Source organism: Chiloscyllium plagiosum, unplaced genomic scaffold (assembly GCF_037043375.1).
Source record: "Chiloscyllium plagiosum isolate Xiang-an unplaced genomic scaffold, Cpla_swu_hap1 HiC_scaffold_18, whole genome shotgun sequence".
NCBI lineage: Eukaryota > Metazoa > Chordata > Chondrichthyes > Orectolobiformes > Hemiscylliidae > Chiloscyllium > Chiloscyllium plagiosum.
Window position 1 is genome coordinate 114,487,187 of NW_028270156.1, and position 144,179 is coordinate 114,631,365.

Here is a 144,179-nt window from a genome sequence, read left to right on the forward strand (position 1 = left end):
CCTGCTCTTTGTCTCTCTGGCTGACTAACCATTTTCAATGTGGTGATGGATGGGACACCCGGCAGCTGGGAAATGTATTGAGTCAGGAACATCCTACAGGAGACAGAGAAACAGACAGAATGGGAGTTTAGACTGATGCAGTGAGGGTTACGCATGGAGAATAGTACTGTTTCCCACAGAGATCTCGAAAATCCCAGTGTCCATCCCTGGCCTGTGCTGCTGCGTCTCTCTGGAGTGCAGAATTCTGCGGGCTCAGGATCTGGAGTAGCTGCAAGAGTGAGAGACGCTGACAGAGGCAGCAATTAGACGCACACAGTAAGAGATAACACATGGAGAGAGACTGAGTGATATCACCAGAGTGCTGGAAGGTATCAGGATCAAACAATCATGAAGGAAAACAGGTTTAGCTTCATGATACACTGGTATCAGTGTTCAGGGATAAATAGCCTGTGAGCAGACAAAGTAACGGCCTAGTGATGTTGTTGCTAGAGCATGTATCCCAAACCTCAGCTAAAGTTCAGGAGAGGCAGGTTTGAACCACATCATCTGAAATGGTGGAATTTGAAATAAATTAGTTTAAAAATAGTAATTGAAAATCTATCAATCCAAACACTGATGTACAATAAATCCAAACACTTGCCATTCAGAGAAGGACATCTGCCCATCCTCACGTGGTCTGCACGACATAGTCACAGCAAAGTGTTTGCTTCCGAATTACCCTCTGAAATGGCCGAGCAAGTTACTCAGCGTAAGGGCAGCTAGGGCGGGGCAAGAAAGGCTGGTCAGCCAGAGATACCCAATTCCATAACCTGTTTTTTTTAAAAAAATCAATTAGGATGGTCCCAGTGGAACTGAGCTGGGACCAGTATCTTGGCCAATCATGTCGGTAGGTTTCTGGACAGAGCTTTAAACTGACAGAGGATTCAGGTGAAAGGAGGTTTCCAAATCCAAATAGAAAAGATGACGCATGTGAACAGCACGGATTGTAGCTGAAGACAAGCAGAAAGGAACAGGAAGGCACACATTTTAATTTTACTGTACATTAGAGAATCGATTTGTGACAGGAAATTTTGGGAAAGAGTAAATTATGTTTTTTTTGGAATGGACAAAGTCTCTGCAACAAGGTAGACTAATTTGTGACACAGAGATAAAAGAGATTTAGGCACCAGGGAGACGTGGTTACCGGGCGAACAAAATTTGGAACATAAATATTCAATGTTTCACAACCATGCGGAAATTCTGTCAAAATGGGCAACACTAACAATAATGGATAACAAAGCCATTACAGAGAAAGCATTTGGCCACAGATCATGAAGTAGATCAGTCTGCATATACATTCTGGCTACTATTTTCCAAGGGCACAAGCAGCAGAACGGTTTCAGCCACCGAACAGCATTTCATTGCTCATCACTGCATTAAAGAGGAACTCATTGGAATTTTCAATAAAGGCATTGTGACAATTTAGTGAAACTGCAATATTCATATAATCTTGATAATCATACTAACAAGAGTGATATTCGGAGAGGAGAATATAGAATTTTTTTCAGTGCTTCTTTGAATAACACATTGTGCAACTAGTTCCTCACTGGCTAGGAATGTAAATATCTCAGAGCGACCGTTGTATAATGAAACTTAGTGAGTAATGTCACCTGGGGAGATCCCCTGGGAAATTGGGTAAAGTGCTGTTTGAAGAAATATAAAGTTTTAAACTGAATCACAGAAAGGACAAGTCACATCTAGAAACAAAAACAGCCACTGACATGAGTTTGGGAGGAGAACTGACCAAGGTAAACAGGCTAAACAGACTGAAACGTGTGTCTGTAAATGGATAATGGAAAAAACATTTGAAGGAATAGTGTAAAACACTGAACAAAAGAACGTTCCATTGAAACAGACAAAACCTCAGCAAGAAATTCCCACCCATCCCTCACTCAGAACAAAATGGATCATGTCATTTTATCAGGCTTAGACGATTACCACAAATTACTTAAATCCTGAAATGAGAGAGTTTAAGCAGTAAGTGTTAAAGGAATTGCAAAGGGTCTGCTAGCAGGGGGGAGGGCAATGGAAAGAGGAATCACTGTCAGAGTTTAATGACATGATATGAACAGGGAGAGGTGAAGGTGCTGGAGGTGGTGAGAGTGTTACAGAGAGTGGTCCGGGCCTGAACGGTGTTACAAAGCCAGTCTGAATGGCTGCAGCTGGAGGGGTTTGCAGAGGTAGGGAAGGACAGATGTATTTTTATTTAGTAATTCATGGGATGAGGGTGTTACTGATTGGACCGGTATTCTTTGCCCCACTGGTATTTATCCAGAGTATAGCACAGAGTCAGCCATATTGCTGTGGGTCTGGATTCACATGTTGGCAAGACCATGTCAGAATGTCGGATGTTCTTCCCTAAAGGAGCTAAGTGAACCTGATGAGTTCTTCCGACTGATCAACAACGCTTTTATGGAGGCCACAACAATGTCTTGTATTAAGGTAACCATCCGAAACACCAGCTTCACCAGCCTGTCTAACTGTGTCGCCACTTTCAACGAACTGTGTACCTGTATCCCTGGGTCACTGACTGGCAACATTACTCAGGGCCCGAACATTAACTGTACAAGACCCACCCTGGTTTGTTTCACCAAAATGGAACACTTCACATTTATCTAAATAAACTCCATGTGCTATTCTTCAGCCCACAATCCCAGCAGTACTGTCCATCCTGTTGTTTCATCGATAACCTTCTTCACTGTCCACTCTGCCACCAATTTCAGTGTTCCCCAAAAAAACTTCCTTACCAGGAAACCAATATTCCCATCCAAACCATTTATCCAAATGACAAACAACAGGGGACCCACTCCACCGCTGGTCACATGCCTCCAGTCAGGAAAACATTATGTCTGCCATCACCCTCTGTCTCCTACCATCAATCCAATTTTGCATCCAGTTCCCTCGCTCCTCCTGAATGCCGTATCCTTTTACATTGATCTGGTCTTTTTACCCAGTTTACCACGTGGAACGTAGAACACAGAACAGTACAGTACAACACCCTTCGGCTATGATGCCATGCCAACCATTTATCAGTCTGTAAGATCGAACTAACCTACATGCCCTTCATTTTACTGCCATCCATGTGCCTTTCCAAGAGTCTATTAAATGTTCCTCTTGTATCTGACTCTCCTACCACCGCTGGTAGTGCATTCCAACCACGCAAGACACTTTGTGTAAAGAATTTATCTCTGAAAATTCTCCTTACCCATCCACCTTAAAATTATTTATGCCCACATAAAGGAGCCATTTATGCCATGGTATGAAGAAGTCTCTCACTATTCACTCTATCTGTGTCTCACGTCATCTTTCTCACTTCTACCAAGTCGCCCCTCACCCTTCTTCACTTCAATGACAAAAGACTTACCTCCCTCAACCTTTCTTCATAAGACATGCTCTCCAGCACAGGCAGCTTTCTGGTAAATCTCCAATTTATTCTCCCTAAAGCGTCGACTGCATTCCTGTAATGAGGGGACTAGACCTGAACACAATATTCTATGTGAAGTCTAAGCATGGCTCTACCGAGCTGTAGCATAACCTCACAGCTTGAAAACCCAATCCCACAGCAATGGAAAGCCAACACAACATATTCCTTCATAAAAACCCTATCAGCCTGGGTGGCAACTTTGAGAGACCCAAGATCTCTTTGTTCCACAACACTACCAAGTATTCTGCCTTTAACACTGCATTCTGCCTTCAAGTTCGGCCTTCCAAAATGAATAATTTCAGACCTTTCCAGATTGAACTCCATCTGCCAATTCTCAGCTCAGCTCCTCATCCTATCAATATCCTGCTTTAATCGACAACCGACCTCCACACTATCCACCGCTCCAGCAACCTCCATCTCATTGGCAAAATTACTAATCCATTCTTCCACAACCACATCCAAGCCCGTTTATAAATAAATCACAAAGAGCAGAGTTCCTGCAACCGAACCCTGCAGAACACCACTGGTCACCAAGCTCCATGCTGAATGCTTCCCATTTATCATCACCCTCTGTCTTCTATGGGCCAGGAAATCTATATCCAGACAGACAGGTTTCCCTGTATCCCATGACTCTGTATTTTTTGAATGAGCCATAAAGCTGTTTTGTCACACTTTCGAATGATTCAATAAGATTTGTGAGGGAGAGACCTGTCCCTTACAAAGCCATGCTGACTATCTCTAATCAAACTATGTTTTTCTACGGAGTCATAAATCCACTGTCTCAGAGTCCTCTCCAATAATCTGCACACCACATACAAAAGAAAGTGAGGTCTGTAATTCCCAGGATTGTCCGTATTCCCTTTCTTGAACAAGGGAGTAACATTTGCCACCCTCAAATCATCTGGTATGACTTCGGTGGACAGTGTGGGTGCAAAGGTCATTTCCAAAGGTGCAGCGATCCATTCCCTCGCTTCGTGCAGTAACTTTGGGCACATCCCGTCTGGTCTAATAGACTTATCTATCTTTATGTTTCACACAATTCTCAGCACATCCTCCTTCTTAACGTCAACCTGTTCACATATATCAGTCCTTCTCACGCTGTCCTCACAAATAACAAGGTCCCTCTCAGTAGTGAATACCGAAGCACAGTATGCATTAAGGACCTCCCCTACCACCTATGACTCCAGGCACAAGTTCCCTCCACTATCCCTAATCGGCCGTACCCTAACTCTGACCATTCTCTTGTTCCTCGCATAAGTGGAGTATGCCTTACGGTTTTTCTTAATCCTTCCCAACAAAGCTTTTTCATGTCCAGCTGTCCGAAGTCCATTCTTCAGTTCCTTCCTGGCTACCTTCAGTGAAGACCCAGAATGTGGAAACAAGCCATTTGGCCCAACAACTCCATCGGTGAGGGAATACGTTTGGGCGGGATGCTCATCAGAGAGTCCATATGGACCCTCTGAATAACATCCCTCCCAAAACTATTCCCCCACCTATTACCCTCCATTTATCCTAACTAACGTCTCAATCCTGCACATCCCTGAACACTGCGGGTAATTTACAATTTGCAAGGTGTGTGAAGGTTTGAAGCCCAGGTTGAGATTTAGGATGTAAGTTTGCTCGCTGATCAGTAGGTTTGATATCCAGACATTTCGTTACCTGGCTAGGTAACATCATCAGTAGCGACCTCCAAGTGAAGCGAAGCTGTTGTCTCCTGCTTTCTATTTATATCTTTCTCCTGGATGGGGTTCCTGGAGTTTGTGGTGATGTCATTTCCTGTACGTTTTCTGAGGGGTTGATCGATGGCAGCTGGATCTATGTGTTTGTTTATGGCGTTGTGATTGGAGTGCCAGGCCTCCAGGAATTCTCTGGCATGCCGTTGCTTAGCCTGTCCCAGGATAGATGTGTTTACCCAGTCGTAATGGTGGCTTTTTTCATCCTTGACTAACTTTCTTCCTGTTTGTCCGATGTAGTGTTTGTCTCAGTGAGGACCACTACAGCAGAGGAGAAAGCAGGACCCTCACAAGATGGTGGGATTGAAGCTTTGAATGTATCTGCTCCTTGCCCAGCATTGCATCTATGTCCTATATCTGTCAGCCATGTTTCTGTTATGGCTGGAATGTCCTTGTCCCCAGTGCCAAACCATGCTCGGAGCTCATCTGCCTTACCAGTCAGGCCTCATGCGTTGCCAGTCAGCCATCCTCCCCCCATCCCATCACCAACGAAGGGATACTGATGTCCCTCTGGTTCAAGTCCAACCCGCCCCCCGCCCCTTTGACAGGTCACCTCTACCCCAGAGGAGATCTCAAAGAACTGAAAACCCTGCCCCCGACATCTGCTCCTCAGCCACACATCCATCTGACCTATCTTTTTATTTCCATCCTCTCTGGCACGTGGCACTGGGAGTAATCTGGAGATCACCACCCTTGAGGTCCTGCTTTTCAACTTCTTACCTAATGCCCGATATGCATTTCACAGGACCCCATCCTTTTGTCTACCTCTCTCATGTGGACCGATGTGCACAATGACGTCTGGCTGTTCACCCTCCCCTTCAGAATGTTCCGTAACCGCTCAGAGACATCCTTGACCCTCGCATCTGGAAGGCAGCATCCCATCTGGGGTCACTGCTGCAGCCACACAGTCTCCTGTCTGCCCCACTCACAAGTGAGTCTCCTATAATGAGACAGGATGTGGCAAACAGAGACTGGGCTGAACTATCTGCAGTTAGGGCTATATTTGGAAAGTGGAGCAGGTGAAAGTGATACAGTGAGAATCCATGGCCAGTGTGTCAGTAAAGTGGGAATGACAAAGGCAGCAAGTCCAGTGAATACTGATCAAGTGATATCGTGATTTTGATAGACAAAATGCAGTTCAATAAAAGCAGGTGAAGCTCTTCACGAATATAGAAAGGGTAAGGGGTCCTTAAAAATGAGGGGCAGGGCAAGCAATGGCCATGAAATATACTTGACAGACAGTATTAAGGAAAAGTTACAAGATATTTTATAACTACAGTCAGAGTCAGAGGATTCCCAGCTAAAGAGTGCACCCTGTTACAAACCAAAGGGATAATCTGGGCAAGGAGCCAGAGGGAGTAGGTGAAGCCTTAAATGAATACTTCCCATCTATATTCAGATAGGAGAAAGACATTGTAGACGCGGATTTCTGTTGATATGGTGAGGTTCGGGAATATGTTCAGATCAATAAGGAGGAGGTATTAAATGTTTTCACAGGCATAAAGTTGGAGAACCTCCCAGTGCCCAATGAAATGTATCCCCGGCTGCTATGGGAGGTTAAAAAAAGGAGATTGCTGGGGCCCTGGTGGACATATTTAATACTTTGCTGTCCACAGGTGAAGTGCAGAATGACTGGAGGATCACTCATGTGGTACCTTTGTTCAAGAAGGGAAGCAGGGATAGGTCAGGTAATTACAGAGCAGGTAGTCTGACAGCAGTGGGAGGGACATTATTGGAAACAATTCTGAGCGACAGGATGAATCAATAAATGGAAAGGCAGGAAACAATTAGGGATAGTCAGCACGGATTTGGTACAGGAAGATCCCGTCTGATGAATTCAGTTGAGTTTTCTTTGAAATCACGATGAGGGCTGTGCAGATGATGTGGGTTCCTTGGAGTTCACAATGGCATTTGATAAGGTCGCACATGGAAGGCTGGTCCAACACACCAATGGCATCCAAGGCAAGTTGTCAAATTGGATCCACAAATGTTGGAGGGTTGTTTTTGTATTTGAAATTCTTTCACCAGTGGGTTTACCACACGGATCTGTGCAGGAACCATTGCTATTTGTTTGTACATTAATACCTTGGATATGAAAGCAGAAGGAATCATTATTAGAAAGAAAGTGAAACAGATAACAAGAGATCGGGAGCACAAGTTTATCCAGTGGGGTTGTTCATGAGTATTTTAACCAAACACTTCACACAATGATCTGATCAGTATTTCAAACAGTCACTCGGAATTGGAACAGCAGAAAACTTCTCCAATGAAACGAAACTTTCATCCTTCCACCAATTTCTGCTGTGTGTGACTCATACAACGATTCATCATCCAGCGTGATCACTGACTTGCCAACTGTATAAGGTCCACCAACCTTCTTCAGCAATCACAGCTTCTTTACACAGCCACCTGTACTGTGCCCAGTGTTATTTGTTGCACCTAGGCCACAGCACATTTCTTCTTCCTGAGTTTATGAGCCTTGTTCTTGATCTGTCTGATCTGTTTAATAAACGTCTACTATCACTTCAGCCCATCTCCTCACAATTCTAAACTTATGAATAAAATAGGGCGTCAGACCAAATGTTAAACAAAGTAGAAGTATGCCACTCAGCCCATCGAGTCTGCCCCACCATTAAAAAAACTCATGGTTGATCTGATAATCTTCAACTCGATTCTGCTCACTTACCTCGACAAAGTTTCATCATCTTTCTGATTAACTATCTGGCACAGTTTGAAAATACCCAACAACTCAACCTCAGCAGTGGGTGCCGCAAAAATGCCACAGACATTCTGACCCCGAGCAAAGACATTACTCATCATTTCTGAATTAAATAGGCAATATCTAATTCTGTGTTCATGTCGATTGGTGCTCTCCTCACACCTGCTTGTATCTACCCTGTCGAGATCCAATGAATTTTGAACGTTAATAAATGTTATTATGTGATTATAGAGCTCCCCTCCACCTCCTTTGTTTCAAGGATAATATTCCCAGCCGAACCAATCATTCCACGAAGCTCCATTTTATACAGAGTTAGCAACACATTTGTAAATCTCTGCTGTCCGTTACAGCGCCCTTACATATTATTAAGACAGGTGGAGAAATTTCGGCGAGGAAACGGGTTGAAATTTCAGGCACAGATGGGAATTGAAACTTGAAATCAGAAAGCGATTGGAATAGGATTGATCCACAGAAGGACCAAATGCAGCAATGATAACTCTGACAAATGAGAATCTAATCATATTCGATTGAAATTCAATGGCTTCATTGTAACTGAATTCCTCAGTGTGATCGTCCTGGGAGCTAGTATTTCGGAGAAATGGAACCTGACCGCCCATATAAAGAAGTTGACTACAAAAACATATCCGTCGGTCGACTTTGTTTGATTATTAACTCAACTCTTGTCTCCGTGAAGCCTACGTTGTTCGCAACGCACAGATTAGATGTTTAACAGAACTCTCTCCATTTGACTAGGTGGGTGCAGCTTCAATACCACTGAGGGAACTGGGCACCCTCCACAACAATGCAGTCACTTAACTGTACATTCTTCAATACCTGAATATTTATTCCCTTAACTGCTAAGGCACAATTGCAGCAGAGTGCACCACCTAGAAGATTCATTGGAGTAACTCATCCAGGTTTTGTTGACAGAACCTTCAATGTTCAAAAACTTTACTGACTATAATACAAGGTTGAAGATGCACTGAAACGGCAGCGTTTGCAAATTACCCTCTAAGGAACATACCAGCATGACTTGGAGAGGACCCCGTGGTAAATTCAATGAGTGGTGAAGCGGTCTTGATGGGCAAAGAGTTATACTTCAGCCCTCCCTCTTATATCATACAATTTTTTAAAAAATGACTATTGCATTGACCAGACTTGTACACATTCCTTTAGTTGTTTCCTAAAGTTGCGCTTGCTAAAGATCGAATATCATCCTCAGCTCGTGGTCAACAATAGAAAATAGCCAAAAACCCTTTCGAACAACTGATCTCCCTGTCCAACAATCTTCCGAGATCTGTGAATGTCCACTCCAAGATCTCTTTGTTCCAGTACACCACTCAGAATCCTCACTGTTATTGTTTCAACTCCCCAAATTCATTACCACTCATCGGTCTGGATTCAATTACATTCTCCATTTTCCCTTTCTACCTGATTGTTCCATCCCTGCAGTCCCTGACATTAATAGCATAGTCAACTACACAACTTGTAAATCATGACTCCGACAACTAAGTTTGAATTATTAATCAACATCAGGACACAGTGGTACTCCACTGGAAACAGGCATACAAATATGCTGCATTTTTTGATGGGATGAATACCTGAAATAACAGCAGAATCAGACCCTTGCTGTCATTTGTAAACCTGATGGTGACTCTGCAGGTTGGTCTCCTGACTGATTCTTTCTCACATATGGGAGTGGTGAATGACCTGTCCACTTTGTGACTGAGCAAGTGAGTTTACACTTCAACGGGTAATTGAATCCCTTCCTGCAGATTCCGCCCGCATGGACCTGACTTCATTTCGGTGTGGGTATCCTTGTGTCTGTTAAGTTTAGATAAGCAGTTGAATTTGAGTCCACGCTGAGACGACTCCCAATTATCCCCGTCATCCATGTTTTTTTTATACTTCCTTATTCTCCCACGGAGTGTGACCATCATAGTGTGAGCAGCACTTGTTGTTCATCCTTAACTCTCCTTGACCTAAGTCAGAGGGAATTTATGGGTGAACCGTACTATATTGGCAGGTCTCGTTAAGGACGGCAGATTTCCCTTTTGAAGGGAAATGAATGAATGTTTATTCGGCAAATTAAAGCTTTTTGTCACGCTTCCACTGAGCGGGTTTATATGCCAGATTTTATTCATCAAATCTAATTACTACCAGCTGCCATGCTCCGTTTTCCAAGGGTTGCTGGCCCAAATATCGCCATTACATTTGCAGATGACACGAAGATTGGTGGAGTCGCAGAAAGCATAGGGGACTGTCAAAGAATGAAGGAGAATATAGATAGACAGCAGAGTTGAGCAGAGAATTGGCAGATGGAGTTGAATCCAGGCAAATGTGAGGTGATGCATTTTGGGAAGTCTAATTCTCGAGCCAAGTATACTCTAAACAGAAGAGCCTTGGGTAAAGTTGATGAGCAGAGCAATTGGGAGTTCAGATGCTTTGTACCCTGAATGTAGCTGCACAGGTGGATTGAGTGGACAAGAAGGCATATGGCGTGCTTGCCTTCACCAGACGGGGCATTAAGTATAAGAGCTGGCATGATAAAATTGTACAAGATTTTGGTTCAACCGCATTTAGAATGCTATGTACTGTTCTGGTCTCCAAATTACCAAAACGATGTGCACGTTTATGAAAGAGTGCAGAGAAAGTTTATGTGGATGTTGCCTGGTATGGAAGGTGCTAGCTCATGAAGAGAGGTTGAGTAGGTAATGTTTATTTTTAATAAAGAAAATGAGATTGACGGGGACCTGATTGACGTCTACAAAATCATGAAGGGTATAGCCAGGGTGGATAGAGATAAGCTTTATCCCAAGATGGGGGATTCAATAATGAGATGTCACACGTTCAAGATGAGGGTGAAAAGTTTAAGAGAGTTCGACGTTGGAAGTATTTTACACAGAGGGTGATAGGTACTTGGATAGTGTTGAACAGCAGAGGTAGTAGAGGCAAGCACGGTAGATTCATTTCAGGTGCGTCTGGACAGATGCATGAGTAGTTGGGGTGCAGAAGGATACAGTTTGTTTGGAATTGGGTGATAGGTTTCGACAGTGGATCAGCTCAGGCTTCGACGTCCAAAGGGTCTGTTCTAGGGCTGTAAATTTTCTGTGTTCTCTGTTCTTCTGTGTTCAATACAGTACCAACTTCATGCTACATAGTTACATCTCAGAGAATGACATTGTCAATTCCAATTATCACAAAGGGAATTCGAATATGACATGTGGCTGTGTTGGAATGAAAGTGATGTACGCTGGATTGGAGTGTTTACTGGGAGCAAAAGGCTCATTGGAGACGATGTGATCAAAAACAGCTCTTACTGTCAAAGTAACAAAACAGCGCAATATTAAGGAAAATTTCAGAGAATGCTTTCAATTAATCGACCTCTCGCTTAAGACTCCAACACGCTTAAGCTGAGCCAATCTGCAGTGCGGGTTAATGCTGCTGTTGTATCTTAATAATCCAATAAACGGAGACAAATATGCCCTTCCTCCCCGCGTTTGACCAGGAGCACTCCCAACTTTGGCATTTCATGCGCCTCTGTCCCAACATTTAAGAACCATGTCCTCACTTTCAAACCAATCATTCCATTTCGATACCGTGGTTGTGAGATCATTTCTCATGTCTCAGCTTTTACAACATGGACCATAGATTATTGGAACATCAGGCACAGGAAAAGGACACAGGGTAGCAGTGAGGAAAATAAAATTTATTTGGAAGTACCTCTTTCTGTGGACTTCTACATCATTTATTTCACTTGCTCATTTGTTCTATCTAGTCTATTGTGTGCAGTTCTGCAATTCGCATGATACCACGGATATGATAGCACTGGAAATGATGCAGGAGAGATTTACCAGGATATTGTCTGGGTAGAAGAGTTTCAACTATAAAGAGAAATAGGATAGTCTGGAGGTGTTTTTCTTATAGCAGAAGAAATTGAAAGGAGACATGATTGAGATGTACAAAATTATCAGGAATATGGATGGTGTAGATTGAAATAAACGTTTCTCTTTGATGGTGAGATCGATCACGGGGGAAGGGAAGGTGGCATAGACTTAAGGGTAGAAGTGGAAAGATTTGAGTGAATGTGCAGACAAATGTTTTGAAACAGTGGTTTGGTTGAAATGTGGAACTCAGTGCATGCAAAGGTTGGAGAGGCAGAAATCCTCATAACTTTCAGAAGTATTCAGATGTGAATTTTGTGATGCCAAGACAGACGAGGCTATAGGCCAAGAATTGTTCAAAAGTGTTTGGATAGTTAAGCGAATGTTAATTTCCAGTAATACCAAATAGGCTTCTTTTTGCAGAAAATTCCTGGATAGTACCACCGCCTGTCGATGCGTGAGATCCGGTTCAATTCGCTTCCAGGATGAATGCTTGCATATTAGGAGGGCTCAGTGGGGAGAACTGCACCTTTCCGCGCCAGAAACCCGCATTCGATTCCAGACTGTGTGGAATTTTCACTCTCATGCTCTCTCTCTCCCTTGTGAGTTTCCTCTGGCTGCTCCAATTCCTTCCCATAGTACAAAGGTGTGCAATTCAGGTCAATGGCAAACGAAATCTAAATGGACTGTAAGTGTTGTAAATCAGAGTCAAAAGTCAGAATTGCAGCTCGGGGAAAACAGAATGACCGTTTCAGGTTAACATTCCCTTCCTCCGAACTGTTTTTAATTCGCAATGTTAACTCTGATTTATCTCTGATTTCGCTGAGCTTTTGGAACAATTTCTATTTTTGTATGTGGATCATAAATGCGGGTTTAGAAAGATAGAGTGGGGGAGTGTGAATCTCTTCCACAGCACAGTGCAGACTCAACTGGCCAAATGGTTTCTGTGTGCACTGTGTCTAATTCCATTAACTCTGTATCTATAAGTATTTGTCCTTTTTTTGTCTTTGTTATTCACATCTCTTCTGTCATGTGAATTGCAGAACAGGACAATCGACGTTTCGGGCATCAGCCACCACCAAACCGTTACCACCTGACGCCTAGAAGATGAACGCCTCATATCCTGCCTTGGGACCCTGCAACCACACGAGAAAAATGTTGATTTCAACGGCTTCCTCATTTCCCCTCGCCACACATGATTACAGTCTGAAGCATCAAACTCAGCACCACCCTCCGGACCCATACATCTCTCCCTGTCTGACATATCACCTCCTCCCCTGCCTCGAACCACCATTCGCTTTCCCAGCTACCTTGCACCCAACTCCAACCCCCTCCCATTTATCTCCCAGCCCCCACCCAAAAGACTCATTCCTGATGAAAGTCTTATGCCAGAAACGTCGATTCTCCCGCTCTTCGGATGCTGCCTGACCTGCTGTACTTTTCCAGCACAACACTGTCGCCGTGACGATGATAGACGAGCTCTGCTCAGGCTCTTTATCTGAGAGTGGAGAAGGTTGAGTGAGGAAGTATTTAAGGTGCACATTAAGGGTATCGGTATGTGCGATAGGAACAAACTTCCTTCGGGCAGAGTTAACAACCAGGAATCTCCGTTAAACGCAAGGGAGAGGATGTTCAGACGAGATTTAGGAAGAGCGTTTTCACTCTTAAGAGTGTTGTTTATTTGGAATTCACTGTGTGACCGTGTGGTAAAGGTAAGAGTCAGCAAAACATTTCAGGAGTATTTAACCGAATACTTGAGAAGCTAGAGCACACATGGATAAGGACCAGGTACTGGAAAGTGGGGTGAAGCTAAACAGATGTCTGATGAAAGAACGGAACACTGTATAGAAAATACAGAGCATGAAATCATGGGAAGGGTAAAGACATGGAAACTACTGGCGATCTGTTACAAGGAGTCTGCGGAATGTTACACTCGTCAAAAGGTCACTGGGTCAGGATGGAGCCAGTGTGGCAGGAGGGGATAAGAATAGTGGAACGCTCCTACACCAAATAGCAGAGTCAGACTGGGCTGAAAGGTTACTATGGCAAGCTGAGATAAAAACAATTAGTAAAGTCAGCCTCACCTACTCAATATCATCATGGCAGTTTGGGACAAGTCGTGACAATTCATACTAAGGACATGACTTTAAACAATTAGTTTTTAGTTAAGTCAGCCTGCTTGAGACGCTTGTAGACGGAAAGATATGACATTAAATATCTAATCAGTAGTTAGTAGAGTCAGCTTGGAATAGGGAAACATTGTGACAGATGGGGTAGCTAAGTATCTAATCATGACAGGTTAGTCTGGGATGGAAGTTCATTGTAGCACAGGTGACTGTCACCTAATAGTGACAGTCGAATAATATTAAGTAGAATTATGAAAAACCATAGTGACAGAAGTAGAACAACAATGGGAACTGACACTATTGGTTTATTGTATAGCTGAAGTGAGGTAATTCTGACTAACACAGTTGGGCATTCTGATAAGCTAGAAAAACATGATTAAAGAAAAGGTAAGAAGTGATGGAGTTTATTTCAGATACATGTGAGGTGCTGCAATTTGGGAAAGCAAATGTTAGCAGGACTTATACACTTAATGGTAAGGTCCGAGGGAGTGATGCTGAACAAAGAGACCTTGGAGTGCAGGTTCATAGCTCCTTGAAAGTGGAGCCGCAGGTAGATAGGATAGTGAAGAAGACATCTGGCATGCTTTCCGTTTTTGGTCAGAGTGTTGAGTCCAGGAGTTGGGAGGTCATGTTGCGGCTGTACAGGATATTGGTTAGACCACTGTTGGAATATTGAGTGAAATTCTGGTCTCCTTCCGATCGGAAAGATGTTGTGAAACTTGAAAGGGTTCAGAAAGATTTACAAGAATGTTTCCACTGTTGGACTTTGAGGTATAGGAAGCGGCTAAACAGGCTGGGACTGTTTTCCCTGGAGCGTCGAAGGCTGAGGGGTGACCTTATAGAGGTTTACAAAATTATGAGGAGCATGGCTATCATAAATAGACAAAGTCCTTTACCTGGGTCGGGGAATTCAGAACTAGAGGGCATAGGTTTAGTTTGAGAGGGGAAAGATAAAAAAGAGACCTAAGGGGCAACTTTTTCACACAGAGTGTGGTACGTGAATGGAATGAGTTGCCAGATGATGTGGTGGAGGCTGGTACAATTGTAACATTTAAGTGGCTTGTGAATAGGAAGGTTTTGGAGGAATATGGGCCAGTTGCTGGCAGGTGGACTAGATTGGGTTGGGATATCTGGTCGGCATGGACAGGTTAGACAGAAGGTTCTGTTTCCATGCTGCATATCCCAATGACCCTATGACTCTATGCCAAGAACCTTAAGTTTCGGGGGACTCAATAATTTGTTTTCTGAATGTCACTGTTTTTGTTTGCAAATAAAAGATATACTCCTTGAAAAACTCTCCACATCTCCTGGTGATTGTTCACATTTTCTCCACGACAACCGCAACTTTGGGTGGAGTAAAATTGTAGTGACTGCAGCTCTGTGGTGCAATGAAAAGCGTGTTAGATTTCTACAAATTTGGTAACTTTGCTATTCAAAGTTTGTGAGTTTGAACCGCATCAGAATTGGAGTTTAGTTCAGTTTTCAGCTGAATCATTGATTGTTGTGCTGATTCATCGCCAATTCATGCCGTCTGGAGTTCTCGTCCCTGCTACTGACCAGAGGAAACTCCTTACCTTCTTGGTTGTGAGTTTTTACGGAATCATGTTCAGACCAGAATCAGATGCTCACCCGCAAAACCTGCAAATTCCGTGCAGAAACCCACTGTCTCTAAACACATTTCCCTCCCAAAGTTGCACAGAAATGTTCGATTGCTTAAGTGTCTTTATCCCATTGTGTCACAGGTTGTTGTGGATGAGCTGTGGAAAGACATTGACGTGTTTAGACAGCCATGATGATATCAAACGGCGTGTAGTACAGGTGTTTGGAATAGCCTCCTCCTGTTCCTCTCTTTCTGTACCATTTCTTACAGAGTGTTTTCAAAATTAACATGGTGAGAGCAATGTGAATCGACACTACGGAATATCAAAGTCCTCCCCTTTACACTACCGCTCTCACAGCCAGAACAGACAGCTCCGATTGCTGATTTAAATCAGATAGTGATGGATTCTCTCAGGCGCTCTGTCAGACTACATGCTCCTTCACACAGGTTTCCAACTGGATACATGGATCAAGCAAACGTGTGGATATTGGGATTCAGGGGCAGGTTTCCAATCTGCTGGGCTGCAGTTCTAGTCACATGAATTTCTGACATGTTGAGACTTTCTGTGCATTCTACCTACTTGACGATTTAAACTGTAATTGAATTTTTATTATTGCATAACATTCTTACATCTTCAACATTCATGCAAACTGTGCAACGTGTTCTTGGATGTAGGAATGGTGAAGATTATTAATGAACGCAAAATGTTTCATGTTACCTGTATGAACTTTCAGAAGGAAGTCGGCGAAATTTCATTGATTCGAATTCTGTGCCGATTGAAGCTAATCGAAGGAAAAGCCCTGCGACAGCGGCAATGTAACATTGTCTGTAAACAACGCAGGAACCAACGAAAACCCATTTTTCAATGTCGTCTATTTTTTCACATTTTTTGTGTCCCTTTTGTATCCTTTTCGTGAACCTGATGCTTCAATAATCACATGCTCATGTCAGTTTCACCTTGACTGCATTAGCTTTAATTTCAGAACCAGACGGTTCAGGGAAATGAAGTAGGTTGAGTGACTGAGGTACCAGCGGGGCAGCACATCACCACCAAAGATCCCACAGTGTTGTGGTTCAGTGGTTAGTACTGCTGCCTCAACGGGGTCCAAAGTTCGATTCCAGCGTCGGTGGACTGTGTGGAGTTTGCACATTCTCCCCGTATCTGCGTGGGTTTTCTCCGGGTTTTCCAGTTTCCTCCCACAGTCCAAAGATTGTGCAGGTCAGGTGAGTTGGTCATTCTAAATTGCCCATAGTGCATTTGTCAGAGGGGAAATGTTTCTGATTGGGTTACTATTCGGAGGGTTGGTGTGGACTTTTGGGTCCGAAAGGTCTGTTTCCATACTGTGGGGAATCTAATAATCACAGCAAAAGTAGAGCAGTTGAGTTAAAGTTCCCAAGGTACGTGTTGGTCACGTGACAGTTTCGCTGTCTGCGGCTCTCGTCACGCAGTTGGTCAGCGCTGAATACTTAAAAGTGCATAACATGCCAAGGCTGTAAGTTCAATGCTTATCTAAAGATGTTGTTACTGACATTGACCAGGGATTATTGAAGATCAGACTGAAGCGCAGTTGAAAACAATGTTGAATAATGTAGCAGTTATTTGAAAACTCCATTTTCTGACGTAGGGAAAAGTTTTGCCTTTGTTAAACATGCCAATTATTAACAGAAAATCTGCAAATAATCCCCACGTGAATATTCATCTGTGGATAGAGAAACAGAGGTGAAGTTTTAGCTTGACGAACTTCCTCAAATCGCTGACCCAGCACTGGATTACATCCTGGGAAAGTCTATATAAATCGTTTCATATCATTCAATCTCCTGCAAGCTGCACAGCTCATTCAACCAATCGAAAGTATTAGATTTATCTCTTTGTGGAGTTTGACTGTTGTCAGTAAACCTGGTAAAGGATCTGGGCAAGTAGTTTTGCTGTTGGGAGGAACAAAGTGTCAAACTGGAATAAGTTTGAGTCTTGACGCAGGATTTTTCAAGTGGAGATAAAAGTATATTAAATAGACTCACTCCCCTTTCCCTTGATTATGATCAAATGTTCAAGACAACAGATGGCAATGTTAATGATGTTTTACATCGACAGACCAAATCTTGCTCACTGGAGACACCACAGTATTACAGATCAGGAGAGCGGGGGAGATGATGATCCTTGTGGAAACCTGAGACAGTGAGAGAATTAGTCCCATCCAGACCTTCCCCTCACATTTGACGAACGATCAGTCCTCAGCAAAGGAATCACCTTCATCCCCCTCTGTCCATGCATCAATGAATTTAATACACGCCGTGACGTCGAACCCTTCTTCTGCCGCCTCCACCTCCGAGCTTACTTTCACAATCAGGACTCCCGCCCACCTTCTGAGGACTCCTTCGCCCACCTCCAACACACTGCATCCACCTGGACACCCAGCGCTGGCCTATTACCTGCCCTCAATCTCTTGATTTCTAACTGCCACTGGGACATTAACCGCCTCAACATGTCTACCCGCTCCCCCACTCCAACCTCTCACCCTCACAACGCGCAGCCCTCCAATCCCCCTGCTCCAATCCCAAACTCACCATCAAGCCAGCAGATATAGGGGGCGCAGTGGTAGTCTGGCGCACTGACCTCAATACTGCTGAAGCCAAATTCCAACTCGAGGACACCTCTTCCTACCGCCCCCTCAACCATGACCCCACCTCCGTCACAAAAGCATCATCTCCCAGACCATACAGAACCTCATCACCTCAGGACATCTCCCACCCACAGCTTTCAACCTCATTGTCATGGAACACCGCACTGCCCGGTTCTACCTCCTTCCAAAGATCCACATGCCTGACCACCCTGGTCGACCCATGGTCTCAGCATGCTCCTGCCTCACTGAACTCATCTCTATTTGCCTCTAAATTGTCCAATCCCCCCAGTCCAGGAAATCCCCATATCCGTTCGAGACACCACCCACGCCCTCCACCTCCTCCAAGACTTCCGTTTCCCCAGCCACCAACGCTTCATCTTCACCATGGATATCCAATCCCTCTACACCTCCTTCCACCATGACCAGGGCCTTCAAGCCCTCCGGTTCTTCGTCTCCTGACGTCTCCAACAGTACCCTTCCACCGACACTCTCATTCGTTTGGCCGAACTGGTCCTCACCCTTAACAATTTCTCCTTCGAATCCTCCCAATTCCGCCAGGTCAAAGGGGTAGCCCTGGGCACAGGTATGGGCCCCAGCCATGCTTGTCTCTTTGTTGGCTACGGAGAACAGTCTATCTTCCGTCATTACACTTGCACCACTCTCCACCTCTTCCTCTGCTACATCGATGACTGCTTTGGCGGCACCTCGTGCTCCCGTGAGGAGGTTGAGCAATTCATCAACTTCACCAACACATTCCACCCTGAACTTAAATTTACCCGGACCATCTCTGCCACCTCCCTCCCCTTCCTGGACCTCTCCATCTCCATTAATGACGACCGCCTTGACACTGATATTTTTTACAAACCCACCGACTCCCACAGCTACCTGGATTGCAACTCTTCCCACCCTACCTCTTGCAAAAATGCCATCCCGTATTCCCAATTCCTCTGCGTAAGCCGTATCTGCTCCCAGGAGGACAAGTTCCACCACAGAACACACCAGATGGCCTCCTTCTTTTGAGACTGCAATTTCCCTTCTCACGTGGTTAAAGATGCCCTCCAACGCATCTCGTCTCCATCCCGCACCACCGCCCTCAGATCCCACTCCTCCAACCGTAACAAGGACAGAACGCCCCTGGTGCTCATCTTCCACCGCACCAACCTTCGCATAAACCAAATCATTCCCCGACATTTCCGCCACCTCCAAACAGACCCCACCACCAGGGATATATTTCCCTCCCCACCCCTTTCCCCCTTTCGCAAAGACCGTTTCCTTCGTGACAACCTGGTCAGGTCCATGCCCACCTACAACTCACCCTCCCATCCTGGCAACTTGCCCTGTCACCGCAGGAACTGCAAAACCTGCGCCCACACATGCTCCCTCACCTCTATCCAAGGCCCAAAAGGAGCCTTCCACATCCATCAAAGTTTTACCTGCACATCCACTAATATCATTTATGTATCCGTTGCTCCCGATGCGGTCTCCTCTACATTGAGGAGACTGGACGCCTCCTAGCAGAGCACTTTAGGGAACATCTCCGGGAACAGTTCCTGCGCAGCAGTCTCGATGCTCTGAATGATGTTCCAAGGTTATGGAAGAATTTGACAACAGTGCACATAAAACCTGGAGCAACATTACACAAAGTAAATGAACAATAAATATATACACTGGTTTATTGGGTCTCGAAATTACCGCACCAGTCACCCTATGCAGCGGGTCTGTTACTTTCTCACTGTCGTCCTTTATAAACAGTATGTAATATACACAGTCCTGCAGTGTTCTGGCACTACTCCCACATACAAAAGAAGCAATAAGAATATTGAAAGATTTATGGTCCATCCCTAAGCAGTGCCCATCCATTCCACCCACACCAAGTAAATGTTCCCTTTTATTGGGATATGAAAAGTGATGTCAGGAAGGGTTTAACTGGACCTGTTTGTTGAGTGACTGTGATTAATGTTAGTCGCCATGGGTTGCACTTACCACAGTGGACGGTTTCCTTCCTTTAACGATAAGTGGGCTCCGTTCAATGTGTTATCCCACAGTATGGTGGGAGCATCACGAACAGTGTTAACAGGGATCAGCAGCTCCAGAGACAGGGGGGAGAGATCAGAGTCTGAGCACAAGAGTCTGGAATGTTTCAACAATGAATCACAATCTGAGAACATTAGACTGGAATGTTACAGCAATGAATCACAATCTGAGAACATTAGACTGGAATGTTACAGCAATGGATCACAATCTGAGAACATTCGACTGGAATGTTACAGCAATGAATCACAATCTGAGAACATTAGACTGGAATGTTACAGCAATGGATCACAATCTGAGAACATTCGACTGGAATGTTACAGCAATGAATCACAATCTGAGAACATTAGACTGGAATGTTACAGCAATGGATCACAATCTGAGAACATTAGACTGGAATGTTACTGCAATGGATCACAATCTGAGAACATTAGAATGGAATGTTACTGCAATGGATCACAATCTGAGAACATTAGACTGGAATGTTACTGCAATGGATCACAATCTGAGAACATTAGACTGGAATGTTACTGCAATGGATCACAATCTGAGGACATTAGACTGGAATGTCCCAAGCATGGACAGGAGTTTAAACTGGGATGTTTGGTTTCTTTCTACGTATTATGATCGAAGGTCATTATCGTGACGGATCAAATATACACTTTACATTATACAATATTTTTATTATCCAATCCTGGCTTTTGTTAGCGTACCTGGTAAGTCTCACTGTGTAGTCATTAATTGTATAAATCATGTTTGACAGTCATACTGTTCTTTCATTCACTCTACCCTCCTTGCCACTGTTATTGTTTCTGCTAAGACTCTAAATCCAGATATTCACTTGACAAACCACTACTAAATTGTTAAATCACTCTCTCCTTCCTTGCTTCTGGCAGTGTTACTTATGGGTGGCTATGCTGACTTGCTCAGTTTCAGCTGTGAACCATGATTCGATGTATCACTGCACTTGCTATCTAAATATTGAAAGCATTGAGGTCACTATCTTCTGTTCTGGTTACAAACTGCATTTCCTTCCTCTAACTCCATCTCATCCCCGGCCAATATCTGAAGCTGAAATAGACAAATGACAGCAGTGGTGATTCCTTTGGCCATGAACCAATTCCTGACACTACATCCTGACCATTCCTAATTATAACTACTGATAAATACAGCATATACTTCACTGGCTTATCCCATCTGCAATTTGAACCATGAGCTGTGAAATACAGTCTTAAAGATGGCATTCGTCTGTTGCTGACACTCACGGCTGCAAATCTGCAGAAACAAATCTGAGTCAAGACTCCACAGCTCATATCTAATATCACACAGAAATTCCCATCCATTCGTCATTCCTGTGCGTACTGATCTATAATGCTATTGGGTCCGCAATACCTTTACTTTGATATTCTCAAGCATGTCATTAACAGCTGCCCATGAACTCTTTCTTCATTTCCCCTTCCCCCACCTCACCACAGTTCCAAACTTCCAGTTCAGCACTGTCCCTATGACCTGCCCTACCTGCCTATCTTCTTTTCAACCTTACCATTTCACCCTGCCACCCCCCTCGACCTATCACCTTCATCCCCTCCTGTACACTATGCTACTTTCTCCCCATCCCCAACCTCCTCTCACTGATCTCTCCACCCTTCAGGCTCTCTGCCTGTACTCCTGATGAAGAGCTTTTGCCCAAAACGTCGGTTTTACCGCTCCTGAACTGCTGTGCTCTTCCAGCACCACTAATCCAGAACTAACTCTGCCCATTACACGAAGCCCTAACAGTTGTCCACATTTAAACTGATTTCTTCCATGTATGCTCTCTCATAGACAATGACTTTCACATCTAACACTGCCCCAGACCCACACACACATGCACTCATAAAACCCCTTGCTTTGAACTGATGCATGATGATACAGGGACATTAACTTTTGGGAGCACATTTACTGTCACTCGCAGAATGGGCGGCAAATTGTCCTTTGTTAGTCATTTAAGTATTGCAAATGTAGCAGCAATATACCTGCAAGGTTTTGCAATACTGCCATGCTGGGCAGCTGGTTCAGTTTACTGAACAATGCACGAGCATCGTCTGCACAGCTCCCGATGCTGGCCAGATAGTCCACCACAGCGAGCAATACACTGGGATAGTCTGTACACCTCCCCATGCTGGCCAGATAGTCCAGTTTACTGAGAAATGCACTGTGATAGTCTGCATAGCTACCCATGCTGGGCAGATAGTCCTGTTTATTGAGGAATGCACTGGCACAGTCTGCACAGCTCACCATGCAGGGCAGGTTATCCAGTTTACTGAGCAATACATTGGCATAGACGGCACAGCTCACGATACTGGACAGATAGTCCGGTTTACTGAGCCATACACTGACATAGTCTGCACAGCGCCCCATGCTGGGCAAATAGTCCGGTTTAGGAGGTAAAAACAATGACTGCAGATGCTGGAAACCAGATTCTGGATCAGTGGTGCTGGAAGAGCACAGCAATTCAGATAGTCCGGTTTACTGAGCCATACACTGACATAGTCTGCACAGCTCTCTATTCTGACCCGATAATCCGGTTTACTGAGCCATACACTGACATAGTCTGCACAGCTCTCTATTCTGACCCGATAATCCGGTTTACTGAACCATACACGGACATAGTCTGCACAGCTCTCCATGCTGGGCTGATAGTCTGGTTTACAGAGCCATACACTGACATAGTCTGCACATCTCTCCATGCTGGGCAGATAGTCCGGTTTAGGTAAAAACAATGACTGCAGATGCTGGAAACCAGATTTTGCATCAGTGGTGCTGGAAGAGCAGAGCAATTCAGGCAGCATCCGAGGACAGGCAAAATCGATGTTTCGGGCAAAAGCCCTTCATCAGGAATAAAGGCAGAGAGTCTGAAGCGTGGAGAGATAAGCTAGAGGCGGGTGGGGGTGGGCTAGAGTAGCATAGAGTACAATAGGTCAGTGGGGGAGGAGATGAAGGTGATAGGTCAGGGAGGAGAGGGTGGAGTGGATAAATGGAAAAGGAGCTGGGCAGGTCGGACAAGTCCGGACAAGTCAAGGGGACAGTTTTGCTGGAGGTTAAAAACTAGGATGAGGTGGGGGAAGGGGAAATGAGGAATCTTTTGAAATCCACATTGATGCCCTGGGGTTGAAGTGTCCCGAGGCGGAAGATGAGGCGTTCTTCTTCCATGCGTCTGGTGGTGAGGGAGCGGCGGTGAAGGAGGCCCAGGACCTCCATGTCCATGGCAGAGTGGGAGGAGGAGTTGAAATGTTGAGCCACGGGGCGGTTTGGTTGATTGGTGCGGGTGTCTCGGAGATGTTCCCTAAAGCGCTCTACTAGGAGGCGCCCAGTCTCCCCAATGTAGAGGAGACCACATCGGGAACAGCGGATACAATAAATGATATTAGTGGATGTGCAGGTAAAACTTTGATGGATGTGGAAGGCTCCTTTAGGGCCTTGGATGGAGGTGAGGGAGGAGGTGTGGGCACAGGTTTTACAGTTCCTGCGGTGGCAGGGGAAAGTGCCAGGATGGGAGGGTGGGTCGTAGGGGGGCGTGGACCTGACCAGGTAGTCACGGAGGGAACGGTCTTTGCGGAAGCCGGAGAGGGCTGGGGAGGGAAATATATCCCTAGTGGTGGGGTCTGTTTGGAGGTGGCGGAAATGTCGGCGGATGATTTGGTTTATGCGAAGGTTGGTAGGGTGGAAGGTGAGCACCAGGGGCGTTCTGTCCTTGTTGCGGTTGGAGGGGTTGGGTCTGAGGGCGGAGGTGCGGGATGTGGATGAGATGCGTTGGAGGGCATCTTTAACCACGTGGGAAGAGAAATTGCGGTTTCTAAAGAAGGAGGCCATCTGGTGTGTTCTATGGTGGAACTGCTCCTGCTGGGAGCAGATACGGCAGAGGCGGAGGAATTGGGAATATGGGATGGCATTTTTGCAAGAGGTAGGGTGGGAAGAGGTGGAATCGAGGTAGCTGTGGGAGTCGGTGGGTTTGTAGAAAATGTCAGTGTCAAGTCGGTCGTCACTAATGGAGATGGGGAGGGAGGTGTCAGAGATGGTCCAGGTAAATTTAAGGTCAGGGTGGAATGTGTTGGTGAAGTTGATGAATTGCTCAACCTTCTCGCGGGAGCACGAGGTGGCGCCAATGGAATTGCTCAACCTCCTCGCGGGATACGTTCGAGACACCAGCCACGCCCTCCACCTCCTCCAAGACTTCCGTTTCCCCGGCCCCCAACACCTCATCTTCACCATGGATATCCAATCCCTCTACACCTCCATCCGCCATGACCAGGGCCTCCAAGCCCTCCGTTTTTTCCTCTCCAGACGTTCCCAACAGTACCACTCCACCCTCACTCTCATTCGTTTGGCCGAACTGGTCCTCATCCTTAACAATTTCTCCTTTGAATCCTCCCACTTCCTCCAGGCCAAAGGGTTGGCCATGGGCACACGTATGGGCTTCAGCTATGCCTGTCTCTTTGTTGGCTACGTAGAGCAGTTGATCTTCCGTAATTACACTGGCACCACTCCCCACCTCTTCCTCCGCTACATTGATGACTGCATTGGCGCCACCTCGTGCTCCCGCGACGAGGTTGAGCAATTCATCAACTTCACCAACACATTCCACCCTGACCTTAAATTTACCTGGACCATCTCTGACACCTCCCTCCCCTTCCTGTACCTCTCCATCTCCATCAGTGACGACTGACTTGACACTGACATTTTCTACAAACCCACCGACTCCCACAGCTACCTCGATTACACCTCTTCCCAGCCTACCTCTTGCAAAAATGCAATCCCGTATTCCCAATTCCTCCGCCTCCGCCGTATCTGCTCCCAGGAGGAGCAGTTCCACCATAGAACACACCAGATGGCCTCCTTCTTTAGAGACCGCAATTTCCCTTCCCACGTGGTTAAAGATGCCCTCCAACGCATCTCGTCCACATCCCGCAACTCCGCCCTCAGACCCAACCCCTCCAACCGCAACAAGGACAGAACGCCCCTGGTGCTCACCTTTCACCCTACCAACCTTCGCATAAACCAAATCATCCGCCGACATTTCCGCCACCTCCAAACAGACCCCACCACCAGGGATATATTTCCCACCCCAGCCCTCTCCGGCTTCCGCAAAGACCGTTCCCTCCGTGACTACCTGGTCAGGTCCACGCCCCCCTACGACCCACCCTCCCATCCTGGCACTTTCCCCTGCCACCGCAGGAACTGTAAAACCTGTGCCCAAACCACCTCCCTCACCTCAATCCAAGGCCCTAAAGGAGCCTTCCACATCCATCAAAGTTTTACCTGCACATCCACTAATATCATTTATTGTATCCGCCGTTCCCGATGTGGTCTCCTCTACATTGGGGAGACTGGGCGCCTCCTAGCAGAGCGCTTTAGGGAACATCTCCGAGACACCCGCACCAATCAACCAAACCGCCCCATGGCTCAACATTTCAACTCCCCCTCCCACTCTGCCGAGGACTTGGAGGTCCTGGGCCTCCTTCACCGCCGCTCCCTCACCACCAGACGCATGGAAGAAGAACGCCTCATCTTCCGCCTCGGAACACTTCAACCCCAGGGCATCAATGTGGATTTCAAAAGATTCCTCATTTCCCCTTCCCCCACCTCATCCTAGTTTCTCAACTCCAGCAAAACTGTCCCCTTGACTTGTCCGGACTTGTCCGACCTGCCCAGCTCCTTTTCCATTTATCCACTCCACCCTCTCCTCCCTGACCAATCACCTTCATCTCCTCCCCCATTGACCTATTTTACTCTATGCTACTCTATCCCCACCCCCACCCTCCTCTCCCTTATCTCTCCACGCTTCAGACTCTCTGCCTTTATTCCTGATGAAGGGCTTTTGCCCGAAACGTCGATTTTGCCTGGCCTTTGGATGCTGCCTGAATTGCTGTGCTCTTCCAGCACCACTGATCCAGAAGATAGTCCGGTTTACTCAGCCATACACTGACATAGTCTGTACAGCTCTCCATGCTGGGCTGATAGTCTGGTTTTCTGAGCCATACACTGACATTGTCTGCACAGCTCACCATGCTGGGCAGATAGTCCGGTTTACTCAGCCATACACTGACATAGTCTGCACAGCTCTCCATGCTGGGCTGATAGTACGGTTTACTGAGCCATACACTGACATAGTCTGCACAGCTCACCATGCTGGGCAGATAGTCCGGTTTACTGAGCCATACACTGACATAGTCTGCACAGCTCTCCATGCTGGTCCGATGGACAGGTTTACTGAGCCACACACTGACATAGTCTGCAACGCTCCCCAGGCTGGGCAGATAGTCCAGTTTACTGAGCCATACACTGACATAGTCTGCACAGCTCTCCATGCTGGTCCGATAGACAGGTTTACTGAGCCATACACTGACATAGTCTGCAACGCTCCCCAGGCTGGGCAGATAGTCCAGTTTACTGAGCCATAGACTGACATAGTCTGCACAGCTCTCCATGCTGACCCGAAAGTCCGGGTTACTGAGCAATACATTGGCATAGACGGCACAGCTCACGATACTGGGCAGATAGTCCGGTTTACTGAGCCATACACTGACATAGTCTGCACAGCGCCCCATGTTGAGCAAATAGTCCGGTTTAAGAGGTAAAAACAATGACTGCAGATGCTGGAAACCAGATTCTGGATCAGTGGTGCTGGAAGAGCAGAGCAATTCCGGCAGCATCCGAGAACAGGCAAAATCGACGTTTCGGGCGAAAGCCCTTCATCTGGAAGAAAGGCAGAGAGCCTGAAGCGTGGAGACATAGGCGAGAGGAGGGCGGGCGTGTGGATAGAGAAGCATGGAGTACAATACGTCAGTGGGGGAGGAGATGAAGGTGATAGGTCAGGGAGGAGAGGGTGGAGTGGATAGGTGGAAAAGGAGATGGGCAGATCGGACAAGACTGCACAGCTCTCCATTCTGGCCCGATAGTCCAGTTTACTGTGCCATACACTGAAATAGACAGCACAGCTCCCCATGCTGGCCCGATAGTCCAGTTTACTGAGCCATAACAGACATAGTCTGCAAGCTCTCCATGCTGGCCAGATAGTCCGGTTTACTGAGCCGTACACTGACATAGTCTGCACAGCTCTCCATTCTGGGCCGATAGTCTGATTTACTGAGCCTTACATTGACATAGTCTGCACAGATCTCCATGCTGGCCTGATAGTCCGATTTACTGAGACATAAAATGACATAGTCTGCACAGCTCCACATGCTGGCCCGACAGTCCGGTTTACTGAGCCTGACACTGACATAGTCTGCACAAATCTCCATGCTGGCCTGATTGTCCGGTTTACTGAGCAATACACTGACATACTTTAAACAGCTCTCCTTGCTGACACGATCGTCCGGTTTACTGAGCCATACACAGACATAGTCTGCATAGATCTCCATGCTGGGTAGAGAGTCCTGTTTACTGAGCCATACACTGACATAGTCTGCACAGCTCTCCATGCTGGCCCGATAGTCCGGATTACTGAGCCATACACTGACATAGTCTGCACAGCTCCCCATGCTGGCCCAATAGTCCAGTTTACTGAGCGATACACAGACATAGTCTGCACAGCTCTCCATGCTGGGCAGATAGTCTGGTTTACTGAGCCGTACACTGACATAGTCTGCACAGCTCTCCATTCTGGGCCGATAGTCTGATTTACTGAGCCCGACATTGACATAGTCTGCACAGACCTCCATGCTGGCCTGATAGTCCGATTTACTGAGACGTACAATGACATAGTCTGCACAGCTCTCCAAGCTGGGGCCATACCGGTTTACTGAGCCATACACTGACATAGTCTGCACAGCTCTCCATGCTGGGTCGATAGTCTGGTTTACTGAGCCATACACTGACATAGTCTGCACAGCTCTGCATGCTGGGCAGATAGTCCGGTTTACTGAGCCATACACTGACATAGTCTGCACAGCTCTCCATGCTGGACGGATAGACCGATTTACTGAGCCATACATTGACATAGACTGCACAGATCTCCATGCGGGCCTGATAGTCCGGTTTACTGAGCCTTACATTGACATAGTCTGCGCAGCTCCCCATGCTGGCCTGATATTCCTGTTTACTGAGCCATACACTGACATAGTCTGCACAGCTCTCCATGCTGTGCAGATAGTCCAGTTTACTGAGCCATATACTGACATAGTCTGCACCGCTCTCCATGCGGGGCCGATAGTCCAGTTTACTGAGCCATACACTGACACAGTTGCAGGGGCTCCCATGCTGGCCCGATAGTCAGGTTTACTGGGCCATGCACTGACATCGTAAGCACAGCTCCCGATGCTGGGCAGATAGTCCGGTTCGCTGAGCCAGACACTGACATAGTCTGCACCGCTCTCCATGCTTGGCTGCTAGACCGGTTTACTGAGCCATACACTGACATAATCTGCACAACTCTCCATGCTGGGCAGATAGTCCGGTTTACTGAGCCATACACTGACATAGTCTGCACAGATTAGATTAGATTAGATTACAGTGTGGAAACAGGCCCTTCGGCCCAACAAGTCCACACCGACCCGCCGAAGCGAAACCCACCCATACCCCTACATTTACCTCTTACCTAACACTACGGGCAATTTAGTATGGCCAATTCACCTGGCCCTGCACATCTTTGTCACTGTGGGAGGAAACCGGAGCACCCGGAGGAAACCCACGCAGACACGGGGAGAACGTGCAAACTCCACACAGTCAGTCGCCTGAGGCGGGAATTGAACCCGGGTCTCTGGCGCTGTGAGGCTGCAGTGCTAACCACTGTGCCACCATGCCGTCCACAGCTCCCCATGCAGGGACGATGGTCCGGTTTACTGAGCCATACACTGACATAGTCTGCACAGCTCTCCATGCTGACCCGATAGTCCGGTTTACTGAGCCATACACTGACCAAGTCTGCACAGCGCTCCATTCTGGCCCGATAGTCCGGTTTCCTGAGCCATGCACTGACATAGTCTGCACAGCTCCACATGCTGGACCGATAGTCCGGTTTACTGAGCCTGACACTGACATAGTCTGCACAAATCTCCATGCTGGCCTGATTGTCCGGTTTACTGAGCAATACACTGACATACTTTAAACAGCTCTCCTTGCTGACACGATCGTCCTGTTTACTGAGCCATACACAGACATAGTCTGCATAGATCTCCATGCTGGGTAGAGAGTCCTGTTTACTGAGCCATACACTGACATAGTCTGCACAGCTCTCCATGCTGGCCCGATAGTCCGGATTACTGAGCCATACACTGACATAGTCTGCACAGCTCCCCATGCTGGCCCAATAGTCCAGTTTACTGAGCGATACACAGACATAGTCTGCACAGCTCTCCATGCTGGGCAGATAGTCTGGTTTACTGAGCCGTACACTGACATAGTCTGCACAGCTCTCCATTCTGGGCCGATAGTCTGATTTACTGAGCCCGACATTGACATAGTCTGCACAGACCTCCATGCTGGCCTGATAGTCCGATTTACTGAGACGTACAATGACATAGTCTGCACAGCTCTCCAAGCTGGGGCCATACCGGTTTACTGAGCCATACACTGACATAGTCTGCACAGCTCTCCATGCTGGGTCGATAGTCTGGTTTACTGAGCCATACACTGACATAGTCTGCACAGCTCTGCATGCTGGGCAGATAGTCCGGTTTACTGAGCCATACACTGACATAGTCTGCACAGCTCTCCATGCTGGACCGATAGACCGATTTACTGAGCCATACATTGACATAGACTGCACAGATCTCCATGCGGGCCTGATAGTCTGGTTTACTGAGCCTTACATTGACATAGTCTGCGCAGCTCCCCATGCTGGCCTGATATTCCTGTTTACTGAGCCATACACTGACATAGTCTGCACAGCTCTCCATGCTGTGCAGATAGTCCAGTTTACTGAGCCATATACTGACATAGTCTGCACCGCTCTCCATTCGGGGCCGATAGTCCAGTTTACTGAGCCATACACTGACACAGTTGCAGGGGCTCCCATGCTGGCCCGATAGTCAGGTTTACTGGGCTATGCACTGACATCGTAAGCACAGCTCCCCATGCTGGCCTGATATTCCTGTTTACTGAGCCAGACACTGACATAGTCTGCACCGCTCTCCATGCTGGGCAGATAGTCCGGTTTACTGAGCCATACACTGACATAGTCTGCACAGATTAGATTAGATTAGATTACAGTGTGGAAACAGGCCCTTCGGCCCAACAAGTCCACACCGACCCGCCGAAGCGAAACCCACCTATACCCCTACATTTACCTCTTACCTAACACTACGGGCAATTTAGTATGGCCAATTCACCTGGCCCTGCACATCTTTGTCACTGTGGGAGGAAACCGGAGCACCCGGAGGAAACCCACGCAGACACGGGGAGAACGTGCAAACTCCACACAGTCAGTCGCCTGAGGCGGGAATTGAACCCGGGTCTCTGGCGCTGTGAGGCTGCAGTGCTAACCACTGTGCCACCATGCCGTCCACAGCTCCCCATGCAGGGACGATGGTCCGGTTTACTGAGCCATACACTGACATAGTCTGCACAGCTCTCCATGCTGTCCCCATAGTCCGGTTTACTGAGCCATATACAGACATAGTGTGCACAGCTCTCCATGCTGACCCGATAGTCCGGTTTACTGAGCCATACACTGACCAAGTCTGCACAGCGCTCCATTCTGGCCCGATAGTCTGGTTTCCTGAGCCATGCACTGACATAGTCTGCACAGCTCTCAATGCTGGACCGATAGTCCGGTTTACTGAGCCTGACACTGACATAGTCTGCACAGCTCTCCATGCTGGCCCGACAGTCCAGTTTACTGAGCCATACACTGACATAGTCTGCACAGCTCTCCAAGCTGGCCCGATAGTCCAATTTACTGAGCCATACACTGACATAGTCCGCACAGCTCTCCATGCTGGTCCGATAGTTCGGTTTACTGAGCCATACATTGACATAGTCTACCAAGCTCCCCATGCTGGCCGATAGTCCGGTTTAATGAGCAATACACTGACATAGAGTCCACAGCTCTCCATGCTGACCCGATAGTCCGATTTACTGTGCCATACACGGACATACTCTGCAAACCTCTCCATGCTGGTCCGATAGTCCGGTTTACAGAGCCATACACTGACATAGTCGGCACAGCTCACCATGCTGGCCCGATAGTCCGATTTACTGAGCCGTACACTGACATAGTCTGCACTGCTCTCCATGCTGGCCCGATAGTCCGATTTTCTGAGCCATACATTGACATAGTCTGCATCGCTCTCCATGCTGGGCCGATAGTCCAGTTTACTGAGCCATAAACTGACATAGTCTGCGCCCCTCCCCAGGTTGGGCAGATTGTCTGGTTTACTGAGGCATACACTGACATTGTCTGCACCGTTCTCCATGCTGGGCAGATAGTCTGATTTACTGAGCCATACACTGACATTGTCTGCACCGCTCTCCATGCTGGGCAGATAGTCTAGTTTACTGAGCCATACACTGACATAGTCTGCACCGCTCTCCATTCTGGCCAGATTGTCCGGTTTACTGAGCAATACACTGACATACTTTGAACAGCTCTCGTTGCTGACCCAATAGTCTGGTTTACTGAGACATACACTGACATAGTCTGCACAGCTCCCCATGCTGGGACGATCGTCCGTTTTACTGAGCCATGTACTGACATAGTCTGCACAGCTCCCCATGCTGGCCCGATAGTCCGGTTTACTGAGCCATACACTGACATAATCTGCACAACTCTCCATGCGGGCCCGATAGTCCGGTTTACTGAGCCATATACTGACATAGTCTGCACAGCTCCCCATGCTGGGACGATCGTCCGTTTTACTGAGCCATGTACTGACATAGTCTGCACAGCTCCCCATGCTGGCCCGATAGACCGGTTTACTGAACCATGCACTGACATAATCTGCACAACTCTCCATGCTGGTTCGATACTCCGGATTACTGAGACATACACTGACATAATCTGCACAGCTTTCCATTCTGGCCCGATAGTCCAGTTTACTGAGCCATACACTGACATAGTCTGCTGAGCTCTCCATGCTGGGCCAATATTCCGGTTTACTGAGCCATACACTGACATCATCTGCACAGCTCCCCATGCTGTGCAGATAGTCCGGTTTACTGAGCCATACACTGACATAGTCTGCACCACTCTCCATGCTGGCCCGATAGTCCGGTATACTGAGCCATACACAGACATAGTGTGCACAGCTCTCCATGCTGGCCTGATAGTCCTGTTTACTGACCCATACACTGACATAATATGAACAACTTCCATGCTGGCCTGATAGTCCGGTTTGCTGACCAATACACTGACATAGTTTGTACAGCTCTCGTTGCTGACCCAATAGTCCGGTTTACTGAGACATAAACTGACATAGTCTGCACAGCACCCCATGCTGGCCCGATAGTCCGGTTTACTGAGCCATACACTGACATAATCTGCACAACTCTCCATGCTGGCCCGATAGTCCGGTTTACTGAGCCATACAATGACATACTCTGCACCGCTCTCCATGCTGGGCAGATAGTCCGGTTTACTGAGCCATACACTGACATTGTCTGCACCGCTCTCCATGCTGGGCAGATAGTCCGGTTTACTGAGCCATACACTGACATAGTTTGCACCGCTCCCCATTCTGGCCAGATTGTCCGGTTTACTGAGCAATACACTGACATACTTTGAACAGCTCTCGTTGCTGACCCAATAGTCCGGTTTACTGAGACATACTCTGACATAGTCTGCACAGCTCCCCATGCTGGGACGATCGTCCGTTTTACTGAGCCATGTACTGACATAGTCTGCACAGCTCCCCATGCTGGCCCAATAGTCCGGTTTTCTGAGCCATACACTGACATAATCTGCACAACTCTCCATGCTGGTTCGATACTCCGGATTACTGAGCCATACACTGACAGAGTCTGCTGAGCTCTGCATGCTGGGCCAATATTCCGGTTTACTGAGCCATACACTGACATCATCTGCACAGCTCCCCATGCGGTGCAGATAGTCCGGTTTCCTGAGCCATACACTGACATAGTCTGCACCACTCTCCATGCTGGCGCGATAGTCCGGTTTACTGAGCCATACCCAGACATAGTGTGCACAGCTCTCCATGCTGGCCTGATAGTCCTGTTTACTGACCCATACACTGACATAATATGAACAACTTCCATGCTGGCCTGATGGTCCGGTTTGCTGACCAATACACTGACATAGTTTGTACAGCTCTCCAGACTGACACAATTGTCCGGTTTGCTGAGGCATACACTGACATAGTCTGCACAAATATCCATGCTGGCCAGATTGTCCGGTTTACTGAGCAAAACACTGACAAACTTTGAACAGCTCTACTTGCTGACCCGATAGTCCGGTTTACTGAGCCACACACAGACATAGTCTACACAGCTCTCCATGCTGGCCCGCGAGTCCAGTTTACTGAGCCATACACTGACATAGTCTGCACAGCTCTCCATGCTGGCCCGATTGTCCGGTTTACTGATCCATACACTGACATAGTGTGCACAGCTCTCAATGCTGGACCGAAAGTCCGGTTTACTGAGCCATACACGGACGTAGTCTGCACAGCTCCCCATGCTGGGCAGATAGTCCGGTTTACTGAGCCTGACACTGACATAGTCTGCACAGCTCCCCATGCTGGCCCGAGAGTGCAGTTTACTGAGCCATACACTGACATAGTCTGCACAGCTTCTAATGCTGGACCGATAGTCCGGTTTACTGAGCCATACACTGACATAGTCTGCACAGCTCACCCTGCTGGCCTGATAGTTTGGTTTACGGAGCCATACACTGACATAGTCTGCAAAGCTCCCCATGCTGGCCCGATAGTCCGTTTACTGAGACATACACTGACATAGTCTGCACAGCTCTGCATGCTGGGCAGATATTCCGGTTTACTGAGCCATATACTGACATAGTCTGCAAAGCTCACCATGCTTGCGCGATAGACCGATTTACTGAGCCAAACACTGACATAATATGCACAACTTCCATGCTGGCCTGATAGTCTGGTTTACTGACCCATACACTGACATAATATGCACAATTTCATTGCTGGTCTGCTGGTCCGGTTTACTGACCAATACACTGACATAGTTTGTACAGCTCTCCAGACTGACACAATTGTCCGCTTTGCTGAGGCATACACTGACATAGTCTGCACAAATATCCATTCTGGCCAGATTGTCCGGTTGACTGAGCAACACACTGACATACTTTGAACAGCTCTCCTTGCTGACCCGATAGTCCGGTTTACTGAGCCATACACAAACGTAGTCTGCACAGCACTCCATGCTGAGTCGATAGTCCGGTTTACTGAGCCATACACTGACATTGTCTGCACAGCTCTCCAAGCTGGGGCCATAGTCCGGTTTACTGAGCCATACACTGACATAGTCTTCACAGCTCTCCAAGCTGGGTCGATAGTCCGGTTAACTGAGCCATACACACACATAGTCTGCACAGCTCTGCATGCTGGGCAGATAGTCCGGTTTACTGAGCCATACACTGACATAGTCTTCACAGCTCTCCATGTTGGACGGATAGACCGATTTACTGAGCCATACATTGACATAGACTGCACAGATCTCCATGCGGGCCTGATAGTCCGGTTTACTGAGCCTCACAGTGACATAGTCTGCGCAGCTCCCCATGCTGGCCTGATAGACCTGTTTACTGAGCCATACACTGACATAGTCTTCACAGCTCTCCATGCTGTGCAGATAGTCCAGTTTACTGAGCCATATACTGACATAGTCTGCACCGCTCTCCATGCGGGGCCGATAGTCCAGTTTACTGAGCCATACACTGACACAGTTGCAGGGGCTCCCATGCTGGCCCGATAGTCCTGTTTACTGAGCTATACACTGACATAGTCTGCACAGCTCTCCATGCTGTGCAGATAGCCCAGTTTAATGAGCCATATACTTACATAGTCTGCACAACTCTCCATGCGGGGCCGATAGTCCAGTTTACTGAACCATACACTGACACAGTTGCAGTGGCTCCCATGCTGGCCCGATAGTCAGGTTTACTGTGCCATACACGGACATAGTCTGCGCAGCTCCCCATGCTGGCCCGATAGGCCGGTTTACTGAGACATACACTGGCATAGTCTGCCAGCTCTCCATTCTGGCCCTATAGTCCAGTATACTGAGCCATGCACTGACATCGTCTGCACAGCTCCCCATGCTGGGCAGATAGTCCGGTTCGCTGAGCCATACACTGACATAGTCTGCACCGCTCTCCACGCTTGGCCGATAGACCGGTTTACTGAGCCATACACTGACATCATCTGCACAACACTCCATGCTGGGCAGATAGTCCGGTTTACTGAGCCTGACACTGACATAGTCCGCACAGCTCCCCACGCTGGCCCGGTAATCCGGTTTACTGAGCCATACACTGACATAGTCTGCACAGCGCTCCATGCTGGCCCGATAGTCCGGTTTACTGAGCCATACACTGACATAGTCTGCACAGCTCTCTATGCTGGTCCGATAGCCCGGAAAACTGAGCCATACACTGACATAGTCTGCACAGCTCTGCACGCTGGGCAGATATTCCGGTTTACTGAGCCAAACACTGACATAGTCTGCACAGCTCTCCATGCCCGTCCAATAGTCTGGGTTACTGAGCCATACACTGACATAGTCTGCACAGGTCTCTATGCTGGTCCAATAGTCCGGAAATTTGAGCCATACCCTGACATAGTCTGCACCCCTCCCCAGGCTGGGCAGATTGTCCGGTTTACTGAGCCAAACGCTGACATAGTCTGCACAGCTCTCCTTGCTGGCCCGATAGTCCGGTTTACTGACTCATACACTGACATAATATGAACAACATCCATGCTGGCCTGATAGTCCGGTTTGCTGACCAATACACTGACATAGTTTGTACAGCTCTCCAGACTGACACAATTGTCCGGTTTGCTGAGGCATACACTGACATAGTCTGCACAAATATCCATGCTGGCCAGATTGTCCGGTTTACGGAGCAAAACACTGACAAACTTTGAACAGCTCTACTTGCTGACCCGATAGTCCGGTTTACTGAGCCACACACAGACATAGTCTACACAGCTCTCCATGCTGGCCCGCGAGTCCAGTTTACTGAGCCATACACTGACATAGTCTGCACAGCTTTCCATGCTGGCCCGATTGTCCGGTTTACTGATCCATACACTGACATAGTGTGCACAGCTCTCAATGCTGGACCGAAAGTCCGGTTTACTGAGCCATACACGGACGTAGTCTGCACATCTCCACATGCTGGGCAGATAGTCCGGTTTACTGAGCCTGACACTGACATAGTCTGCACAGCTCCCCATGCTGGTCCGAGAGTGCAGTTTACTGAGCCATACACTGACATAGTCTGCACAGCTTCTAATGCTGGACCGATAGTCCGGTTTTCTGAGCCATACACTGACATAGTCTGCACAGCTCACCCTGCTGGCCTGATAGTTTGGTTTACGGAGCCATACACTGACATAGTCTGCAAAGCTCCCCATGCTGGCCCGATAGTCCGTTTACTGACCCATACACTGACATAATATGCACAATTTCATTGCTGGCCTGATGGTCCGGTTTACTGACCAATACACTCACATAGTTTGTACAGCTCTCCAGACTGACACAATTGTCCGCTTTGCTGAGGCATACACTGACATAGTCTGCACAAATATCCATTCTGGCCAGATTGTCCGGTTTACTGAGCAATACACTGACATACTTTGAACAGCTCTCCTTGCTGACCCGATAGTCCGGTTTACTGAGCCATACACAAACGTAGTCTGCACAGCACTCCATGCTGAGTCGATAGTCCGGTTTACTGAGCCATACACTGACATTGTCTGCACAGCTCTCCATGTTGGGCCGATAGTCCGGTTCACTGAGCCATACACTGACATAGAATGCACAGCTCTCCAAGCTGGGGCCATAGTCCGGTTTACTGAGCCATACACTGACATAGTCTGCAGAGCTCTCCAAGCTGGGTCGATAGTCTGGTTAACTGAGCCATACACACACATAGTCTGCACAGCTCTGCATACTGGGCAGATAGTCCGGTTTACTGAGCCATACACTGACATAGTCTTCACAGCTCTCCATGCTGGATGGATAGACCGATTTACTGAGCCATACATTGACATAGACTGCACAGATCTCCATGCGGGCCTGATAGTCCGGTTTACTGAGCCTCACAGTGACATAGTCTGCGCAGCTCCCCATGCTGGCCTGATAGTCCTGTTTACTGAGCCATACACTGACATAGTCTTCACAGCTCTCCATGCTGTGCAGATAGTCCAGTTGACTGAGCCATATACTGACATAGTCTGCACCACTCTCCATGCGGGGCCGATAGTCCAGTTTACTGAACCATACACTGACACAGTTGCAGGGGCTCCCATGCTGGCCCGATAGTCAGGTTTACTGTGCCATACACGGACATAGTCTGCGCAGCTCCCCATGCTGGCCCGATAGGCCGGTTTACTGAGACATACACTGGCATAGTCTGCCAGCTCTCCATTCTGGCCCTATAGTCCAGTATACTGAGCCATGCACTGACATCGTCTGCATAGCTCCCCATGCTGGGCAGATAGTCCGGTTCGCTGAGCCATACACTGACATAGTCTGCACCGCTCTCCACGCTTGGCCGATAGATTGGTTTACTGAGCCATACACTGACATCATCTGCACAACACTCCATGCTGGGCAGATAGTCCGGTTTACTGAGCCTAACACTGACATAGTCCGCACAGCTCCCCACGCTGGCCCGGTATTCCGGTTTACTGAGCCATACACTGACATAGTCTGCACAGCGCTCCATGCTGGCCCGATAGTCCGGTTTACTGAGCCATACACTGACATAGTCTGCACAGCTCTCTATGCTGGTCCGATATTCCGGAAAACTGAGCCATACACTGACATAGTCTGCACAGCTCTGCACGCTGGGCAGATATTCCGTTTTACTGAGCCAAACACAGACATAGTCTGCACAGCTCTCCATGCTGGTCCGATAGTCTGGGTTACTGAGCCATACACTGACATAGTCTGCACAGGTCTCTATGCTGGTCCTATAGTCCGGAAATTTGAGCCATACACTGACATAGTCTGCACCCCTCACCAGGCTGGGCAGATTGTCCGGTTTACTGAGCTAAACGCTGACATAGTCTGCACAGCTCTCCTTGCTGGCCCGATAGTCCGGTTAACTGAGCCATATACGGACATAGTCTGCACAGCTCCCCATTCTGGCCCCATAGTCAGGTTTACTGAGCCATATTCGGACATAGTCTGCACAGCTCCCCATTCTGGCCCGATAGTCTGGTTTACTGAGACATACACTGACGTAATCTGCACAGCTCTCCATTCTGGTCCGATAGTCCAGTTTACTGAGCCATACACTGACATAGTCTGCAGAGCTCTCCATTCTGGGCCGATATTCCGGTTAACTGAGCCATACACTGACATCATCTGCACAGCTCCCCATGCGGTGCAGATAGTCCGGTTTACTGAGCCATACACTGACATATTCTGCACCGCTCTCCATGCTGGCCCGATAGTCCGGTTTACTGAGCCAAACACTGACATAATATGCACAACTTCCATGCTGGCCTGATAGTCCGGTTTACTGACCCATACACTGACATAATATGCACAGTTTCCATGCTGGCCTGATAGTCCGGTTTACTGACCAATACACTGACATAGTTTGTACAGCTCTCCAGACTGACACAATTGTCCGGTTTGCTGAGGCATACACTGACATAGTCTGCACAAATATTCATGCTGGCCAAATTGGCCGGTTTACGGAGCAAAAGACTGACATACGTTGAACAGCTCTCCTTGCTGACCCGATAGTCCGGTTTACTGAGCCATACACAAACATAGTCTGCAAAGCACTCCATGCGGGGCCGATAGTCCAGTTTACTGAGCAATACACTGAAATTGTCTGCACAGCTCTCCATGCTGGGCCGATAGTCTAGTTCACTGAGCCACACACTGACATTGTCTGCACAGCTCTCCATGCTGGCCCGATAGTCCGGTTTACTGAGCCATACACTGACATAGTCTGCACAGATCTCCAAGCTGGGGCCATAGTCCGGTTTACTGAGCCATACACTGACATAGTCTGCACAGCTCTCCATGCTGGGCAGATAGTCCGATTTACTGAGCCATACATTGACATAGCCTGCACAGATCTCTATGATGGCCTGATAATCCGGTTTAATGAGCCATACAATGACATAGTCTGCGCAACTCCCCATGCTGGCCCGATAGTCCTGATTACTGAGCCATACACTGACACAGTCGGCACAGCTCCCATGCTGGCCTCATAGTCAGGTTTACTGTGCCATACACTGACATAGTCTGCGCAGCTCACCATGCTGGCCCGATTGTCCGGTTTACTGAGACATACACTGACATAGTCTGTACAGCTCTCCATTCTGGCCCGATAGTCCAGTTTACTGAGCCATACACTGACATAGTCTGCACCGCTCTCCATGCTTGGCCGATAGACCGGTTTACTGAGCCATGCACTGACATAATCTGTACAGCTCCCCATGCGGTGCAGATAATCCGGTTTACTGAGCCATACACTGTCATAGTCTGCACAACTCTCCATGCTGGCCCGATAGTCCGGTTTACTGACCCTTTCACTGACATAATATGCACAACTTCCATGCTGGCCTGATAGTCTGGTTTGCTGACCAATACACTGACATAGTTTGTACAGCTCTCCAGACTGACACAATTGTCCGGTTTGCTGAGGCATACACTGACATAGTCTGCACAGCTCTCCATGCTGGGTCGAAAGTCTGGTTTACTGACCAATACACTGACATAGTTTGTACAGCTCTCCAGACTGACACAATTGTCCGGTTTGCTGAGGCATACACTGACATAGTCTGCACAGCTCTCCATGCTGGGTCGAAAGTCTGGTTTACTGAGCAATACACTGACAAACTTTGAACAGCTCTCCTGGCTGACCCGATAGTCCAGTTTACTGAGCCACACACAGACATAGTCTGCACAGCTCTCCATGCTGGCCCGCGAGTCCAGTTTACTGAGCCATACACTGACATAGACTGCACAGCTCTCAATGCTGGACCGAAAGTCCGGTTTACTGAGCCATACACGGACGTAGTCTGCACAGCTCTCCATGCAGGGCAGATAGTCCGGTTTACTGAGCCTGACACTGACATAGTCTGCACAACTCTCAATGCTTGGCCGATAGTCCGATTTAACGAGCCAAACACTGGCATTTTCTGCACACCTCTCGATGCTGGGCAGTTATTCCAGTTTACTGAGCCATACAGTGACATTATCTGCACAACTCTCCATGCAGGCCAGTTTGTCCGGTTTACTGACCAACACACTGACATAGTTTGCACAGCTCTCTGGGCTGCGCCGATAGTCCGGTTTAGTCAGCAATACACTGACATCATCTGCACCGCTCCCCATGCAGGGCGGATAGTCCGGTTTACTGAGTCTGACACTGACATAGTCTGCACAGCTCCCCATCCTGGCCCGATAGTCCGGATTACTGAGCCATACACTGACATAGTCTGCACAGTTCTCCATGCTGAGCAGATAGACCGTTTTACTGAGCCTGACACTGAAATAGTCTGCACAGCTCTCCATGCTGGCCCGATATTATGGTTTATTGAGCCATAACTGACATAGTCTGAACAGCTCTCCATGCTGGCCCGATAGTCCAGTTTACTGACCCATACACTGACACAGTCTGCACAGCTCTCCATGCTGGCCCCGTAGTCCGGTTTACTGAGCCATACACTGACATAGTCTGCACAGCTCCCCATGCAGGCCCAATAGTCCGGTTTACTGAGAAATACACTGACATAGTCTGCATCGCTCTCCAGGCTGGGCCGATAGTCCGGTTTACTGAGCCATACACTGACATACTCTGCACCTCTCCCCAGGCTGGGCAGATTGTCCTGTTTACTGAGCCATACACTGACATAGTGTGCACAGCTCTCCATGCTGGCCCGAGAGTCCGGTTTACTGAGCCATACACTGACATAGTCTGCACCGCTCTCCATGCGGGGCCGATAGTACAGTTTACTCAGCCATACACTGACATATTCTGCACCGCTCTCCATGCGGGGCCGATAGTCCAGTTTACTCAGCCATACACTGACACAGTTGCACAGCTCCCATGCTGGCACGATAGTCAGGTTTACTGTGCCATACACGGACATAATCTGCACAGCTCTCCATGCTGGCCCGATATTATGGTTTATTGAGCCATAACTGACATAGTCTGAACAGCTCTCCATGCTGGCCCGATAGTCCAGTTTACTGAGCCATACACTGACACAGTCTGCACAGCTCTCCATGCTGGCCCCGTAGTCCGGTTTACTGAGCCATACACTGACATAGTCTGCACAGCTCCCCATGCAGGCCCAATAGTCCGGTTTACTGAGCAATACACTGACATAGTCTGCATCGCTCTCCATGCTGGGCCGATAGTCCGGTTTACTGAGCCATACACTGACATACTCTGCACCTCTCCCCAGGCTGGGCAGATTGTCCTGTTTACTGAGCCATACACTGACATAGTGTGCACAGCTCTCCATGCTGGCCCGAGCGTCCGGTTTACTGAGCCATACACTGACATAGTCTGCACCGCTCTCCATGCGGGGCCGATAGTCCAGTTTACTCAGCCATACACTGACATATTCTGCACCGCTCTCCATGCGGGGCCGATAGTCCAGTTTACTCAGCCATACACTGACACAGTTGCACAGCTCCCTTGCTGGCACGATAGTCAGGTTTACTGTGCCATACACGGACATAATCTGCGCAGCTACCCATGCTGGGCAGATAGTCCGGTTTACTGAGCCATACAACTGACATAGCCTGCACTGCTCTCCATGCTTGGCCGATTGACCGGTTTACTGAGCCATACACTGACATAATCTGCACAGCTCTCCATGCTGTGCCGATAGTCCGGTTTACTGAGCCATACACAGACATAGTGTGCACAGCTCTCCATGCTGACCGATAGTCCGGATTACAGAGCCACACACTGACCTAGTCTGCACAGCTGTCAATGCTGGCCCGAAAGTCCGATTTACTGAGCCATACACTGACATAGTCTGCACAGCTCCCCATGCTGGCCCGATAGTCCAGTTTACTGAGCCATACACTGACATAGTCTGCACAGCTCTCCATGCTGGCCCGATAGTCCAATTTACTGAGCCATACATTGATATAGTCTGCACAGCTTTGCATGCTGGGCAGATATTCCGGTTTACTGAGCCAAACACTGACATAGTCTGCACAGCTCTCCATGCTGGCCCGATAGTCCGGTTTACTGAGCCAAACACTGACATAGACTGCACAGCTTTGCATGCTGGGCAGATATTCCGGATTACTGAGCCAAACACTGACATAGTCTGCACAGCTCTCCATGCTGGCCCGATAGTCCGTGTTACTGAGCCATACACTGCCATAGTCTGCACAGATCTCCATGCTGGTCCGATAGTCCAGAAAATTGAGCCATACACTGACATAGTCTGCACCCTTCCCCAGGCTGGGCAGATCATCCGGTTTACTGAGACAAACACTGACATAGTCTGCACAGCTCTCCATGCTGGCTCGATAGGGCGGTTTACTGAGCCAAACACTGACATAGACTGCACAGCTTTGCATGCTGGGCAGATATTCCGGATTACTGAGCCAAACACTGACATAGTCTGCACAGCTCTCCATGCTGGCCCGGTAGTCCGGTTTACTGAGCCATATACTGACATAGTCTGCACAGCTCCCCATGCAGGCCCAATAGTCCGGTTTACTGAGCAATACACTGACATAGTCTGCATCGCTCTCCATGCTGGGCCGATAGTCCGGTTTACTGAGCCATACACTGACATACTCTGCACCTCTCCCCAGGCTGGGCAGATTGTCCTGTTTACTGAGCCATACACTGACATAGTGTGCACAGCTCTCCATGCTGGCCCGAGAGTCCGGTTTACTGAGCCATACACTGACACAGTCTGCACAGCTCTCCATGCTGTGCAGAAAATCCACTTTACTGAGCCATATACTGACATAGTCTGCACCGCTCTCCATGCGGGGCCGATAGTCCAGTTTACTCAGCCATACACTGACACAGTTGCACAGCTCCCATGCTGGCACGATAGTCAGGTTGACTGTGCCATACACGGACATAGTCTGCGCAGCTACCCATGCTAGCCCGATAGTCCGTTTTACTGAGCCATGCACTGACATCGTGTGTGCAGCTCCCCATGCTGGGCAGATAGTCCGGTTTACTGAGCCATTCAACTGACATAGTCTGCACAACTCTCCATGCTGGGCAGATAGTCCGGTTTACTGAGCTATACACTGACATAATCTGCACCGCTCTCCATGCTTGGCCGATTGACCAGTTTACTGAGCCATACACTGACATAATCTGCACAACACTCCATGCTGGGCAGATAGTCCGGTTTACTGAGCTATACACTGACATAATCTGCACAGCTCTCCATGCTGTGCCGATAGTCCGATTTACTGAGCCATACACTGACATAGTCTGCACAGCTCTCCATGCTGGCCCGATAGTCCGGTTTACTGAGCCATACACTGACATAGTCTGCACAGCTCTCCATGCTGTCCCCATAGTCCGGTTTACTGAGCCATACACAGACATAGTGTGCACAGCTCTCCATGCTGACCGATAGTCCGGTTTACAGAGCCATACACTGACCTAGTCTGCACAGCTCTCAATGTCGGCCCGAAAGTCCGGTTTACTGAGCCATACACGGACATAGTCTGCACAGCTCCCCATGCTGGGCAGATAGTCCGGTATACTGAGCCTGACACTGACATAGTCTGCACAGCTCCCCATGCTGGCCCGAGAGTCCAGTTTACTGAGCCATACACTGACATAGTCTGCACACCTTCTAATGCTGGCCCGATAGTCCGGTTTACTGAGCCAGACACTGACATAGTCTGCACACCTCCCCAGGCTGGGCAGATTGTCCGGTTTACTGAGCCATACACTGACATAGTCTGCACAGCTCTCCATGCTGGTCCGATAGTCCGGGTCACTGAGCAATACACTGAGATAGTCCGCACAGCACTCCATGCTGTCCCGATAGTCTGGTTTACTGAGCCATACACTGATACAGTCTGCACAGCTCCCTTGCTGGCCCGATTGTCCGGTTTACTGAGGCATACACTGACATAGTCTGCACAGCACTCCATGCTGGCCCGTTAGTCCGGTTTACTGAGCCATACACTGACATAGTCTGCACAGCTCTCCATGCTGGCACGAAAGTCCGGTTTACTGAGCCATACACTGACATAGTCTGCACAGCTCTCCATGCTGGGCCGATTGTCCGGTTTACTGAGTCATACACTGACATAGTCTGCAGAGCTCTCCATGCGGGGCCGATAGTCCGGTTTACTGAGCCATACACTGACATAGTCTGCACAGCACTCCATGCTGGCCCGTTAGTCCGGTTTACTGAGCCATACACTGACATAGTCTGCACAGCTCTCCATGCTGGCACGAAAGTCCGGTTTACTGAGCCATACACTGACATAGTCTGCACAGCTCTCCATGCTGGGCCGATAGTCCGGTTTACTGAGCTATACACTGACATAGTCTGCACAGCTCCCCATGCAGGCCAGATAGATCGGTTTACTGAGCCATACAATGACATAGTCTGCACAGCTCTGCATGCTGGCCTGATAGTCCAGTTTACTGAGCCATACACTGTCATAGTCTGCACAGTTCTGCATGCTGGGCAGATTGTCCGGTTTACGAAACCATACAGTGACATAGTCTGCACAGCTCTCCATGCTGGGCCGATAGTCCTGTTTACTGAGCCATACACTGACACAGTCTGCACAGCTCCCATGTTGGCCTGATAGTCAGGTTTACTGAGCCATGCACTGACATAATCTGCACAACTCTCCATGCTTGTTCCATACTCCGGTTTACTGAGCCATACACTGACATAGTCTGCACAGCTCCCCATGCTGGGACAATCGTCTGGTTTACTGTGCCATACACAGACATAGTCTGCACAGCTCTCCATGTTGTCCCGATAGTTCGGTTTACTGAGCCATACACAGACATAATCTGCACAGCTCTTCATGCTGACCCAATAGTCCGGTTTACTGAGTCATACACTGACCTAGTCTGCACAGCTCTCCATGCTGGCCCGATAGTCTGGTTTACTGAGCCATACACTGACATAGTCTGCACAGCTCTCCCTGCTGGCCAGATAGTCCGATTTACTAAGCCATACACTGACATAGTCTGCACAGCTCTCCATGCGGGCTTGATAGTCCTGTTTACTGAGCATTACACTGACATAGTCTGCACAGCTCCACATCTGGGCAGATAGTCCGGTTTACTGAGCCATACACTGACATAATCTGCACAACTCTCCATGCTGGGCAGATAGTCCGGTTTACTGAGCCATATACTGACACAGTCTGCACAGCTCTCCATGCTGGCCTGATAGTCCGGTTTACTGAGCCATACACTGACATAGTCTGCACAGCTCCACATTCTGGACAGATAGTCCTGTTTACTGAGCCATACACTGACATAGTCTGCACAGCTCTCCATGCTGGACAGATATTCCAGTTTACTGAGCCATACAATGACATAATCTGCACAACTCTCCATGCTGACCTGTTTGTCCGGTGTACTGACCAATACACTGACATAGTTTGCACAGCTCTCCAGGCTGCGCCGATAGTCCGGTTTACTCAGCAATACACTGACATTGTCTGCACCGCTCCCCATGCAGGGCAGATAGTCCGGTTTACTGAGCCATATACTGACATAGTCTGCACCGCTCTCCATGCTGGGACGATAGTCTGGTTTACCGAGACAAACACTGACATTTTCTGCACAGCTCTCCATGCTGGGCAGATATTCCAGTTTACTGAGCCATACAGTGACATAATCTGCACAACTCTCTATGCTGGCCTGTTTGTCCGGTTTACGGACCATTACACTGACATAGTCTGCACCGCTCCCCATGCTGGGACGATCGTCCGGTTTACTGAGCCATACACTGACATAGTCAGCACAGCTCTCCATGCTGTCCCGATAGTCCAGTTTACTGAGCCATACACAGACTTACTCTGCGCAGCTCTCCATGCTGACCTGATAGGCCGGTTTACTGAGCCATACACTGACCTAGTCTGCCCAGCTCTCCATGCAGGCCCGATAGTCCGGTTTACTGAGCCATACACTGACACAGTCTGCACAGCTCTCAATGTTGGCCCGAAAGTCCGGTTTACTGCGCCTGACACTGACATAGTCTGCAGAGCTCCCCATGCTGGCCCGATAGTCCGGTTTACTGAGCCATACACTGACATAGTCCACACAGCTCTCCATGCTGGCCCGATAGTCCGGGTTACTGAGCAGCACCCTGAGATAGTCCGCACAGCTCTCCATGCTGGCCCGATAGTCAGGTTTACTGAGCCATACAAGGACATAGTCTGCAAAGCTCCCCATTCTGGCCCGATATTCTGGTTTACTGAGACATACACTGACATAATCTGCACAGCTCTCCATTCTGGCCCGATAGTCCCATTTCCTGAGCCATACACTGACATAGTCTGCACCGCTCTCCATGCTGGCCCGATAGTCTGGTTTACTGAGCCAAACACTGACATTGTCTGCACAGCTCTCCATGCTGACCCGATTGTCCAGTTTACTGAGCAATACACTGACATACTTTGAACAGCTCTCCTTGCTGACCCGATGGTGCGGTTTACTGAGCCATACATAGACGCAGTCTGCACAAATCTCCATGCTGGGCCGATAGTCCGAGTTACTGAGCCATACACTGACATAGTCTGCACAGCTCCCCATGTTGGCCCGATAGTCCGGTTTACTGAGCTATACACTGACATAGTCTGCACAGCTCTCCATGCTGGGCCGATAGTCCGGTTTACTGAGCCATACACTGACATAGTCTGCACAGCACTTCATGCTGGCCCGTTAGTCCGGTTTACTGAGCCATACACTGACAGAGTCTGCACAGCTCTCCAGGCTGCGCCGATAGTCCGAATTACTCAGCAATACACTGACATCGTCTGCACCGCTCCCCATGCAGGGCAGATAGTCCGGTTTACTGAGCCATATACTGACATAGTCTGCACCGCTCTCCATGCTGGGACGATAGTCTGGTTTACCGAGACAAACACTGACATTTTCTGCACAGCTCTCCATGCTGGGCAGATAGTCCCGGTTACTGAGCAGCACCCTGAGATAGTCCGCACAGCTCTCCATGCTGGCCCGATAGTCAGGTTTACTGAGCCATACAAGGACATAGTCTGCAAAGCTCCCCATTCTGGCCCGATATTCTGGTTTACTGAGACATACACTGACATAATCTGCACAGCTCTCCATTCTGGCCCGATAGTCCCGTTTCCTGAGCCATACACTGACATAGTCTGCACCGCTCTCCATGCTGGCCCGATAGTCTGGTTTACTGAGCCAAACACTGACATTGTCTGCACAGCTCTCCATGCTGACCCGATTGTCCAGTTTACTGAGCAATACACTGACATACTTTGAACAGCTCTCCTTGCTGACCCGATGGTGCGGTTTACTGAGCCATACACAGACGTAGTCTGCACAAATCTCCATGCAGGACCGATAGTCCGGGTTACTGAGCCATACACGGACATAGTCTGCACAGCTCCCCATGTTGGCCCGATAGTCCGGTTTACTGAGCTATACACTGACATAGTCTGCAGAGCTCTCCATGCTGGGCCGATAGTCCGGTTTACTGAGCCATACACTGACATAGTCTGCACAGCACTCCATGCTGGCCCGTTAGTCCGATTTACTGAGCCATACACTGACATAGTCTGCACAACTCTCCAGGCTGGGCCGAGAGTCCGGTTTACTGAGCCATACACTGACATAGTCTGCACAGCTCTCCATGCTGGTCCGATAGTCCATCGAACTGAGCAATACACTGATAATCTTCACAGCCCTCCATGATGGGCAGTTAATCCGTTTTACTAAGCAATACACTGGCATAATCTGTGCTGCTCTCCACGCTGTTTTGTCTACTTGTCCCAGTTTTTAGTTTCTGCGTTTTTCCTGTGAGCCAAATTTAGTATTTCGTGCAACAGATTTGATCAGCTGATCTGTCAATCCCTTTTTTCAATGTTCTCATTCTTGTGACCTGACCCGCCAAGGTCTCACTGCTCCAGATAGACCCACTCCCTTGTTTTTATTCCTCATATTTCAACAACATGCTCTGTTTCTGTATAAATTGTCCGTTTCTATCTTTTACGTGAATGTCTCTGTCCATCTGTATCTTTCCCTCACCTTGGTTTTTCGTTGTGTATTGCATCGAATACTGGCATTATGAAGTTCAGAAATAATGTAATAGTGTGTGTCAGGCTATTGTTCACTTCCCGTTGCGTCCCATGTGTTACTCCATGGACAGGGGAGTGTGTACTGGTCTGTTGTTCACTTCCTGGTGTGTCCCTTGAGGTGCTTCATGAAGTGGTGTGTATGTGTGCAGGGCAGCTGTTCACTTCTCGGTGTGTCCCACGTCGTGCTCCATGTTGGACAGCGGTGTGTGTACTGGGCAGTTGTTCATTTACAGGTGTGTCCCATGTGGTACTCCATGGACAGTGTGTTGTGTTTCGGGCTGTTGCTCACTTCCCGGTGTCCCAAGTTGTGCTCCATGTTGGACAGGGAGTTTCAGCATATTTGACTCATGTCTTTAAAACTTAGTCTGTGTGTGTCCACTGAATATTGTGCGTGTGCCTGTGTTTGCTCCTCTCAGCTAATCACGTGTTCCGAAACATGAGGTGGACCCTGAATTATAATTATAAAGGAGTAGATATCTCACTTTTAGCCGAGGGAAGTCTGATTGTCTCCTGTTATTGAAACGTTAGTGGAGGGGCTGAGGATGGTTTGCTGGAGTTTGGGCTGTGACAATCAGAGAGACCAGAGGATTTGGTGACCCAACTCTGGATGGAGCATGGGACTGTAGTTACAGCATCAAGGTCTGTAACTGAACAACAAATGGAGCAGAGGCTGCAGAGCATGGAAAGTGTGAAACCACAAACTGGGTGCGTGTGGGGAAAGGGATCTGCCAAATTTGTATGTGTCTTTACGTGAGCACAGACTCTCACTCTCATCCATAAACATACACACACACCCTTTTTCTCTCACACATGGACAAAAATATACACATCCTCTCTCTCTCACTCGCATGCCAACCGCCCACCCCCACCCCCACACACACACACTCCGCATCTCTCGCACAGACACACATATAAATCTGGGGGGCTAATTTGCATTTGCAGATTTATGTTTGTGGATAGATTGTATTTTGTTCCAAACAACATTCAATTTGTACGCAGCCAATCAGTGTGGGATTTTATCAAGTCCTGCTTTGGAAATAACACCAGTATGACTCCCGGGCAAAACAAGTCGGACATCACTCAAGGCCTTCCATAATTTGTGCAGGGAAGGTCACATCTTAGCAAACATAATAGAATTCTTTGAGGAATGACAAAGTTGACATTGGAGAAAGGACTGTAGATATCACATACATGGACTTCAGTAACGCGTTTGATGAGATAGACTAATGAAGGTGAAGGTGAAGGTGAAGTCGCAAGGCATCCAGGGTATACTAGCTAGATGGATTAGAGAACTGGCTGGGCAACAGGAGACAGAGAGTAGTAATGAAAGAGAGTTTCTCAAAATGGACAACTGTTCTGTGTGGTGTTTCACAGGGATCCGTGCTGGTACCACTATTTGTTGTGATTTACTTACATGATCTTAAGGAATTGTTCACAGTATTCTGAATGTGGCCGAATCAAAGTCCTATACAACTGTAATACGGCCTGCCTACTCTTGTACGCAATAGATTCCAACTGGCCTGATTAGCAAGTTTGCAGATTACACTAAGATTGGTAGAGTAGCAAAAAGTTGAGGGGAATGTCAGAGAACACAACTGAATGTAGATAGATTGGAGAGTTGGGTGAAGAAAGGATAGATGAGAGGTGATGCATTTTGGAAGATCCAATTCGAGAACAAATTGTACAGTGACTGGAAAAAGCCCTGGGGAATATTGATGTACAGAGAGATCTGGGTGTTCAGATCCATTGTTCGCTGAAAGTGGCAAGTCGATAGAATGATCAAGAAGGCATACAGAATACTTTCCTTCCTGCATTCTAACAATTTAAGAAGTGGAGAACCACAGACCAATTAACTCGTCACCCACAGGAGGAAATCTGTTGGAATCTATTGCGTACAAGAGTAGGCAGGTCGTATTACAGTTGTATAGGACTTTGATTCGGCCACATTCAGAATACTGTGAACAGCTCTGGTTGCCACATTACTGAAACGATCTGGATGCTTTGGAAAGAGGGCAGAGGATTTTCACCAGGATGTTGCCTAGCATGGAGAGAACGATATATAAAGAGAGATTTGATAGATTATGGTTATTTTCATTAAAAAGACGGAGGTTGAGGGAGGACTTGATTGAGGTTTACAAAACCATGAGAAGTGTACATAGCTTCGATAGCAAGAAGTTTATTCCCAGAGTGGGGGAGTCAGTTACTAGGGATCAAGAATTCATGACGAAAGGGGATGTGCTCGAAAAGTTATTTGCACAGGGGCTTATGGATGCTGGGTTGCGTTGCCAGTGGAGGTGGTAGTGTGGGGACGAAAGCGTCAGTTAATATGTCTCCAGACAGAGACGTGAATGGGCAGGGAGCCGAGAGATACAGACCTTAGAAAATAGACGACATGTATAGATAGAGGATCTGGATTGACACAGGCTTGGAGGACTGAAGGGGCTGTTCCTGTGCTGTGATTTTCTTTGTTATTTGTAAATACTAGCGAAAAGCATCTGTTGATACTTGAAAGGAAAATGAAACTAAGATCAAATATGGCACAGCGAATGTGTGGATACGAGAATTTATTGTAGATTAGAAAAATGAGAAGTAGACAAAACAGTTACATTGCGTCTGTCTTCAAAGAGGAAGAACCAGAAAATCTCCCAGAAATACAAGTCACCATGGGACCTTTGTAAGTATAGACTAAAATCATTCATATACAGTTATGAGGTAGTATTTGGAAACAGAACTGGGATGAGGATTGATAAGTCTGACAGACCGGATATAATTCAAACTGAAATTTCAGAGAAAACAGCAACACTCATATTGATTGCAATAGGGACCACTGTATTTCTCTGTATTCACTTCGGAAGGTTATAAATACATTCTAATGATTTACGAAGGGAAGAAATGGGAGAGTGGAGGAATACAGGCCAGTTAGTTGTCATCCATAGTAGGGAATCTGTTGCAACCTGTTGTAACGAAGATCTTATTGGACACTGAGTAAGTAATAGCAAATTTCAAGAGAGTTGTTCTGCATTTATGAAAGGGAAGTTATAATTTACAATTGTTTTCTTGAAGATATCTCTCTGTAGATGTAAACAATGGCGAATCAGTGAATGTGGTACAGTCAGATATTCAGGAGGAGGTTTAATCAGCACACACAGTAAGTTATCAGAAAACATTAAAGCAAAGTGTATTGGGAGGAACATATGCAAACGGAGAAGGTAAGCATTAGAGAAACTATTGGAGAACATAGGTGGTGGTGGAAGGTTGTTTGTGTGACTAAAGACCGGTGTACACTGGTGTGCCACAGGTGTCAGTGCTGTGCCCCTTTAAACGCCTTCATTTAAAGGGAATCCAAATATAGACGATGAAGTATCAGTTAGACTCAAAGTGTCAGCTTGTCTCTCTTTACGGATGCTGTCTGACTAACTGTGATCACTAGCATGTGCTTGTTTCAGTACAGATTCATCTTCTGCAGTAATTTGCTCCTACTAGAAGTAAAGACATTCTGCACTAGTAACACAGAGAGTTGGGGAGACTGTACCTGGACTGGACCTGTACAATTTTGATGTCTTGATCTAAGTAAAATATACTGATCACATATACTAAATGGGCTTTCTCCAGATTAATCTCTCAAATGGCACAATGGTCTGCTGAGGAGACTCGGTCTGGGATCAAGGCGGGAATCTGTGTGTGAAACTGGAGACGCTGATTGAATGTTATATGAGAACTTCACGTCTGTTTTACTTTGGCAAAGGAGTATGCAGGTACAGAATTCAAGAAGATGCACAGGGAAGCTCTTGAACAGATTGAAGTAAGATGTGAGTAGGGATTCATGGTGTTGGCTGGTATAAAATTGGACCAATCACCAGGTCCAGATTAGTTACATCTCAGGCTGCTGTTGGAGACAAGGGATGAAAGGCGGTGATGCAAATGTTTAAATAGAATCTGGTCACAGGTGAGGTGCCCGAGGAATGGAGATCACCCTTTGTAGGAATGGTTGTAGAGATAGAACAGGGAACTATAGACTCGTGTGTTTCAAATCGGTGTTAGAGAAAGTTTTGCCAAAAATAGGTGGTGGTAGAAGGCTGTTTGAGTGACTAAATACCGGTGTCCCCTAATGTACCACAATGATCAGTGCTGTGTCCCTTATTATTTGTGGTATTTATAAATGATGTAGGTGTGAATGTGGAGGGGGAGTGGCAGCGTGATAAGTAAGCCTGTGTTTGACACAAATATTGGCTGGGTGTTTGGAAGTGTGGAGGAAGTTCTTATGTTAGAGGAAGATACAGATGGAATGGTCAGATGGGTGGATCAATGGCAGATAGGACATAACTCTGATAAATATGAGGTGATGCACTTTGGAGGAAGGAACCAGACAGGAGAGTACACAATGAATGGCAGCTCAGATGGTGCTTCTCCACACATCCATGAACGTAACAGGGGAGGATCAAAGATTACGTAAGAAATCATTGGAAAAAGTAGGCATATCCTTTACTCATCGAGGCATAGATTACAAGAGCTATGTAGCACTTTGGTTAGGTCAAGATGGAATACTATTTGGGGTTCTGGGAGCAACATTACAGGCAGGATGTGATTGTTCTGGAGGGGGCACAGAGATTCACGAGGATGTTCCCAAGGATGGAGCATATCAGCTATGGAGAGAGGTTTCATAAGCTCCATTTGTTTACTTTGGAGCAGAGAAGGCTTTGGGGGACGTGATTCAGGATAAGATTACGAGAGTCATGGACAGGATGGATAGACAGCAGCTGTTCCTTTTAGTCAAAGAGCCAAGAACAGGCGTGCACACTTTTAAAGGGAAGGATGTGATATTTAGAGAGGAGTCAGGGATTGTTTTTCACTAAGAGGGTTATGGGGTCCGGAATGCACCTCCTGAGGATGGGGTGGGGGGTTGTTATCACGGGTCATGTCACAACCATTAAAAAGTATTTGGTCGAGCACTTGAAGTGTCAAACCATTCATGGCTATGGGACTGATGTAGTAAATTTGGAATAACATAGATTGTGCTGTAATTTTGATGCTACACAGGCTCTGCTTCTGTGATTGTATGGCTGTGGAAGGTCAATAATTGAACAGCTTAAGACGGGAAGTAATAGGTTTCGGAGCAGTACATTAAACAAGCATGAAACGTAAAAGTTTCTCTAAGTACAATATACCAAGGTGAAATGTTGGCAAAGATAATTGTAGCTTCTTTACAGTCGAAAACCAGCGAATGGTGAACAGGAAAATGGCAGAGTATGAAGCAACTACTTCCGTTCTGCCTTCATGAAAGAAGAAAAATAAAAACTTCCAAGCAATTATATGTCTACTGAGAAAAAGCAGGAAATACAATCGTATCCATCAATAAACATTTTTGAAGAAAATATTTGGTCTGAAATCTGATAAATCCCCATGGCCTGATAATCTTTATCTATGATTCCTGAAGGAGGTGGCCATGGTAATAATGAATACTTTGCTTGCTGTCTTCCAAATTCCTAATGACTGAATTGACAGATTTGGGAGCAGCAAATTTAACCCCAATATTTCTAAAGGAGGCAGAGAGAAAGCAGGGAATTACAGTCTGCCTAGTGCCAAAGAAGCAATCAGGACAATACTAGAGTCTATTAGAAAGAATGCTTTGCCAGGGAACTTTGAGAATTAAATTAATTTGAAAGTAATGAGCATGGATCAAGTCAATGCCAAATTATTAAAGGTGAATCATATTTGAGAAACCTACGGGGAAATAAATTATGCCGAAGCAATAGACGCAGTGAATTTGGATTTTCAGAAACTTTTTGATCAAGTCCCAAGTCTAGTTTTGTGAAAATGCTACTCCTTTAACAAGGTCATGCTGTCCTTGTTTTTTTTTTCAAAGGTGTCTTAAAAGCAGTGAATCCGAAATATCTTGGTTTGACTGCTCTAAAATAAAAGCACGTACAATAAGGAGCAAGCTATGCCAGATCTGGTCCTGTGTAATGAGACAGGAATAATTAAAAACCTCATAGTTAGAATCAACTATGAAGGAATGATCACAGTATGGTTGAATTTAAAATACAGATGGAGAATGTGAAGATAAAATCCAATACCAAGTTACTGTGCTTAAACAAGGGGGACTACTTTAGAATGCGAGTGGACTTGGCTAAAGTCGACTGAAAACAAAGACTTTATAGTGAGAGTTGACTAGCAGTGTAGGATTTTCAAAGAAACTTTTTAAAAGTCCTTAGCAAAAGTATATTCACTTAAAAGGAAATACTCTAAGCAAAGGGGTAATCTGCACCGGGTGTCTAAGCAATAATCGAGGCTACCAAGTTTAAAGAGAAGGCAGGCAAAGTGGCGAAGAACAGCAGGAACCTAGAAGATTGGAAAAACATTAAAAGTCAACAGAAAGGCACGAAAAGAGTTATAAAGAAAAGTAGGATAGAACACAAGAAAAAAAAAACTAGCACACAATATGAAAATAGATTGCAGATGATTCCCTAAATATATAAAATGAAAATGAGTGGTAAATATTGGACCTTTAGAGGAAGAGAAGGCGCATTTTGTTATAAGATATGATGAAATGACCGAGGCATTTAGCACCTATTTTGTGGAAGACACTTATAACATGCCAGTAATTGACAAAGAGATGAGGGTAGGTGCGGACATGTGCATAATCATTATTACAGAGGAGGTAGTGTTGGGTAAGCTAATTGATCTAAAGGCAGACAAGTCCCCGAATGAAATGCATCCCAAGGTACTAAAAAAGATAGCGGGAGAAGTATCAAGTGCAATTTAAATTTAATGAACTCTGAGGCAGTCCCAGCAGATTGGAAAACAGCAAATGAGACGCCATTGTTTAAAAAGGCTAGCAGATAAAAGATGGGGAATTATAAACCAGTTAACTTAATCTGTGTAATGGGGAAGATGTTTGAGTGTATTATCAAGGGAGAAATAGCAAGGCATTTTGATAGAAATCGGCCCATTGCGCAGACACAGCATGGATTCATGAGGGGCAGGTCATGATTATCAAGTCTGTTGGAAATTTATGAAGAAATTATGAGCAAAGTAGACAACGAGGCCCCAGTGAATGCGGTGTATCTAGGTTTCCAAATGGTCTTCGACAAGGTGCCGCACAACAGACTGCTGCAGAAGATAAAATGGAACGCGTTATGGGTAAAATATTAGTATGGATAGAAGATTGGTTGACTAACAGGAAGTAAAGGGTGGATCAAAATGAGTGCTATTCATATCTGGCAATCAGTGGCTAGTGGCGTGCTTCAGGGATCAGTGTTGGGGCTGCAATTATGGAGTTGGGAGCATCCTTAGTTTGTCAAAGTTTGCAGATGACACGAAGATAAGTGGCAGAGCAACATGCGCAGAGATCTATGAAACGTTTTAGAGGAGCACAGATACTTTGAGTGAGTAGACAAATGTCTGGCAGATGGAATACGATGTCAGTAAATCTGAATTCATCCATTTTGTTGGGAATACCAGTAAAAAGGATTTTTACTTGAATGGTAAAACGTTGCAGCATGCTGCTCTGCAGAGGGACCTGGGTGTCCATGTGCATGAATCACACAATGTTGGTCTGCAGATACAGCAAGTACTGAGGAAGGCAAATGGTATGTTGTCTTTCGTTGCTGAAGGGATTCAATTTTAAATCAGATAAATTATTTTGCAGCTGTACAGGGTGCTGGTGAGGCCACACCTGGAGTATTGTATGAAGGTTAAGCCGCCTTACTTGAGAAAGAATGTACTGGCATTGGATGGGGTGCAGAAGAGTTTCACTGCGTTGAATCCGGAGTTGAGAGATAATTTACATTATTCTATCTGCAATCCTCTTGTGCTTGTGTTTTATTCAACTGCATCACACCTGGAATATCCACCTTACACCTGTTTAAGTCAATGAGCAAGGTTGGGTCTGCGCTACTTCCTTGAAATTATTTGAGGAAGTCTGTCCTGTCCATAACAGTGTGTAACAGCTAGATCTAATATACTGGCATGGGTTGAGAATTGGAGAGTTTAAAGGAAAAAGTTCTAAACAGTTCTATATATTTTGGAGTGGAAATCAATGACTAGCATAAAAATCCAGGATGTGATGTTTGGATCCTAGCTATTCAGAAAGCATATTAAACATTTATTCAAGGGCATTGTATGTAATCTTTCCAAATCGGCTGATGGCCCCAAATTGAGATTGTGAGTGGGTGATCAGGATGTAAAGAAGTTCAAAGGTGAAGACAATTGGAGGGAATGGGGAATTTGGTGGCAGGTGAAGAACAACGTGGATAGACGTGAAATTGAGCACATTGGTTGGAAAAATAAAATAACGGCTAACATTTCAAAAGGAATTGATGTAAACTTGTGAAATATGTGTATACTTTTGTTGACTTCTTTACAAATTGACGGACCGAAGTTCCTACTTCATTTTTTTATCCAGATAGTTAATCACTTCAACGGATATAGAGTATACAGTGTTTGGGAAAAGTCAATTGAAGAGATGTTTGGCCAAACACTAGAGTGGGGAAGGCTCAATGTGTTGGATTACCTACCCTTTTCCCGATGTTTCTCTGCAGTGTGTGGGAAAGCTCTGTAAATGTTGTTCCAAACTCTCAGATGTTAGGAAGGAGGTATCTGAAGGGTCGACAGGACTATATTTCCCGTTCCCTTTTCCGATACACAGGCCAGTGCCTGGTGTTCTACCTGGGTTCATCCTTTAAGACCTTGGAACAATTTGATACAAAGACCTTGCAGTTTCGGAGACCACTGATGAGTTTACCACATGGTTGTGTATCTGGAGTTACATTTAGGCAAGACCAGGAAAGGACGGGAGAATCATTTCCTGAATGTGCAATGGGGCAGAAAATTTATATTGACAATTGACATGCGCTTCAATGTCACTATTCCTGACACCAGATTTAAGATCTCGATATTTTATTAATTGTTTTTAACTTCCACCAGCTGCCAGAACATTAGCCTGGTCTGGATTAGTAATCCAGTGACATTTCCACAACAGCACCACACTGAGCTGGTTATTTCTTTACTGCTTGACATCTCTGGCAGAAAGAACTCTCACCAATTTGATTGTCGTGATGGGACTGAGGGGGTGGTAATTGGTCAGCTTGTAATTATTCCCCACTTAGGGGATGAAACATAGTTGAGTAATTTTCTACATTGCCAGGGAGATGTCAGAGTTGGAGCTGGAATGACACAGCGTCCCCAGGGACACGGCTTGTTGTGCAGCACAAGTCTTCAGTCCTTTTGCAAGAATGGTGTCAGGGTCCATACCCTTTGTCGTATCTACTGTGTTCAGTTGTTTCTTCATGTCACGTGCAGCAAATCGAATTGGTTGAAGACTGGCATCTGTGATTCTGTGGGCATCATTCAAGCAACACTTCTGCCTGAGGATGTTGCAGACACTGCATCCTTGTCTTTTACACTGATGTACAGGAAGGTTCCATTCTTTCGAGGAATACTAGAGCAATAGCCTCAGTAATAGCTGTTGAGATGTTAGTCAAACAACCCCAGTAATGTTCTGGTGATCTGAGTTCGAATCCTGTTACAGTAGATGGTGTAATTCGAATGCAATACATGTTTGGGATCAAGTGTCTAATGATAAGATCATGAATCAATTGCTGGTTCCCTGATGCACTTAAGGAATGAAAACTGCCATCCATATCTACTCTGGATACATGTAACTCCAGTCCCACAGCAATGCGGTTGACTCTTAACTACCCTCTGGGCAATAACCAGTGATGCCCTAATCCGATTGAACAATGTTGTTTTTAAATAATATTTGTGGAATCCTCTTTTATCGTCAGTTGTTTCACAGTTCAACTCCATTTCTGACTGGATGTGGCAGAACCAGGGCGGCACGATGGCACAGTGGTTAGCACTGCTGCCTCACAGTGCCAGAGACCCGGGTTCAATTCCCACCTCAGGCGACTGACTGTGTGGAGTTTGCACGTATTCCCCGTGTCTGCGTGGGTTTCCTCCGGGTGCTCCGGTTTCCTCCCACAGTCACAAAGATGTGCACGTCAGGTGAATTGGCCATGCTAAATTGCCTGTAGTGTTAGGTGTAGGGGAATGGGTGGGTTACGCTTCGGCAGGTCGGTGTGGACTTGTTGGGCCGAAGGGCCTGTTTCCACACTGGAAGTAATCTAATCTAAAACCGTAGAGCTTCTGTCTGATCTGTTTGCTTTGTAATCATTTCGCCTTCTCTCTTAGATATTAGTCCTGCTGTTTGGAATGTAAGTACAGTAGCTTTAAATGGAATGTCATCAGTTTTAGGTACGTATGGTTCTGACCCTAGTACATTCCCAACTCCCTAGTACATTCCCAAGAAGAAAAGTTCGATTCCATCCTTTGTAATTGTCTGTGGAGTTTACGCATTCTCCCCGTGTCTGTGTGGATTTCTTCCAGGTGCTTCGGTTTTCACCTACAGTCCAAAAACGTGCAGTTTAGGTGCATTAGCCTTGTTAAATTGCCCATAGTGTTCAGGGATGCGTAGGTTGGGTCCATTAGTCAGGGGTAAATGTCGGATATGGGAATGGGTCTGATTGGTTTGGTCTTCAGAGAATTGTTTTGGAGTTGTTGAGCCGAAGAGCCTGTTTCCACACTGTAGCGATTCTAATTCTAACATTCATATGGATCTTTTCCCTTCCAGTCGTGCTTTCGGTGTTTAAATTGAATGTGTTTCCCTCTGTTTCTCTCCGTGGTCTTCATTAAGAACTCTGTAGCGTCAATGATGCTAGTCTTATGTCGTTTCAGAACCAATGAATTTCTACATCTTGTGTTATTGTTCCCCCCCGGTGTATGGCGCTCCATGATGGACAGGGCGTTTGAGCGGCTTGGACACACCTCTTACAGCTGTTCAAAACCAGAAATTACTGGAAAAAATCAGCAGATCTAGCGGTTGTGGAGACAGAGAGACAGAGACAGTGTTTCAAGTCCAGCGTGACCGTTATTTAGAACTGAAAAGAACTCCTTAATCTCTTGACAATAGTGGACGAGAGATGATGGGAAACAGAGCATGTGGAGATGCAATGCCACAAAGGAATGAGCTTTTAATTGTGATGAAAGATAAACAGATGTAAAATTGGTGTAAATTCAAGTGTAAATGGGAGAAATGCGTTCTCTCTATTGAGTGCAAGATAAACAAGTCACAGAAAAGATCATAGAGAAACCAGGAAGCAGAATGTATGAAAAATGGAGAACAGCCATAATGGGATCAGGCTGTGTAATTATGGAATTGAATATTAACTCCTTCAGGCTGTAATATAACAAAGTGTAAAGTGAGGTGTTACTCAAGATTGGGTTGTGCTTTTTTGTAACATTGCAGCAGCTCAGGACCGAAAAGTCAGCATGAGAACAATGTAGGTTATTGGAATGGGAAGCAATGGGAAGGTCAGGATTATTCCTACAGAGAGAGTGGAACTCTTCCTTAAAACAGACTGTTTAATCTCCCAAGTGTAAGGGAGACTGCATTGTTAGCAGCAATGACAGGAGTCTAGATTGAACGAATACAAGTGGAATGCTGCTTCAACTGGAAGTTGTGATTGGGGCCTTGGACAGTGAGGAGTGAAGAGGTGAATAGGCAAGTGTTGCACCTTCTGCAATTGCATGCGAAGGAGCCATGGGGGGAGTGGGGAAGTGTTCAGTGTGATGGGGGGGGGGGGGGGGGGGTGTCACAGAAGGAATGGTCCCCATGTAATGCTGACAGTGGACAGGAGGGAAAGATGTGTTTGATGGTGTAACCTTTCTGGAGGTGGTGGAAGTGGCAGAGGATGCTTCCATGAATGTGGATTGTAGTGCAGTAGGAAGTGATGACAAGGGGAGATATATCATTGTTCTGGGAAGGAGGGGCCTGAGTGAGGGTGACACTGTGGGCGATGGCACAGTGACAGCTGAAGGCTCTATCCACTGGAGTTAGGGGATTTCTGGTTTAAAGGAAAAGGAGGTCGTGTCAGTGGCAGTTCTCTGGAATGTGACATCATCAAACAGAAACAACAGAGATGGAGAAACTGGGAGAATGGAGTCAGCATCCGCTGATCGTGTATTCAGCAACATGCAGATGTTCCTCCTGAATGATTGAAAAGAACCAAACATTTAAATTGAGGATTTCTGTCTCACATCTGGTCTGAAGAGGGATGTGGAAATAGAGCCAGAGGAAGGTCAGTGGATATACAGGAGCAGGCATTCAAGCAGATATCCCATAAAACGCAGCAATTATTGTTTCTGTTCAAAAAGAAGGACTCGGAAGAAGATGAACTGCCTGTGGTTGACAAAATCTGTCAAGGATACTAATCAATCGCAAATTAACGAGCATTAGCTTGTGCCCAGATTTAGGGTGTATATTTCAGGGACCATGAGCAGAAGCCGGGCATGAATTTCAGCTGTGCTTCCTGAATTACCCCCAGAAACCCCAGCCATTACTGCTCCGTCCTCCTCCAGGTTGTCCCTCTCCAATTACGGAGTACATTCGCTCACATTATGGTTCCTATCTGAGGCTTTTTGATCAGGTCTACCTTCCCTGCACTAGCAAAAAGCTGTGTTTTGTGCTGCCACTTTGCCTCTGGTGTCAGTGTGACTCGGCCTCTCCATTCATGTTGTTTTACACCTCCCACTCACATCTCATTCCGGAAAGTTTCCTTCTTGGCTTAAACCTTATTGAAATCACCTTCCCACCCACCCCCCACCCCCTTTTGCACTGAATTCACACTGTGATCCAAATTTCAACAAGTATACTCAGTCTTCATCTCACTCTGCTAAAGGCAACTGCATGCTTATCGTGTGGTATAAGAATTCCCTTTCTTACTTGGATTTGGCCAGAGATACGCTTTCAGTGTAGGGATCATCACCCGCTTTCGACAAAGACATTCAAGTGTTTGACTTCCTAATGGCACTGGTAAACATTTCACACTGTCTTAGTATTGTTACTTTGAGAAAAAACAAATCACAGTATGAAGTTTTGTCTGTGTTGTTTACATGTCATTTTGAATATTGTTTCAAATTTGCAGTGCTTACGATTAAAAGCTTGCTCTTGAAGTTAGTATTAGATGGAGTGGAGGAGGTTAAAAAGTGACGTTATAGAAGTTTATAAAATCATAAGAGGCATGGATTGAATAGAGACCCAAGGCATTCTCGCCCGGAGAGTGGGGGTGTTCAAACATATCACTTTAAGGTGAAAGGAAGAAGATTTAAAAGGGCCAATGGTGCAACTTTTTCACATGTAGGGTGATGTGTGTATGGAATGAGCTGCAAGAGGAAGAGTGGTAAATGAAAGTACATCTGCATCATTTAAAAGACATTTGGACAAATATAAATATGAACCGTTTTGAGGCATATGGGACATGTGAAAGCAGATGGGACTAGTTTAGTTAAGCATGGACAAGTTGGACGAAAGGGTCTGTTTGTGCGTGATGTGACTGTATGAATCTAGAAAGCGAGGAAAAGGGGAACAAAAGATATGATGTAAGTAAATTGGCAATAAATATAAAAACAAGAATCACAAAATTTTCTGCGTATATATAAAAAGAAGTTCAAAATGAGTGTGTGACCTTAGGTAGAAATGAAGTCTGGAAAGTATATTGAGGCCATTTGGAGGATGTGACTGGGGAACTGGCTACAGGGAACAGGCAAAAAATTACACCAGTACTTTGCATTGTTCCTCAAAGGCACTGTAAGCATGTCAATGATATAAACAAAATGTTAACAGGAGGCAAGTTTTTGAAATGTCTCTAACAAAACGAACAAGGTGTTTTGACAAACAGATAATAGTAAGGGTAGACCGGTTAGCAGTAATTCATAGTTGTTTTTTTTTAAAAAGTGGTTAATGAATGGTTGATGGTACTGTGTGAAAGATTCCATAACTCTCTGGATTTCAGGGGTATTCCAGCGAAACTGGAGAACCTCCAATGTGGCGTCTGCCTTCAAGAAAGGAGCGAGACAGAAAGCAGGAAACATTTAGCCTAACCATTATTACTCGGAATCTTCGAGAGTCTATTATTAAGGCAAGAATTGAAGAGCATTCAGAAAAGCTTCCCGCAGAGTCAGCATGGTTTTGTGAATGGGAAACTATATTTTGCCTGCAAAGTTATTCTGAGATGTCTGAAAATGTAACAAGCGGACTTGCTAAAGGGGAACTGGTACGCATGCGGATTACCAGAGATCTTCCACAAGATATCACAAAATAAAGGTCCTTACAAAAGACAGAAGCTCGTAGTGTTACGGACAATGTATTAGCATGGTATGATGGGTGGTTAGCATATAGAAATCGGAGAGTCAGGATAAATGGATCGTTATGATAAAGACATATCTACTGGGGTATCACAAATACCAGTCCGATGGCATTAGTTATTTATAGTCTATTCAGACAGTCTGACGGCGGGAGCTGAATGCAATATATATCCGAGTTTGATGAAGATACTGCGAAACCAAAAGTCATGCTGTTATTTTTTGAAGAAGACTCCCAACAAAGGAGCAGTAAAAAGGGATTGGAGTATTCCTGTTTATGAAACATAAAGTCAGCGTAGTGATGCAGCAAGTAACTAGATTTATACAGTACGCAGGTTCCTGGGATGAAAGGGTTGAATTATTGAATACATCTAAAATGGTGAGGCAATTATTCATTGTGCTTGAAATGAATGAGCGTGATATTACTGAAACGTAAAGGATACAGAAGTTGACTGACAAGGTAGATGCTGAGAACGTGTTTCCAAACCTGGGCAGACTCTCGAACTCAGGGACAGAATACGGGATATCGATTTCAAACTGAGATACAAAGAAATGTCTTCTTTCAGAAGGTCATTGAGTCTGAATTTCACTAACCCAGAGAGTTGTGGAGGCTGGGTCACTGAATGCTTTTACAGGTGGGTTGGATTGTTTTTTTTGTCATATCAGCGAGTTGAGGGATATGAGGGGTTAGCAGGAAAGTATAGTTGAGCCCTGGAGGTTGAGAGAACGTCACCTTCATGGTGACCTTTGTCAGTGTGGGGAATTGAACCTGCACCATTGGCCTCCCTCTGCATCACAAACTAGCCGTCCAGCCAACTGAGTGGGAGCCTATGTAACTGTTTCAGACAGAAACACTCACAGACGAAGGGCAAGAGAAACTTTCATAACAAGGAAAAAGGTACAATTCAGGTAACGGTCAAGGTACTAGCTGAGGATAAAAATGTTCTCTGCTGGAAACAAGTGTTTAGATGCTATCTTGAGCTGAATGCAATAAGGTGACACAAGCAAAATAACCAGAATAGTAATTGTGTTTAGATATCGGCAACTATTAAATAACAGTATATTTTTGATTGATCTGTGTGAAGCATGCTTACTATTGCATGAAAATAGAAAGCTGATGGGACATAATGGTAGCAGAGTCCATCCCCATGGGAAATGCCTCAGGAACACATGCTTGAAGAAACCCAGGATAAAAATGGCTGAGGGTCGTCTGGTCAGTGACAGGAAGCCAGGTGGCTGAATGACTGAAATTTCCTGTAACATGGAGCTCAGGAGACAGTTAGATCACCCCCGATCTTATTAAATGGTAGAGCACATTTCAAGGACTGAATGCCCTCATGATGGATTTCAATTTCGTGTGCATGTAATTTTAATTTAAAAAAACACACTGTTCCTTCCCCTCATGTTTTCCACACTGTGGCACTGTCATTCTCCTGAAACTGGGACACTTGGAACGTTATCTGGAACATTCCATCACCAGCATTCTCCAGAGCATTCTATAAATGTGCGGGGGTATCACAAAGGCTAGAGAGAGAGAGAGAGAGAGAGAGAGGAGGGGGAGGTGTTGCCTGTAGCAATGAGAATGTTAGAGCATGAGCCTTGTTTGGGGGTAGGTGCTATAACAGATATACAGTGCGTGTGAGGGAGCAGAGAGAATAAGGGGACCCTTATCCTGACAGAGCGGGGAAGGTTATTGATGCTTGTCCTGTTTTGCTGGACATTTCTTCAGACCACAGATACTGCACTGAGCAGGGTGGTTGAGCTCAGACCATGCTTGGTGGGTCTGGTGGTGTGGATCCCTTTGAGAAGAGAATGGTCACCCTCTCTAATACCCCATCAACCAGGAGCTCAATGACCCTGTCGACAAAACCTGGATGGATAGAGCTCTTAAAGATGGTGGAATCATGGGTTATGGGGATTAGGCAGGAACAAGATACTGATTGTGGATGATCAGCCATGTACATAATGAATGTTATTTCTGGCTCGAAGGGCCGAAGGGCCTACTCCTGCACCTATTGCCTACTGTCTATTATCAATTGTCTTATCTGCCATGCTCGGGCTAAACTGGGCAGGGCAGCTCCGAACTGAGAAAGCTAAATTATTTGCCCACTAGCCTTTATTTTTTTGGCGTCAGTGCCAGGGATCACGGAATATCCAGTGATTTCCGGCGATGGTGAGTACCTGCAACCATGATGGGAGGGAGAATCTGGCTGGCATTGAATGATAAGGACACCATGCGGTGGAGTGGGTAGTTAATGAGCTGAGTTCGATAAGATAGCACCAGGAAACTAGCTCAGTCTCAGACAGACAATCCCTCTGTCACTCAATGAAAATGATACTGAGATACATTTGTGTTAGGTTCAGCCCAGAGTCGAAGACTCTGCAGACCCCACTCCAAGGTACAAAGCTGCAGAACAAAACTCTCCACCATCTTAACTCACACCAGTATCCCATTCACCCATCATTCCTGGTAATGTTAGCTTATGTTGCCTGATGCTATCGACATGTCTACATTCAGAATTCTGAAACATGTGAACATATCTTTCCTTGACATTGTTTCTTAAATCCCCCCCTCTGTTTATATCCCAAACTGCTTTCATTTACAGGCATACAATCCTACTGCACGAAGACAGGCCCTTCAGCCAGAACTGGTCCATTTTGACCAAAATATCAGTCCACATTCACTCCATGTTCCTGCACTTGACCCATATCCTTCTCAGCCTTTCTTATCCATGTGTTTTTCGAACAAAATGCAGCGAGATTTTGTAACATCAAGAAAGGCCTCAAGAAAAAAATTCGCTGAATCTACCATTCATCTCACCAGGGTGCTCAGTTTACACAGAAACAGTTTGACTGCAACTTAGAACCAAGAAGTAGGAGGAAACGCTGGTGGGAGATGTACATGGAAGTCAATACTGCAGGGAAAACTTTGTTTATGTTATAAACAGGAAATTTTAGGTACCCAAGAATTTGCAGGAAAAACTCTGGTTGCATTTGCAGGAAGAAAGTTGAAAAGTGTGGCCCCCGAAGAGCACAGCAGATCAGATAGAATCCGAGGAGCAGGGAAGGCTATGTTTCAGTCATAAACCCTTCATCAGGAATTCACTTCAGAATTCACTGCATTTGCAGTTGTCACTTTTTCTCAATCCTTTGTCGGAAGAGAGAAGAGTCATTTTTTCAAATCTGGGGAGTCTTCATCAGAACAGTACTTTTATTGATCTCCAGTGTATACAGCTCTTTGTTTTATTTTAGATCACCAATTCTCTTGCATGCTGTGGTATTAATGGAACACTTGATCTGGAAAGGACGGTAAGGGATGAGGGCAAATGTGCAGGCAATGTGTCAGTCACAGCTTAAGGCCCTGTCCATTAGAATGTGAACCCTAGGGTGAAGGTAAAGGAGGGCTTGTCAGAGGCACCACGCTGGATTTCGACATCATCTGAACAGATGTGACAGATCCAGAGAAAGTGGGAGAAATCAGCTACTCTCTCTGATGGTCATTATTTAGCAAAGTGGCTAGCAATGCTGCCTTGCAACACCAATTACCAGGGTTCTATTCCACACTTTGTTGACTGTTTGTGCGGTGTTTGCCATTTCTCCCTGTGTTTGTGTGGGTTTCCTTCGGGAGCTTGGTTTTCCTCCCACAGTCTAAAAATGCACATGATAGATTTAGTGGCCTCACTAATCTGTCCCACAGTATCCATGGATATGCAGGTTAGGTGAATTGTTTAAGGGAAATGTAGAGTTACTGGGGTAACGTATGGGTGTGTTGGTCAGCATGTTATCTGGAGGGTCAGTGTGGACACGATGGGCCAAATGTCCTGTTTCCACACTGCAGGGTTTCCATAGTTTCTATTTAGCTGTCTGTGTTTGGAAACACTTCCCAGGATCCTGCCTACAAGTGCTGACCCAATTTGACTCACAAAAATGTTACACCATCCGTTTGTCTAACATGAACTCCATCAGCCACTCTTCGGCCCTTTGGCACATCTTATCAGGGTCACATTTTACTCTGAGTTAACCATCTTTACTGTCCACTACCTCACCAATTTTGGTGTTACCTGTAAAGTCACTAACCATTCTCTACTAATATTCACATCCAAATCATTTACATAAAAGACAAAATCCATGAGATCGTTGTGGTACACTGCTGGTCACAGGCCTCCAGTCCAAATAAAATATGCCGCACCAGCATTACCTTCATCTCTTACCTTCGAGCGAAGTATCTACAGCTCTCCCTGTATTCCATGTGATCTAACCATGCTTAACAGTTTACCACGCGGAACCTTTTCGAATGCCTTAATAACGTCCATATTCTATTCCACAGTTCTACTTTTGTGCCTTTATCAGTCTTATTCGTCACTTCTTCAATAAACTAAATCAAATTAGTGAGACAAGATTTCCCACACGCAAAGTCATGTGGACTGTCGCTAATCGGAATTTATCTTTCCAAACACAAGTAAATCCTGTCTCTCAGAATCCCCTCCAACAACTTACCCACCAATGACATCAGGCCCACCGGTCTATAGTTTCCTCACTTTTCCTTACCAACTGTTCTTAAACAATGGCACAACCTTACCTGTGGCTGTCCATGATAAAAATATCTCAGCCAGATATAAAACAATGGCTTCCCTAGCTTCCCATCAGATTCTCGGGTACACCTGATCAGGTCATAGAACACAGATCAGTGCAGCATAGTACAGGCCCTTGAACAGTTGATGTTGTGCCAGCAGTTTCTCCAACTCTAAGATCAGATTAACACATGTGCCCTTCATTGTGCTAACTTCCAAGTGCCTATCCAAGAGTCACATAAAAGGTCAGAGGGAGTTGTGCACCTTAATGCATTTTAAGACTGCCAGCTCCTCATCATCTGTAATATGGACACTTTTCAAGATATCACTATACATTTCCCCAAGTTCTCTCCCTTCCATATCCTACTCCACAGTAAATACTGATGCAAAATATTTATGTAGTATCTCACCAATCTCCTGTAATTCCACACATAGGTCACTTTGCTGATCTTTAAAGTGCCCTGTCCTCTCCCTAGTGACTCTTTTGACCTCAATGTATTGGTAGATTCTCTTTGGATTGTCCCTTACCTTATTTTCGAAAGATGTCGTATGCCCCTAGTTTACCTCCTGATTTCCCTCTTGAGTATTAGCCTTCAGCCCTGGTACTCCTCGATGGATTCACTCGATCCCTACTGTCTGTACCTATCATATACTTCCGTCTTTTTCTTGAACAAAACTGCAATTCCTCTCGCCATCCAGCATTCCTGACCAGCATTGCATTGTTCATGAACCGGAACATACTCTATCTAGACTCTGTAATCTCGTTTGTGAAGGCCTCCCACTTTCCTGCCACGAGCTTCTCCCAAGCAGCTTTTGAAATTGCCAATATAAAACGTTCAAAGTTGGCCTGATTCAATTTAGAACTTTACCATTTATGTCAGGACTGTTCTTCTCCATAAGTATTTTTAAAACTGGTAGTTACTGAATAACAGGCTCAAGAAGCAGAATGGCCTCCTGCTGTTCCCCTGGAACAGACTCAATAGGCTGAATGGCCTCCTCCTGACTCTCTGCAAAAGTCCCGAGAGGCTGAATTGCCTCCTTCTGTCCCTCTGTAACACGCTCAATGGACTGAATGGCTTCCTCCTGTCCCTCTGTAACAGGCTCAATATGCTGAATGGCTTCCTCCTGTCCATTTGCAACAGAGCCGAGAGGCTGAATTGCCTCCTTCTGTCCCTCTGTAACACGCTCAATGGGCTAAATGGCTTCCTCCTGTACCTCTGTAACAGGCTCAATAGGCTGAATGGCTTCCTCCTGTCCATTTGCAACAGACCCGAGAGGCTTTATGGCCTCTCACTGTCCATCTGTAACAGGGTCAAGAGGCTGAATGGTCTCCTCCTGTCCTTCTTTTCCAGACATATGGGGACAGAATTACCTTCTCCTATTCCTGAGTAGCGGTCTCAATGCTCTAAATGATGTCACAAGGAGCAGCACTGCACAACACCAATGGGCAATAAATAGTGTACACTGTTTTATTGTCTATGGAAGTGTTCCCACTGGTCGCCTTATGCAGCTGGTCTGTTTATTTATCTATATCTCCCTTTATAAATAGTATGTAATATAAACAGTCCTGCAGTGTTCTTGCACTACTCCCACATCCACGGAAGAAAGAATAAGAATACTGAAAGGTCCATCCCTAAGCAACGCCCATCTATTCCGCCCAGACTGAGTAAATGTTCCCTTTTATTGGGATAGGAAAAGTTACGTAAGGAAGGGGTTAACTGAGCCTGTTTGTTTAGTGACTGTGATTAATGCCAGTCTCCATGGATTGGAATCATCCCAGTGGAGGGGTTCCATCTTTTAATGATAAATGGGTTCCGTTGAATGTGCTATTCCACAATATAAGTGGGAGCACCACCGACAGCATTAACAGGGATCGGCAGCTCAAGAGATGCAGTGAGGAGAGATCAGAATCTGAGCACAAGTGTTTGGAATGTTCCAACAATGTTTCACAATCTGAGAACATTAGGCTGGAATGTCTCAAGAATGGACAGGGGTTTAGATTGGGAAATTTGGCTTCTTTCTACATATTATGATCAATGGTCATTATCGCGGCGGATCGAATATGTACTTTACATTATTCAATATTTTTATTATCCAATCCTGGCTTTCGTTGGTGTCCCTGGTAAGTCTCAATGTTCAGTCATTAATTTTATAAATCATGATTGATGTAATACTATCCTTTCATTGACTCTATTGTCATTGTCTCTGTTATTGTTCCTGCTGAGACTCTAAATCGAGATGTTCACTTTACAAGACACTACTAATTGCAGCAATGAACTTGTTAAATCACTCTCTCCCTCATTGCTTCTAGCACTGTTACTCATGGATCTCTATGTTGACCTGTGCAGTTTCAACTGTGAAACATGGTTTATTTTATCACTGCCCTTGCTGTTTAAATATTGAAAGCATTGAGGTCACTGTGATCTGTTCTGGTTACAGATTGAATTTCGTTCCTCTGACTACATCCCATCCCCTGCCAATACTGGGGCTGAAATACACTGGTATAGTCTACATAGCTCCCCATGCTGGGCAGACAGTCCAACTGACTGACCAATACGCTGGCATAGCCTACACAGCTCCCCATGCTGAGCAGATAGCCCAGCTTACTGACCAATACACTGGCACGGTCTGCACAGCTCCCTATGCTGGGTAGATAATTCAGCTTACTGAGCAATGCACTGGTACAGTCTGCACAGCTCTCCATGCTGAGCAGATAGTTCATTTTCCGAAGCAATACATTGGCATAGTCTGCACAGCTCCCCATTTAGTCCCACTGCCCTGTCTTTTTCCCCATATTTCACCAATATGGTCTATTTAGATCTTAATTATCTGGTACTATCTTTAATGTGCGTTTTTCTGTCCCTCACTATCTTTCCCTGGCTTTGAGTTTTGGCTCCCTAATGTATCGAGTGCTGACATTGTGAAACTCAGAAACAATGAAATGGTGTGTGGGGGCTGTTGTTCACTTCCCCGTGTGGCAATGTTCCATGTTATAAATGCAATCCTGCAGTACTCTTGCACGACTTCCACACACATGGAAGAAAACAAAAAGGTTGACATTTTTATGATCATATTGGACAGAAGGGATTCAGCAGTTTTGACTCACGTCTTTGAAACTTAGTCTGCAGCTGTCCACTGAACACCTGTGTTTGTCCCTCTCAGCTGATCGTGTGGCCAGTAACGCAAGGAAGCCCTCGAGTATTATTGTAAAAGGGCAGGCATCCAACTTGCGTCGGAGGCTGAGGGATGACCTTATAGAGGTTTGCAAAATTATGAGTGCATTGATAGAGTAAATAGACAAAGTATTTTCCCTAGGGTCGGGGAGTCCAGAAATAGAGGGCATCGGTTTAGGGTGAGAGGGGAAAAAGACCTAAGGGGCAACTTTTTCACATAGTGTAGTACGTGTATGGAACGAGCAGCCGGGGAGAGTGGTGGAGGCTGGTAAAATTGCAACATTTAAGAGGCATTTGGATGGGTATATGAATAGGAAGGGTTAGGAGTGATAATCGGCTGGGTGCTGGCAGGTGGGACGAGATTGGGTTGGGATCTCTGGTCCGCAAGGACAGCTTGGACCAAAAGGTCTGTTTCCATGCTGCACATCTCTGTGACTCTATGAAAATCTTCTGACTGACTCCTGTTATTCAAAATTGAGTGGACGTGTTGGGGATGGATTGCTGGAAGTTGTCTTGTGAGCTGCCCCAAACATTCAGAGAGACCTGAGGATTTTGTGACCCAACTCTTGATGGAGCATGGGGACTGTAGTTATAGTATCTGATTCTGTAACATGATCAACTAATGGAGCAGAGGCTGCTATTTCTCTCGCACGCTATTTCTCTCGCACACACACATATACACGCGCTCTTTCCCACACTTCCCCCACTCCCGTGCACACACACTCCGCATTTCTCAGATGCACACACACATAAATCTGTGGGGTGAATTTGAATTTGTAGCCTTGTATGTGCAAACGCATTCAATTTTGTGTTTTTTTAAAAAACATGCACTTTGTAGGCAGTTAGTCAATGTGGCATTTTATAAAGTTCTGCCTTGGAAATAAAACCCGTCTGATTCCAGAGTACAACACAGACAGACTTCAAACAAGACCATCCCTGGTTTTGTTCCGGGGAGGTCACATCTTCGCAAACATAATAGATTTCTTTGTGGAAGTGAAAATTGATATTGAGGAAAAGGCTGTAGATGTTATACAACAGACTTCGGTAAGGTATTTGTTGAGGTAAGCTGACGGAGAAGGTGAAGTTGCAAGGGGTCCAGGGTCTACTAGCAAAATGGATGTAGAACAGGCTGGGCAGCAGCAGACAGTGAGTATTAGTGGAAGAGAGTTTCTCAAAATGAAGAGTTGTTCTGGGTGGTGTTTCACAGGGTTTCATGCTGGGACCGCTATTGTCTATGATACACATAAATGAACGAAAGGACGGTAAAGGTGGTCTGATCAATAAGTTTGCAGATGGCACTACAATTGGTAGAGTAACAGAAAGTGAAGGGGACTGTCAGAGAATGCAGCAGAAAATAGATAGATTGGACAGTTGTGCAGAGAAATGGCAAATAGAATTCAATCTGGACAAATGTGATATGATGCATTCTGGAAGATCCAATTCAAGAGTGAACTATAGGGTTAATGGATAAAGCCCTGGGCAAAATTGATGTACAGCGAGATCTGGGTGTTCCGATCCATTGTTCCTTAGAGGGGCAGGTCGATAGAGTGGTCAAGAAGGCATACAACATACTTTGCTTCCTGCATTCCACATTTTAAAAAGGGCAGAAAAGAGAAAGTGGCGAAATACAGACCAGATAACTTGTCATCCACAGGAGGGAATCTGTTGGAATCTATTGTGTACAAGAGATTACAGGTCATGTTACAGTTGTGTGCGGCTTTGGTTCGACAACATTTCAAATAGTTCGTATAGTTCTGATCGCCACCTTACAAAAAGGATGTGGATGCTTTGGAGAGGGTGCAGAGGAGTTTCACCAGGATCTTTCCTGGTATTGGAGGCAACTGGCTATGAAGAGAGGTTTGGTAGATTAGAAGCATTTTCATTAGACTGACGGAAGTTCGGGGGACCTAATTGAGTTCTACAAAATCATAAGAGGTATAGACAGTGTGAATAGCAAGACGATTATTCCCAGAGTGAGGTACTCAATTTCTAGTGGTCAGGAATTCAAGATGAGAGGGAAAAGGTTTTTGGGCCATATGTTCAGAAAGTTCATAACACAGAGTCTGGCAGATGCCTGAAACGCATTGCCAGCGGAGGTGTTAGACGTGGTCACGATAGCGACATTTACTATGTATCTAGGCAGATGCATTAATGGGTTGGGAGCAGGGGGATACAGATCCTTCGAAAATAGGTGACAGGTTTAGATAGAGGATCTGGATCGGAGCAGGCTTGGAAGGCCCGAAAGGCCTATTCCTGTGTTGGATTTTTTTTTGTTCTTGGTAAATACTGGCGCAAAGTGTCTGTCCATATTTGAAAGGAAAATTTAAAAAAGGCCAAATGTGGCAGCGTGAATGTGTGGACAGGATGACTTATTGTAGAGAACAGAAAATTGACAGGGAGACGAAACTGTTACATTATGTCTGTCTTCATGGACGAAGATCCAGAACATATCCCAGAAATACCATAGAACTTTTGTAACTGAACACTAAAATCCTTCATACTAGTGACGTGGTAGTATATGACAACATACCTGGATTGAGGATTGATAAGTCTAACAGACCAGATGTAATTCATACTGCAATTTCAGAGAAAGCAGCAATACACAGATGGATTGGATTGTGGATGACTGCATTTATCTGTATTCAATTTGAAAGGATATAAATGCATTCCAACGATTTAGATAGGGAAAAAGAGGGAGAATGGAAAATTACAGACCAGTTTACTTGTCATCCGCAGGAAGTAATCTTTTTCAATCTATCATAACGAATGTGATATTGGACACTGAGAAAGTAATAGCAAACTTCAAGAATTCTGCATTTATGAAAGGGAAGTTATAATTTACAAAAGTTTTGTTTGAAGATATATCTTGTAGACCTAATCAGAGAGAAGCAATGGATCTGATACAGTCAGATATTCAGGAGGAGTTTTAATCAGCACATACAGTATGTTAGCAGAAACATTAAAGCAAAGGGTATTGGGAGAAACATATACAAACAGGGAAGGTAAAAGTTAAGTTTGCCTTTATTTAAATACAGACGATGAAGGGTCAACTAGACTCAAAGCATTAACTTGCTCTCCCTTTACGGATGCTGTCTGACTCACTGTGATGTCTCGCATGTGTTAGTTTCAGTACAGATTCCAGCTTCTGCAGTAATTTGTTCAGACGAGCAAGAAAAACATTCTGCACGAGTTACACAGAGTACCGGTGAGACTGTACCTGGAGCATTGTATACAATTTTGATGTCTTGATCTAAATAAAACATACTGATCCCATATACTGAATGAACATTCTCAGATTAATCCCTCAGATAATCAAGGTATTCTGCTGGTGAAACGTGGCATGAGAAGAAGGCGGGAATCTGTTTGTGAAGCTCGTGAACGTTGATAGATTGAAATATGAGAGCTTCATGTCTCTTTTACTTGGGAGAAGGAGGATGCAGGGACAGAATTCGAGAAGATGGACTGAGAAGCTCTTGAGCAGATTTATGTAAGATGTATACAGGGATTGATAGTTTTGGCTGGTATAAAATATTCACGTCCCCAGGTCCAGCTCAGTTACATCTCAAGCTGCTGCTGGAGACAAGGGATGAAAGGCGCTTATGAAAGTGTTTAAATGCAATCTAGTCACAGGTAAGGTGCCGAGGACTGGAGAGCACCCTTTATGGGAAGGGCTGTAGGGATTGACCAAGGAACTACAGACCAGTGAGTAGCAGATCAGTGTTCGAGAAACTACTGCAGAAAATAGGTGGTTGTCGAAGACTGTTTGTGTGTCAGTGCTGTGTCCCTTATTATTTGTGGTATTCATAAATGATATAGTTTTGAATGTGAAGGGGCATGGAGTGAGTGTAATAATTAGGTTTGTGTCTGACACATAGATTACTCTGGTGGTTAGCAGTGAGGAGGAAGGTCTTACTGACAGGAAGATGCAGATAGAATGGTCAGATGGGCAGATCAATGGCAGATGGAATGTAAGACTGATAAATATGAGGTGATGCACTTTGGCAGAAGGAACCAGACATGGGAGGACTCAATAAATGGCAGCAGATTCGCAAGTTCAGAGGGTGCTTCTCCACACATTCCTGAATGTGACGGGACTGGGTAATAGATTAGTTAAGAAGTAATTGGAGACAGCATGATAGCCTTTACTAATCGAGGCATAGATTACAAGAGTTATATAGCACTTTGGCTAGGTCAAGATGGAATACTGTGCACAGTTCAGGGATCCACATTAGGAAAGATGTGATTTCACTGAGAGTGGCGCAGAGGAGATTCACCAGGATGTTCCCTGGAATGGAGCATATCAGCTATGGAGAGAGGCTGGATACGCTCGGGTTGGTTACTTTGGAGCAGAGAAGACTGAGGGCAACGTGATTCATAAGGGTATGATTACGAAGGGCATGGACAGGGTGGATAGACAGCAGCGGTTCCTTTAAGTCAGAGGGTCAAGAGCAAAGGAGCACGCTTTTAAAGTGAAGGGTTTGACGTTTAGAGAGGATTCAGGATGTTTTTTCACGCAGAGGCTGTTGGTGTCTGGAATGCACTTTTTGAGAGGGAAGTTGTTGTGGGTCATCGCACAGCCGTTAAACGGAACATGGACAAGCACTTGAAGTGTCAAAACACTCACGTCTATGGGCCTGATGTATGAAAGTGGGACTAATGTAGATTGTACTGTATTTCTGACTGTACGGAGATTGCTTCTGTGATTGTATGGCTGTGGAAGGTCAATCACTGAGCAGCTTTAGACAGGAAATGATGGGTTTATGAAGGGTACATTATCAAGAGTGAAATGCAAAAGTTTCTCAACATACAGTATACCAAGGTGAAATGTTAGAGAAGATCATTGTATCTTCCTTATAGGCTTAAATCAGCTAACAAGAAAATGGCAGGACTATGAAGCAACCACTTTTGTTCTGCCTTCACAAAAGAAGACATTTCAAAAAGTAAACTCCAGCACTTTTCAGTCTACTGAGAAAAAGTAAATAGAATCAAATCTGTACATAATCAGTTTTGGAGAAATTATATTGACTGAAATATGATAAATCCCCATGACCTGTTAATCTTCTCGTTGATTACTAAGGGAGGTGGCCAAGGTAACAATGAATACTCTGTTTATCCTCTTCCAAATGCTTGATGATTCAGGATCTGAATTCACAGATTTGACAGCAGCAAATGTAACCCCAGTATTTCTAAACGAGGCAGGGAATCACAGTCTGCTTAGCACCAAAAATAATCAGGACAATACAAGAGTCTAGTAGAAAGGATGCATTTTCAGGGAACTTTGAAAATTACATTAATGATGAAGAAATGAACATAGATAAAGTCATTGCCGATTTATTAAAGGCCAATCATATTTGAGAAAATGATTGGGAAATAAATTATGGCGCAGCAATATCTGCAGTGAATTTGGATTATCAGAAACATTTTTGATGAAGTCCCAAGTCTAGTGTTGTGACAATGCTACTCCTTTAACAAGTTTATTCTGTCCTTGTTTTATTTTTCGTGGATGTCTTAAAAGCAGCGAATCCAAAAAGTCTGGGTTTGACTACATTGGAATGCTTTCAAGTCTAAAATAAAAGCACGCATAATGAGGACCAAGGTATCATAGATCTAGAACATAGAACATAGAAGAATCTAGCGCAGTACAGGCCCATTGGCTCTCGATGTTGCGCCGATCCAAGCCCACCTAACCTACACTAGCCCACTATCCTCCATATGCCTATCCAATGCCCGCTTAAATGCCCATAATGAGGGAGAGTCCACCACTGCTACTGGCAGGGCATTCCATGAACTCACGACTCGCTGAGTAAAGAACCTACCCCTAACATCTGTCCTATACATACCCCACATTAATTTAAAGCTATGCCCCCTTGTAATAGCTGACTCCATACGTGGAAAAAGATTCTCACTGTCGACCCTATCTAAACCCCTAATCATCTTGTACACCTCTATCAAGTCACCCCTAAACCTTCTTTTCTCCAATGAAAACAACCCCAAGTGCCTCAGCCTTTCCTCATACGATCTTTCTACCATACCAGGCAACATCCTGGTAAACCTCCTCTGCACCCGTTTCAGTGCCTCCACATCCTTCCTATAGTATGGCGACCAAAACTGCACACAATACTCCAGATGCGGCTGCACCAGAGTCTTATACAACTGCAACATGACCTCAGTACTCCGGAACTCAATTCCTCTACCAATAAAAGCCAGTACGCCATATGCCTTCTTCACCGCACTATTTACCTGGGTGGCAACTTTCAAAGATCTGTGTACATGGACACCAAGATCCCTCTGCTCATCCACACTATCAAGTATCCGACCATTAGCCCAGTACCCCCTCTTTTTATTACTCTTACCAAAGTGAATCACCTCACACTTAGCTACATTGAACTCCATTTGCCACCTTTCTGCCCAGTTCTGCAGCTTATCTATATCCCGCTGTAACCTGCCACATCCTTCCTCACTGTCTACAACTCCTCCGACTTTCGTATCATCCGCAAACTTGCTCACCCAACCTTCTAACCCCTCCTCCAGGTCATTTATAAAAATGACAAACAGCAATGGTCCCAAAACAGATCCTTGCGGAACACCGCTAGTGACGGCACTCCAAGATGAACCTTTGCCATCGACTACTACCCTCTGTCTTCTTCCAGCAGGCCAACTCCTAATCCAAACCTCCAACTCACCCTCAATGCCATACCTCCGTATTTTTTGCAGTCGTCTACCATGGGGAACCTTATCAAACGCCTTACTAGAATCCATATACACCACATCTACCGCTTTCCCCTCGTCCACCTCCTTAGTCACCTTCTCAAAGAATTCCATAAGGTTTGTGAGGCACGACCTGCCCTTCACAAAACCGTGCTGACTATCCTTGATCACATTATTCCTATCCAGATGTTCATAAATCCTATCCCTTACAATTCTCTCTAAGATTTTGCCCACAACAGAAGTGAGACTCACTGGCCTATAGTTACTAGGGTTATCCCTACTCCCCTTCTTGAACAAGGGAACCAAATTTGCTAGCCTCCAATCTTCTGGCACTACTCCTGTAGACAACGAGGACATAAAAATCAAGGCCAATGGCTCTGCAATCTCCTCCCTTGCTTCCCAGAGAATCCTAGGATAAATGCCTTCTCTACATACCTCAAAGCCATCCATTCTACTTAATTGTGACGCAGTACTCACATTGACAACAATGTCCTGTTCCTGATTGAATACTGACGAAAAGTATTCATTCAGTGTCTCCCCAATCTCTTCAGCCTCCACACGCAACTTCCCACTACTATCCTTGACTGGACCTATTCCTACCCTAGTCATTCTTTTATTCCTGACATACCTATAGAAAGCCTTAGGGTTTTCTCTAATCCTACCAACTAAGGACCTTTCATGTCCCCTCCTTGCTGCTCTTAGCTCTCTCTTCAGGTCCTTCCTGGCTACCTTATAACTCTCAATCGCCCCAATTGAACCTTCACGCCTCATCTTTACATAGGCCGCCCTCTTCCATTTAACAAGGGATTTCAATTCCTTATTAAACCACGGCTCCGTCACACGACCCTTTCCTCCCTGCCTGACGGGTACATACTTATCAAGGACACTCAATAGTTGCTCCTTGAACAAGCTCCACATATCAATTACGCCCTTGCCTTGAAGCTTACTTTTCCAAGCCACACATCCTAAGTCATGCCTCACCGCATCATAATTTCCCTGCCCCCATCTATAACTCTTGCCCTGTAGTGCACACTTATCCCTCTCCATCACTAGAGTAAAAGTCACCGAATTGTGGTCACTGTCCCTAAAGTGCTCACCTACCTCTAATTCTAACACCTGGCCAGGGTCATTACCCAGAACCAAATCCAGTATGGCCTCACCTCTTGTTGGCCTATCTACATATTGTGTCAGGAAGCTCTCCTGCACACATTGGACAAACACTGACCCATCTAACGAACTTGAGCTATAGCTTTCCCAATCAATATCTGGAAAGTTAAAGTCCCCCATAACAACCACCCTATTACTTTCACTCTTCTCTTGAATCATCCTCGCAATCCTTTCTTCGACGTTTCGAGGACTATTAGGAGGCCTGTAAAAACCTCCTAACAGGGTGAGCTCACTTTTCCTATTCCTAACCTCAGCCCAAACTGCCTCAGATGGCGAGTCTTCATCCATCGTCCTTTCCACAGCTGTAATACTATCTTTGACAAGCAATGCCACACCTCCCCCTCTTTTACCCCCACCTCTGACCCTACTAAAACATTTAAACCCTGGAACCTGCAACAGCCAATCCTGTCCCTGTTCTACCCATGTCTCCGTAATAGCCACAACATCGAAGTCCCAGGTACCAAGCCACGCTGCAAGTTCACCTACCTTATTTCGTATACTTCTTGCATTGAAGTATACACACTTCAAGCCACTTTTCTGTTTACAGGCACCCTCCTTTGAAATTGATGCCATGTTCATAACCTCTCTACACTCCAGGTCCTGCACCCTAAAGCTACAGTCTGGGTTCCCATGCCCCTGCAGAGTTAGTTTAAACCCCACAACCCCCAAGAGCACTAGCAAACCTCCCACCAAGGATACTGGTGCCCCTCAGGTTCAGGTGCAGATCATCCTGTTTATAGAGGTCCCACCTTCCCCAGAAAAGTCATGTACAATGAGACAAGAATAAGTATTCACATCATAGTGAAGGAGTGATCACAGTATGGTAGAATTTAGAATACAGTTAGAGAGAAGATAAAATCCAATAACAAGTAGCTGTGCTTCAGCAAGGGAGACTACAATAGAATGAGGGAGCAGATGGCTAAAGTCAGCTCGAAATAAATACTTCATGATGGGAGAGTTGACAAGCAGTGGACAACTTTCAAAGGAGATTTTTAATTTCCGTGCCAAAAGTATATTCCAGTGAAAAGGAAAGACTCTCAGAAAATGGGTAATCTGTCAATTGTGTCGAAGGAAATAAGGGACGCTACCAAATTGAAAGAGAAGAAATGCGAAGAGGCCAAGAACAGCAGAAACCTAAACGATTGGGGAAAACATTAAAGGTGAACAGAAAGCCACAAAATGAACTATAAAGAAAAGTATGATAGAACACGAGAGAAAAAAAACAAGTACAGAACATAAAGATAGATAGATGGTGGTATATACTATAAATACATAAAATGTAAGAGCATGACTCGAGTAAATATTGGTCCTTCAGAGGATGTGAAGGGTCATTTAGCTATAAGATATGACGAAATGGCCGAGGCATTGAACAGGTGTTTTGTATCTGTCATTATAGTGGAGGACACTAATAGCATGCTAGTAATTGCCAAAGAGACGAAGGTAGGTGAGGACCTTGGAAACATTCATTATTATGGAAGAGATAGTATTGCGCAAGATAACGGACCTGAGGGTAAGCAAGTCTCCTCGCCCTGATGGAATGCATCCCAGGGTTCTAGAAGAGGTAGCGGTAAAACTTGTAAATGCAATTGTGGTGATTTGATAGAATTTGCTGAACTCCAGGGCAGTCCCAGCAGATTCGAAAACAGCAAATGTGACGCCACTGTTTATAAAGTGAGGTAAACAAAATATGGGGAATTATAGACCAGTTAGCTTTTCCTGTGTAGTGAGGAAACTGCTTGAGTGTATTATCAAGGAAGAAATAGCGAAGTATTTCGATAGAAAACATCCCATTGCGCAGACGCAGCATGGGTCCATGAAGAACAGGTCATGTTTAACAAGTCTTTTGGAAATCTATGGAGACAATATGAGCAAGGTGAACAATAAGGCCCCAGTGGCTATGGTGTACCTAAATTTCCAAAATTCTTCAACAAGTTGCCACACAAGAAGCTGCTGCTTAAGGAAAATGTGCAAGACTTTACCGGTCAATTATCGGCATAGACAGAGGATTGCTTGACTAACAGGAAGCAAATTGTGAGTGTAGGTGAGTGATATTCTGGCTGGCAATCAATACCTAGTGGTGTGCCTCAGGGATCTGTGTTGGGGCCACAATTATTCACAATTTATATAGATGATTTGGAGTTGAGGAAAACGTGTAGTGTGTCAAGATTTGCAGAAGACACGAAGATGCGTTTCATAGCAAAGCATGCAGAGGACTGTGAGACTTCGTGCATTAACATAGATACTTTGTGTAAGTGAGTAAAGGTCTGGCAGATGGAATACAAAATGATAAATGTGATATCATCCTCTTTGTTGGGAGTGCCAGCAAAAAGGATTATTACTTGAATGGTAAAACGTTGCAGCATGCTGTTATACAGAGGGACCTGCTTGTCCATGTGCATGAATCACAGATGGTTGGTCTGCAGGTACAGCAATTACTGAGGAAAGCAAATGGAATGTTGCCCTTCATTGTTAAAGGGATTGAGGTGAAAGGCAGGGAGGTTATGTTGCAGCTGTCCAGGGTTATGGTGAGGCCACACCTGGAGGACTGCATGCTGTTTTGGTCTCCTTACTTCAGGAAAGGTATACTGGCACTGGAGGGGATGCAGAGGTGGTTTGTTCGGTTGATTCCAGAGGTGAGGGGGTTGGCTTAAGAGGTGTGACTTAGCAGACTGGAAGTATATTCATTGGAATTTAGAAGAATGAGGGGATGATCTCATAGAAACATATAAAATTATGCAGGGAGTATATAAGAGAGAAGTAGAGAGGATGTTTCCACTGGCAGGTGAAGCTAGGACAAGAGGGAATGGCCTCAATATTAGAGGGAGTAGATTTAGGATTGAATTGAGAAGGAACCTCTTCACCCAGAGGTTTGTAATCTCTGGAATTTCCTGGCCAGTTATGTAGTTGATACTACTTCAGTAAACGTTTTGAAAACAAAGGTAGATGCTGTTTGAACAATAAAGTAAAAACGGGATACGGTGAGAGCGCGGGAAAGTAAATCAGAGCCCACGAGTAGATCAGTCATGATCTTATTGAATGGCAGAGGACTAGACGGCCTACTCCTGCTCATAGTTCTTCTGTTCTTCTGTTCTTATGAAAGGGGAGTCGCCAGTTATCCCAGTTTAGCTGCTCTGCTTTGGTTTGTTTGGTCCGATTTTCCACAGTCTGGCTGTTTACATAAAGCAGGCAGCCAATTGTGAAGCTACCGGACTCAAAGAAGCAGGTCCATGTTTTCATCCCTCGCTCGGACAACTCTCCTGTTAGAAACTGGGTTTGATCTTGTTTTTTTTTTTGCCTTTCGGTTTTGCCATGTGATGTTTATGGGGATTATATCAAGTACTTGGAACACCATCATTAAGTTGGGATAATCTGTTGGGTTTTCCGATAGATTAAGTTATTCTATATTGTATCATCTTGTGTTTGTGTCTCCCTCAGTAATCTTGGTAAGACATTCTGGTTTGTTTAAAACTAAGTGGTTTGACCAGCTGTATCACTCCTGGAATAACCGCCTTACACTTGCTTAAGTCAACGAGCAAAGGTTGGGTCTGTACTACTTCTTTGAAATGATTTGAGGGGGTCTGTACTTGCCTATAACAGTGTGTAACAGCTAGATCTGATATACGGGCATGGGTTGAGAATAGGAGAGCTGGCAGGAAAAAGAGAATCAGCATAAACCGTTCGATATATTTTGGAGTAGAAAGCAATGACTAGCCGGATAATCCAGGAATAGATGTTTGGGCCCCATCTATTCAGAAAGCAGATCAAACATTTGTTCATGGGTATTAAATGTAACCTTTCCAAATCTGCTGATGGTACCAAACTGAGATTGTGAGTGGAAGAGGAGGATATAAAAAAGTTTCAAGGTAATTGAGACAAGTGGACGAAGTTGCAAAATATGTGGCAGATGAAGAACGATGTGGATAGATGCAAAATTGATCATTTTGGTTGGGAAAATAGATGAACAGGCTAGCATTTCTAAAGGAATTAATGTAAAAAAGTTGCTGCATGAAGAGACGAATGTGCATAATTTTGTTGACTTCTTCACCAAACTCCAAGGTCCATTCAGAGCAGTGAGTTCTGAAGCCAGAAGTCAATACTGGGATTGATATTGGCACACTGATCAGTACACATAGACCCACCAAGTGGGGAGCTGTATCATTGAAAAGGATCTCGATCTCCTTGTACGCCAGAAACAGAAAGCAATACTGCTGGAACAGAAAGCAGGTAGGAAGATAAATGATGTGTTGACCTTCATTTCCGGGGGATTTGAGCCCAGGTGTGTCTTCCTGCAGCTACACAGGTCCTTCTTGAGCCCCCATCTCAAACATTGTGCAATATTTTGTGCAGTATTGGTCTCCTTACCAAATAAAGCACAAACCTGACATTGAGGGAGTGCAGTGAAGGATGATCAGACTGATCTCTGGGATGACAGGCTTGTTGTAGGTGCAGAGTTTGAGGCGACTGGGCCTGTATTCCATGGAGTTTAGAAAAATTGGTGGAGATCTCAGTGAAATATATAAAACTCTGACAGGGTGAAACAGATTGTCAGCAGGGATGATAATTCCACTGGCTGGGACGTCTAAAACAAGGGTCACAGTCAAGCCACTCTGCATTGAGATGAGAATAAATGCCTGCACTGGCAGACTGGTAAACCTGGAGAATTGTGTCCCACATAAGACTGTGGTAATTAAGGCACTGAATATAAATAAGGATATCTGGACATTAAAGGGGTGAAGTTGCAGCAGGAGGTTGGTGTGGAGATTCAGGATCAGCCATTAATGTATTGAATGGGAGAGCAAAATTGATGTACCAAAGTTCCTACTTCATATCTTTCTGATATATGATCACTTCAAAGTATATACAGTATATAGTATTAGGGAAATGTTAATTGAAGAGTTGTTTGGCCAGAACCTAGAATGGGGGAGGCTCAATGAGTTTAAAGGTCCACTCATTTCGCGATGTTTCTTTGCAGTCTGTGGGAAAGCTCTGTTAATATTGCCATAAGCTCTCAGATGTAAGGAAGGAGGTCTCTGCAGTGTCGACAGGACTGTGCTTCCTGTTCCATCCCCCGATACAGAGGCTGGTGCCGGGTGTTATCTCATTTTTATCCGATTAAGACCTCGGAGAAGTTTGATATAACGGCCTCGCATGGCTGCTTCATTGAAGAGTTTACCAATTGTCTGTGTGTCTGGAGTCACTTTTTGGCTCAACCAGGAAAGCACGGGAGATTCACTTCCTGAATGTACATTGGGGAAAGAAATTTACGTTGACAATGGACATGTGCTTCAAGATCAATATTACTGGCACCAGATTTTCGATCTCCATATTCTATTAATTATATCTAACTTCCACCAGCTGCCAGAGCATTATTTTGGTCTGGATTAGTAATCCAGTAAACATTTCCACAGCAACACCGTTTCCACATGGGGACCTATCGGAAGCAGCACTGAGCACGTTATTTCTGTGCTGGTAGACAGCTCTGTCAAAGGAATTCTCACCAATTTGATTATCGTGATGGGATTGAGGGGGTGGTAATTAGTCAGATTATAATTATTCTCATTTTAGGGTTGGGACACTGTTGTGTAATTTTTCTGCGTTGACAGGGAGATGTCAGAGTTGGAGCTGGAATGAAACAGCTTGCACAGAGACACGGCTTGTGCAGCACAAGTCTTTAGTTCTGTTGCAGGAATGGTGTCAGGGCTCATTCCCTTTTTCGTATCTACTGTGTTCAGCCATTTCTTCATGTTACGAGCAGCGAATCGAATAGTTTGAAGTCTGGCATCTATTATTCTGTGGGGATCATCCAAGCAACACTTCTGGCTGAGGATGGTGTATACACTGCATCCTTGTCTTCAACACTGATGTGCTGGAAGGTTCCATTTTTTTTCGCGGAATGGTAAAGCAATAGCCAAGTGGTGTTGCTGCTGATGTGTTCCCTCCCACAGTCCAAACATGTGCAGGTTATTGGGCTTTCTAACCCCAATAATGTTCTGGTGACCTGAGTTCGAATCCGATTACAATACATGATGGAATTCAAATCCAATAAAAGTTTGGGATTAAGAGTTGAATGATGATCATGAATCAATTGCTGATTGTGGGAGAAATCAATGTCATTGACTCTTAACAGTCCTCCGGGCAATAAATGCTGACCTAGTCAGCGACGCCCTAATCCCAATGAACATTGTTTTCAAATAATATTTGTGGAGCCCATTTCTCTTGTCAGTTGTTCCATGGTTCAACTCGATTTCTGACTGGATGTGGCAGGAATGCAGAGCTTCGATCTGATATGTTTGCTTTGTAATCATGTTGCCTTCTCTATCAGATATTAGTCCTGCTGTTTGGAATGTAAATAGAGTCGTCAGTGTGATAGCTTTAAATGGATTGCCATCAGTTTTAATCACATGGTTCTGACCCTGGTATATTCACCCATAATCGTCAATGAAACATCGATCTGATAATGGGAATAATAGACTGAAAGATTAGAATGGGCAAAACGTTACATGTTGTAACTGAATACAATTCTCCTTCTGTCCAGCTGTGATCTACAGTACCACATGAATTTCCAGGTTTGAGCTGCAATTTCTGCAATGCAATTCACCTGTCTGTCCCCCAGTCCACACCGAGTCACATTCACCCATCACCCTGTGATCTACCCTGTTTACTGATGTGGTAACACTTCCATTTTAATATTATCGTTCCTCTGAGTGTCCTTCCATGGTGTCACACCTCTTACTTGTCATGTATCTGAAAACCCCTGAATATTTTCCGCGGGGCAGCACCGTGGCTCAATGGTTAGCGATGCTCCCGCACAGCGCTGGGGACCCAGCTCCGATTCCATCCTCAGGCAACTGTCTTGCACATTTTCCCTATGTCTGTGTGAGATGTTTTACGCATGCTCCGATTCCCACCCATAATCCAAAAATGTGCAGGTTATTGGCCTTTTTGAACTGCCTATAGTGTTCAGGAATGTGCAGGTTAGGTCCATTAGTCAGGGATAAATATAGGATAGGGAAATGGGTCTGGTTGGTTTAGTCTTCAAAGGATCGGTGTGGATTTGTTGGGCCGAAGGGCCTGTTTCCACACTGTAACGATTTCAATTCTAATATTCATCTGAATCTTTTCCGTCCAGTCGTGCCACTTTCGGTTTTAACATTGTGACTGTTTTTTCTCTGTTTCTCTCCATGGCCTCGATTAAGAACTTTGTGGTGTCAATGATGCCAATGTTATGTAATTTCAGAACCAAAGAATTTGTACATCTTGCGTTATTATTCACTTCCCAATGTATGGTGCTCCATATTGGACAGGGCGTTTGAGCAGCTTTGATACACGACTTTCAAGCTGTACAAAACCAGAAATTGCTGGAGAAACTCAGCGGGTCTGGCAGCATCGATGGACACAGAGAAACAGAGGTAGTATTTCAAGTCCAGCTTGACTCTTTTTCAGAACTGAAAAGGACGTTTTAATCCCTTGATAAAAGTGGACGAGGGATGGTGGGAAACAGAGCATGTGGAGGTGCAGTGTCACAGAGGAGGGACTTTTGATTGTGGTGAAAGAGAAACAGATGTAAAGTGGGTGTAAATTAAAGTGTAAATGGGAGAAATGGTTTCTCTCTACTGAGTGCAATATAAACAAGACATAGACAAGGTCATAGTGAAACCAGGAAGCAGAATGTATGTAAAATGGAGAACAGCATAATGGATTCAGACTGTGAAGTTATGGAAATGAATGTTAACTCCTACGGGCTGTAACGTACAATACGTAAAGTGAGGTGTTACTCGAGCTTGGGTTGTGCTTCATTGGAACATTGCAGCAGCTCAGGACTGAAATGTCAGCATGAGAGTAAAGACGGGTTTTGAAATGGGAAGCAGTAAGAAGGTCAAGGTTAATCTTCCTGACAGAATGGGAATGTCTCGGTTTGGTCTCACCTGTGCAAAGGAGACTGCATTGTGAGGAGCAATGACAGGAGACTTGATTAAAAGAGTACAAGTGAAATGTTGCTTCACCTGGGAGGTGTGATTTAGTCAGTCTCCGCTGATCATATGTTCAGCCACATGCAGAACTTCCCCCGAATGATTGAATAGAACCAGACATCTAAATTGAGGATTCCTGTCTCACATCTGGCCTGAGTCGTGATGTGGAATTACACCCAGAGGTAGGTCAGTGGGTATACATGGACAGACATTCAAGCAGATATCCCATACTGCTCAGAAATTATTGTTTCTGTTCGAAAAGAAGGACTCGAATGAAGATGAACCACCCGTGGTTCACAAAGTCTGTCAAGGATACTGTTTAATGACAAATTAACGAGCATTAGAGTGTGCCCAGATTTAAGATATTTATTTCAGGGACCAGACGCAGATGCGAGGCATGAATTTCAATTGTGCTTCCGAAATTACACATTGAAATCCCTGCCATTGCTGCTCCATCCTCTTCCCTGCTTGTCTCCCCTTTCTGATTCCAGGTTCTCCCTCTCCAATTACAGTGCACATTCTCTCACATTATGGGCCCTACCCACTACAACTGAAGTTCTTTGATCAAGTCTACCTTCCATGCAGTAGCATCAAGCTCCGTTTGCCCTGCCACTTTGCCTCTGGCCTCAGTGTGGTTCGGCCTCTCCATTCATGCTATTTTACACCTCCCACTCACACCTCACTCTGGAAAGTTTCTTTCTTGGAGTAAACTTTATTGAAAACACCTCTTCCCCTTTGCACTGATTACTCCAAATTTCAAAACGTATTCTCAGCCTTCATCTCACTGTGCTAAAGACAACTTCACGCTGACCGTGTGGTATAAAAATTCCCTTTCTTACATAGCTCTGGCCAGAGAAAAAGTTTTCACTGTAGAGATCATCACCCCGTTTAGCCAAAGGAATTTATTTTCTTGACGTCTTATTGGCACTAATAAGAGTTTCACGCTGCCTTAGTATTGTAACATGAATAAAAAACAAATCACAGTATAAAGTTTGGGCTGAGTGTTTTTTTAACATTGTTTCAAATTTGCAATGCTTATTAGTGAATGCTTGTTCTTGAAGTTAGTATCAAATGGAATGGATGACGTTGAGAGGTGACATTCTGGTCGTTAATAAAATCATAGTAGACATGGATAGGGTGAATTGCCAAGGTCTTTTCCACACGATAGGGGAGACAACCATATAACATACAGCATTAAGGTGAAAAGGGGAAGATTTAACAGGGACAAAACGGCAACTTTTTCACACAGAGGAGGTGTGTGTATGGAATGACCTGCCACATGAGCTGTTAGATGCAATTACAGTGACAACATTTAAAAGACATTTTGGACAAACATATGAATGGGAAGCGTTTAGAGTCAGGTGGACAAAATGCAATCAGATGAGACTAGTTTAGTTTGGAAAACATGGTCAGCATGGACAGGTTGGATGAAATGTTTGTGTGAAATATGACTGCATGAATCTAGAAAGCGAGGTAAAAAGCAAGAAATAGACGAAAAAAAATGATGAAAAAAATATGATGTACATAAATTGGCAAGATATATAAAAACAAGCATCACATGTTTGTCTGTGTGTATATAAAAATTTGAAGTTGAGTGTGTGACCTTTGGTAGGAAGAAAGTCAGGAAAGTACATTGAGGACATTCGGAGGGTGTGACTGGGGAAGTGGCTACAGGGAACAGGCAGATAATTTACACCAGTATTTGACATCAATCGTCACAGGGAAGGCACTGTAAGTAATTCAAAATCATCAAGAAAATGGTAATAGGAGGGTTCTCGAACTGTCTCTAACAAAAGGTACAAGGATTTTAATAACAGATAACACGAAGGATAGGCAGGTCAGTAGTAATTCATAATTGTTTTTTAAAGAAGTGGTTACAGAGTGACTGGTGCCACTGTGTGAAATATTCCATCACTCTCTGGATTACAGGCGTGTTCCAGCGAAACTCGTGAAGCTCCAATATGGCGCCTGTTTTCAAGGATGGAGCGAGACACAAAACAGAAACCATTTACCCCAACCATTATTGCTGGGAATCTGCGACCGTCTGTTTTTAAGGAAGGAATTGCAAGGCATTTAGAAAATCTTCAGGCAGAGTCCGCATGGTTTTGTGAGAGGGAAACTATATTTTGCCTTGTAAAATCATGCAAAGGTTTTATGGTGATCCCTGAGAATATAACAAGCGGACTTGATAAAGGGGAGCTGGTAAACACGAGGCTTTCCAGAGATTTTCCACAAGGTATCACAAAGTAAAGGTTCTTCCACCAAACAGAAAATCATAGTATGATGGATAACATGGGATGACGGATGGTTATCACATAGAAATTGGAGAGTCAGGGTTCATTGATCTTTATGATAAAGGCATATCTACTGGAGTAGCACCAATATCAGTCCAATGGCTTCGGTTATTTACATCTATACTGAGAGCCTGAAGGAGGGAGCTGAGTGCAATACACATTCGAGTTTGAGGATGACACTGACAACCAAAAGGCAGGCTGTTATTTAATGAAAAGGAGACCCAAGAAAAGAGCAGTACAAAGGGATTGGAGTGTTCCTGCACATGAAACATAAAGTCATCATGCTGATGCAGAAAGTAACTAGATTGGTACATTAAGCGGGTTTCTGGGATGAGAGGGTTGAATTGTTGCGTACATCTAAAATGGTGAGGCAATTATTCATTGTGCTTGAAATGAATGAGCGTGACATTACTGAAATGGACAAGGTACAGAGGGGGGCTTGACAACGTATTTGTTGAGAATGTGGTTCCACACCTGGGCAGAGTGTCTCACTCCGGGATATTTATACAGAATAAGATATATCGATTACAAACTGAGATGTAAAGAAATGTCATCTTTCACAAAATAGTGAATGTCTGGTATTCCTGAACCCAGAGAGTTGTGGAAGGTGGGCCACTGAGTGTATTTACAAAGGGGGTGAATTGGTTTCGAACATATAAGCGAGTTGAGAGATATGAGCGGGTAGCAGGAAAATGGAGTTGAGCCAGCCAGGATTCTACAAGTACATTTTCGAAACAAGGCCAAACCATCGGAGTGACCTCGATCTGCTCCTGTGTAGCAGGTCCGAAGGGCTGAATGGAACATCAGAACACAGGGCTGAGGTACACGAGTGGGCCATTCGGCCCTTTGGCACTACTCAACCAGTAAAGTAGGTCATGGTTCATCTCACTGTGCTCTCAGCTGCACCTTTCTCTCCGTGCACCATTATCCTTGATGCAACTGTCTATCGAAAATCAGATGAAGCCAGCCTCGATATAATATAAAGATTCAGCCATCACAAACTTCTGGGAAAGAGAATTCCCACTTGAACAAATGCCCACTTTGTTAATTCTCCTCACTCCGGTTCTGACTGTGGTTGCGGGGTGCAACTGTTACCTTTTTTAGTACCTCTCCTCCACAGTTTGCAACAAATTTAAATGTAACCAGGTTGGAGATATGGCCGATGTCAAAGGTCTCAGACTGGGTCAGGTTCAGTGATAGGAACAAGTCAGGCAGAGTTCTTTAGTCAGCCACATATAACTAATAGAAATAACGGAGCAGCATGGTGGATCTGTGGTTAGCACTGCTCCTCATATCACAAAGGAGCTGGGTTCAATTGCAACCATCAATTCTCACCGTATCTGTATGTGTTTCCTCCCGGTGATCCACTTTCCTCCCACAATCAAAAGATGTGCAGGTTTGAGTTAATTGGATATGCTCAATTGTCCATCGTGCTCAGGGATATGTAGGTTAGCTGATTTAGTCATGGAAAATGCAGGATTACATGGTTAGGGTAGGGGGATAGGTCTGGGTGGGATGCCACTCAATGGACAGAATGTCCTGCTTCCACACTGTAGACGTTCTATGACAATGACATGTTTGGATTAGACAAACACCCAGTGGGTATCTACCTGATCCATGCTCCTCAAGGTCTTGCATATTTCAATAAGACCATCGCTTATTCCAAGAATAATCTATTAAAGCCTCCATAATATAAGCCCTTCATTTCTGGAATACGTGAAATGAAACATCTCTGAACTGCTTCCAGTGTAATTATATCTTTTCTCAGGTAAGGAGACAAAATAACAACCTCATACCCCAGATGATGTTTCTCACTGTTGTGAGATTTTGGAAATCTCTTCCAGCAGAGCATTGGAGACAGAGATATTGAATATTTTTGAGGCACAGATAGAAGGTTCGTGGATAACAATGGAGTCACGGATTATTGGGCAGGAATGTGCAGTGTGGGGGAAAATCTGGCAGTATTACGAAATGGCAATGATCCAAAACACCCAGGAAGATAATGCAAAACAAATGGTAAGGTAGAAAAATAAAATAAATGCAAAAGTGATAGAATAGAGTTTCAAAGGACAATGGGGTTTCTCTGTCATGAGTGAGAGACCACTCGTGGTGGTTTACTCTGACAGTCAGCACACCTAATGTGTTGGGTAGAGGTTGAGAGAGCTTCCACTTCATGGTAATCTCTGTCGGTGTGGAAAATTGAACCTACGCTGGTGTCCTCCCTCTGCATCACAAACCAGCCATCCAACCAAATGAGTGGGAGACTGTGTAACTGTTACCGACAGAAACAGCCACAGGCAAAGGACAATAGAAACTTTCAAAGCAATGGAAAAAGGTACAATTCAGATAACAGTCAAGATAACGGCTGAGGATAAAAATGTTCTCGGCTAGAAATTGTATTTTATAACGAGACAAGTGTTTGGAAGCTGTTTTTGGTTGAATAAAATAAGGTGAGACAAGTGAAATAACCAGAATACTAATTATTATTGCTTACCGATAACCATAAAATAAGTGTAGATTTTGGTCAGTCTGTGAAAAATGAGCTTACCATTACATAAAAATATACAACTGATGGAATATATTGTTTGGAGTGTCCGTCCCCGTGGGAAATGCCCTCGAACAGGCGCTTGAAGAAAACTTGTGTGCCGTCTGGTCAGTGACAGGAACCCAGGGGGTTGAAAAACTGAAAGTTCGTGCACATGGAGCTGAGTAAACCATCAAATAAGCCGCAATCTTATTATATGCTAGAGCACAGTTGAAGGGTTGATTGGCCTCTTGATGTATTTTAATTGTATGTGGTTTGAATAACACACATCTCTGCTCCTTCCCTTTATATGATACATACTGGTGCATTGACATTTTCCTGAAAACGGAAATTACTTGGAACATTTTCTGGAACATCCAATAATCGGCATTCTTCAGAATATTCTATCACCGTGTGAAGGTATTGGAAAGACAAGCGAGAAAGAGAGAAAGAGTAATGGCGCTGTGTGCAGCAGTGAGAGTGATGCAGAATGAGCCTAGTTCAGACAGGTGCTACAACAGGTATACAGTGTTTATAGTGTGGGGGTAAAGTGGCGAGTGAGAGAGAGAAAGAGAGAAGGTGCTGCATGCAGCAGTGAGAGTGGTGGTGCATGAGCCTTGTTCGGGAGTAGGTGCTGTAACATATTTCAATGAGTTGCGGGAGCGGAGAGAAGATGGTGGCCCTTATCCTGGCAGAATGGGGAAGGTTATTGATGCCTGTCCTGTATTGTTGGACATTACGTCAGACCGCAAATCCTGCACTGATCTGGGCGGTGAGCTGCCACCACTGCGCAGGGCAGCTCCAAACTGAGAAAGCTCAACCGTTTGCCAATTGGCCTTTTAAAGATGGTACCAGTGCCAGGGATCACAGAATATCCATGTGATGGATCCAAGCGATGGTGTTTACCTTCAGCCATGAAGGGTGGGAGAAATAGGCTGGCATTGAATGAGAGGTACACCGTAGGGTGGGGTGGGTAGTTAATGAGGTGAGTTCGATAAGATAGCATCAGGAAACTAACTCAGCCTCGTACAGATAATCCCTCAGTCACACTCAATGAAAATGGGCCTGAGATAAATTATTGTTAGTTTCTGCCCAATGAGTTGAAGAATCTGCTGACTCCACTCCCAGTTACAAAGCGGGAGAATAAATGCTCACCAAAAAATCTCCATCATCCGAACTCACGCCAATATCCCATTCGCCCATTATTCCTGGGAATACTGGCTCACGTTACCGGCTGCTGTCAAAATAGCTTCATTTCAGCATTCTGAAACCTGTGATCTTCCATGAAATTGCCTCTCAATCTCCCTTTCTATTTTTTCCCCAAAATTATTTTGTTTGTTGATATTTAAACTGATACCCCCGCCATCTCTCTCTGGCAGTGATGTTCACACCCACAGCACCCCCTTGTCATGACACAATGGACATATGGGGCTGTAAATGGATGGGAGCTACATATCCTGTCACTTCCAGCATGAGCTGCAATTTTGTTTCACTATGGGCAGAGATCTAACACATTGTTTCTGAGCAATGTACTGGAGTGGTGAAAACAGCTGCTTTGACAGTAACTGCTCCAGGTTTACAGATCCATTCACTGCACAGCTCCCCATACTGATAAGACGCCTTGTCCACGTCTATAGAGCAAGACACTGGTGTGGGCAGCATATCACCCCATGCTGGATAGAACGTTTCGTCAGTGTTTCTGAATCAATACATCGGTGTGTACTGTACTGCTCCACGTGTTGGACAGATAACTCGTGGACTGGAGAGACCTGTGCTATATTCCATCCTGGACTGATTGCTGGGTTGTACTGAACCTGGTCTGCACAGTGCTCCATGTTGAGCAGATATCTCATCTGGGCTTGTACGGTCTGGGCTGGATCTGTGAGGTGAATTAACTCTGCGATATAATTCCTGATAGAGCTATCACTCCTCCAGCATGGCGCATTCCGCTGTTAAACCTTGTGTTTCTGCAACATGTTGTTCATTAAGTTATTAGCTAATTAAAACGTGAATATCTGTCCTTTTTGTTATGGAACTGAGCAGACACATCTCAAAATGTATGATGAAGGTAGTCTTGAATGGAACTTTTTCTTATTTTAAAGATAAATGTGAGATGCTGTGTTTCAGGTACAATTCGCTTTGTGAAAATATTAGACATTAAGCAAAACACAATTCATTCAACTACTGTCAACAAAACACAAAAAAGCAGAATAATTGATTGTTTCCCTACTAAACAACAGCTGTTCCAATATGGTCACATCTTATAAACACACACTTGTCAAACAAAAAATTGAGGAAACAGATAGTCTCACCTGCATTTCTCCAATGCAGGAGGAAAGAACATCAAAATTACCATCCTGAGAGAAATATCAGAGAGAGTATAGCAGCATAGCAGCTGAGAGAGATTTCTCGCCTTCCAATCCTGCTGACACCCTAGCAATAACTAGGGAAAGGTAAAATGAAGAATCTTGGTTCTGTGACAGCTTGACCGTCACTCCACAGGACCAGCCGCAGCAGCAAGGACCACGAGGAATGGACTGTAATTACACTGATTATGGAACTGCAGGAGCCGCTCAGAAATGCCTACCCCCACCTAAGCCGTTAAATGATGGTAAGATACATATCAAAGTTAGACATAAATAAATAAAACGAAAGGATGCAGCAGGCCTGGTTATCAGACACAGCCGGCCTTGGGAGCCCAGCAATTCCGACCCTTACAAAACATCGTAGGATCATCGAGCTAGTGAATAGAAAGCATCATCTCTCTGTCTCACCCCTAACTTTACAATTGGAAATGCTGTTATTAGCCCAATATTCAGCGATGTCAACATTCCAACCAGACCAAGTATTATTGTGACTTATAAGGATTGTAGTGAAAGAGTTAACTGGAGCTGTTTGTACATTGACTGTGATTGATGTCAGTCTCCATGGATACTAACGGTGTTTCATGAAGAGTTTCCCTCTTCCATTAGTAAGGGGTTTCCTTCAACCTGTTATTCCATATTATCAGCGGCAGCGTCATCCTCAAGATGATTGGGGTCAGCAGATGCATTGAGAGGGAGAGGAAGAGAATCTTAGAACAATAGACGGGAGTGTTCCATCAATGGATCAGAATCTGAGAGCATGAGAGTCGAATGTTCCAACAATGGACAGTAGTTTATCCTTGGGTCTATACTTGCTTTCTCGGGATTGGGCATGGTTAGAGTTGCGGATACGACCCATCCTAATGATTATTCAGACAGGTTACTATCCTATACTCGCTATTATTATTGTCCCTGGAAGCCTATTTCTGTCAATTCTATGAGCGATGGTTAAGGTTATTGCTATTTCTGTTATTTATATTTAACAAATACAAAACCTGTTATCTTCAGTTTCAGTCACAAATTTCACTTCATTTCTATCAATTTCCGAATCTTCACTCATAAACATCTCAGAAGGAACAAGACTGTTCAGACACGAGTTTTCCTTTTACCCTGAACTGTTCTGTGTCTCTATATTCTCTCTGCTTCCAACCCTGCCTGCACCCACCATTATAATATCGCCAGTCTCCAGCTCTGCCTCAGTGCTGTTCCAAAATAAGCCATCATCTGCCCCCTTGTTAACTTCAGATTTTACGGCTCCAGTTCTTTTCTGACCACTCTTCCAGGTACAAATATTTTGACTACAAGTTGTGCTTGTCTCTCCAGTTATTTCATTATAGGAACCTCATATCAGAATAATAATTTCACTAGCCGTGTTATGACTCTCAAGGCATTGTTTCAAATTCTACCAGAACCAATGATAGAACTTCAATTCAAGTGGCAACAATTGGCAAGAAACCTCATTTTACAAACACCAACCATGAAACATCAGGATTTCTTTTATTATTTCACGAATAGCCTTTGGTAAAGAAACCAAGTGTGACAACAAAGGGTTGGCTCCATATCCCTTGACAAATGGTCTCGCAGTCAACGGCAATTAGTGATGGAAGACAAATGCTGCCCTTGCCAGTGATGCTGACATCTCATGAAACAACAGAATTAAAGGTGCAATAAACCAAGGAACTGTGGATGGTGGAGATTTGAAATAAAATTCCCCAGCGTCTGAAAATATTGGAGAATCTCAGCAAGTATGGCAGCCTCTGTCAGGAGAAAAACAGATAAAGTTTCAAATCTAGTGACCCTATATCACAACTGAAAGCAACTGGGAAGTAATATTATTTATATCAGAGATGGTCGGATGTGTGAGGGGAAGGTTAGTTGAATGGATGTAGGAATGCAAAGCGAGAAAGAGAGAGAGAGAGAGAGAGAGAGAGAAATGAAAAGCAAACATAGGAACTGCTGCTGATGAACCAGAAGGAAAATAACATGGGAGCTTACTCTAAAATTTCCCCTTTTCCCATATTTCTGAATATCATGTGAAATTAGATGTGTCCCTGTTTACATTGAGTTATATTCCCTCTGTCTTTCTTCTCTGAGTGTAATGATCAACTCAATCGGCAATACTGGTGCCGCCCTTATAGTTGCTGAGAGACAAAGAAACGGAATGCCACATTGTCAACCGATGTTTTTTGGAGAAAGGAACTTTAACTGTAGGGCAGTGCAGAGATGTAACTGTTTTATTCTGCTAACAACAGAAACATTTTCAACAATGGTTTGGATTGTTGATCCTCGTGTGTGAGGATTTGACTTGCGCCAGTAATTACAGAGTAAAGAGACGTTCTGTGGATGCTTTTCACGGGTTTGTGTTATCAGCTGCTGCGTCTATTCAGGGATATCCAAGGGAATGGTGACCCAACTCTGGACGAGATATGAGCACTGTATTTACATAGTGTGCTGGGTCCATGGTAAACACATAGAATCGTGGCTGCACAGAAGAGAAACTGTGTACACAGGGAGGGCCAGGACACTGCATGTTCCTACCAGGAATTTCTAGGAACATTTGTCTAAGCTGGCCCAATTCCAAGTGTAAAATGTGAAACCAGCGTCTTTCAAAAATGAGGTGGTGACTGAGCTGTGTCTCCTCCTTCAAACTCACACCAGGGACAGGACTGTGTTGACACTCACCACGAAGTGAACTTGATTGATTCTGGAACTTTCCAGGCAGAGTGGATGACATATCCAACACCATGAAGTGTATTGGATTGAGTCTGCAACTTTCCAGGCAGGAGTGAGCGACATGTCCGGAGTGCAGTCCTCCGATATATCACAAGCTGATAGGAGCCACCTGCCGACTGAGAGGAATACATTGGTTCTGTCTCCACAGAAGAACGTGCAGAAACTAACTTCCAGAAATGCTGGGGAACAGGGGCCGTGGTGAAAATCATATCATTATTTTCCAAGTGTCTAGTTGTCACATTCCTTATAAAAGGTTACAATGTTTTTCTCACAGCCGACATCAAGCTATGTAATTTTCTGTTTGCCCTCTCCGTTTTAAATGTTTAAGTTTATAATAGCTGTTTTCCAGTCTGCAGGATTGTTTCCAGAATCTAACCAGCTTTGACGAATAGTCAGTAGTTCTTTCAGTAGCTCTGTTGCGACCTCCTTAATATTCGTTCTCATCTTCCGCCTAGGAACCCTCCAACCACAAGGGATGAATGCAGATTTCTCCAGCTTCCTTATTTCCCCTCCCTCCACCTTATCTCAGTCCCAACCCTCGGACTCAGCACCGCCTTCTTGACCTGCAGTCTTTTTCCTGACCTCTCCACCCCCACCCCCTCTCCGGCCTAACACAATCACGTTAAACTCCATCCACCTATCGCATTCCCAACGCCCCCCCCCCCCCAGTCCCTCCTCCCTACCTTTTATCTTAGCCTTCTTGGCACACCTTCCTCATTCCTGAAGAAGGGCTGATGCCCGAAACATCGATTCTCCTGATCCTTGGATGCTGCCTGATCTGCTGCACTTTTCCAGCAACACATTTTTCAGCTCTGATCTCCAGCATCTGCAGTCCTCACTTTTTCCCTGTTGCAGGGAATGGAATGTTTACGTTATAAGGACAGGCTCGTTGGACAAGGACCTTTTCCACTGCAGCTTGGAAAGTTGAGACCTTATCAACCCCAGAGATGTTTTTAAAGCAAAGAGGGGTATAGATAATGTTGAATAGAAGGTGCCCTTTCCTTGAGGTGGTACATTTCAAGACTAGGGGGTAATTTTAAGATGACAGGAGAAAGGTTTACAGAAGAAATAGTGTCATAAAGCTACCCAGCTCTACCCAACCTGTCCCTGCCAAACAGATGTCCTACATTAATGTAGTTCCATTTGCCAGCGTTTTGCCCATATCCCGCTAAACACTTAATTCATGTGCCCGTCCAGCTGCCTTTTAAATGTTGTAATTGTCTCAGCCTGCACAACTTCTTCTGGCAGCTCGTTACATATACAGCACCCTCTCATTGAAAACGTTGCCCCTTAGATCCCTTTTAAGTCTTTCCCCTCTGACCTTCAACCTATGTCCTCTAAATGTGGAGCGTGCTACCCCGGGGAAAAGACATTGGCTATTGACACTATCCATTCTACTTGAGAGTATATAAATCTCAATGATTACTTCTCAACCGCAGATGCTCCAGAAAAAATAACCCTGGCATATTCAGCTTCTCCATAAACCTCAAAACATCCAACCCTGGATATTTGTAAATCTTTTCTAAATCCTTTCAGGTTTCACACATGCTTCCTCCAAGAGCGAAACCGTAATTGCATGAAGTATTCAATAGTGACCTAACCAATGTCCTGCACAACCACAGTATAACCTTCCAACTCCGACATTAAATGCACTGTCCAACAACGACAAGCATATCAAACACCTTCTTCAATATCCTATATACCTGCAACACCACTTTCAAACTACCATGAACCTGCTCTCCAAGGTCTCTTTGTTTAGCAACACTCCCCAGGCACTTAACATTAAATGTATAAGCTAAGCCTTGATTTTACCTTCCAAAATGTAGCACTTCACATTTATCGAAAGTAAATTCATCTGCAACTCCTCAGCCCATTGGTCCATCTGATCAAGATCCCGTTATAATCTGAGGTAATCATTTTCTCTGTACTCTGCAACTTCAATTTTGGTGTCAAATATGAACTTACTAATCATACCTCCTGTGTTCACATCCAAATCAATTATGTAAATGATGAACAGCAGTGGAACCAGCACCAAACTTTGTGGCACACCACTGGACACGGGCCTCCAGTCTGAAAAAAAAACCCTCCATCACGACGCTCTGTCTTCTATCTTTGAGCCAGTTCTGTATCCAAATGGCTAGTTCTCTTTGTATTCCATGAGATCTCACCTTGCTAACAAGTCTTTCATGGGGAACCTTGATGAATGCCTTACTGAAGCCAATATAGATCATGTCCACTGCTCTGCCCTCATCAATGCATTTTGCTACATTTTAAAAAAAAAAATAATCCAGTTCGTGAGACATGACCTCCCATGCAGAAAGCCATTTTGACTTTCCTTTATCAGCCCTTGCCTTTCCTAATACATGTAAATCCTGTCGTTAGGATTCTCTCCAACAACTTGCCCACCACCGATGTCAGGCTCACTTGTCTATTGTTCCCTGGCTTTTCCTTGCCAGTTTGTTTAATAATCGCACCACGTTTTGTTAGCCTCATGTATTCCAGCACCTCAGCTGTGGCTATTGATGATACGAAGATCTCATCAAGATTTCCAGCAATCGAGCTTCCCACAGAGTTCGTGTGTGTACCTGATCAGGACCTATGATATGCATTGTGATTACACATCGTTTGGTTCGTTTATGGCATGAACGTCCTCAGAAGTGATAGATGTGGGCAAAGTTACAACGTTTAAAAGACATTTTATTAAGTACAAGAATAAGTGAAGGTTTGGAAAAATATGTTCCAAGCACTGGAACGTGGGACTAATTTAGTTTGAGATTATCGTTAGAATTGAGTGTATGGGCTGATGTGTCTGTTTTCAAACCCCCTGTATAACTCTATGCTTCCATGTGTGTTTGTATGCATCTGCATATTTCTAAAAGCGCTTTCGAAATGTGTGTCTATCTCTCTGCATTAATGTGTGTATGTATGTTTGCATCTCTATTTCTGCATCTGTGTGGAATGGGAACTGTTTTGTTTTGGGATGAATCATTGAATGGTGTTCAAAGCCTCCCTTCCTCCCCTCCCTCTCCCTCTGCCTCTCCCTCTTGTGCTGAAAGTGATACAATGCCATGCTCTGTTGGTGCCTTTTAGGACTTTTCAATCCTTTCTTACATCTAAGATTATTTGTAAGGGTAAATCACTAAACAATGCATTTTACTGGATGTGTGTGTGAGTACGTGTGTGCATCAGTGTGTGAGTCTATGTGTTTGTATGCCTGTGTGTGCAGCTGTGTGTATGTATGTGCATCTGCGTGTGTATGAATGTCTTTGTGTATCTGTGTGTGTTAGTGTGTGTCCTTGTTCTGTGTGTGTGCATGCCTGTGTGTCTGTGTACATCTGTGTGTGTGTGCATGTGTGTGGGGAATGTGGGTGTCTGTGTATGGGTGGTTGTGGGTATCTATCTGTTTGTGTGTGTGAGAGTTTGTGTGTATGCTTGCCTGTGTGTTGGTTTGTATGGGTGTGTTTTCTGTGTGGTGTACGTCAATGAGTGTGAGCTTCTGTCTGTATGCCTGTGTGTGTATGTCTGTCTGTTTGTGTATCTTTGTGCCTATGTGTGTGTATGCGTCTATGTGTGTGTTGTGTCTGTGTGTTCGTGTGTGTTTTGCATGTGTCTGCGCCTGTGTTAGGGTGTATCTATTTGAGTGTATATATCTGTTTGTGTGTGTCTGTGTTAGTGGATGTTTGCATGTGTGGGGATTGTGGATGTGCATGTGACTGTTTGAGTATGTCTGTCCGTGTGTGTGTGTGTGTCTGTGTGTGTGTCTGTGTGCGCCTGTGTGTGAGGCTATGTGTGCGTGTGTGGGGAGTGTGAGTGTCTGTGTGTCGAGGGAGAGTGTCGTTGTCTTCGTGGGTGGGAAGTGTGGCTGTCAGTGTGTTTGTGTGTGTCGTTACGTGTGTCTGTCTGTCTGTGTCTGAGTCTGTCTGTGTATTTGTTTCTGTGTCTGTGTGTGTGCGTGCGTGTGTCTGTCTTGAAAGAGTGTGGTGCTGAAGAAGCGCAACTTTTCAAGCAGCATCCAAGGAGCAGGAGAGTCGAAATATCGAGCATAATCCCTTCATTAGGAATGAGGCTTGTGGGTCAAGGGGTCTGAAGGATAAATGGAAGGGGGTGGTGCTGGGGAAAGTAACTGGGAAGGCGGTGGTGTTCGGCGGGGGGGGGGGCGAATGTAGCTGGGAAGGCGATTGTTAAATGAAGGTGGGCTGAAGGTGATAGTTTAGAGTGGAAGGTGGAGTGGGTAGGTGGGAAGGAAGACAACCAAGTTGTACAGTCCAAGAAGGAGGGGCCCAGTTGTAGGGTTGGATCTGGAATAAGGTAGGGGGAGGGGAAATGACAAAACTGGTGATATCTGTGGTTGTGTGTGTTTTGTGTGTGCCTGTATGTGTGTGCCGGTCGGCGTGTGTACGTCTCTGTGTGTCTGTTTGTGCGCATACATATCTCTCTGTATCTGGGCATGTGTGTGTATCTGGGTGTGGAGTGGCTGTGCGTAAGTGTGTGTGTATGTGTGTCTGTGTTGAAAGAGTGTAATGCTGAAAAATAACAACCGTTCAGGCAGCATCCAAGGGGCACTGACGGGGAGGTGTGGCTTTTCACATATCAGCAAGTTGAGGGAAGCAAGGGGTTAGCAGAAAGTGGAGTTGGAGCGCTGGAGTAGATCAGCCATGCACTTGTTGAAAGACAGTGCAGGCTTGAGGGGCCGAATATCCTTTCCTGCTCCCATTTCTTATGTTCTCATGTTATTCTTTTGGAAAGTAACTGATTATTTTCCTATAAGTTGTGTTGTACAATGTTGCATTCAAGGAGAGCAAAAGATTTTTTGAGTTAACCTTGGGTGGGGTATGGGAGCTGTATTCCCAGCGAACCTGGTTTTGACCCACATCTCGAGCAGAAGTTATAGAGAGGGGAAGCCTGGAAAGATGGATTGGGGGTGGCGGTTCACTTCCTGACCCAGCTTGGATTTTTCAAGTACATTTCCGAAACTACACTGAACCATCGGAGTGGCCTCGATCTGCCCCTGTGTAGCAGGCCCAAAGGGCTGAATGGAACATCAGAACACAGGGCTGAGGGACACAGGGCTGGGGAATGTGGGTGTCTGTGTATGGGTGGTTGTGGGTATCTATCTGTTTGTGTGTGAGAGAGTTTGTGTGTATGCTTGCCTGTGTGTTGGTTTGTATGGGTGTGTTTTCTGTGTGGTGTACGTCAATGAGTGTGTATCTGTTTGTGCATCTGTGTCACTCTGCATCTGTGTGTCTGTGTGTTTGTGTGGTTGTGTCTGTGTGGGTGTGGGGTTTCTCTGAGGATGTGTGTGTGTCTGTGTGCAGCTGTATGTGTGCCTGCGTGTGTGTTTGTTTCTGTGAGTGTGTGTCCATAGATGCATGTATCTGTTTTTGACTCAATCTGTGTGTGTGTGTCTGTGTGTGCCTGTTTCTGTGAGTGTGTGTGTGTGCCTGTGTATGTGTGTGTTTGTGTATGCGTGTCTGTTTGTGAGCGTGTGTGTGTGTGCCTATGTGTCGGTGTGTGTCTGTGTATCTGTGTATGTGTGTTTGTGTGTGCCTGTCTGTCTGTGTTTGGATGTTGCTGTGAGCTGCTACCCTCCCTCTGTCCCTCCGAAACTGAATCCCTGATGATTATCACCCTCCACTCCCACGTGTCCAGTTGTATAGGGAGGCCAGCAGAGATTGACAGCAACAGAAAGCTCAGCCAGTCTCACAGCATCTGTGGACAAAAATGAATGGACCCTTCATCGGATACCGTATCTGGGGGATACTACATCACTGTAAGCACCATAGAGACTGCAGACTCACCTCACACTGATGCACACAGATAGATACACACTAATGCCGAGTCAAAGAGACACTCACTAATACACAGAAACACACAGGGACATGGAGTGCCTGTCAGTAGTTCTCTTGCTCCATGGTAGCCGTGTCAATATTTCAATTATTCTATCTGGTGTTTGCCAGTATTTAGGTCTGTCCTCAGGGCGTGTGTTAGTATTGCACTTGTTCACAATAGTGAGTGAGTCAGTATTTCTGTGTGGAATGTGACTGTAGGACAATTTCAATGTTTGCAGATACCAAACCTGGATGAATTAAAAATTTCGTGGAGATCAGCGTGGAACTCCAGCAGGACAGTGACACAATGGTGTAGGGTTCAGGTTTGTGGGAGATCAGAATCAATGTGAGATGCAGTGTGAGGTGATGCACCTTGGTAGGAATAACTCTGAAATCAAAAAAATACATGCTGTACCAGTATAAAGGGGTGTTGGAGCAGAGGGCACTGCGTGTATATGATCACAGATTATTGAAGATGTCAGGACAAGTGGGGAGAGCAGAAAATATTACAGATTGGTTTCAGTATCTGAGCTGTTTACAGAAGGAGGTGAAGGAGGGAGCCTCCACGCTCCCTTCCTGGGAGGTGGTGGTGATGATGTGTTGTGAGCCCACCCTTCTGCCCACCGAGACCTTGGGGATTCATTTGTACCAGCTCGACACAAAAGGGAGATGGCTTCAGGGCCACGGATTTTATGTTATGTCGGGGTGAACAGAACTGCCAGTGGGTTTAAAGTGAGAATTGCTCTTCACTGAGCATTGCTCGTTACTCGGTTGGTGGGACGTGGATGTTTCAGAATTTCCACACGAGGCGTCCTGGTTCTCTCTGGCTCCTATCAGAGTCCTCCCCACATGTCGGGTGGGGGTGATGGAATGTATCTCATGCACTACACATAAGCCACTCCCGACTTTGTCCGTTCTGTCCTATTTAAGGCTGTTTCTCCTGGAATGGGAGAAAGGGAGGGAGAAGGGTAGGAGTGGGTGGCGCTGCTGTTAGTGCTGGTGTAGGTGGGGAACATGGTGAGGTGTCCGGAGGGAGTCAATCCACACTGTTTTATCTATGCAGTGTTATTGGTGTGGGAGGTAAAGTTGAGGGAGAGAGGGAGAAAGGGAGACTGCTGGTAGTAGTGAGAGTGGTGGAGCATGAGCCTTGTTCAGGGGTCGGTGCTATCACAGATATGACAGATATGCAGTGAGTATGAGGAAGCAGAGAGAATACGGTGACCTTTGTCCTGACAGAACGGGGAAGGTTATTGGTGCTTGTCCTGTATTGCTGGACATTTCTTCAGACCGCAGAAACTCTACTGAATTGGGTGGTGAGTTCAGGCCAAGCTCGATGGGTCTGATAGTGTGGCCCACTCTAGGAAGAGAATGGTCATCCTCTGTACTAGCCCATCCACCAGGACTTCCGTGACTCTGTTGACAAACCGTTGTGTAATTGCCCGTTATCTGCCATGCACAGGGTAAACTGTGTAGGGCAGCTCCAACCGGAGAAAGCTGAACCGTGTGCCCTTTGGCCTTTTGAAGATGGCACCAGTGTCAGGGATCACGGAATATCTAGGGTCATGCGGACGTTCGTGAGTACCTCCAACCATGAAGGAAAATAGAGCTGGCATTGAATGAGAGGGATGCCATGGGGTGGGATAGGTAGTTAATGAGGTGAGTTCGTTGAGATATCAATAGGAAACTAGCTCAGTCTCATACAGACAATCCTTCTTTCATACTCAGTGAAAATGTCACTGTGATAAATTATTGTTAGATGCAGCCCAATGTGTCGAAGATTCTGCTGACCCTACTCACAGTTACAAAGCTGCCAAACAAATGCTCATCCTCAATACTCTCCATCATCTGAACTCACACCAGTATCTGATTCACCCATCATTCCTGGAAACACTGGCTCAAGTTGCAGGATACCGTTGAAATGGTAACACATCCTTCCTGGGAACACATCCTTCCATGACATTGTCTCTCAATCTCGCTCTCTCTGTCTATTACCCAAACTCCTCCCATTTTGTTGATTCTTAAACTGATTCGCCCGCCATCTCTACCTGGCTGTGATGTTCACTCCCACAGCATCCCTGTGTCAAGATACAATGGAGATATGGAGCTGTAAATGGATTGGAGCTGTGCATCATTTTACTTCCAGCATGGGCTGCAAGTTTCCCCACAGTGGGCAGTGATCTAACACAGTGTTACTGAGCAACGCACTGAGATGATGGACACAGTTCCACACTCTGGTCGCATATGTCATCTTGGTTTATAAATCAATGCACTGCTGTGGTCTGCATACTCTGGGTAAATTGTGGTTGCATTGCACATTACACCAACCCGGTCTGCACAGTGCTTCCTGCTGAACACATATCTCATTTGAGTTTATAGATCAATGCACTGCTACAGTATGCCCAATGTTCCGCTCTGGACTGATTGCAGGGTAGTGTTCAGCAGTACACTAGCCTGGTCTGCAAAGTGCACCGTGCTGAACAGATATCTCCTCTGGGTGTATGGTGTCTGGTCAGGTTCGTGAGGTGGATTGAGAATGTGATATAACTAATCCTTTCACTTGATATGGCAATGCCTTTATTTTTATTCTCATTCATGTGACTGGACCATCCAAATTCTGACTCCTCCGGCCAGTCCCATTCTTCAGTCTACCTCTATCATTTGGCAACATGTTGTTGATGAATAATTGTCCAGTTTTAATGTGAATAATTGTGCTGACTATTTCCCTCGCCTTTGGAATAGCTCACCCTGGAGCATCAGGATTAACCACGATAAACCTCAATAAGGTCACTCCTCAGAAACAACACTCCAGGGAATATAGCCCCAGCCCATTTTCTCATTTACTACTCTCCGTGTAGCTCGACATCACTCGCCACCACCACCCCACCCAACACTGACAATATACTTGGATTTTTTTTTGGCATGCTTTCTAGTTTAACAACATATTTCCTACAGCAGTGAGAACAAAATTAATGGCAGTACTACAGAACTGGCAGAACATAGCGTGTAGGCAAAAGTGAATATTGCAGATACGGGAGATTACAGTCGAGAGTGCGGTGCTTGTAAAGCACATCAAGTCAGGCAGCACCGAGGAGTAAGAGAATCAATGTTTCGGGCAAAAGCGCTATTCCTGATTAAGGACTTTTGCCCAAAACGTCGAATGTTCCTGCCCCTCCGATGCTGCCTGACACGTTCTGTTTTTCCAGGACCACACTCTTAACCCAGTGTAAATCCCAGATGGCCTCCTTCTTCAAAGACAGTAATTTCCGTTTCCACATGGTCGATGATGCCATCCAGAGCATCTCATCCACTTCCCATACCTCTGCCTTCAACAATCACCCCTCCAAACTCAACAGGTAAAAAACATCCTGTTCCTCACCTTCCATCCCGCCAAATTTCCAGAAACAATGCATTGTCCTCCCCCATCTGCGCCACCTACAAACAAGCCCCCACCACCAGGGATATATTTCCCTCCCCACCCCGATCTGCGTTCCATAAAGGACATTCCCGGCGTAACTCCTTTGTCAGGCTCACGCCACGCAACAACCCATCCGCCACTCTTGGCACCTTCCCCTGCCACCACAAGAATTAGAAAAGCTGCACCCTCACCTCCCCCTCACCTCCGTTCGAGACCCCATAGAATCCTTCCACATCCTTCGGAGTTTTACCTGCACTTCCACACACGTTGCCTACACTACCCATTACTCCTGATGTCTCCTCGACATTGGGGAGACCGGACGCCAATGTGTGGAACACTTCAGAGAACATCTCTGGGACACCCGCACCAACCAACCCCACCACCCCGTGGCTGAACACTTTAACACCCCCTTCCACTCCGCCATGGACATGCAGGTCCTGGGCCTCCTCCACCACCAAACCTTAAACACCCGACGCCTGGAGGAAGACTTAACTTTTGCCTTGGGATCCTGCAACCACATAGGATCAATGTGGATTTCACCAGTTTTGTCATTTACCCTCTCTCCAACTTATCCCAGTTTTCAACCTTCCAACTCAGCACCGCCCCATCCTACCTGTCCAACTTTCTTCCCATCTATCTGCCCTACCCTCCTCTCCCACATATCATCTCCAACCCTTCCTTCATCTACCTATCAAATTATTAGTTATCTTCCCCAACCCCATCCCCTTCTCATTTATCTCTCAGTTCGCTTGGGCCACAAGCCTCATTCCTGATGAAGGGCTTACACAAGAAATGTCAATGTTCCTCTGATGCTGCCTGACCTGCTGTGCTTTTCCAGCACCACTTTCTCGACTCTGACCTCTAGCATCTGCATCCTCACTTTCTCTCTTGCGTTAATGTATCCAGAAATTTCCCCAGCAGACATCCTATGCAGCGGCTCTGTTATTTTATCCCTTTCTCCTTTTTACACAGAGTGGGACATATACAGCCCCGCAGTGCTCTGGCAATACTACCACGTACAAGGAAAAAAAAATCTATAGTCCGGCCGTCAGTAACCTTCATCCATTCCATCGAGACCGAGTAAATATTCTCTTTTATTACGACATGAAATGTTATGTAAGGAAGGGGTGAACTGATCCTGTTTGTTCGGTGACTGTGATTAATGTTCATCTCCATCGACTCTAATTATCCCAGTGGAGAGTTTCCATCTTTTAATGATAAATGGGAATCGTTCAATGTGTTATGCCATAGTATGAACGGGAGCATCATCAACAGCACTAACAGGGATTAGGAGTTCCAGATGGAGAAGGGGAGGAGCGATCATATACTGAGAACATTAGTCTGGCATGTTCCAACAACGAACAGGGATTTATCCCATGATATTTCATCCCTTTCGCTATATTATGATTGGCTGTCATTATCATGGCGGATCTATTTTGCACTTCGCATTATTCAATATTTTTATTATCCTTTCCTGTCTATCGTTGGTGTCCCTGGTAAGTCGCACCGTCCAGCTAAGTTTTTTTTCTAGAAACCAGTTATGACTGCGTTACTGTTCTATCATATAGTCTTCACTTCTTGTGACTATTATTGTTCATGTTGAGACTCTGAATCCAGATATTGACCCCACAGACCACTACTAACTGCATCAGGGAACTTGTTCAATTACTTTCTCCTTCCTTGCTTCTGGCAGTGTTACTCATTGGTCTCTGTGTTGACCTACTCAGTTTCAGATGTGAACCATTGTCTCACTATCCTTGTTATTTAAATATTGGGAGTGTGGAGGTCATTGCCCACTATTATGTTTACAAACTCCATTTCCCTCCAGGGACTCCATCCCATACCCGGCCAATATCTTTTTTAAAATTCAATTGTTGGACTTGGGAATCCCTGGCTGGCCAACATTGACATCCAATTCCTATTTGCCCTTGAGCAGGTGGTGGTGAGCTGCCTTCTTGAATTGCTGCAATCCAATTGTTGTGGGTTGACCCATAATGCCGTTAGGGAGGGAATTCCAGGATTCTGACCCAACGACTGTGAAGGAACACTGGTATATTTCCAAGTCAGGGTGGTGAGTGGCTTGGAGGGGTACTTGCAGGTGGAGTTTGACACAGACGAATCACAACTTTGGTGATCCCTTTTGCCATGAGCTGATTCCTGACACCATGCCCTGACCATTATTAATTTTAATTACTCACCGCTCCAGAATGTACTTCACTGACTTAACCCATCTGCTGTTTGAACCTTGAGCCATGAAATACAGACTTAATGATGACAACAATATGCTGCTGACACTCTCGGGTTGAAACCTGCAGAAACAAATCTGATTTGGACTCAGACAAAAATCCCATCCAACTGACGTTCGTGAACACGCTGATCTATATCGCTTTAGTGTCTGGAAATATCTTTCTTTTAATATTCTCAAACACTTAAACTCATCTGTCCATGAAACATCCCTCAGTTTCTTTCTGTCGATTATCCAAATCCCTGACAGTTGTTCATATTTAACCAGATTTTCTTTCAGTGTATTTTCTCTCACGCAATGATTTTCACATTCAACCACCCCAAATGCACCCCCCCCACCACACGCATACACACGCACACACTCACATTTTAAACTGGTCTAATGGAGATAGAAATATTTCCTAGCTCTGTGTATTTGATATGTGTATCATTCTCATATGATAGTAAAAGTGTCCAATACTCCCCATGCAGGGCAGATAATCCAGTTTACTGGGCACTAGCATGGTCTGCACAGCTCTCCGTATTAGTCGTTCATCTTCTCCCAGTTTATGTTGCTTGAAGTGTTCTGTGAAGCCAATTTAGAATTTGGTTAAACAAACCATTTCAGCTGATCTAAAACACCTTTTTTCAATATTCTCATTCTTGTAATTTTGCTCTCTAAGAGTCAATCCTCCAGTGAGTCACATTACCCAGTCTTTTTCTCCTTATTTCCACAACATGCTTTCAGTTAAATAACTGTCTGTTTCTGTCTTTAATGTGAATCGTTCTGTCCCACTGTATCTTTCCCTGGCCTTGGTTTTTGGCTCCCTTGTGTATAGAGTGCTGACGTTGTGAAGTTCCAAAACAGTTAAATCGTGTGTCTTGTGCTTTTGTTCACTTCTCGGTGTGTCCCATGTGGTGTTCCATGTACAGGTATGGCTGTTGTTCACTTCCCGATGTGTTCTATGTGTTGCACCATGGACAGGGGTTTGTGCGTCGGCTTGTTCTTCACTTCCCGGTGTGTCCCTTGTGGTGTTCACTTCCCGATATGTCCCATGTGGTGTTCCATGTTCAGGAGTCAGGGTGTCTGTCGGGCTGTTGATCACTTCCCGGTGTGCTCCATGTCGGGGCTGGGGGTGTGTGCCTGGCTGCTGTTTACTTCTCGATGTGTCCCGTATGGTATTCCATTTTCCGGGGTTGGTGTGTGTATCGGGATGTTGTTCACTTCCCAGTGTGTACCATGTGGTGCTCCATGTTGGATAGGTTTCAGCTACTTTGACTCACGTCTTTGAAAGGTGGTCTGTGCCTGTCCACTGAACATCTGACGTCTGTATTTGTTCCTCTGAGTTGAGCGTATGGCTAGAAACATGAAGAATCCCGTTGAGCATTATTGTAAAGGGCCAGGTATCGAACATCTCTGACAATGCTGTCACTTTTTAAAAAAAGGTTATTATCTCATTTTCTTTGAAGAGAGATGTTAAATGCCGTACTGTCTACTGCAAAAAGCTGAAGTAAATAACTTAGGAGGCTTGTAGGGTTTTTTACATTAATAATGATAACAATAGCCAGCTCTCACAGACCAGGCTTTCCAGTTTTTCTGAGCTATGACAGTCACCAGGTGCTTGCAGTCGGAGATAGGTTGGATGCTTCAGTAAATGATCCCTCACTGCTATTCTCTCTGAAATTTGTCTATGCTGTGTCCTCCTGGATTGGAGAACTGCGTGCAAGACTGATTGACCTTGGATGTGCCTTTTTACCAAGGGATGAGTTTAAGGGATGTTAGTACATTGGAACAGTTCTTTAGTAGACGGTACTGTATCTATTATTCTGTTAAGATTCCCAGTAAAGTTATTATAAACTCCTCTTCTTTTTGTATGCATTTTTATTAGAGAGTTTAAATAAATTGTGTTTTGCCTAAAGTTACTTGGTTTGACCAGCAGCATCACATCTGGAACACCCATTTGACAACTGCATTTACTGTAAGGTAGTGGGACCGCACAGTGTCACAGTGGTTAGCACTGCGGACTCACAGCACCAGGGACGCGGATTCAATTCTCACGTATGACTGTGTGGAGTTTTCACATTCTAGCTGTGTCTGCATGGGTTTCCTCTGGGTGCTATGGCTTCCTCCCACAATCCAAAGATGTGCAGGTCAGGAGAATTGGCCATGAGAAATTTCCCATAGTGTTAGGTGCATTAGTCGGGGCAAATATGGTGTAGGGGAGTGGGGTTCGGTGGTTTGGTCTTCCGTGGGTCAGTGTGGACTTGTTAGGCCGTACGGCCTGTTTCCATACTGTTGAGAATCTAACATTCGACAAGGTTGGCGTCCAGGTGACCATCTTAAAGTATTTTAGCTCAGTCTGCTCTGTTCCACAGCAAACTGGGGACACTTGTCCGGTTCGAAATCGATAATCCTAAATTGCCTTCAGGATTAGAATCCCTACAGTGTGGAAGCAGGTCATTTGGCCCATCAACTCAACACCAACCCTCCGAAAAGTAAATTACCCAGATGCATTTCCCTCCCCATTACTATATTTACCCCTGACTTGTGCAACTAACCTACACATCGTTGAACAGTACGGGCAATTTAACATGGCCATTTCATCTAACCTGCATTTCTTTAGGCTGTAGGAAGAAAATGGCACACTGGAGAAAACCAACTCGGGGACGGGGAGAATGTGCACAGGGAGATTTTTGGGCTCAAAGGCAGCGTCTTTTGTTTGTTTTGTGTCTTTTGGTCTGGGTGTGGAATTCGGTTGGTTTGTACAGTGCTTTGTGTAGCAATGGCTATTTCTGTCTCAAAGACTTCTCTGGGTGTAGTAGAAGTGAAGTTTGAGATTTTACAAAAGGTGAGCAAGGCAAAGCTTTTAGAATTAGCATACAAGCTGGAGTTGCGGGTGTGTTTGTCTGTGAGAAAAGGAGAGAAAATTACAGCTGTAGCTTGGCATTTAAATTTTGTTGGAAACACATGAGAATCTTTGGAAATGGCTGTAATTCATTTGCAGATGAGGCAGCTTGAACACAAAAAGTAATTGAGACAGTTTGAAATATGATTAAAAGTAGAATTAAAAGAAAAGGAGAGGAAGAAACAAGAAAGAAAAAAAAACAAAAAGCGAGAGAGTTTCAACTTCAAATGTTCGCAATTTGAGAGGAAAGTCGACTTAGCAGGGTTAAGATGAAGGGAGACGGTAGGCTGGATGAGGAGGATAGTGAGGATGTGCAACTCTATGGTAGCCAAAGGCCTGATGAGGATCTGTTTAAATATGTCCAGGCATTGTCTACATTTGATGGGAAGGATGTAGAAGTATTTTCAATTTCATTTGAGAAAGTGGCTAAACGGATGCACTGACCAGTGACCATGTGGATTTAGTTGATCCAAACAAAGCTGGTTGATAGAAGGAGTGAGGTATTTGCATCCCTATCGGAGGAGGTATCTGGTCAGTATGAGGAGGTGAAGTAAGCCATCTGAAGTGTATATGATCTTGTGCCAGAAGCCTACTGACACTGTTTTAGAATCTGTAATTTTGTCCCTGGTTAAACGTACATTGAGTTGAAAGGATTAAACAAAGTAATTTTGAAAGGTGAGTCAGAGTATTATTAAACTGTGAGAGAGATTCTTACTTTGGCCGAGTTCAAAAACTCACTTCCTGCAGTCGTGAGAACTCGTGTGGAAGAATAGAGAGATAAAATGTCACGATTATAATCTGAAATGGTTAATGATTATTAGTTGGTCTATAAATCAATGTTTGGCTTCTGGGGGTGCTTGGGAAGAATATGCAATATCTTAAAATATATACCTGTGTGTAAGGTTTATTTGGCACACACCAGGAGTAGCAGGAAAAAGAGTTACAGCATTAAGAGGTACAGAAGCATGTAAATCATTTAAGCTGAGGCATGAGGAGATAATTCATTCAGAAGGACGATTGGAGAGATGAGAAGTGCTCAATAATGCAACGTGTGGTTGGAGTGTCCGATGGAACCATCAACAGAAATATTTAACAATTGGGATGGACGCCTTGAGCTTGATGTTGGCGTTACAACATTTCAGCCTTTACATTGCCCATAACGTGTCTCAGACATATATATATATATTGATCACAACGCCTGAACGTTTTTAGAGAAGTCTTTAGGGAGAAAACTTCCAGTCTGTTCAGATAGAGTTATCATTTTTGCCATTCAATGTGGAAGTTATACAAGTGACAGGACGAGAAAGCACACTTGCTGACAAGTTGTCGAGACTTGGATGAAGAAAAACAGAGGCATTCTGTGGCAGAAGTAAACTGACTGAAATAGAGTTTTGAATGTTTGCATGCTTAGTGTCAATGAAATATATACGTATTGTAACCTACTGAAACAGTAAGAACAGAGGGTTTAAAATGAGGCCATTTTTTATATCGATTTTTTCTTCAAACGGGGAGTTGTGACGATACTGTCATTTTAAAAAAGGTTATTTTCTCTTTTTTTTTTACGAAAATAGATCTTAAAGGAAGAGATGCCGAATTGTCGCCTGAAAACAGCTTAAGTACATAACTGAGAAGGCTTTTAGGTTTTATTAAACAGGTGGGAACAATGAAAGGACAGCGGCCAGCTCTCACAGACCTCGCTTTGATATCTCGTTTTGATTTAAGCTGCAGCATTCAGAAGCTGTTCGGTGTCACAGAAGGTTGGAAGTTTCAATACATGATACCTTGCTGCTATTCTCTCTGAAAACTCTCTTAAAGTTGCTTCCTCCTGGATTGGAAAACTGCACATAAGATTTTGTGTCGGAATTTACCCTTTTTCCCAACGGGTGTGTTTATGGAATATTCCTGTATTCGCTCAGTTAATTAGTAGAAGGCACCGTATCTGTTATTTGCATAGGTGTTCTTGTAGAGAAGCTATCACAAACTGTTCTTCTCTTTGATTGTGTTTTAACTACAGCGTTTGAATGGATTACATTTTGCTTAACGTTGAGTGGGTTGACCAGTTGCAACACATCTGGCACATACAGTTCACATCTACATTTAAAATAAGAAAAAGTTAAGGTCGAGGCTGCCTGCTTAAAATATTTTGACGGGGTCTGGACTGGTCTATAACACTTGTAGCTGAGGGGCTTCTGACTGTCCATTGCTATTGAAAAGTTAGTGGAGGGGCTGGGGATGGTTTGCTGGAGGTTGTGCTGTGAGTTGCCTCCGATTTTGGGAGAACTGAGGATTTGGTGACCCAATTCTGGATGGAGCATGGGGACTGCAGTTACTGCATCTTGGTATGTAACATGAACGACAAATGCAGCAGAGGCTGCAGAGAGGGGAAGCTCTGAAACCACGCAGTGTATGTATGTGGGGAAAGTGATCCGCGGTATCCACTCCGAGTTTTCCAGGAACAGCTTCCCAAGCTACACTTAATCCACGAGCAGATTGTGAGGGGTCCCTGACTGAACAAGGAGCTGGTCACAGAGCGGTGTCACCTCCTTCAACACAACCTGCAGCTTCACACCAGAAAGGGCCATGCTGCCAGTGGCTGTTGGGTCGCTGTTTCATTCAGCTTCTATGTTCTGGAACTGTCCAGGCAGGACTAGGTGACATATCATCATCTTCCAGTATGTCGCCATCAATATCAACATTCGGAAAAGTAGGATATATGTGATGGATGAGGTGAAGGTTTTCTCTCTCAGCAGAGAACTGCAGGGTTTATCCGTGTAAACTCCGTATAGCAGGATTCCCAATGATGTACATGACTCTGTGGGGTTCCCATGTTAATGAAGAGAGCTACAGGAATTGAAGGAACTCTCACCCCATTAATGTTACAGTGCGCCATGCACAGTACATCATGTTGGTGAATACTCACTGTACTGGCAGCAGCCACCGCTTCTTCATTCAGAAGCAGTCAGCCATTCCAATCGTCATTGGTCTTCATTCGGAAAGAAAGGATAGCCTCTTGACTAAAGGCTGTCACCTTGATACACGGCTCAAAACACCCACTTCTTCACCATTCCCCACTGCCAACCAACCACATCGAAATATCCTGTGTGTACTGAGATCAATAGGACCACTGGGAATGTCAGGGAGCAGACCATCAGGGAGATGGAGCCACACGTCCCATATCTGAATGGGTTAGAGTGAATCCCCCGGAACATATTGTATGACTATGCAGTGTAATCCCTCTCCATTTCAGTAACATACTGCCTTTCATTCTTCCTGAAAAAGCTGGCAGGTTATACATTCCGTTATATTCCACTGATAAAGTATTAATCAATTACTTTACCTGTACATATCAATTTGCAGACTCTCTCCACATTCTGTTGACAACTTAATGTCTTGCTTATCTTAGTGTCATCACCAAACTTAGTAGTAGTACATCTGTTATATCGTCCTGATCATTGACATCGATTGTAAAGAGTTGAGGACGCAGCACTGGTCACTGTGTGACTCCACTGGTTACGTTCTATTAAACTGATTAAGACTGATTTATCCGGAGTGCCTGCTTCCTGATAGAAAACCAGTCCTTCCACGTTCCTTTGGAGCACAGTCGAAGGGTTGAATAAGAACGAGGAACAATCCAGCCCCTCAAGCCTGTTCCGCCATTGAATACAATCATGGCTGATGTCATCGCCGGCTCAGTTTCATTTCCCTGCCTGCTCTCCATATCCATTCATTTACTCCATGTCCCAGCATCCCCTGCACACTAAGGCAATGAATTACACAGAGTCACAACCCATTGAGAGAAGTAAGTTCTCTTCAGCCCGTTTAAAATATGCTCGGCCTAATCCTCAAACTATGATCTCTTGTTCTAGTTTGCCCCACATGTGGAAATGTCCCCACCAAACCGACATTGTCAATCACCTTTAACATCCTCCAGACATCAATGAGATCTCCTCTCATTCTTCTAAACCCAGAGTGCATCGGCCTGAACTGCTCAAACTCGCTTCAAATGACAAATTCATCTCTGGAATCAATCTAATATCCTCGTTCTGAACTGCCTTCGTTGAACCAATGTCACTCCTGCAGTCAGGACAACAAACCCTGAACACAGTACGTCAGTTACCGTCTCACTAATACCTTGCAGAGTTGCAGTATTTCTTCCCTCCGTTTATACTCTATTCTTTTACAAGTAAATGATGAAATTGCACTTGCCTTTCGCATTCCCTGCTGTACCTGCATGTGAGTTTTCTGTGGGATGTACATGCGCACCCACATGCCTTTGCACGAAAGCACTCTGAAGTTGCTCTCCATTTCCATAACATGTTGGATTCCTCTGATCAAAATGTTTAATCCCATATTATCCATGTTAGCTTCCAGAGGTTGGCACATTCATCTAAACTTTTCATGTCCATTTGTAGTTTTTCTACATCTTCATTACATCAACCTACTTTTTCACTTGTGTTAGTATCAACTGAAAATGTGGCTGTCGTGTTTTCTCTCCTCTCATCCAAGTAATACAATGGATGGTAAATTGTCGGGTCATGTGGTCTGAACTCTATGGAACTCCAGAAGTTGCCAAACACTAACGAAACAACTATTCCATCTCACTGCTTTTTATTGGCTCACCAGCCCTCTATCCAGGTGAATAACCTTCTCCCAAACACATGTCCTCTTAGTTTACAGCTTAATATTTTGTGCAGCGTTTAATCAACGCCTTTTCAAAGTCCAGGTACTTTACTTTTCCAGGATCCCTATGGTCTACTTTGTTTGTAACATCTTTAAAAAATCGAGCCAACAAATTCTTTAAAGAATCATGCTGATTCTGATGTATTCAGGTTTTATTTTGTAAATCCTCAGTTGTTAGTTAATTAATTAGTAACGGATCCTCACAATTTCCCTTAATTCCCAAAAGTTTGCTCACAACCTTATAGTGACAAGTGAAGCTGATTATCCTAATTCCAAACTTTTTGTAATCTCTACGTTCCCTTTCCCATGTTCTTGTGTAACAGGCACAACGCTTTAAAAGATATGCTCCAATCGCTGTGTAATAGACATGAGTGTCTGAATGGAGTCACTCAGTTCCTGGTTTATACACTCAATGGGCTGAATGTCCCCATGGTATTCCTACATTATAGATTCGATGGCCGGAATGTCCTGATTTACAGATTCAAAATCTGCTTCTCCTCCTCCTGATAATACGCCAGAAGCCTGAGGGATTGTGAAATCTTTCTGTTGCTGTACAACATTTTGAGGGGCTGAACAGTCTCTTCATATTCCTTCTCAACAGGCTCGAGATACTGAACAATCACCTCCTGCATTCCTGAAATGGGATCGAAGGAGTGATTTGTCTCCTCCTGTTCAGATACAACCGACACATGGGTGAATTGCCTCCACTTTTCCATAACAAGTCTCAAATAATTGTATCTCCTTCTTTAGTTCTCGTGCTGAATGGCCTCCTGTTATTCTAGTGTACCAATCTCTTCCAGTTTCTGTGTTAGAGACTTGAGGAGGCTGAATGGGCTGATCCTGTTGCTTCATAATAGTTTACTGGTGCCACCTGGCCTACTCTGTGTGCAGTGTTATAGACTAGAAGGGCTTATTAGCCGTCTCCTGTAACTGTATATCAGGCTCCAGGGGCTGAATAACTTCGTCCTCTTCTGCTGTAAAAGCGTCGAAGGCCTGAATGTCATTCTGCTGTTCCTGTGTTACAGGCTGGATAAGTGGAATTGGCTGTGTAATTGGCTTCTGTTGTGGACTCTTTCCGGTGTTCTATGTAAAAATTAGGTCATCGTTCATGCTTGTAAACTCTAATGCGTATTGGATCAACCTGATAAACCTTTCCTTTTAAGTTAACCGCTTCATTGCAGGAATCAGTTGAAGGAAGCATCTCTGATCTGCTTCCAATATAGCAATATCATTTCTTCAGTGAGGAGACTAAATCTGTACATACTACTCCAGATGTGATCTGATTAAGATCCTGTACAGTATCAACAACACTTCACCAGCCTGCTGTAAGGTTCCCACCCAAGTTAGAGCAGTCTCAGCTGTCTGGGGGAAGGCATAGCATTGTTGAAAGATCATTGTCCTTCTCTACTCCACCAGCATAACGGGGGATCTGGTGAAAATGTCATAATAACACTTGAGAAGAATGAATGACGTGACGAGATTATCTCAACGTCCAAATAGGCTTCACCAAATATCTCACTGAATCCACCATTAATCTCTCCAGAGGCCACATCACTCACATTCCACAGAATCTAGTAAGGTGAAACTTGCAATACAAATGTTGGGTATGATATAAAAAAGGAAATTAGATATCCAGGTTTGTGGGTACGGCAGTAATGAACAGTTTCAAGCTACCTCTAAACTGTGGTAACCCACGTGGATAATAATGCTGGGAAAATGGATTTCATTAGCGTATTTGAGAAGGTTTCCTTTAACAGTATGTTGAGTACTGAGGTAGAGTGAGGCTGATTTGAAAATAATATCATGTGATCAGAAGAGCTAATTGAAAACCCGGCTGAAAAGGAGGTTTCGGGAATAGTATTTATAACATATTGAATTTTATATGACGTCTGAAAGCAAACCAGTTATTTTTGAAACTGTGGTTATAAACCTGAGTCGTGCAATTCACGAAAGTATGAGGCTAAAATTAGATTCAGTGAATTGGAGAAGTACACGAAAAAGATTTACTGGAAGACAGGCAATGGTTGTTGTTTAAATAAATACCTTAAAATGTACGATATGCACATGCCCACCACAGTTCAAACAGCAAAGGGGTAAGGTGACTTAACAATAGTTAACAAAATAAGTTAAAGATTGCATTAGATCAAAGGAAGCAGCTCCGGAAATTGTCAGATGTTGTTGTAAGCCATGGATTCAGAGACATTTGAGGACCAATGAACTGATAATGAAATAATAAAAAAAAATGCAAACTAAAAAGAAACATTAGGATGACCGAACGCTTCTCTCGATACTTGATGGGAAAGTGAAGGCAAGGACACGTGTAGAATGGGGAATATCCAAACACGATAGTTTCTTGCAGAGAACTTGGAAATTACAGAGAAACTAAACATGCCAATCTTATTAGAGGCAAGATTAACTGATGGGCAAATTCAGTTTGTGTGCTCTCCAGTGATTGCCAAAAATGAAATGAGATCGCAGTGAAGCTTAGAAAGTTCACACAGAAAGACGGACTGACACAGGGGCATGGAGAAGTGCTGCCAGGCAAGGTTAGGGAGAATCCCAAGATGTTGTCCACGTATATTAATCGGAACAGAATAACCAAGACACAACTAGGGCCCATTAGAGACCAAGGGAGCACTCTGTGTGCGAAGCTGGAGAACATTGATCGATTGTTACATGAGAGCTCCATATCTGTTTTACTTGGAGAAGGAGGATGCAGGGACAGAATTCAAGAAGATGGATTGGGAAGCTCTTGAACAGACTGATATAAGATGGGAGCAGGGATTGGAGGCCTTGGCTGGTATAAAATTGGACTGATTGCCAGGTCTGGATAAGTTGCATTACAGGCTGCTGTTAGAGACAAAGGAGAAAAGGCGCTGACTCAAAATTTTAAGTCAAATCTGGCCACAGGGAAGTTGGAGTTGCCAGATGACTGAAGAACAACGAATATGGTCCCACTTTACAGGAAGGATGGGGGAAATAGACTGACTGTTAACCAGTCAGTTTTAGATCCGTGCTAGGGCAATTACCTGGAGAAAATAAGAAAGGAGAAAATGTATCTCTATTTGCAGAGGCAAGGTTTGACCAGGGGGAGTCAGCATGACATCATAGGAGGGAAGTCATACCAAGTGAATGTTATTGTCTGTTTTCGAGCATGTTGCTCTTATAGTTTTTCAGGAAGACCTTTGACAGAACCCCATATGTGGAACTGATAAAAAAGAAGTCATGATATCAAGGGTAACTTAGTGAGTTACATCAAACATTATCTTATTCGCAGGAGACAGAGGATGGTGTAGGAAGGCTGTTTGTGTGAATGGAGACCAATGTCCCCTGATGTACCACAGGGATTAGTGCAGTGTTTCTTATTATTTGTGGTATTCATAAATGTGAATGTGTTAGCGGGGGTGGGGTGTGTGTGAGGGAGTGTGCTAATTAGGTTTGTATTTGACACAAATATTGGCCTGGTGGTTGGCAGTGAGGAGGAAGGCCTTATGTTACAGGAAGATACAGATGGAATGGTCAGATAGTCAGATTGAATGTAACCCCGATAAACATGTGGTAATACACTTTGGAAGAAGGAACCAAAAATGGGGGCATAAAATGAATGGCAACACACTAACAAGCTGAGAGGGTGTTCCTCCACAGATTCCTGAATGTGACAGCACAGGGTAATAGGTTAGGGGAAAAAATGAGGACTGCAGATGTTTGAGATCAGAATCAAGAAGTGTAGTTCTTGTAAAGTACAGTCTGTCAAACAGCATGCAAGGAGCAGGAGAGTCGATGTTTTGATCATAAGCTTTTTATCAGGATTGGTGGCCACATTCCTGATGAAAAGCATATTCTCAAAAAGTCGAGTTTCCTGCTTCTCGCATGTTGGCTGATCTGCTGTGCTTTTCCAGCAATATACTTTTTGACTGAGGTTAATACATTAGTTAATAAGGCAAAGAGACCGGTAGGCAGAGCCTTCATTCACCGACGTATAGATTGTCAGAGCTATACACGTCTATGGTTAGCCCATGTTGGAACACTGTGCGTAGTTCTGGGAGCCATATTGCAGGAAGGATGTGATTGTAGTGGAGGGGTGCAGAGGAGATTCACCGGGATGGTCCCTGGGATGGAGCATATCAACTATGGAGAGAGGCTGGATAAGCTCGGGTTGTTTACTTTGGAGAGCTGAGGGAGAGGTGATTCACAAGGATAAGATTACGAGGGGGATTTCCAGAAAGATTTTTGCTGAAGTCCCAAACCAAGTGTAGGCAAAATCAAATCTTATGGGATTGTGGCAAATATGTGGACATGGTTACAGAATGGGACAGCTGGCAGGAAAGAGTGAGTAAAAGTTTTTGATTTTGATTTCATGACCAGGTATATTTTCCAGGATAAATACAATAAAATTCAGTGAAATGCTTTCACTTGTTGCCACAAAGTGATGCCATTTTGAATAATTGAAGACAATGGAATAAACAGAGAATACAGCCTGAAGAGAGTTTATGGGTTGTGAGACAGCACCTCATCATCGACCACCCCTGCCACCTTACCCTTCATGACAGCTGCATCCCCATCTACACCAGACCCAAGCAACATTGAAGTTTCTTATCGTCAGGCACCATCTTTGCCACTGGGCAGATACTCCTCCATCACCAGCTCATTATCTCCTCTGCCAGGCCATTCGAATGTCAGAGACATGTCTCTTACTGCTGGGCCCACCTCATTGATGTTACCATCATGGCCTTCCACTATCCCCTTCACCACAATCAGTGCAAGACCCAATCAACAACATGTCTCCAATCTTCAGGCATCACCTTTTGCTTCTGGGCCCTATCTCACTCACGTTGACTCTGCTGATGTTGCAGCTGCCAATTCCAGGTCATGTGCTTGCTCCAGAAAAGTAAGTAAGGACTCACTCTCCTCCGCACTGGGCTCAGCTTGAGTTCCAAACGCTGGGTCAAGCTTTAGGTCAGTAAATTACAAAAAGAAAAGTGGAGGAGAAAATAAGAAAAAGAAAGCAGGTCAGCAACGGAGCACTTGGACTGGAAAAAACAGGAATAAAAGGATCCTTTTATTGGAGATGAAGGCTCGTGGAGTATCTCAGGATTATGCCCTTGTGTCTCAGCTATTCGTAAACACCTCAAACATTTGGTTGAGGGAATCAATTGCAATATATCTCAGTCTGCTGCAGGAGAAATGCATTGAGGAGATTCTCGGCCATGGTGAGAACGTGGGAGGCTCGCTGTGTTGAATGATCTACTCCTTTCCCAATGTTTCTGTGTCGTCTGTGGATAAGCACTGTCAATGTTGCCACAAGCTCTCAGATGTTAGGCAGGAGGTCTCTGCAGTGTTGAGAGGTCTGTATTTCCCTTTTCTAATGCAGAAGCTGATGCCGGGTGTTCTGACCAGCTTTATCCTTTAAGACTTCGGAGCCATTTGATACAATTGAGTGTCTTTTTTGGCCATTTCAGAGACCATTGAAGAGTATATCACATGACTGTGTGTCTGTAGTCACTTTTAGGCCAGACCAGGAATACACGGGAGATTCACTTCCTGAAAGTACATTGGGGAAGCAAATTGGTGTTTATAATTGACATTGGTTCAAGGTCATTATTACTGACTCAAGATTTTAGATCTCGATATTTTGTTAATTGTTATTAACTTCCACCAGCTGCCAGAGCATTAGCCTGGTCTGGATTAGAAATCCAGTGACATTTCCATCTCCACATAGTAATCTGTCGCAAACCACACTGAGCAGTTTATTTCTGTGCTGCTTGACAACTCTGTCAAAAAGAACTCCCAACAATTTGACTGTCATTATGGAATTGAGGAAGTGATGTTGGTCATACTGTAATTATTCTCCTCTTAAGGGGCTTGTCATAGTTGAGTAATTTTCCACATTGCCATATGATGTCAGAGTTGGAAGTGGAATGAAACAGCTTCCCCAGGGACACGGCTTGTTGTACATTGCCTTTGTCACATCTACTGTGTTCATATGTTGCTTCATGTCACAGAGAGCGAATTAGATTGTTTGAAAACTGCCATCTGTAATTCTATGGGCATCCTGACGAGGTGAGGTGGATCATTGACTCAATACTTCTTGCTGAGTATGGCGCAGATAACTACATGCTTGTCTTTTGCACTGATGTGCAGGGCTGTTCCCTTATTAAGGAGGGGGACATGTGTTGAGTCCTCTCCTGCAGTGAGTTGTTTGATCCATTAACGACTTGATCTGGCAGGTCTGCAGAGCTTTGAACTGATCTGTTGGTCTTGCAATCATTCCGCCCTACCTATCAGATTGTAGTTCTGCTGTTTGGAAAGTAAACTGTCAAGTGTAGTAGCTTTATGGTTTGCCATCAGTTTTAGGTACACAAAGTTCTGCCCTGGCATGTTCACCACACTCGTTCCTGAAGCATAGATTCGCTTATTGTTAAATGTAGACTGAGGGATAATCCCAGGCAAAAAGTTACAGATTATGGTTGAATATAATTTTGCTTCTGTTGGTGTTGTGGTCTACGACATCATATGGAACACGCAGTTTGAGCTGCAATATCTCCAATACAGTTCTGCCCCCAGTTCTCACCAAGTCCCACTCACCGATCAGTCATGTACTCAGTGGCCTACTCTGGTTTCTGATGTGGCACACTTCCAATTTTATATTCTCATTCGACTGAGGGTCTCTCCATCGTGTCACGCTTCCAATTTGTCTCATTGCCCATCACCCTTTAACATAATCATCTGAATCATTTCCTTTCCAGTATGTGCTACCTTCTGTGTTTAGAGTGAATGCGTGTCCCTCTGTTTCTCTCTCTGACTAACAGTAAGAAGTCCATAGTTTCAGTGATGCCAGCTTTGCGTCATTTCAGAGACACGGAAATTGTGCATCTTGTGTTATCTTTCACTTCCCGGTATATGCTGCTCCAGGTTGAACAGGGCGTTTGAGCCACGTTGACACATGTCTTTGAAACGTGGTGAAAAGCAGAAATTGCCAGAGAAATTAAGCAGGTCTGGCAGCTTCAGTGGAGTGAAAGCAGACTTAATCATTTGGGTGCAGTGACCATTCTTCAAGGCTCACAGGTTTTTTTGTGTTTTCGTTTCAGATTTCAAATATCCAGAATTATTTGTTTAATTGAAAATGTGCTTTTTTTTCATTTCTGGAGAAACACAGCAGATCTGGCAGCATCTGCGGAGAGAGAGAAACACAGTTAGCATTTCAAGTCCAGTGTGACTCCTCTTCAGAACAGGAAAGGATTGGAAAATGGGCTTTTAACTCCCTTGACCGAGGTAGAGGAGGGGTGACGGGAAACAAGATGGTGTGGAGGAGCAATGCCATTGACAAATTGACTTTTATTTCTGGTAAAACAGAATCAAATGTAAAATGAGTATTAATTAGATTGTGAAGGGGGTGGGAATGGGTTCCTTAATTAAGTGCAAGAAAAACGATTCACAAACAGGGCAAATTCATTGGGAGACCAGGAGAAAGAATGTGTGAAAAATGGAGAACAGCCATAATGCGGTCTGGCTGTGGAAGTATGGAATTGAATAAAAAAAAACTACTTCAGGATAGAACGTACCAAGGTCTAAAGTGAGGTGTTACTCGAGGTTGAGTTGTGCTTCATTGGAGCATTACAGCAGCTCAGGACTGAAATGTTAGCATGACAGGAAGGTACTTTATTGAAATGGGAAACAATGAGAAGGTCAGGGTTATTCCCACAGACAGAGTGGGAGTTTTCCTCAAAACAGTTTCTGTTTGATCTCCCCAATGTAATGGAGACTGCATTGTGAGCAGCAATGACAGGAGACTGGATTGAAAGAGTACAAATGAAATGCTGCTTCATCTAGAAGGTGTGTATTGGGTTGTTATGAAATAACGAATGTGTCCGCGATCTTTTCAAATGTCCAGATTTACTTCTTCTTATATGGAGACCACCTAGCTCCACAGCTTGGAGAGAGGAAGTACTATAGGTGCGGGAGGCCAGAGTTAATAAACTTGGAGCTGGATAAACACAGCAGACCAGACAGAATCAGAGGAGCAGCAAAGGCACTATTTTGATCTTGGACCTTTCGTCAGGTTTGATGAGGAGCAGGAGAGCTCAGAAATGGAGTGATGGGATATGGAAGGGTGGCGGGTAGGTATGGTGGTGGTAGGCACATGAAGGTATAAGGTTACAGTGATTGTTCAGTGGGAAGGCTGGAGCAGATACAGGTGTGTCTGGTCAGGGAAAAGGGACATGGGATAAGGCTCTGGGTGGAGGGCTTTTGAAGCGGCTTCAGTCAATATTGAGGCCATTGGGCTATCAGCTTCAAAGGTAAACTCTCAGCTGGTGTTCCTCTGACAGAAGACAGGCTAAGGATGAGCATGTCGCCGGGCGAGTGGGGGTGGAAATTAAAATGAATGGTAACTGGAAAGTCGGGTTGTTTGTTTCTTGCAGAACACTAATACTCCACACAAAGCCTGATCCTGGCCCACCGAGCTCGTCTCCAACTCCCAACCTGGTCTCCTCTATGTTGTGGAGACGAAAGGGAGACTCAGGGACATGTTCATGGAGCATCTGCTCTCTGCACCCTTTAACAAACTCATCCTTCCAGTTGCCATCTATTACAATCACTCCCCTCCCCTTGCTCATCCGACAACATGTCCATCTTTGGCCTCCTCCACTTTCAGAGTGAAGCCAAACAGAAACTGGGGAACACACCTTGATATTTCAGCTGGAGACCTTACAGCTCAATGGTCTCAATATTGACTTCACTGGCTTCAAACTTTCTCTACCCACAGCCTTACCCCAAGACCCCTTCCCTGACCTGACCAAAGCTGTCCATCTTCCCATTCGTGTGTCTGTTGCACCCTTCCCACTGACCAATCACAATAATTCCCTGCCTGCATCCCCTATCGCCATTCCACCTACCTTTCCACCAGCCCCACGCCCCTCCCTCTATTTACTACCAGGCTCCCCTTTCCCACCCCAACCCTGATGAAGTCTTTCAACCTGAAACGCTGACTTTCCTCTTCCTAGGATGCTGTCTCACTTGCTTTGCTTTTTCAGCTTCATATGTATTGGCTACATAGTTGCACGTTGAGACCTTATCAGCAACAGATTTTATTGTGCTTTTTATGCATTCCTTGTTGTCTGTTTACTGACAAGCTTATCTCAACATTCTCACTGCAGGATATAGGAAACAGTCTTTTTGTCACTAATTCTCCTGAAAGTTTCGAACTGATTTCCTTTGTTTTAACCGTACTTTCAGCTTTGATGTTCGCAATGGCATTGTAAACGTAACTCTTGTTATGCTGTAGCTTAATCACACCTTTTCCAATATACTTCACAACTTCCTTGTTCTTATACTCCACACATCTATTCATAAATCCAAAGATCCAATAAGTCCTTCTATAATTTCCTGTTTTCTCTGTCCCTCTCTCCTTAAATGGGGAGGTTACATTTACCAGTCCTCCATCACTCCAAAGTTTCCTGTAAGATCACCAGCAATGCCTCCACAATTACCTTCGATATCTCTTAAGAACTACGAGCTGTTGTCCAACTGGTCTCGCTGATTGAGTCAACTTCACCTTCCCGAGCACCTTCTCCTTACTGAGGTCAGTATACTCACCTCTATACCCTGACTGTCATGAAGTTCTGGCATTTTGCTGGTGTCTTCCACCGTGAAAACTGATGTAAAGTATCTATTCAATTCCTCTGCCATTCCACTGCTTCCCATAACTACTCAAGCCTCATTTTCCTACAGTCCTTTGTTTATTTTTTACTCCCTGTCGACCTTATTATATGTCCAAAAATCGCTTTCCATGTTCTTTTACACGATTAAGAAGCGTAATATCATATTTCACCCTCTCCTCCCATTTGCTGTTATTAGTTATCCGTGCTGGAATTTGTCGATTTCATAATCCTTTGGATTCCCAATAATCTTCACCACATTGTGTGTATTTTCTTTTATTTTATGCTTTCCCTGAATTCGTTATCACTCACGGCTGACTTGTCTTCTGCTGAATATTGTTCTTCTTACTTGGGATGAGTTTCTGATGTGCTGAGGAATTATCTCCAGATACCTTTGCCATTGCTGCTTCACCATCTTCCCGTGCTCAGCTTCCCTTCCAACTAACTCTGGCCAACTGCTCCCTCGTTTCTTGTAGTTACATTACTCTTATATTTAAGACATCACATTCAAAAGTGAGCAATAGATGTAAACAGAAGGAGAGAAGTCTGAGGCATGGGACAGAAAGAACGATTGGACGAATTATTAATTAGATTAAAAGAAAAATCGAGAGACAGAGAGAGAGAATATAGATATGGAGGTATAAAAATAGAGAAGTCTACATGACTGATAGATATAGATGTACATTTGTATTTGGTTTGACAATTCCTGTGTGTTGTGGTCCTTTGTACAATGTATGTGCAACAGATTAATATGTTAAAATGTGCGTCTGATGCCAGAACTTTTATCTCCATCAATATGACAGGCAACAGATGTTGACAGAACCAGCAGGCCAATGTATATGTTTCCCGGTAGAGAATTGATTAACTGAAATGATTTGGAACTCAAGAAGCAGGAATTTATAACATACATCCTGATAAGAATTAGAGATTAGGTCTGGGAACGCAAGGAAGAGGCAAAAGGCAGAGCGTACGTTGAAAGAAGGGGAACATAACATCTCAGCTGAAGACTAAATAACATATTAACGTTTTATAAATTTTGTACATCACATGCATCATTTTTGTTAAATATGTCTCTCTTGTTCATTCTGAATATGGTGCACACGTATGAACAGTCTTATGTATCTGCACGCATGCATGCACACACACACACATCCACACTATAACACACAGACACACCCACATACACCCTCACACACAGAGACACACGCACAGACACCCACACACACAGACGCGCACTCACACACAGCGACACACATGCAAACACCCACACACACTCTCACACATAGAGACACGCAAACACGCACTCACACACACAGATACACACACTCATTCATGCACAGACACACACAGACACACAGACACACACACACACACACACACACACACACACACACTGATCAATCATTGTTCGGCCATTCCATTTCAAATTATCCTGTTTTATTTACACTGTCATTTGCAATTCCTTCTTCCGAATATATTCTGTTTCTTTCTCTACATTTGATTTTATTCTGTCTGTCAAGAAGACATTGGGGACTTGGGGTATGTAACTTTACTCCTCATCAGTCTCCAGAGTCACTGTCTTCTATTCCTTTCTGTTTCTTAGCCCATGGAAAATACATACTGTGTCTGACCCTTGATCCCGATAAAAAGGTCACTTTTGTTTTAGATTATATACAGTATGGAAACAGGCCCTTCGGCCCAACAAGTCCACATCGACCCTCCGAAGAGTAACCCACCCAGACCCATTCCCCTACCCTCTATTCACCCCTGACACTATGTGCAATTTAGTATGGCCAATTCACCTAACCTGTATATTTTTGGATTGTGGGAGGAAACAGTAGCACCCAGAGCAAACCCACGCAGACACGGCGACAATGTGCAAACGCCACACAGACAGTTGCCCAATGCTGTTCAGCAAACAAAACATGTACTTTTGTGCAAAGGCTACAACAAATATAAAAAAGAAAAGGCATACAAATTGTGCAATAAGATGTTTCCACCTTTGCAAACAAATTATTGAATTACATTGTGTAAACGATAATTAACTGATAAAAGTTATGAGAGTATAATCCAGCAAAATACGTAGCACAGCGAGAGAATAACAAGCGATTACATTTAAACTTGAGGGTTATGGACGAACAATTATTATGTCCAGAAAAAAAGATGATGATTTTGTGAGAAATGGGATTTTCCCCATGATATGTAAATCCCAATAGTTCACATTTCAGTGTGGAGACCCCATGATGGTTGAGAGGGAGCTCCAGGCTCTGAATGAATTCTCACCGTCTCAATGTGCAGTTGGTGTGTGTCTCTGCACTGTTCATAAATCTATCAGCAGCTTTAGTGCATTAATCCTGAAATAGTTCGCTATTTCCACCAGCTTCTGACCTCTATAGGAGTACAATAATGTCTTCTCGGAGACAGAAGGCATTTCCTGGAGACTTGACACAAACCATTCACTTTTCCCTCTCACGTTCAGCAAACTAAGTTAAAGTGACACATGTGTACCACGAGCAAAGGAACCAGGAGGAACAACATAGAGCAGTCTATCTGTGTAGACTCTGCTTCACTCTTTGTCATGTTGGGGCATCAAAGACATCTTCCTATTTCTGTACACGTGGTTTGATAGGCTGAATGGCCACCTCCTGGTCATCTGGAAGCTGCTCAAGATCCTGACTTGGCGACTCCGGTTCCTGTTTAACATCTCGATGTGCTGGCTACACTCCTTCCCTCCTTATGTAATAGGCAGGAGGGTCTGAATGGGCTATCCCTATTCTTCTCCAATAGTTTCACTGGATTGAATAGCGTCCTTGTATTCTGTTGAAACCACGTTTCGGGCAGAAGCTTATGCTCAGAAACGGCGATTCTCCTGCTCCTCGGATGCTGCCTGACCTGCTGTGCTTTTACAGCGCTACACTCTCGAGTCTTCAGTCACTGAATGATCTCTTCTGTTTCTGTGTTATCGGAATAAATGAACTCCAAATGCTGTGTCTTGCCGTTTTGGAGGAACTGAATGGAACATAGGGACGTAAGGCTGAGGAGTAGGAGTGTGTCATTAGGCACTTTAAGCCCTGTCAACTAGGCAGTAAGGTCGTGGCTAATCTGCATGTGTTCTCAGCCTCACTTCCATATCTGTAGTGCATTGTCCTTTACTGTCCAATATCTAAATGCTTTGACTAAATGCAAACACACAGGCACCACAAACCTCTGGGGAAGAGCATTCCCACTCAAACAACCCTTTGTGAAATTCTCCTCATCCATGTTCAGACTGGGGTTGGACGGACCACTGTTTCATTTTCTAGTCCCGTTCCTACATTGATCATGATGAATTTTAAATGTAACCCGGTTGGTGATATGACCAATGATATAGGTCTCAGACTAGGTCTGGTTCTTTGCTGGGGACAAGTCAGCTGTATATCTTACATTTGCAACAATAATAAAGTTACTCAAAGCTAAGATGGAAAAAAAAGTGCAAACAGTTTGGATAAATATGTGCATTGATATTTATCTTTGAACGCATACTGAGATGCAGTCTGTGCATACACACAGACACACACACTAAGACATACACAGTGTCTCACACACGCAAGTGCACACACACACACACACATAAACATGCCTAAATATAAGCAGGAAAAAAAGCTGCAAAATATCAGCTTGAAAGGGCTTTGTCCAAACAATAGTTAAACTCAAGACAAAAGTAAAATAATTAAATGTTATTCTGCCTCTGAGGTTGTTCTGCTCACACAAGCAGGATTTATTCGTGGAACAGTGAGATTTGGCTGAATTACCTTTGATTTTAGGCAATAGGGAGATGCCAATGATTCCTCAACAGTTATCCTACATGAATGATAAAGATGACTGAATGTTTTTCACCTCTCATACATTGTTGCGAGAAGGAACAAGGAAAGATAGGGAGCAATAAGCAGTGGTTTCTCCAACATGTTGCATTTTCTCCATCTCGGAGCAGAAATATACAATAATGTTATCTGGAGACCAAAGTAAACCACGTGATGCCTGCTTGAACATTCTCGGAACTGTATGACTCTGTCCCTGTTCTCTGCTCCATGTAAGAGTTTTAATGAAGATACATTTGTATGTGTCCTCATATTTTTGTCCAATAAAATCATGTCTTCATAGTATTTGCTTTCTTATACTATGAAAAGCGTATATAACATATACACGTTGTTTTCTTAAATTTGAATCCTCATTTCTAGACTCCCATACCAGAGAAAATGTCAATAGGCCAAGCATCAGATACACTCTCCTCAATATCTTATACAGTTCAATACGAACGCCTCTCATTCTCAACCCTGAAGTGCTCTCGCCTTTTAGAGATTTATAACATCATGAGGAGAAAAGAAATGGTGAAGATCCAAGAACATTTTCCTACCTTAGGGCAGTCCAAAACTAGAGCATATAGATTGAAGGTGAGGGGAGAAAGATTTAAAAGGGACAAAAGTGGTTACTTTTCACAGTGTATAGAATTAACTGTCAGAGGAAATGTTGGAGGCTGGGACAGCTACAGCATTTAAAGCCATTTGAATGAAGCCATTTGAATGAACACGAAGTTTTTATGGGATTTGGGCCAAGTGCTGGCAAATGGAACTTGATTAATTTAGGACATCTGGTCGGCATGGACATGATGCAGCGAAGGGTCTGTTTCCATGCTGTATGACAGAATAAGGCCTTCTTTCCAGGAGCAAGTGCAGTGAAACATCTTGGCAAAGCTTCTAAAGCTATTGAGTGCATTTATTTTTCAGTTTATGGAATCATCACTGCCCACAGTACATCAGATGTTAACTCAGAAATCCCCTGTACAGATGCAGTAAAATATCCTGACAGCCTTTTCATAAAGTAATCATTCCAAATACCTTCCTAATTACTTGCTGCATATGCATACTAACCCCGTGTGATGTATGTACCCGGGTGAACAAATGCCTTTGTACAACTGAGTATTGTGCTCCCTCTTCTTTTAATAGTTTACTGTTGTTTTACCCTTCTGCCACAGCACAAACTTCGGTCGTCATGTTATCCTGTTTCTGCTGAAGGTTTGCACACTAACCTTCCCTGTCTATATCACATTGCAGACTCTCTACATCCACTTGACAACTTATCGAATCTTAGTGGTTGAGCCAATTGAGTTCCATCCAATCAGTTCCCACATGCAATTCATTGACAGAATCTAAATATCTTTTGATGTTGCACTGATCTCTGAGGCACTTCACCAAGTTAAAGATTCCCAACCTGAAAATACACATTTCTCCCGACTGTCTATTTCCTGATAGTTACCCAGGAATCCCCTGTTCCTGTGTAGCAATCTAGAAAGTGTGTGTGACGTCCTCTTGCGCTGCGTAATGTACTGAAATGGCTGAAGAGCTTCATTCTATTGCTTTATAATTACTTAGAGGGGCAGATCGATCCTGTATGGCTGAATGCGATCTTCCTCACCTTCTGTAACAGAATGGCGGGGTTGAGTGAGTGAACGACACATGAAGCAAGAGCAGCAGGTGGCCATTCAGCCCCTCGAGCCTGCTGCACAATTCAGAATGCTCATTGTTGATGTGATGGTAACTAAGCATCCTTTTCCTGTCTGTTCCCAATAAACATTGATTCTCTTGTTCATCAAAGATCTATATAACTCCGCCTTGAGTGTTTTCATTAACCCAGTCTTCACTGCTCCTTGTGCATGAGAAGACTACAGGCCACACAATCCTAAAGAGAAAGGAACATCCCTTTCTCAGTCTGAAATAGGAATGCCCTTATTCTCAAAATAAGTTCCCCTCAAACCAATCATTATTCTTTAGACACAACGGTTAGGAACAGATATAGACCATTCAGCCCCTCAAACCTCCCCAAATTTCCATTAACCCTCGGCAATCAAATAGTGACCAGATTAAGCTCCAGTGAAGTTAAAGGAATTCCAGGTACAATATTTTCACAAGAGCTCAAGAAATTAGAACAGCAAACATTGAACAGTACAGCACAGTAAGAGCCCTTCAGCCATCAATGGTATGGCGACCTTTTATCCTATTCTAAGATAAAACTAAACTGCACACCCTTCATCCTATTATCATCTATGTGCCTATCCAAGAGTTACTTGAATGTCCCTAATGTAGCTAATTCTACGACCACTACTGGCAGTGCATTCCACGCACCTATCACTACCTGTGTAAATAACCTGCCTCTGACATCTGCCCAAAACCCCTCTCCAATCACATTAAAATTATGTTTTCCTTGTGTTAGCCATTTCTACCCTATGAAAATGACTCTACTAATCCATTCTATCTGTGCCTCTCATCAGCTTGCACACCTCTATCAAGGTACCGTTCATCCTTATTTACTCTAATGAGAAAAGCTAAAGCTGCCTCAAACCTTCTTCATAAGACATGCCCTACAGGGCAGGCAACATTCTGGGAACTCCCGTCTGCACCCTCTCTAAAACTTCCACATCCTTCCTTTAATGGGGCGAACAGAACTCAACGCAATATTTCAAGTGTAGTCTAATCAGGACTCTGGAGCTGCAGCATAACCTCGCAGCTCTTAACTCAATCCCCCAGCTTATGAAAGCCAACACATCATACACATTCTTAACAGCCCTATCACCTTGAGGGCTTTGGCAACTTTGAGGAATCTACAGACGTGGACCCCAAGATCCCTTTGTTCCTCCACACTGCCAAGAAGCCTACCTTTAACCCTGTAATCTGCATTCAAATTCAACCTTTGAAAGCCACTCTCTTCTGAAAATGGGAAAATAGAGCGGACCTGCTGCCCTTTTCCAGCAACACATTTTCAGCACACATAGAAAAATATCGATACACAGATGCACATGCACACACAGATACCCAGTCATCAATACAGACGCACTACACCCACGGCCACACTGACGTTTATATAGACATCGGGAATCTGCCAGTGTTTACTTTTCACGTAGTGACTTTCTCAATATTTCACTCACTCTGTGTGGCTTGTGTCAATCTTTCTGCTGTTCCATAGATAATTCTCTGCATTCTCTCTATAAATTCCACCTCTTTCCTTTAATGAGGTGACCAGAACACGGTATTGCAAGTGTGGTGTTATGACACGGTGATGAACCCTTCTGCTAATGAAACCAAACACTCAAAAAAGCTCACCTCGCTCATAATCTGTTAAAGTCGAGTGACAGAGAGCCCGCAAATTGGATTACTACTTAACAGGAAATAATATCAATGTATTCCTTAATTCTAAAAGTGAGCATTGAACAACAACAGTTATTCCCAACTGTACGTTTTCCTTTTTCTGAACTGTTTGTTATCTTCCTCCACCTTTAACAATATACTCTTCCAATTAAAGAGAAACTGTATTAAAATTACATAAACCAGCCAGTGGCTGCAGTCTCCAATGCGCTCTTTCCTTCCACTGAATATCTCCCTGGGTCACGTTCTGTCTTTTAATGCAAGGATGTTTCGTTCAAAAAATGAATCTTACACAGTGAATGTTGTTCATGGCAGACTCCCACGATGGCAGTTTACTTTCTGTCTAACTTTCAAAATTCGCGCCTCTTTATTCCCTCAACATCAGCTCATCTCCTTGGTTTGATGTTGGCAAAACAATAAATTTAAAATCGAATGGGTTTAGTATAGTGGGACATTATTTAATCTTGATTGTCTAAATTCGAATAGTTGTTAAAAGAGCAACCAAAGCTCAACATATCGGTTTCACAGCCAGATGTCACATAGTTTCAGTACAGTAAACTCTGAAAATATTAGCTAATCATATGACAAGTACTTGCAAGCTCTCAATGCAGACCAGCATTCAACTTCATCGCAGTGGGTTAAACAGTGGGATTATAGAGCTGCTGCAAAACCTCACAGCTCTGAAACTGATCTCCCCGGCTGTGAAAGCCAACACATACGTCTTCTAAACAACAGCATCAACCTGAATGGCAACTTTGAGGATCTATAGACATGGACCCCAAGATCCTGCTGTTCCAGATTTATCTCGATCTGTCACTCATCAGCTCAGTTCTGTCAATGTCCTGTTGCAATCTACAACAGCCCTCACTACTAACCACCAACTCCACCAAAGTTCATGCCATCGGCAAACCTATGAACCCACCCTTCCAATTCGTTATCCAGCTCTCTTATAAAAAAAAATTACAAAGAGCAGAGATCCCAGAACAGATCACCAAGCTGGTCACCAAGCTCCAGGCTGCATCTGTTCCATCTACCACCACCTTCTGACTTCTGTGGGCCAGCCAATTCTGCATCCAGACAACCTGATCTCCCTGTAAGCCATCCCTCCTTAGTTTGGGAATGAGCTTACCGTGGAGAACTTTATCAAACGCCTTGTTGTAATCCATATATACTACATCCACTGCTCTAATTCATCAACGTGTTTTGTCACATCCTTAAGGAATTCAATAAGATCTATGAGGCATGAACTGCTCCTCGCAAAGCCATGCTGACTGTCTCTAATCATTTATAAGTTTCCAAGTATTCATAAATCCTGTCTCTCAAATCCTCTCCAATACTTTGCCCGTCACTGGTCTAAGACTGGTTAGCCAATAATTCCCAGGATTATCCCTATTCCCTTTCTTGAACCAGGGAATTACTTTTGCCAGCCTCCTGTCATCTGGCACGACTCCAGTGGACAGTGAGGATGCAAAGATCATCGCAAAATGCACAGCAATCTCTTCTCGGTTCCTATAGTATCCTAGGGCATATCCTGTTTGGCCAAATAAATTTATCTATCCGTGTGTTTCGCAAATTTTTCAACACATCCTCCTGTTCTAGCATATTCGCCTGTTTCATGCTGTCCTCAGAAACGTCAAGGTCCCTCTCATTAGTGAATACTGAAGCAAACATTCATTAAGAACCTCCGTTACCTCCTCTGACTCCTGGCACACGTTCCCTCCATTATACCTGAACAGCCCTACCCTCACTCTGGCCATCCTCTTGTTTCTCACATAAGTGTAGAACGTCTTAGGTTTTACCTTAATTCTACCCGCCAAGGCTTTATCATGCACACTTTTATCTCTCCTGCGTTCATTCTTCATTTCCACCCTGGTTACCTTGCAACCTTCTAGAGCACTGCCTAACCCTTGCCTCCTCAACCTTATCTAAGCTTCATCCTTCCTCTTGACTAGATGTTCTAAAGTGCCTGGCACAATGAAGATATGGAGCTGTAAATGGATGGGAGTTGTACATCCTGTCACTTCCAGCATGGGTTGCAAGTTTCCCGACAGTGTGCAGTGATCACACACAGTGTTACTGAGCAATGCACTGGGGTGGTGGACACAGCTCTACATGCTGGAAGGGTAACTGCTCCAGGTTTACAGAGTTATTAACTGCACAGCTCCCAGTGGACTGATGTGGTCTGCACAGTCTTTACAGATTGCTGGGTTCTATTGAGCACTACAATAGCCTCGTCTGCACAGTGCTTCACGCTGAATAGATATCTCATCTGGATTATGATGTCTGATTCTGTGAGGTGGAGTTGGTATCGGGCATAACTGACCATTTGAGCTGATCTGTCAGCATATTTATTTTATGTTCTTACTTTTGTTATTGGACCCGACAGCGTCTGACTCCTCCGGCTAATCCCATTTCTCTGAGAAGAGCCATGTTTATTCAACTTGCTGATCAAGTAATCATCCAAATATAACACGAATATCCGTCTTTCTGTACCTTAACCTGACCGTTGGTGCTAATATCCCTGAATCCCTGGGGACGTAATTATGAAGTTCAGAAACAACATGCAAAGTGCACGGCTCATGCTCTTCTATACATCACGGCTGTGGGTCCCATTTGGATCCTTAATGTATCACGAGCTGGCACTGTGAAGCTCAGAAACAATGAATGGTGCGTCTCCGGCTGTTCATTGCCTGGTGTGTCCCATGTAGTGCTCCATGGACAGGTGAGTGTGTGTTGGCTGTTGCTCACTTCCCGGTGTGTCCCATGCAGTGTTCCATGGTGGACAGGGGGTCCCAGCAGCTTTGAGACACGTCTTTGCACCTTGTCCTGTGCCTGTTCACTGAACATTTGTGTTTGTCCCTCTCAGCTGATCATGCGGTCAGTTACACGAGGAAGCCGCTCGAGTATTATTGTTAAGTACCAGGCATTGAACATGGAACTGAGGGGCTCCGAACTGACTCCTGTTATTGGAAATTTAGTGGAGGTGCTGGGAATGCTTTGCTGGAGGTTGTGCTGTGAGCTGCCTCAGACATTCAGGGAGACCTGAGGATTTGGTGACTCAACTGTCGATGGAGCATGGTGACGATAGTAACAGCATCTGGGTCTGTAACATGAACAACAAATGGAGCAGAGGCTGCAGAGAGGGGAAGCTCTGAAACCACGCAGTGCGTGTATCTGGGGAAAGGGAACTGCTGGATCCACCACGGGTTTTCCAGCAACAGCTTCCCAAGCTCCACCTAACCAAGGAGCAGAGTGTGAGGGGACCCTGACTGAACAAGGAGCTGGTCACAGAGCGGCGTTACCTCCTTCAACACGACCTGCAGTTTCACATCAGAGGGCGGACCGTGCTGCCAGTGGCTTTTTAGGTCAGAGTTTCATTCAGCTTCTATGTTCCGGAACTTTCCAGGCAGGAGTGTGTGACAGCTCCATCATCTCTCCGATCTTAACATCAGTGTCAACATTCAGTGACGGAGGATATATATGGTGGATGAGAGCAATAGGCCCGCTGGGAACATCAGGCAGCAGACGATCAGGGTGATGAAGAAACACTTGCCATGTCTGAACGACTCAGAGTGAGCCCTCCAGTACACACGGTGTTACTAAGTCCTGTAATCCCTCTGTAATTCAGTAACATACTGCCTGCCGTTTGTCCTGGAAGAAAATGACAGGTGATATATGACGTGACATCCCACCTGCCAAACTTTTATCCATTGATTAACTTGTCCATATCCATTTACAGACTCTACAACTTCCATTGATTATTTAATTTCCTGCTTATCTTAGTTCCATTGGCAAACTTAGTTACAGTACATTTGTTCCACTCCTCTAGATCATTGATATAGATGGTAAATAGCTGAGGACCCTGCACTGGTCACTGTGTGACCCTACTGGTCACATTCTTTCAAACTGATTAAATCTGATTTATCCGGAGTGCCTGCTTTCTGTCCGATAACCAGTCCTCCAACATTCCTGTGTAACACGTTCGAAAGGCTGAACAAGGACGAGGAACATCAGTCAGCAATCCAGCCGCTCCAGCCTGCTCCACAATTGAATACAATTATATATGATGTCAGCCTGCTCCACTATTGAATACATTCATATGTGATGTCAGCGCTCTCCACCATTGAATACAATCATGGCTCATGTCAGCCTGCTCCACCATTGACAACAATCATATCTGATGTCAGCCTGCTCCACTATTGAATACAATCATGGCTCATGTCAGCCTGCTCCACCATTGACAACAATCATATCTGATGTCAGCCTGCTCCACTATTGAATACAGTCACATCTGATGGCAGCCTGCTCCACCATTGAATACAATCATATCTAATGTCAGCCTGCTCCACTATTGAATACAATCATGGCTCATGTCAGCCTGCTCCACCATTGACAACAATCATATCTGATGTCAGCCTGCTCCACTATTGAATACAGTCACATCTGATGGCAGCCTGCTCCACCATTGAATACAATCATATCTAATGTCAGCCTGCTCCACTATTGAATACAGTCACATCTGATGTCAGCCTGATCCACCACTGAATACAATCATATCTAATATCAGCCTGGTCCACCATTGCATACAATCATGGCTGATATCAGCCTGCTCCACTATTGAATACAATCATATCTGATGTCAACGCTCTCCACCAATGAATACAATCACGGCTGATGTCAGCCTGCTCCACCATTGAATACAATTATATGTGATGTCAGCCTTCTCCACCATTGAATACAATTATATGTGATGTCAGCCTGCTCCACTATTGAATACATTCATAAGTGATGTCAGCCTACTTCACTTTTGAATACAATCACGGCTGATGTCAGCCTACTCCACAATTGAATACAATCATATCTGATGTCAGCCTGCTACATCATTGAATACAACCATGGCTGATGACAGCCTGCTCCACCATTGAATACAATCATGGTTGATGTCATCTCGGTCTCAGTCCCATTTTCCGGCCCACTCTCCATATACCTTCAGTTACTCAATATCCCAGTATCCACTGCAGTCTGGAACAGTGAATTACACAGATTTGCAATCCTTTGAGAGACGTTCTCTCATCACTGTTTTAATTCCTCTCCATTTATACTAAAACTATGAAGTCTTCAAAGTTTGTGCGAAGATTTGTAGCTCGGGTGCTCGTTGTTGTGGTTCTGTTCGCCGAGCTGGAGTTTTTTGTTGCAAACGTTTCGTCCCCTGGCTAGGCGACATCATCAGTGCTTGGGAGCATCCTGCGAAGCGCTTCTTTGATGTTTCCTCCGGTGTTTATAGTGGTCTGTCCCTGCCGCTTCCAGTTGTCAGTTTCAGCTGTCCGCTGTAGTGGTTGGATAGCTGGTCGTGTCGTTTCGTGGCTAGTTTATGTTCATGTATGCGGATTGTTAGCTGTCTTCCTGTTTGTCCTATATAGTGTTTTGTGCAGTCCTTGCATGGTATTTTGTACACTACATTCGTTTTGCTCATGTTGGGTATCGGGTCCTTTGTTCTAGTGAGTTGTTGTCTGAGCGTGGCTGTTGGTTTGTGTGCCATTATGAGTCCTAGGGGTCGCAGTAGTCTGGCTGTCAGTTCCGAGATGCTCCTGATGTATGGTAGTGTGGCTAGTCCTTTTGGTTGTGGTATGTTCTCGTTCGGGGTCTTTCTCTTGGCATCTGTTGATGAAGTTGCGCGGGTATCCGTTTTTGGCGAATACCTTGTATCGGTGTTCCTCTTCTTCTTTTTGCAGCTCTGGTGTACTGCAGTGTGTTGTGGCCCTTTTGAATAGTGTCGTGATGCAGCTTCGTTTGTGTGTGTTGGGGTGGTTACTTTCATAGTTTAGGACTTGGTCTGTGTGTGTGGCTTTCCTGTATACCCTTGTAGTGAATTCTCCGTTTGGTGTTCTCTGTACCATTACGTCGAGGAATGGGAGTTGGCTATCCTTTTCTTCTTCTCTCGTGAATCGGATTCCTGTGAGTGTGGCGTTGATGATCCGGTGTGTTTTGTCTATTTCCGTGTTTTTAATGATTACAAACGTGTCATCGACATATCTGACCCAGAGTATATCATAGGGCAAGCCAGACAGAGAACAGCCAGGGAATTCCTAGAGGCATGGCATTCATCCACAAACTCCATCAACAAACACATCGACTAATATACCAACCACTACAGCGGACAGCTGAAACTGAAAACCGGAAGCGGCAGGGACAGACCACTATAAACACCGGAGGAAACATCAAAGAAGCGCTTCGCAGGAGGCTCCCAAGCACTGATGATGTCGCCTAGCCAGGGGACGAAACGTTTGCAACAAAAACTTCCAGCTCGGCGAACAGAACCACAACAACTATGAAGTCTTGTTGTCGATTGCACTACATGAGGAAATACCCAATGAATGTCGACATTATCAATCACCTTTAGCATTGTCCACATCTCAGTGACATCTCCTCCCATTTTTCTAAACTCCAGAGAGTATAGGCCTGAACTGCTCAATCTCTCTTCAGAGGACAAACTCCTTATCTCTGGAATCAATCTAGTATACCTCTTCTGAACTGCCTCCTGGTAATTACTTCCCTCCTGCAGTTAGGACACCAAAACTGTACACAGTACTCAATTGCGATCTCTCAAATGCCTGACATTATTGCAGCAGCACCTCCTTCGCTTTATAATCTATTCTTTTAGAAATAAATACCAAACTTGCAGTTGCCTTTCTCATTATCCGCTATACCTGCATCTGTGTTTTTTGTGATATGGATGAGGATACCAGATCCCTCTGTACCTAAGAACTATGTAGTTTCCCTCTGTTTGGATTGTAAGTTGCCTTTCTGTTACACTGACCAAAACGGACGCATACTTTTCATTCTTTCATTTCATCAGCCAAATAATGTCCCAACCTATCCTTAACCATTCATTACAATTTCTCACCTGAGTCAGTGTCTTCTGAAAAACTTATTATAGCATGTCAATCCCCTCAAATAGGTGATAGTATTGATTGCTAGTAGTTGGGACCTGGGGACTGAGCCCTATGGTATTTTTGGAAACAGAAAATGAACCAGTTATTCCATCTCAATGAAATTCTTTGTTTCGCCAATCCTACATCCACGCGAATAAATTATTCTAACCATATGCAATCTTATTCTGCAGATCAATCTTTTGTGCACACCTTATTCAATGTCTTGTGCAAGTCCTGATTTTACATCTCCAGGGTCCCCATTATGCAGCTTGCTTGTCACATTCTTAAAGACTCAAACAAACAATGAAAATACGATTCATCCTTTGTAAAATTATGTTGATTCTGGTGAATTGTGGCTTGACTCTGCAAATGTCCTTTCATTAATTCCTGAATAATCGATTTTAACAATTTTCTTAAATTCCAGCAGTTTTCTCACTACTTTATATTCCAGGTGAAGGTGATAAACTTGAATTCTCACCTCTCTATATTCTCTTCGTTCCCTCCAATCCTGTATAATTGACGCATGGTGTGAAATGACCTACGCTGGTTGCTGTGTAAGAGGCATGAGTGGCTGAATGGACTCATTCTCTTCGCTGTGCATAAAATCAATGGGCTGATGTCAAAGCTAAATCAAAACAAGACATAGATTAAACTGAGCTGAACCAAGGCAAAGTAAATTAAATTACATGAAGTTACAACACCCAGCACAATCCTACCAATCACTGGTAGCATGAGTTGCCATACCCGTATTTGTTCAGAATTCTTCCTCTCAGAGCCCTCACTGTTACATAAATGCACTGACCAATATAGCCAATAAAACCATGTCTATATGGTTGAAATAGGGCAGCCACGTCCTATAACAATGTTCCTTTTTCTGGTGCCCATACTCGTAAGGAAGTCGAGGGGGATGGGCTCCACAACTAACCTACACCATGATCAGAGTCCTGGGAGGTTTCCTGGAACACAGTTCATCAGAATGTTCTCCCTCTCACAAAATGAAAGAATACGAAACAATTTATTTCCATGTAAGTCCAAAGAGGGAAGGTTCAGCGAACACAAGAGGAGGGACACCGGATTTGCCTTGACCTCGGTTCCCAAAACCAATTCCAAAACACTTGGTATAGTGCACCAATACCTACGAAACTTGTGGCATGATCACAAGCAATACGTAGATATAACAACATCTGTTGTACATTTGGGGCACATTGGGGACGCTGATGTCTTAAATTTGACAAGCTGCTCCGGTGTCAATTAAACCCTGCGGAGTACTTTCAACTGCATAGCCTACATCCTATTGCAAATTGCAATCTTCCTTTCGGTCTCCCAAATATCTTCCCACTCCTCTGGTGAGATCTCCACCCACAGGTCCTGAGCCCAGATTCCATGCAGCCGTTCTATATCCTTTGAGACGTTACCTCTTAATAAATGATAGAGGGTGCTGACCGAGAGAGCACTCTTCTCTCCATTTCCGACCTATAGGGACTAACCATTAATGTCGTATTTTTTTCTGTATAAAATTCATCATTTGAAATTAACGAAAGTGGCCCCTCCAAGATAACTCATATTTCTGGCTCAGCTGCTCGAAAACCATCATGACCACCACGTCAAATAATTCTCCCAAACAGGAAACTCCTCTGGACTCCCAGAGCCGAAAGCCAGAATCCATCAATCTCAGCTGGGATCCTTCCAATCCTACAATGGGAGTATTATTTTTCTAAATTGCCCTCACTTTGTCGCATCATTTTCCAGGCTTTAACTATTTTAAGGACAATTGGATTTCTGCAATGGTTCATAACAGTCCTCGTCTTGTCCACAAACAACAGATTAACGAGGGGGGATTTTGCATGCGATGCCTCAATGTCCAGCCAAACTGACCACAGTTCTTTGCAAGTTCAATCAGCCACATACGATTGCAGGGAACTTAGTTGGTATTTCTTAAAGTCCAGAAAATTCACACCCTTCATCTCCTGCAGAAGCTGCAATTTGGCGAGCTTCATAAGAGGCCACCTGTGGTGCCAGATAAATAAGCTTAACCAACTGTAAAGCCTCCATAGAACCGACCTGGAGAGCATCAAAAGGACCATTCGCATGTGATAGAAGAAAGTGGAAGTACATTCATTTTAATCGGAGGTATTCTACCCAACCAGGATATTGGAATATCTTCCCAAAGCCGAAGGTCCTGTCTTATCTTCTCGAGCACCTGCACCAAGTTTGCTTTATATAATTGATTGAAGGCCGGTGTGATCAAAATGCCTAAATAGAGGAAACTTCCTTGTGACCATCTGAAAGAGAATCAGATTGCACCCCCCATGATCAGGTACTCGAATAAAACCCCAACAGGCATGGCCTCCGGTTTCATAAGATTGATGTTATACCCCGAGAAAGATTCAAATATATCAATCACTTCTATTAAACGAGGCAAAGATATCATTGGGCTAGTTAGAAAGAGAAGAACGTCATCTGTGTAAAGGATGATGTTATGCCTTCCTGACCCTACCACCCGTTCAGTTATATTGGGGCCCCTCTGGGTGGCCTCTGCCAATGGCTCAATCACCAATACAAATAATAACGGCGAAAGGGGCACGCTTGTCCGCCACCTCTACACCCAATCAAATGCTTTCTCTGCATCCAGCGAGACTGCCAAGCCTGGAATCGACCTTGCTGGCACACCTGAGCCATATTTTGCACTCTCCTAATATTAATAGGGGACTTGTGACTCCGAATAAAACGTGTCTGGTCCTCTTTCACAATGAAGGACAAGATCTTCTCCAGCCTCAACGCTAGTACTTTCGACAAAGTTTTAAATTCCACGTTTAATAACAGTATAGGCCTATAAGGATAGGTAATCCTCTGGGGATTTCCCTCTTTTGAGAATAAGAGAAATGTTTGCTTCTCTCTGAGAGGGTGGGAGGCTGTCCTGTCCACAAGAATAATTGAATATATCCAACATTGTCACAGCCATAATGTCTATGAAATCCTTATAGATCTCACTCCACAAGCCATCTGGCTGATCGGTTTGCCACTCTGGAGCTGCCTTACCGCATCCTGAATCTCTTGCATGTCACGGGGCATTCAAAAGAGACTCCTGCTCTGAAGTTATACCTGGGAGGTCCAGGGTCTTAAAAATGACTCCATTTTCACCAATCTGTCCACACAATCCTCTGATTGGAGCTATGCAGAGTAGAACTTTCTGAATGCTGCATTAACCCTTTTGGGAGCGCAGGTGATAGTACCAGCATCCTCTCTAATGGATGTAATAGATTGGGGGCACTCTTCCCTCTGGCCAAGTGCGCCAAATACCTTCTCAGTTTAGCGCCATACTCGAATAACCTCTGTTCCGCAAAGAAAATCTCCCTCTTTGCTGTCTGGGTGAGCGCAGTTTTCAGAGCAGCCAGGAGGGCTGTAATCTGCTGCAACTTAGTTAAAGACAGTCTGCCAAAGTATGCTGTCTCAGCTGCCTTCAGTCAAGCATTCAGCATACGCTACTGCTTTGCCTTCCGAGTCACCGAGTAAGAAATAATCACATCCCTTGCATAGGCCTTGGCAGTCTTCCAGAACACAGATGGATTACTGGCCGTAACCAAGTTAAGGTCAATAAAAACTTAAATTCCAGCGAAAAGTACTCAATGAATTTGCTATCTTTTAGGAGGCAAAGATCCATGTGCCAGTGCTGCGAGCATGTCCCATCGCCATCGGCCTTAACATCCACGTACACTGCTGCATGATCAGAATTTTGCAGGGCAGCAACGAATTTAAAAAGTCCAATGGGGCAAAAAATATGTTAATCCTGATATATCACTTACTTGGGTTATAAAAAAGGTGAAGTCCCTACCTTCAGGGTGAAGACATCTCAAACGTCCACCAACGCAGCTCCCTGTTCAGGTCCACCAGCTGCCTTGGTGGCGGGGAAATACTCGTGAGACCCCTTGACATCCTATCCACTTCGGGGTCCATAAGTTGGTTAAAATCTCCCTTTTAATTGTACAATGGCCCCCAAGGGTAATCAAAATGGAGAGCGCATTTGAGGGGGTGTGGTCGGGCAATATTCTACAAGGTCCCATATTCCTCTGCATGTATTAAAGCTTTAAGGATTAGAAACCACTCACGTTCGTCGTTAGTTTGTTAAAAACAACTGAAGCGGAAGGTTTGTATGAATGACTGAAGCTACTCCTCTACTTTTCGAATGAAAGGATGAAATAAACACCGGGTCGAACCTTCCCTGCTGTAAATTTAAGTGCTCCTTATCAGTTAGATGTGTTTCTTGCAGCGAGGCTACATCGACCCCTTCCTTTCTGAGGCTTGAAAGTATCTTTTTCTCTTCACGAGTGAGTGAATCTCCTTAAGGTTCCATGTGCACCATTTAAAAGAGCGGTTAGCCATAGCCATCTGAAGCAGCCCATGACCAACTGGGAGAAGAACCCCATTTATAGCGCGCCAAGCGAAAGCAGTAAACAGTTTATACAAACTTGAAACTATATCTATAATAACAACCAAATCAAAACTTCTAACAACTATTTCTAAAATGAACCAACATATAACACAAATAAGTGGAGAGATCCTCCCTTCCTGCAGAGGGTACACATATTACCATTAATCCCCCATGGCTCCTCCGAGCTGAAGCCACTCACCAAATCCAGGCAAAACAATTTTTTAAAAAGTTGCACACGTCTTACAACAAGAAAATTAAATCCGTCCCATCCATACTTTGACCTCAGGCAGTCCGGGTGAAACAAAATGTAACCACCCCCACCATCCACAAACCGACTTTCTCATTCGGCGGTAAGTGAGAGAAACGAAAAGAAGCTGACGAGCTGGCCGTCTTGTTCTCGTTCCGGCAGCCCGACCAGGCTGATGTTCTTCTGACGGCCCCGATTTTCGAGGTCATCGATCTACTCTACTAAGGCCCTTACCTACCATTCCAGGGATTGGACACGACCCGCAGAGGTTTCTGCCATGGTTTCCGAAGCCGCGGTCCGCAGTTCCACCTCGACGATGCACGGCCCGAGACGCTGAGTCTCCTGATCCTGCTTCTGCAGCTTGGCTGAGATCAGTTC